The sequence below is a fragment of the Xenopus laevis genome, chromosome 9_10L (genome assembly GCF_017654675.1).
Source record: "Xenopus laevis strain J_2021 chromosome 9_10L, Xenopus_laevis_v10.1, whole genome shotgun sequence".
Taxonomy (NCBI): Eukaryota; Metazoa; Chordata; class Amphibia; order Anura; family Pipidae; genus Xenopus; species Xenopus laevis.
The window spans coordinates 126,009,832-126,154,010 of NC_054387.1; the positions used below are offsets into that span (position 1 = coordinate 126,009,832).

Below are 144,179 nucleotides of genomic sequence, written 5' to 3' on the forward strand. Positions count from 1 at the left end.
AAATCTTCTCCTTTGGGAGTTAAAACCAGAGAACAAGAGTCTAGCTGTTTGGAAAATGAGACTCAATATGAGAAGAGAAACCAGATACTAAAATCATTTGCATATTTATTTTATTGCTCTATATTTCCATGATATTCTGATTAGAGTTAATCATAGTTCTGTAAGCTCCTCTAAAATACTTTTGTCATCTGAAAAGCAGAGCAGAAAAACATTCCTGAGAATGGCATTCCTCATAAATGTGACCAAGACATTGTATCTTATTGTAACTTGGACCTGTGGGTCCATCTTAAACTCATCCATTGTAGTTGTGTATCTCAAAGACTGGAAGAACGGAATGAACCTTGGTGAGTGTGAGCGGACCATTCTGACCATGGGGTGCACCAACCTTTTTTTGCAGTGCTTTTTAACCATCAATGAAACTATAAGTATTTTCGACCTGCACGGATTGTTTCTGAAAGAGTTCACTTTAGTTGGTTGTATATTGTACTTCTTTTTGAGCTATGTCTCCATGTGGTTCACTGCTTGGCTCTCCATCTGCTACTGCGTGAAACTGGTCAACTTTTCACATCAATTGTTTATTCAATTTAAAAGACAAATCTCCTCTGCAAGCACTCCATTCTTGTTTGGATCAGTGTTGGTTTCATGCTTAAATAATGTTCCCTTCATTTGGACAATGGATACAGAATTTCTGCAAAACACCACCTTATCAGTTGATAACTTTGTCTACAAAGTGGACCTTAAATTTATGTCTTGCAACGTTGTTATTGGTTCCTGTGTGCCTTTTCTCATAACTTCTATTTGCATGGGACTCAGTGTGATGTCCCTTCTGAGACATGTCCAGAGGATGAAGAACAATACTTCTCAGTCCTGGAATCCTCAGTTGAAGAGCCATGTGAAAGCTTGCAGGACAATGTCCTTCCTTATGATTTTGAACTTGATTTTCTTTGTGGCAGTTATTTCAGTGGCCATAGGTCTAACACAATTCAAGCATGTCATTATTAGACGTATAATATACTGGTCTACTGTTATGGCAAGTCCCTCAGCTGAAGCTGCCATTCTGATCCTTGGAAATACCAAGTTAAAATTGGCCTTGCCAAAGATCTTGTTTTGGTGATAAGCCTATTTGTATGCAAACATTTAAGTTGTGTGTAGTCATTATTAGATTTTATTTACACAACATAATCATTTTTGCTTTCAATATTAATGTCCTAAGAGTCACTTGTTGGCATATGATACAGTATGTGAAATATGTGTTCACAGTTGTAATCCAGTGAGAACGTAACTTGCTAATATTCAGAAATCCATTTAGATATAGTAGTAGGCATGGATAAAAGTCTTACTCTAGCCATATCAACATTGATATTTTAAATTTCAAGTGGCAGCCTTGTTTATCAGGGAAGGAAAATTGAGAATAACAACATTAGGCGGTTGTACCTATTAAAAAAAAGTAATAAAAAGTGTAAAGTGGTCTCCAGTATCCAGTATCCATACATAATCAGTAATCTTCTACTAGTATCATGTTTAGAAGCAAACATCTAATTGTCTGTTATTACATTAACTCAAGGCACAGATACAAAAACATCAAAGTTCAGATTTATCCTTATTCCTACTGTATAATTGTATAAGTTCATTGATGGAAAATGTACACATGTTTTTTTTTTTCATATTACCAAGGCATAGCTGCCTTTATCTATTAAATAGAGGTATACTATATTTTGACTTGGAAGAGATGGACTCCATAAATAACTATAGAATATGCAATAGATATGTGACCAGTGAATGTTTAATTCATATCTTTGATAAGTCTTGATCAAGTAGATACTCCAATAAATGCAAATACAAATTAACCAGTGTTCCTACAGAGTGTAATATTATGGGGGCAGTCACACTATTTTTCATGCATCTTACATGACACTTTGGGGCAGATTTACTATGGGTCGAATATCGAGGGTTAATTAACCCTCGATATTCGACTGGGAACTAAAATCGTTCGACTTCGAATATCGAAGTCGAACGATTTTGCGCAAATCCTGTGATCGATCGATCGAAGGATTTTTCTTTCGATCGAACGATTAAATCCTTCGAATCGAACGATTCGAAGGATTTTAATCCAATGATCGAAGGAAAATCCTTCGATCAAAAAATCACAGGCAAGCCTATGGGGACCTTCCCCATAGGCTAACATTGACTTCGGTAGGTTTTATCTACCGAAGTAGGTGGTCGAATTTTTTTTTAAAGAGACAGTACTTCGATTATCGAATGGTCGAATAGTCGAACGATTTTTAATTCGAATCGTTCGAATCGTTCAAATTCGATCGAATTTAACCAATTCGATGGTCGAAGTACCCAAAAAATACTTCGAAATTCGAATTTTTTTTCATTTGAATTCTTCACTCGAATTTTGTAAATCTGCCCCTTTTTGTCAGCAGATATGGGCAGTTTTACTCAGCCACTTCTGAAGGTCAGTTAAATGTGTGACTGTAATCCTAATTGCTTAATGTTTCTGAAGTATAAATAAAAAATCTCTCAGAGCTGCCTTTATATTACACTACCCTAGATTAAAGGGGTTATTCACTAAAACTACATTTTTTCACATGATTTTAATAAAAGAAACGCGACCAAACTCCCACCCAAAATTTTACCTTGTTTATTGATGAAATAACTCGAACATTTCAGATCAAGAAAAAACTTTGATAAGAAAATTTGAATTGTTCAACTTTTTTGGATTGTCGCTCGACAAACCCAAATTCATCGAGTTAGACCCCCAAAACCTGCAAATGTTAATGTATTATAGGATGAAACCCTGTTCAAACCACAATATCTTCAAACTGGAATATGGGCATCTGTCATCGACTTATATATGAAATGAGATGGAGTATTTTTGGATTCAAACTTTTATCAGCTTCGGGGTATAATAAATTTCGAAAAATTCGAATTTTTTCCTTTAAAAAGCCCTACCATAAGGATTTGAGTATTATAAATAACCCCCTAAAAGTGGGGTCACACAGAGCACCGACTATAACCAGAGAGAGCAGGGTATAGCAAACCTATCAAGTGGCCACACCAAAATATATAACCTTTTTTAAAACAAATTGTTTGATTGAGCCAAAACTCAAAAATAAACTGAAAGCTTGCAAGTTCTTGTAGAAGTCAATGGGAGATGTCAGAGGCAAAATTGAAACCATTTTTTAAAATAAAATAAAGAGAAACAGAGGTCTGAACAGAGGTCTGAACAGAGGTAAAAGACATCTAAATGTTTATTTTTAATTGTGTGACACTTGACTGATCTAATAGACTAATGCACAACATATGCCTGTGCTGAGTAGCAAAAGCACAGTTAAAACCTTACTTTTCCCCACTTATAAAAGTTCATAGGGCAGATTTACTAAAGGGCAAATTGGCCGTCACAAGCAAATATTTGCCAGAAATCTCATCCGCAGGGACATTGCCAATTTAATAACAAGCATAGACGTCAATTCACTAGTGAAAGAGACCTTCTCTAGCGCAGTTTTGTGCCCTATTGCCAGGTGTAACTTTGCAAATTCACTAAAGTGAGAATTTTACAGAACATTACCTCTTTCACCACAGTTTCCATTGCCACCTTAGACCAGACGAAGTGATGAAACAAAGCTACATCCTCCTCAATCTTATGTCAGTGACATCATATCTGGCGTCTTTCCATTTTTTAAAGCGGGATTGCCTTTTAATCAATTTGAGGGGCATAACACATTTGTTTTAGGGTGAGTTCATGTCTAGGGCATTAGAGGATCTATTTTGCCTTTATTTTGCTTCCTTGGACATTTGTAATAATAAGTGGCCACTTCAAGCATTTGCACCAACATCTCTAATAAAGACGTCTATACGACCCATATGTACCCACCCTATTCAAATTGACCTTAGCATAAGAGTACTAACACATTTTTGTAGGCAGAATTGAATGCTAGCCAAGAAATGCTCAAGCTAGCAAAACTTCGACAGATTTCGTCTGCTGAGACGCAACTTTGCATTTTAGGGAATTAGCGCAGTGGTAATGAATTTACACCCGCCAAAGTGGCGCAAAGTGTGGCGAAGTGGTCGATGGCAAAATTCGCCCTTTAATGAATTTGCCCTAATATGACCCAACATGCCAAGCTCGTCTGATAACAGTCACCAGAGATGCTTCCCTTTATCTTGTAAAGGGATAACAGTACCTTAAAACTATTCTTGTTTGAAACACTGTAATAAGGGCAATCTGCATGAATATAATAAATTGCAGAGGCCCGATTTGCCGCCCGAGGCGGCCTTCATTTTTTCCGCCCCCCCCCTTCAGCATCAGATGGGGGTCGGGGGGTCCACCTCGCTAGTGCAGTGTGCGCAATTGCGCTCTCTGCACTAGAAGAGCCGAATTTCCGGGTTAAAAAACGGAAATTCGGCTCTTAGTTACAAGGAGCGGCATTTTTGCTGCCCCTGGCAACCAGGGGGGCGCTGCCGCCTGAGGCGTGTGCCTCAACTCACCTCATTGGCGGAGCGCCCCTGACTACAAATTGCTATTTTGTATGTAAATACAAAACAATTTCAAAACAATTATGTTCCAAAGCAACCACAGTTATACAAATTCTATTTCCAATTTTTTTAAGTCGTACCTTAAGGAAAATGATGAAACATTGCTGAAACATGAACGTCATCAGAAAACTAAAAGCGCTTTTATTTTAAAAAAGGTTCTAGAGGTTCTGGAAAATGATGTCTATAAATCATTATTATAAATGTATAATAGGAATGACAGTATTGCGATCAATCATTGAACATGCAGGCAACTCAAACACCTGATCTTCCTGTATGACAAGGTGAAAATACTGCTTCTATGGACAGAAGCAGTGGAAAAGGTATAAGAGTTGCTCTAATTACTGGACTGAATCCTGTGCTCAAGTTCATTTAAAGGTGAAAATACGAATATGAACTTGGGGAAATTGGTTAAGTTTGCAGATTTCATAGATTTTTTTGGATATTAAAAATTTTGAAACCATTGAGAGAAATGCTTTATACCAACACCGTATATTTCCAACCTAGAATCATATTTTTACTTTCTTTTCAATGAAAATATAACAGGACCTCCATTTTCTCCATTTCTCTAACTCAATAACATATCATTAATATAATGTAATTGAAGCAATTAAAAAGTATTGGGTCAAAATGCATTTTACCTTTTCACAACCATTAATCAATTTAGTTTGATATCTTTTGAGTAAAATGAGAGAACAACCCAAATTTAAATTCATGTCTTTCAACATTACCTTTGGTTCCTGTGTACCAATTCTTGTAACTTTGTATTGGACTCAGTGGGAGGTCCCTTCTGAGACATGTAGATAGGATGAAGAACAATAATTCTCAGTTAAAGAGTCATATGAGAACTTGCAGAACAATGTCCCTACTTTTAATTCTAAACTTGATTTCCTTCATGTCGTTTATTGTTGTTGTTGCCATAGGTCTAACACAATCAAAGCATACAATTATTGCACATTTATTTTACTGGTCTGTTATTATGGAAGGTCCCTCAGGTGAAGCTGTCATTCTGAGCTTTGGAAATACCAAGCTAAAAAGTTGTTTTTTTTTTAAATATTTATCTATGAGCAATTAGCTATGTGAAGTATTTGTGGTGTTGAATTATTATATATAAAAAAAAGTGTTCATGTTTGTAACCCAGTGAGAGTGCAGCTTGTTAAAACAGAAATTAATGCAGTTACATATATTGGCATAAATAAAAGTCTTCAGATTGTATCAATACCAACATGGATTTATTGTCTCCTAATACTAGAGAGGTAGCCTTAGGTATCAAAGTTCCAGGTAGAGGAAGAAAAGAAAACCAATCTAAGCTCATTCACAGGTACGGGATCTGGAAACCCGTTATCCAGAATCTCTGAATTACGGTAAATTCACCTCGCATAGACTCCATTTTAATCAAATAATCCAAATTTTTCAAATAGATTTTCTTTTTCCTTTAGCATGATCTTAACTAAGATACAATTAATTCTTACTTGAGGCAAAGCAATTGTACTTGGTTTAAAATTAGTTCTGGAAAGTCTATGTATCATTTGGATTTGTGTAATTTCTGAGTTTTTTTCTACTTTGAATAAACTCAATTTTAAAAAAAAAAAGCAAATGCTACTAAGGGGCGGATTTATCAAGGGTCGAATTTGAAAAACTTAGAATAGGTCAATTTTCGATCGAACAGGTCAGTTTTAGATCAAATTTGAATCAAAGTAATATCGCATTCGATCAAATTCTTTTCAACATTTTTCAAAAAATGAAAAAGTCCACCAATTGACTCCAAATAGGTTGTAGGAGGTCCACCATATGCTAAAAAAGCAATTCTGGAGGTTTTAGATGGTGAATGGTCGAAGTCGAATTTTCTAAAGACACAGTACATGATAAATTTCGAAATTCAAATTCTCAATTTTTTTTGACTATTCCCTAGTCAAAGTACATAAAAATAAGCTTGAAATTCGAATTTTTAAAATTCAAATTTACACTTCGACTTTTGATAATTCTGCCCTTAAAAGTATTGAAAATTCCAAATTTAAATAACCAGACAGACTAAAACTGTGGGGGAAAAATAATAATACCCTAAATTCTTATTTTATTAATGATTTTTAATGAAAACTAAATTGAATAAATCATTTAGCCTATGTATCATTTGGATTCGTGTAATTTTTGAGTTTTTTCTACTTTGAATAAACTCAATTTTAAAAAAAGCAAATGATACTAAGGGGCAGATTTATCAAGGGTCGAATTTCGAGGGCTAACAAACCTGCAAATTCGACCCTCAAAGTAAAATCCTTCGAATTTGATTATCAAATTCGAAGGATTTTAGCGCAAAAATCGAACGATCAAATAAAAATCAATGGAATTCTTCGAATCAAATGATTTTAACCAATCGATTGAATGATTTTTATTCGATCATAAAAAGTGCCCAAAACCTTTCTACAATGTCCCCATAGGCTAATATACAACTCAGTAGCTTACATTTGCCAAAGTATTGAGTCAAATGATTCTTTAAAGAGACAGTACTTTGATTATCGAATGGTCAAACTATTTTTACTTTCAAATTGTTCGAATCATTTGATTAGATTTGACCAATTCGATGGTCGAAGTACCCAAAAAAATACTCCGAAATTCAAATATTTTTGCATTCAAACTATTCACTCGAGCATAGTTAATCTGCCCCTCGGGGCAGATTTACTAAAAGGGCGAATTGTCGCCAGCAAATTCCTTACCATTATGCTAATTCACTAAAATGCAAAGTTGTCTCCTGGGCACCGAATGCTGGCAACTTTTTGTTAGCAATACTTCTTCAGTGCGAGCATTTAATAGCGAAGATTCGCTAGCGCTCGTTTATGCCTAGCGAGTCACATCTTTATTAGAGATGTTGGTACAAATGTTTGAAGTAGCCTTGACAAAAGAGATCATATAATGCCCTACACATCAGCCCACTGTAAAATGAATGTTCCATGGCCCTCAAATGTCTGGGGAAACATGTTAACCCAAAAAAAGTTCAAGTTAGGACTTTTGCAGGCAATCCCGCTTAAAAAAAGGAAAAGTCGCCAGCGTTTTTTCAACTTTAATGCATTTTTGACACACAGGATATGATGTAAGTGACGTAACATTGAGGAAGATGTAGCTTCATTTTAGCAGTTCGTCTGGTCTGAGGTGGCAAAGTCAACTCTGGAAAAAGAGGTAACGTTCAGTAAAATCCGGACTTTGTGGAGCAACGACCATTCGCCTGAGCAAAAAGTCGCCTGGCCATAGAGTGCGAACAAACGCTAGCGACAGTCTCTTTTACTAGCGAACTCTCACCTGCGCCTGTTAGTGAATTGGCAATGTCCCTGTGGATGTGATTTCTGGTGAAAAGCCTCTAACCTTAGCCACTTCGGCCTTTAGTAAATCTGTCCCTAGGGTTGTGTGTGTTAGGTCACTGATATCATCTTGCTGTGTGCAATTTTGTGATGTCCCTGCATGGTGCATAATTCAAAATAAATTCTCCTGAGTTCAGTGCCTGATTATAGATATTTGTTTAGGTATTCATTAATAGTGATGGGCGAATTTATTCGCCAGGCGCAAATTTGCGGCGAATTTGCGCGTTTCGCCGCCAGCGAATAAATTTGCAGCAAAAATTCCCTGGCGTCAAAAAAAATTTTCCCGAAAAAATCGATGCCGGCGCCGTTTCGCTACTTTTCCGCAATTTCGCAAAGCGAAACGGCGCAAATTCGTCCATCACTATTCATTAAATGTGGGTGCAATTGTGTGACAGTTGACCGATATAGCACAGCAATGCAATATGGCTTTTGTCTGGGGTATTTTATGAAGCTAACCTCAACCAATTTTCAACCTTAATTTTACCCCCTACTTCTTTGGTCTGATGTAAATGTGGGCACAGCCAGCTGAGCAGGGATATAAATGGAACTGTCCTTAGTAACAACCTCCTTAGTTTATCCATAACTTTTAGTAATAGATATCATGCAACCATCAGCATAGATAACTCTCAGTACTAAACACACTTCAGCAGGAACATACTGTACCCTTAATTTTGCTCATATTTTGTGCAGCGATATACCAGTAACCTATGTATAATATACCAACCTATAACAGGAATATTTTTGCAGAAATTCTGCTGCTGGTTTTTGTTTTCTTTATATAAATATACAAATATGTTATGAACTTAAAACCATCATGGAAATCAATTGCAGCTTTATTCAAATTAAAATAGCTCAGAGTAGTATTATAAGGGAAAACAAAAACCTTGTGAATTTTACTATTGCAAATGAATGATATGGGAGTCATGCTTTAATTTCTGTCAGGAGACAATATTGTCTAAAATAAGTCACCCAAATAATGCATATTAGAAATGAAAGAATTCAGATTAATCATCAACCAGTACATGCACATTTATAAAAAAAGCTACACAAAATGGAAAAATCTTCATCTTCCCACATGCCTAATGTTGAAAGACACAAAGTCCTGTTTATAAAGCTTTACATTTGGTACAAGTTTTGATGTTTGCAGACATGACGGATTTTTCCAGCGTTAAAAATCTAGAAAATATTCTTTTGACAATTTCCAAATGTGAAAATTTTTTTCAATCAAATCTCCATAAAGAATGTTCACTAGCTCAGACCTAATGAAATCTATTGGAGCATAATTAGAGAAAAACTGACTCAAATGCTTGTTGAAGTCATTCTCAAGACTGCAGTTAACACTGTAATACTTTGAATAAACTCTCTATGGCTACATTGATAAATACAGGTAGGGTTAGAATGGCCTTCCAGAATACCAAATAATGCACAGTCACCCCAGCCTATGACACTGTGGGCTTATATTAAAACCTATAATCTACCATTTGGCATTATTTCTAATAATTATTATATTTTTCAAAGTATTTTTTTATGAATGCAACTAAATTTACAAATTTTTATGGAGACACCAGCAAAATACAGTACTTTATGGAAAATAAGTTATTGAGGCAGAAGTACCAAAAAGGACTTGGTAGACCATACATTCGGAACAAGTCAAAGGACAGAATAGGCAAAATAAATACATGGCTAAAAAACAGGCTAGGTATAAAACCGATGGAGGCAATAGAATGACAAAGCTTGAACAGGATCTGTATACAGAAGCCAGCTTGCTCAAGAGTACAACTTACAAACCATTTTGCCACAGTCTGTACCACTTTACCAGGAGCACATTTGTTACCACTACGCTAAAGCAAAGTTGCGTCTCGGCAGGCGAACGCTGGCGAATTTTCGCAATAGTTGATTCAGCTGTGCAAGCATTTCATAGCGAATTTTCACTAGCATTCATTTCTGCCTAGGAAACTTCACTAGCACTCTTAAGCTTAGGTCAATTTTAATAGGTACCTAAAAGTCATATGGACGTCTTTATTAGTGATGTTTGTGCAAATCGTCGAAGGGGCCACTTTTTAATACAAATGTTCAGTGAGCCATAATAAAGACAGAAGAGTTGCTCTAATGCCCTAGAAACGAGCCCATCGTTATATAAATGTGGCATGCCCCGCAAATTAGTTAAAAAAATGTGTTCACATATAAATCTTTAAGGGGCTGATTCACTAAGGGTCGAATATCGAGGGTTAATTAACCCTCGATATTCGACTGGGAATTGAAATCCTTCGACTTCGAATATCGAAGTCGAAGGATTTAGCGCAGATAGTTCGATCGAACGATCGAAGGATAATTCCTTCGATCGAACGATTAAATCCTTCGAATCGAACGATTTGAAGGATTTAAATCTAACGATCGAAGGAATATCCTTCGATCAAAAAAAGTTAGCCAAGCCTATGGGGACCTTCCCCATAGGCTAACATTGACTTCGGTAGCTTTTAGATGCCGAACTAGGGGGTCGAAGTTTTTTATAAAGAGACAGTACTTCGACTATCGAATGGTCGAATAGTCGAACGATTTTTACTACGAATCCTTCGATTCAAAGTCATAGTCGAAGGTCGAAGTAGCCCATTCGATGGACGAAGTAGCCCAAAAAAACCTTCGAAATTCTGAGTTTTTTACTGTGAATCGGCCCCTAAGTGTAATAATAGGAATGGGAAATTACAGTATATGGCTTGTCCTACATCATCACAGTTTTATAATCAGGACAACTGGCTGGTATTGAAAGTTGATTAGTCAACTTGCTGACTATCTACAATCTTGCTGTGGCAATGTTTAGGAAAGATCAAGCTTTCTAGATTAATGCAGAAAATGCCATGGGTCTAAAGGCCTATTTTGACAATCCTACTTGAACCTCCCCTCTGTGAGGGGCAAACACTGCATAAGCAAATATATGAATATGAACCGATAACCCTGTAGGTGATATGAAAACATATCTCTCCTAATGTCTGGATATGCTCCTGTAGTAAACCTTTGTTCCGATTCACCCAGGAATGCTATGGGTATTCCCTAGTCTATGAATGATGGGGATCAGAACAGTTTCTTTTTTGGACTTCACTTTGTTAAGGGGGGTGTAGAACTCAGCAAGGAGAGGCCAGGATGCTAAATTAAGTGAATGAATGAATGAGGGTTTGTAGTTAGTTTGTTGTGCTTCTATCATACCACCCTAATTTTATGCTTTATGTGAAGACACAGTGTGGGGGTAGTCCCCCCAAGCACCACCCACCACATATAAGGACGTCAGTTTGTCAAGGCACTCGTAATAGAGTATGTACCCTAGGAGACACCTGTGGTGAGATTATCCTATGAACAAACTGTGATATACCTCCATTCTGTGTATAATGAGAGTGAATATATCATGCGATACTCCTGTAATATATGTGGCAATGCCAGTGAAGAACCTACGTCTATTATACAGTATATATTGTTCCTGTTTAAGAACTGGTGACACTTATTCCTTCTTAAAATGTGCGTGAGTTATAGATCATATTTTGCTCATCTGTGAGGGTTCAGCAGAGAGAGAGATGGAGCAAGTGCCCTGTTTCCAAGGTTCTTCCAAGATGCTTCATCACATTAGTTGTTCCAGATGTTGTCACTTACGCCTAGTAGCACAACATTAATATTTCTATTAACCTTAGGTGCTTTAAAAAAAAAAAAAAAACTTGAATATCTGAGATTTATTATACCCCACCCTGGAAATAGCTTGAATTTGAAAATACATCACCTAAAACCTGTCAAGGTTCTGTAGAAGTCAATGGCAGAGGTTCCTTGAACCATTTGAGAAGGTTAACGGGTTAATGGCCTGCTTGATTTGGCCAAAAACTCATTCGATTAATTCAAGAACTCAATTTGATCGATTCAAGTTGTTTTCCTCCAAAAACTTGGAGGAAAGTTCAATTGAGGTAAAAAATACTCTAACACTCGACCTTTGATAAATAACCCCCACAGTATCACATCCTCTAAAGGTAATATATTATCACAGGTGCTAAAAAAAAAACACCAGTGCAGCTACTAATAGGAATCAATCAGCAGCAATTTGTTTTGATCGGTCCACGCAAATCTTGGCTTGTTGCTATGGCTTAACATTCTGATGAAGTTATGTTATTAAATGAGTTTTACTATGTTTAAAGCCTCATGGGATAAATTATGGGTGAAAATAAAATGAGGAATGATAAATATCAATACGTTGAAAAAACACAACCTCTTCCATTAGGAAAGACTTAATTGCCAATTCCAGTTGGTGTCCATCTTTGTGTTATTCTCCCTACCTTAAACAAATAATCTTCATGCCCAACATCTACTATGGAAATCTCTTTTGGCTTTATTCAAATTCTGTAAATTCTGTTGCATTGTAAGACAAACAAAGGAAAGGATATTTGTAATATATATATTGTGACAAACTTGCTGCCTGTGCATGCAGTTTTTTTGGGGAAATTATCTATGGTAGGCAGGTAAGCATAGGATCAAGAGCATAAAGACAGGGACACCACATCTTCAGACACAAACACGGGTCTATTCTGCCAAGCCTTTACCAACATATAGGTAACAGGAACATAGTTCATTAGTGTTTCAACGGTAGACATTCAAATTTTTTTACCCACACTGGCATTCTCACCATACAGGTGCTGTAACCTTATTTTAACCCCTACATGTATTATAGGATACGCATCATCAATATCTTACATACACAGGTCCTGAATCCCCTTTGTTAAATGAAAGGGTACTGGGAACTTCACTCAATGGCAGTGTCTCCATCTAGTGGGATCCGTGGATACACCTACAGGTGGTCCCACTAGGAAACAATAATTAAACAAACAGATGAACTTTATATAATTGGCAGAGTGCAACATAAAACACAATCACATATCAATAATACCCCTGCTTGGGGTACCTGTGTGGTAAGTCAAACCCTGGCACAGTCGTTACCAAGCAAATTCCCACACTCCACTCTGGGTTGATAAAGAGAGTCACAGTCCAATTCCCCCAAGAGCTCTTAACTTTCCCCAGGTAGCACTACCTGCCCAAATAGCTTTCCAATGTAGCAGGTACACTGACAACACCTATCCTCACACAGGGGACACGCTTGAGCCTGTATGTAAAATTTTATAGACCTGCAACCTAAGTGTGAAGAACCAAATTTCTGAGGGGAACTAGAATGGAAAAAGTCCAAAAAAAGTCTTGTTCAAAGTGCAAAAAAAGGACACACCATTTTGTGCACAGTGATAACCTGCCACTTTTCTGAATTGCAGTCTCTGTGCTCCAAAATGGAGGGGAAATACCTATGTGTGTCTCATAAAAAGCTGTCTCCATTCAGCAGCTGTATTCATGAGGAATAGGTGCAAGGAGACATGTAGGTCAGCATTTACTCTAATTGGCATTGAAATATACATTGTTCATGGTTCCGAGCTAGAGTGGTTATTTTTTTCCCCTACATATTATCCATTTCTGGTGCAATTCAAGGAGGTGTTAACTGAAACATTCAAGCTGATGAACCCCAAGCCACCAATTTTTCGAGATCTTCAATTTTTGGAAACATTTTGCACAAATTATTATCTTAAACTGGAAGGCTGTTTGTTACTTCTAACATACTTCAAATACAGAGGGCTGGATAAGAAGAGAAGTTAATTTTATACCTTTCAGAATAAAATTCTAATTAATGACCCTGACATTCAAAGCACTTCATAACTCTGCTCCACCCTACATCTCTGAACTCATCTCTAGATAGTCACCCAAATGCTTACTATGCTCTCATTCAAGACTTTTTTAAGGGCTGCACCACTCTGATGGAATATTCTCCCAGCCTTTCTGCTTTCAAAAGATCTCTTAAAACACATTTATTTAGAGACACCTACCCTCACTCTGTTTAACTACCAAATGCAATACCATATGCTACATCTCTCACCTGCTAATTTCTAATCTTGCCCACTCCCGCAACTTGTTTCTCATTCCCTTCCCCTTTAGATTGAAAGCTCTTTTGCACAGGGCCTTATTAACCTTTTTACTGGTACTGGTCATTATGTGCGTAACTCTGTATGTTCTATGGATGTAATTTATGTCATTTCTATGTATAAACACATTTATTTTACAGAGCTGCAAAATATGTTGGCACTCTAAACATACATGTTGATAATAACATAAATGGCCAATTTTGAGGGCCACAGCATGCCACATAGAATGATTTCAGAGAAAGAATGACGATCCTTGTAAAAGAGGCATAAGGCTATTAGTGAGAAAATATATGATTAATATTGTAAAGAAAGCAGGTTTTTTAAGTATATAAATAATTAGAATGACAACTTACATTGTTGGCATCTGTAGTATTTGAAAATAAGATATATTAATGGACAATTTAAAATAGTAAAGGAGAGAATAGGTAGAATTAGGGGAATATAGGTGGGAAGCTGGGAAAAGAAAAAAAAAAAGTTGATAGGAACCAGACACAAATAAATTGCTTATCACATCAACTTAATTTAGCAATCAGATAAGCTTTATTTACTTGGTCAAGCTCTCAAGTTAAACACATCTTCCTCAGGTACACAGCGAACACAGTGACTAGTGCAAGTTATTGAAAAAATGGTGGCCAGTGCGGTGGAAAGGGGCAATAGCACACAATATAGGAATATGCCTATATAATACAGTTATTACTTAAATTAAATCCATTAAAACTATCCCCATACACCTCATAGTTCTCTATAGAAACTGGCAAAATACATATACAAAAATTACATATACATTACATGCGTTCATAAACACAAGGACCACCCACTTACAAATTCATATAATCTTCTTGCTTTCTTTTACTTAATATAAGATCCATTACACTGAAGTCACACACAGAATGATGCAAAAAAAGATTAAATAAGACAGAATAAAGAGCAGTGCTAGTTTTTTTACATTTTTTAGCTACTTATATTTGGTTAAGGAGCAAATAGTAGGTGTATTTCCCCTTTCCCTGAACATTTTCCTGCAGCTGTTTAATATGTTCACACAGGTCTGTTTCAGTCTGGAGTTCCCCATGATAAGAATGATGGACTGAATAGGGGAAAAAAGACACCGTGCCATGGAGTAAACCCTCATCAATAGTTCGATTTTTAGAAAGAAGTTAGATCCCAGTAGTAAACCATAAGAGAGTAGATAAAAAATAAGAAGAAGCGTCATTGTAAGTACTGTTCTTTGATGAATTTTCAGGTTGGGACCACCAAACTCTCCCATGTTTTTTTGCATACAACGAATGTGTTTGTAGAGTGAAGCAATATTAAGGCTGGTGGTGACCACTATAATCAGGAATGGAATATAACAATTGATCATTGGAAAATGTCTTCTTAATTTGCATTCCAGTTAACAAATGACACAGGTGCCCTTCCACTGGCATCACAATGTATATTGTGCAACAATCCAGCCATCTTTTATTAAGATATTATGATCATAAATAGACTTTTATCCAGCAGAAAGGAGAGAATAGATTGGAACTGTCTGCTACAAAGCTGTTCTTAGGAGAACTATGAATCCAATGATCTGTCATCGCTGGAATAACTGCTCAACTGATAAACTTATGAATGCCGTGGTTGTAGAAAACAATTATGAAGTCACTCGGGTTCATGCTTTGCTCTTTTATCCAGGAATGGAAATTAACAGACACGATGAACATGTTAGTGATGATTCCCACAAAGGATATAGCTATAAACAGGACTGAAGCTGTTCTGGCTTCTTGTACAGGTATGTTCATAAATTCCACAGGTTTGTAGGTTGAACAGTTGTTCCAGTCACAATCCATCCGATCCATAGTAGCATGTAATAGCTCTGATCTACAAAAAAAAGATCTAAATAGCTTTGCACCAGCCTGTTCAGATTTCTCCCTCCTTCTTGCAGTGGATAAAATCAGTAATGATCATTGCAGCTTATGTAAAGATCATTGGATTTTTGCCCAAGGTACTATTGTGATGCAAGGGGAAGGGCACCTGTGTAATTTGTTATCAGGAATGCAAATTATATTTCATTTTTTTACTCCCATGGCATTTTACTGTTAGAAAAAGACTGGGGCTCATTTTTTATCTATCTACTTAATTCACATATTTTCATTCTCAATGTGCCATATTACCAGTGAGCCATGCATTGTCCTGTATTCACACTGTGTTTTCTTTCAAATATATGTAGTTCTCAATAGTTCTGAACAAAATTAATTGCTAAACTAGTGCAAATTAGCACCTACACTGTTAGTAAATTAGTCCCTTATACCTGTAGTTTGGTTGGAATAACCATAGCATAGCAGTGTCTTCCTCTTTCCCTCCTCTTTCTTAGCATTCAGAAATGGTCTTAATTCTTCTCTTGACATTCTAGAAGTCTACACTCTGCGTGATTTCGGGTCTTGTACTGGTGTGTACCAGTCACTGTGCAGACCTCACTATGTAGTAGTGTAGTAGTAATAGTAGTGTACCAAGTGAGTATCTTGAGCTGCTAAAACATCTACAATGGGCTCACTGGCCAGTCCTCTGGTCTACATCTTGAGGCTGAGCCAAGAGATATAGAAATTAAACATAACCCCAGCCATTTATTTCATTGGGAAACACTGTCATAAGGGTGGCCTATAGCATTTCCATGTTGAATCTACACAATTAGTAGCTTATTTGACCCTTAACTAGGGTAATATCTTCCGGCCATGTAGGTTCCACTCTTAGCTTGCTCTAGGGGGCACTTTAATGCAGTTTATATCCCATGACAGGAATAAAATGCTTTCCAGTTCATAAGAAACCTAAAATCTGATCATTGGTTTTATAGTACAGTGGTTTCTTAGCTGACTACACCTGCTTAGACTATTCAAAATGAATAGCTCACCAAATCAAAACGCAATACACATTTTCTAAAACTGTAGAGATCCAACACACACACTTCGGGCACCTAAAAAAGCAGATAACAAAAGTAGAATAACTTCTTGAACATGCTTAGGTTCCACGTCCGGTGATTGGTGGGTTTACTCAAGATATTCTAATTTCCTTGCTAAGCTCAAAAAATACAGACACGTTAAATGTCATTTGATGAAAAAAAGGAATCACAACACATTTTTCAGAGAAAATTTTTAAAAAATTAAATAGGGGCAGAATATCCACGTGTAAAGAAATACAGTTGGTCTAAACACACCCATTTGAAGGAGGAAGTCCTTTATGGATACCAGGTGCAAATCATTGTGCCTCTAGCATCACATGAATACACTGCTGGCAAATAATTACACCCTGTGTTTTACAAAACCTTGATCATCCACCCCAAAACTCTGTTATTTATAAAGTTCAAGCAGCACCTATTTATTCGCAAATGGTAGTATTTCCCATGTTTTTTCATGAAGGCTAAACTATTGCACTGTTGTGCCCCTCTTTCCGGCTTTGGGAAGTTGCATTTGTGCACAAATGTTCACAAATGACTCGCAAATGAGACGGGTGTGTCCATTGTGCGAGGTTTTTGTGTGCATAAATAGCGCTGACAGTAATTTAAATACACAATTTGCATCACTGTTTTACAAATATTTTCTCAGCCACCAAAGTTGTGGCATGACTCAGATGCCACTCACACATAAATATTTGCAATATCTGATTTTGCCATATTTAAAAAGCTCTTATGGACATTTGCAGTGAGAAAAAAATTTGCAATTCTGTTTGCACATTGAGTACACCACTCTTATCCAGCTTTATAAATACAATCATACGCAAAGCAAATATTTTCACTGTGCAAATCATTTTGCTGTGAAAACTGAGCCCCAGTATATAACTGTTACTAACAAGCACAAAGAACAACATGCATATGGGTTATTCATCAAAGGTCGAGTGTTTAGGGCAGATTTATCAAAGGTCGAGTTGAATTTTCGAATTAAATTTTTTTTCGAATTTCGAGCTAATTTTTGTGTACTTCGACTAGGGAATAGTTCAAATATCTTTAAAGATTTGACTTCGACCATTTGCCATCTAAAAACTGCTGTTTTAGCCTGTGGGTGACCTTTCTAGAACCTACTTGGAGTCAATTGGTGGACTTTGAAAAATCAAAGGTTTTTTGGGAAAAACTTTGAATCAAATTCAAACTAATTCAATATTCCTTCGATTTGTATGATTCAAATTTGACCTATTCGATCGAAAACGGACCTATTCAACCAAAAAAAATAAAAGTAAAAAAATCACTAAAGCTGGCCACGTACGAATCAATGTACGATCGGACTTTCCCATCTCCTGACCTGCCACTAACCATTCAGATCAAAGTCTTACCATTCCGACCAAATAAAGTAGTTAAAGAGATACTGTCATGGGTAAAAAAAAATGTTTCAAAATGAATCAGTTAATAGTGCTGCTCCAGCAGAATTCTGCACTGAAATCCATTTCTCAAAAGAGCAAACAGATTTTTTATATTTAATTTTGAAATCTGACATGGGGCTAGACATATTGTCAATTTCCCAGCTGCCCCAAGTCATGTGACTTGTGCTCTGATAAACTTCAATCATTCTTTACTGCTGTACTGCAAGTTGGAGTGATATCACCCGCTCCCTTCCCCCCCCCCCAGCAGCCAAACAAAAGAACAATGGGAAGCTAACCAGATAACAGCTCCCTAACCCAAGATAACAGCTGCCTGGTAGATCTAAGAACAGCACTCAATAGTAAAAACCCATGTCCCACTGAGACACATTCAGTTACATTGAGAAGGAAAAACAGCAGTCTGCCAGAAAGCATTTCTCTCCTAAAGTGCAGGCACAAGTCACATGACCAGGGGCAGCTGGGAAATTGACAAAATGTCTAGCCCCATGTCAGATTTCAAAATTGAATATACAAAAATCTGTTTGCTCTTTTGAGAAATGGATTTCAGTGCAGAATTCTGCTGGAGTAGCACTATTAACTGATGTGTTTTGAAAAAAACATGTTTTCTGATGACAGGATCCCTTTAAAGAACAGATCAGCCAATGTTCTGCCCCTGACAGCAATCGTACGATAGACAAAGCAAAGCCAAACGACCGATCTCTGTCGGACAAAAAATTTCGGGACTCTCCACACACGTTCCGAAAATTGTACGAATTCTCGATTCGTACGATGAGATCTTTGCTTCTATGGCCAGCTTTAGGGGCAGATTTATCAAGGGTCAAAGTGAATTCGAAGGAAATTCGAGAAAATTGAAGTAATTTTTTGGATACTTCAACCATCGAATAGGATACTATGACTTTGAATTTACTTCGAATTCGATTTGAAGTAAAATAGTTTGAATATTCAATAATCAAAGTACTGTCTCTTTAAAAAAGCTTTGACTTCAATAGTTCGTCAAAATAAACTTGCCGAAGTGCTATGTTAGCCTATGGGGACCTTCTAATGCATTTTCTTTACACACCAAAGTAAAATAGTTTGATCGTTCGCTAAAATCGTTCGATTAGAATGAGAATGATTTTACTTCGATCGTTCAATGGCCAAATTCGGTAAAAAATTTGATGGTCAAATTTCGAAGTATTTTTTACTTCGATATTCGACCCTTGATAAATCTGCCCCTAAATTTCAGTTGGTCTTTTTGAATTCGAATTTTGAAGTTTTTTCAATTTGAAATTCGACCCTTGATAAATATGCCCATTAGTGTCATGACTCCAGCATATGCTGTCATCATATTGTTATATTTCATTGCTCACTTGTGGTGAACTCCCTTTGCTGACCATTTTAAGTATCTATACAGCACATTCAAAATGCATTCAGAGATGTAGGGTGGGGCAGAGTTATGAAATGCTTTGAATGTCAGGGTCATTAATTTGAATTTGATTCTGAAAGGTAACATTCAATTTTTAATTCCCCAATTCAAATGTAAATTTGAATGTGAGATTGATCACACCTCAACCACGGAAACAATCCTAATTAGAATATTCACCACCTTAAACCTGCCGAATTCATGTACAAGTTCATGGCAGAGGTCAGTTGAGCCATTTGGAGATGCTAATAGCCTTCCTGACATTCGATTTGTTCAAATATGATTCAAATTTTCGGGTCGGAACTATTTGATCGAATATTATAAATTAAATTTTTTTTCTAAATTAACCTCCCAGTCAAATTGTGATTATTTTTGAATTTATTAGAGTAAAAAAAATGAATTCAAAATTCAACCTTTGATAAATGGGCCTCTTAATGTCTAATATAAGTAGAACTACTAAAACCTAACATTAGGGGGCAGATTTATCAAGGGTCGAATTTCGAGGGTTAAAAAACCCTCAAATTCGACACTCAAAGTAAAATTTAAAAATCTTAGTTCAAATGTAAGATCGAACGATCAAATAAAAATCTTTGATCGAACGATAAAATCCTTTGAATCTAACGATTTGAACAATTTTTAGCGATTGATCAAATGATTTTTATTCGATCAAAAAAAAACTTAGAAAAATGCTGGGGAAGGTCCCCATAGGCTAACATTGAACTTCAGTAGGTTTAAAGTGGTGAAGTATGAAGTCAAAGGTTTTTTTTTTTAAAGAGACAGTACTTCGATTATCGAATGGTCGAATAGTCAAACGATTTTTACTTTGAATTTTTCGAATCATTTGAATTTGACCAATTCGACGGTTGAAGTACCCAAAAAAAATACTTTGAAATTCGAATATTTATGCATTCAAATTATTCACTCGAGCTTAGTAAATCTGCCCCTAGATATATATACTACACTCTGGTGCACTCAAATCCTACATCCATATTCAACAGTTTAAATGTAGGTAGATTAGTTCCCTACAACGCTCACACTTGTTTCGGGTGGGCCCCGATGCACCCCCGGACCTTTTGCTTAGATCACAAATTTCAATATGCATTCAATGGTAGACGGGTCACTCACCACTCCACTTATCTGGCCCGGGTGCAACTCCCCGAACCCGCAGCTTGGGGAGACTTTCACAGGCAATATAGAACCTTTTCGGCGTGCACTCTACGAATCAGCAGGCAGCGCTGAAGTTAAAAAATTTTATTTCCCAAACAATCCTCTTCCTAACACGTTTCGTGTGGTCCCATATGAGTACGTGTGGGATCACACGAAACGCGTTAGGAGTGCAAAAGGTTCTATATTGGCTACTAAAACCATACCATTGGCTTCATTTATATAGGGATACAAGTTGACATTTTTCTTCACTTCTCTTAAATTTTTTTAAAAAGAAGTTAGAAAGAATGTTCTACTTTACTTTTGTAAAAAGTTATGATTTTTTTACAACTTGAAGGAGGAAGCCATTTCCTGATATTTAGGAAACGGTTTCCTCCATTGGAAAATTACAGTTCATTCTTACTTTAAGAAGGAATTCTTTTCAGGATCAGAATGAGTAACCTACAAGACTGTATATTTACACCGCTGCTTGAACCAGGGCGGGAACTAGGGCTAGGCAGAAGAGGCATGCCTAGGGCACAGCTCTGTAGGTGGCACTGGGCATGTACCACCTCTTTCGCTAAATCCCTAGTTTAGAGTCATGGAGGATCACTGAACCCCCTTCCTAGGTCGCATTTCTCACTCCACACTCATCACAATATCTCTCATGTGCTTGAATGGGTGTGTGTGCTGATCCAATCAGCAGCAGCCTTGGGCGCAACTTTTGCTTGGCCCAGCTTTGGCTTCCGCAACACTGATTTAGGGCAACAGCCCAAAAAAACTAAGAACCAAAGCATTGGATATTGCCCATTGTATTCAATATCTGTAAGGGGCATGAGATTACCTGTGCAGCTGGGACACCCGCCGCATGGTCCTTGAGCTGGCGCTGGCGCCATCTTTGATTCTAGGGCGTGGCGCGCCTGTGCGCCTCTTAAAGGCGCAGGCACGCTGGCGCCTTTAACGCGCCAGCACGTTTTTGACGCCCGTTTGGCGCAAAATTTGAATCTATATAAGGCCCATTCTGTCTCCCAGCCAGTGCCCGTGATAGGACTTGTTTCCTGGTGCTTCTGAGCCTTAGTGCATCTGTTCCTGTTATTCTGTATCTTGATTATCCGTGTTTGACCCTGCCTGTATCCTGACTACTCTGAACTCTGTATTCTGACCCTTGCCTGCCTACGACAACATTTCCTGTTTAACCCCTTGATGGACAACCCGGTTTGACCCTTGCCTGCCTGACGATTCTGATATCCGCCTGCCTCGACCCAGCCTGTCTGACCATCCTTCTGCCTAATCCTTTTGTACCGTGACCTTCGGCCCAAAAATACTTTGCTAACAGCCGTGCCCCTTCGCCAGCCAGAACATCTTGCCTTGCACCCCTCGTTAAGTCCAGGTGGCACCCAAGTAAGCTGAGGGCTCCTCCCGAAGCCCAACGGTGGTCACACTACTGGTGAAGCCGAGACCAGGGTGCTTGGCATTTGTTCTGGTATCAGGTGCCGGTCGTGACAATATCATTCACCTCCAAACTCTTGTTGATTCATACAAAGAGCAATGGGGTAGGCATTTCAGACGTTTTGGGCTCAAGTCATGGGTTACTAATAAATATGACACCAGTGAATATGTATTGATTTTATAGGGCATCACACAAAATACCCTGGTCTTTTTTTTAGTAATGATCTAGAAAAAAGAATAAATTGTTACTTCCAAATAAAACATATGAAAGAATCCTTTATTTTTCAAATAAATGTTGATGCAAAATGTATTCTGCCGCACACAAAGCATTAACAATATTGTTTATCCAATACCAAATATTTGCTTTTGACCTCAAATTGTCTGTAATCCAAGAGGATAAGAGGTTTGAATACGGACAGGTTTACATAAATATCTGACATGACTACATTATGAATTTTTTTTTCTTGTTTTGGACACTGCCTTATTTAAAAAAAAAGTCCAAATTATGACAATAGACACAAGAGTGCAATAAAAAGGAAATTTAAAATCCACAGTGTCTTTTCCACTTCAGATTCTCTGCCCTTGTCCTTCTCTGCTGTAGCTCCACACTAAACAGATTCCATATACCTTAGGTAGGTAGACTTACATTTCTGGGCAGACCTGAAGGTGCCTGGGGTTAAATGAGCAGTGGCTGGAAAGGAAAGGCATAAGTCAGTTACCACTGGCTATTTGGATTATTGGTTCCAGTTAGTCTTCAAAGGCACAGACAGGTTTATTTGTAAATAGTTCCACATACAGTATACAATAATCTAAATAGATACAACATGATTTGTAATGCAAAACTGACATTTGGACATTAACATTTTACAAGCTACCATTTACCAGTATTACCACTAAAAATAAGAATGTCCCCAAAGTTAAAGGCAGCTTGTCAAATATTCTATAATAATAATAGAATAGGTTCAGGACTGGTGTAAAGGTTTTTCCCGTTATAGTAACAGACAGGAAGGCAACACCAGTTCAGTAACTGACACAACTCTTATGTCAATGCCAGCTCTTAAGTCAATATTCTGTCAATAAACCAATATGGGTCAACTCGGTACCTGGCTGAACTTAACACCCTTAATTCAACTGAACTGTTCTTCTATCACTAAGGCAATAACAGCCCAGCTCAGTAACTATCTGAACTCTTGTCAATGTTCTTCTGTCACTAAAGCAGTAAGAGTCCAGCTCAGTAACTGATCCTACTCTTGCCAATATTCTTCTGTCACTCACACAATTACAGTTCAGCTCAGTAACTGATCCTACTCATGTCAATGTTCTTGTCACTAAAGCAGTAAGAGTCCAGCTCAGTAACTGACCCAACTCTTGTCAATGTTATTCTATCACTAAAGCAGTAAGAGTCCAGCTCAGTAACTGATCCTACGCTTGTCAATGTTCTTGTCACTAAAGCAGTAAGAGTCCAGCTCAGTACCTCACCCAACTCTTGTCAATGTTATTCTATCACAAAAGCAGTAAGAGTCCAGCTCAGTAACTGACCCAACTCTTGTCAATGTTCTTCTGTCACTAACGCAATTACAGTTCAGCTCAGTAACTGACCCGACTCTTGTCAATGTTCTTCTGTCACTAACGCAATTACAGTTCAGCTCAGTAACTGACCCAACTCTTGTCAATGTTCTTCTGTCACTAACGCAATAACAGTCCAGCTCAGTAACTATCTCAACTCTTGTCAATTTTCTTCTGTCACTAAAGCAATAAGAGTCCAGCTCAGTAACTGACCCAACTCTTGTCAATGTTCTTGTCACTAACTCAATTACAGTTCAGCTCAGTAACTGACCCGACTCTTGTCAATGTTCTTGTCACTAAAGCAGTAAGAGTCCAGCTCAGTAACTTATCCTACTCTTGTCAATGTTCTTGTCACTAAAGCAATGAGTCCAGCTCAGTAACTAATCCAACCCTTAAGTCAATGGGGCAAATTCACTAAGATGCGAAGTGCCGAACGCTAGCGTTAATTCGCTAGCGTTTGGCATTTTCGCTACTGCGCAAATTCACTAACGAACGCTGGCATGGTTTCGATAGTGTTACTTCGCAACCTTACGCCAGGCGAAGTTTCGTTAGCGACGTAACTACGCAAATTCACTAACTTGCGCAGTGTACTGAACGCTACCTTTTACGCTAGACTTCCTTCGCCACCTCAGACCTGGCGAAGCGCAATAGAGTAGATAGGGATTGTTTCAAAAAAAGTCAATTTTTTTTCTAAGTCCCAAAAAACGCTGGCGTGTTTTCTACATGATGGCTGATAGGCTGAAAAAGATCGAAATTTTTTTGGGGCTCCCCTTCCTCCCCCCTACATTTCCTGACTCATGGCAACTTACCTAGACAGTGGGCACATGTGTAGGGCAAAATAAAATTTTTATTTGCAGATTTGAAGGTTTTCTAGGCATTTGTAGTGCAGATACGTGTTCCTCCATTGAAATTTGAATTTCGCGCCGTATGCAAATTAGCCTTCGCTAGCGTAACTTCGCTTTATATAGCGAATCAACGCTAGCGCAACTCAACAACCTTACGCTACCCCTGTGCGCAACTTCGGATTTTAGTGAATTTGCGGAGCCCTGGCGAAACTACGCCTGGCGCAACTTCGCATCTTAGTGAATTTGCCCCAATGTTTCTCTGCCACCTAAGCAACAGAAACCAATTAAGCAACTAATCCAACTGCCTAGGCTATAAATTAATTGTAACTATTTTTCTATCAATAAATCAATAGCAGTCACACAAAGTAACTCCCTCTCTTTGAGCTCAAATCCATTGTTCTTCTGAAGTAATAACAGTCCACCTCAGTAATTGTCCAAGTTCCTCTACAGGGAACAGCTGGTTTTCTTTTAATTACTATATGTAACCATAAAAATATGGCACAGACGGTTCACCGTGTTACTCTAGTTAAATTTTTTTACACATTTTTTTTAATTGAAAAGAGTGCTGTGATGTGACAATAGTGCATATCACATGATCTGGATGATGTAAAAACAGTGCTTATTTTTTTTAAAATTACAATAGATTTGCAATTTTGATACATTATATATTTTTTGTAATAAACAAGAAAACCTTTTTTTTTTGTTACAGTTCCATTTTACCTCATATGGGGCCTCCCACTCCGTCCTTCTGAAACGCTGACACAAACCTGCCTGTAAAGAGAGGGGGAAGACAAAAGCTGTGATGCAAGGTTTACGTGGTTTATTCTTCAGTGTTTCAATCCTTATTGGGATCCTCATCATAAACCACTAACAAAATATGACTAACCAAGTGTGGTGAGTGCAGACTGTCGGTATATTTGGTCTTTTATTAACTAAGCACAACTGAACTGAACTGTTCTTCTATCACTAAGGCAATAACAGCCCAGCTCAGTAACTATCTGAACTCTTGTCAATTTTCTTCTGTCACTAAAGCAATAAGAGTCCAGCTCAGTAACTGACCCAACTCTTGTCAATGTTCTTGTCACTAAAGCAGTAAGAGTCCAGCTCAGTAACTGACCCAACTCTTGTCAATGTTATTCTATCACTAAAGCAGTAAGAGTCCAGCTCAGTAACTGATCCTACGCTTGTCAATGTTCTTGTCACTAAAGCAGTAAGAGTCCAGCTCAGTAACTGATCCTACTCTTGTCAATGTTATTCTATCACTAAAGCAGTAAGAGTCCAGCTCAGTAACTGATCCTACGCTTGTCAATGTTCTTGTCACTAAAGCAGTAAGAGTCCAGCTCAGTAACTGACCCAACTCTTGTCAATGTTATTCTATCACTAAAGCAGTAAGAGTCCAGCTCAGTAACTGATCCTACGCTTGTCAATGTTCTTGTCACTAAAGCAGTAAGAGTCCAGCTCAGTAACTGATCCTACTCTTGTCAATGTTCTTGTCACTAAAGCAGTAAGAGTCCAGCTCAGTACCTCACCCAACTCTTGTCAATGTTATTCTATCACAAAAGCAGTAAGAGTCCAGCTCAGTAACTGACCCAACTCTTGTCAATGTTCTTCTGTCACTAACGCAATTACAGTTCAGCTCAGTAACTGACCCGACTCTTGTCTATGTTCTTCTGTCACTAACGCAATAACAGTCCAGCTCAGTAACTATCTCAACTCGTGTCAATTTTCTTCAGTCACTAAAGCAATAAGAGTCCAGCTCAGTAACTGATCCTACTCTTGTCAATGTTCTTGTCACTAAAGCAGTAAGAGTCCAGCTCAGTAACTGATCCTACTCTTGTCAATGTTATTCTATCACTAAAGCAGTAAGAGTCCAGCTCAGTAACTGATCCTACTCTTGTCAATGTTCTTGTCACTAAAGCAGTAAGAGTCCAGCTCAGTAACTGATCCTACTCTTGTCAATGTTCTTGTCACTAAAGCAGTAAGAGTCCAGCTCAGTAACTGATCCTACTCTTGTCAATGTTCTTGTCACTAAAGCAATAAGAGTCAAGCTCAGTAACTAATCCAACCCTTAAGTCAATGTTTCTCTGCCACCTAAGCAACAGAAACCAATTAAGCAACTAATGCAAATGCCCAGGCTATAAATTAATTGTAACTATTTTTCTATCAATAAATCAATAGCAGTCCAGCTTGGTAGCAACTGACACAAAGTAACTCCCTCTCTTTGAGCTCAAATCCATTGTTCTTCTGAAGTAATAACAGTCCACCTCAGTAATTGTCCAAGTTCCTCTACAGGGAACAGCTGGTTTTCTTTTAATTACTACATGTAACCATAACAATATGGCAGACGGTTTGCCGTGTTACTCTAGTTACATTTTTTTACACATTTTTTTTAATTGAAAAGAGTGTTGTGATGTGACAATAGTGCATATCACATGATCTGGATGATGTAAAAACAGTGCTTATTTTTTTTAAAATTACAATAGATTTGCAATTTTGATACATTATATATTTTTTGTAATAAACAAGAAAACCTTTTTTTTTTGTTACAGTTCCATTTTACCTCATATGGGGCCTCCGTCCTTCTGCAACACTGACACAAACCTGCCTGTAAAGAGAGGGGGAAGACAAAAAGCTGTGATGCAAGGTTTACGTGGTTTATTCTTCAGTGTTTCAATCCTTATTGGGATCCTCATCATAAACCACTAGCAAAATATGACTAACCAAGTGCAGTGAGTGCAGACTGTCTTTATATTTGGTCTTTTATTAACTAAGCACAATATGTATGCTATTGTATTGTCCCTCCTTGATACCATTTCTATTCAGAAGCTCTGGGTACATTTATAGTAATATAAATAAAATAATAATAAATATAATAAATAGTCAAACTTTCCACACCTACATATACTATGATTTACTTATATAGGAAACACTTACTCTGAGGTTGCGTTGCCAGGTAGATACGCTCATAATATATGTTATACTGTTAAACAGCCAGGAAGCCATGGAGAACTAAGAAAAATATGTATGCTGGATTAGTTTGATGGTTATAAAGCAGGGTTGATGCCAGTCAAGTAGTTATCAAATAAAACTAATGTTAGTGTCTAGAGCCGTTCTCTGTATCTAGAGGTTAGCCTCTTGGTATACTGATGGCCACCCACAAGTACCAGTATTTACTGAATACCTTTTGGTGGCTGTCTGGTTGTGCCCACCCAGGACCACAACCACGGGATTATTATTGAAGAGAGGGGTGTCCTGAGGTGTAAAAGAGTAATTCACAGGCCGTGAAAGGGAGTTGGCTTGTTGAGAGAGAGTGGAATTTAAGTCAATCATGGGTGCAGTCTTGGCATAACTGGGGAGTGGCCAGGGGATCAGAGCCATGGTAGAGCATACAAAGGGCATTATTTCTATTGGGCCCTGATTTTAGGTCCACCACCTGGGGGGGGGGGGCAAGTAACCAGTGGGTTTATATTTGAGGACCCCTGTGGAGTAGGGCCATGCTAAGTGTGTAGTATGGGGCCACAAGATAACTGATGGCAGTCCTGTGGCACTAGGAAGGATGACAGAAAGACAATTTACAACATTAGAACTTTGGGAGATCAGGGACAATAATTACACATGGTTACGGTCATTAGGAACTCATAGAGCGAGATGTTCTGAGTCTTTACTTGACTTAAAAAATTCTATTAATTTTAACTATTAAGAAAAAAATACATAGATAAGTCATTGGCTATGTTGACTGACCCTTACCAAGAAAGTACACAGTTTCTCCATGCGCACAGGGCTAGTCATTTCTCCAGACCCTGCAAGACATACGTTCACAGATGACACCACAGAATATAGTTCTAGAAAACTCGACCTAGATAATGAATGTAAAAAGCTACAATATTCATTATATGACTATAACTAACATTAGCGGCCATTAATATGTATGTGCCGAAGTTTCATAAGAGGGTCACTAAGGGCTGGTACATCCTCTCATTACGGAAGCATTCTGCACAGACAGGTGAAGCAGGCTTACACTTGTACTTACACGTATATATACAAACAAAGTGTATATCTGTTGGGTCCAATGCTCGATGTTACACACAGTGGAAGTATATAATAATAGTATTGTTAGCTTCTACATTAAAGGCTATCACTTTTATATCATTTGTTCATGGCAGTTTATAACCATGACATTTTTACTTCTGTGTAGGTGCCCCACTTTAAGTATGAGCACCCCGAGACATCCATTGTAGACTCCCAGAATCTGGATCAGGAGGGTGGTAGCACCTCACTGAAGGGTTCAAGACTATCAGTCACCTGATGACATGATAAACTTGATGTGCTGTAGCTTGTCTTCCACCAACTTGGGGTCTTTCTTCTCAGCCTCACTGAAGAGGAACACGTCCTCAGCCAGATTCTTCATATCAGGCTGCGTCTCCAGGATTTGGAACTTTTCTCCATACCCACTGCTGTCAAGATCATCAATCAGCACTATGACATTCTTCTTCCCTTTTAGAATAAACTCTTGGTTAGAGCTGTGAGGAAGCACATAATCCTTCGCTAGCAAGAATTTTACACGATTTAGAGGAAAATGCATTGTGGAGAGGGATGGGTATGGCAAACTGTGCCAATTTATTTGCACAGTTATTTCTTCCTTCCAACCTCATCCCTACAATCTTTTGGTCTCACCTAAAGCATCAAAAAGCTCCTTAAGTTCTTCATCATAAAGCGAGTCGGTGACATTTGTGATATTTATCCTGCCTTCATGTTTTGTGTGATAAAGCACAGCAAAATTGCACTTGTGGATCTCCTCCATGAACTCATAACGATTGCTATTTGATATATAAAAGGGCTTGGTCTCTTTCACAAGGTCTTTGAAGGTATCTCCTCTGAGTTGCTCCATAAACCAATCATAATTACTCTGAGCTGAACGAGAGAAAAGTCTCACAGACAGACAGGGCGTGGCCACTGAATGACCACACATCTACATTGGAGAAGAGATACAATGGAAAACAGACTCAGTATTCGTTTTTTTATTAGTTTTATGATGTATAGCTAAGAATTTGTGTCTAAAAATGCTACAAATTGTATGCTATGCCATCAATGGTACATATATAAGCACTTCAGAGAGTTAGCTTCTCTCTGAAGGTGTTTGACCTAATAGCGTCTGAAATCAGAGCATTACAAACGAGAAAATAAGTAGCGGCAGTGTAAAAAAATAATAATTTATAGACATAGCAATTTGGGCATAAAGCCTAGTACATGGCTCAGCTTACGCCTCGTGTTGAGCAGTGTCACCAAAGGTCTCTGAAATATTACTTATTTTGTAACTCCATAACAGGTTTGTATAAAGTGCTTTGAAGAGATCATTGTTCTACGATATTGCTCAACACTGGCTTAAGCAATGCCCTTTAATGCAGGTAGAACCTCCAATGAGAATTCTTCCTACTTTTTGCACAAGGTTCCTCTGCATCCTGCACCCGCCGGCTCTCCCTAACTTCTCCATAAGATCAATGTGCAAGGGGGTTGGTAGGGACCTTCTACATGCTGCCCCCAGCCTGCCCCTCATGAATATAGGGTTGCTGAATGCAATCAGCACTGTATTCACTCAGGCCTGGCAGATTTTTATTTCTGAATGCAGGCAGCAATGTATTTATCTAGGCCTGGCTTTTTTTTTTTTTTTTACTTCTGAATGTAGGCAGCACTGTATTCACCCAGGCCATGCAGGTTTTTTATTCTGAATGCAGGCAGTGCTGTATTCATGAGGGCAGCAGTTTGTTGCTGAGCACAGATACATGTGGCAGTTCAAAGAAAATGGAAGGTACTGTGCAAAGAAATGGCAGACGCTACTTATTTTTTTTTTAACTTTGCACCCTGTCTTCTAGTGTCCTGCACCAGGTCAGGTTTTGGCCAGAAAGTCCCAGATTCCCTAACCATGTGGGTGGTCCGTGAGTACCCTGCCTGAGAACCTGGGATAATTGCAGGCTTACATTCCCTACCTCCCTGAGTAAAAAGGGGAGGACTAGAGGCAGCTGATCTAGATGAGCTAGAGTGATGTCACTTCTGGTTTTGTGGGTCCCCAGGCCAGGTTAAAGGTGAACTATCGCAAAAATTATATAAGAAACTTTCTCAATACAATCAAATAAAAATTCTGTACCGTTTCTAAAATAATAATTCTCTTCACTATTCATCTCTCAGAATCTGTTTTTCTTCATTCTCTCTCCATGCAGCAGTTGGGTGTCAGATATTAATTGACGTTAGATGCAATATATCTTATAGGGGGGCTCCTTTTGCCTAGAAGATGAATTAGAGCTCACGCTATTAAAATCACCAGAAATCCTGTCTCTCTACATGCAGGATTTGTGCAAAAGGCAGTTGTTTGATTTTGTTTGTGCCGGAGTCAGTTATTTGAGTGAGCTCTAATTCATCTGCTAGGAAAGGGAACCCCCCTATAAGATATATTAGATCTAACTGTCAATGAATATCTCACACCCACCTCCTGCAAGAAGACAGAATGAAGATAAACAGATGCTGAGAGAATGATACTGAAGATAAACTTGATTATTTCAGAAAGGATGCAGAATATTTAATTGATTGTGTTTAGAAAGTTTATTATTTCAGTATGATGAAGCTTATATCACATTTTCATTATCACGATAGTTCCCCTTTAGAGTTGCAGGAAAGGACTAGGTGGGCTTATAGTAGGTCAGTGGATCTGAAGTACTTGCTAAATTACCGATTAGGCTTGCCTGCTTTGAGAGATGGGGAGTTAAATGGAAGGATTTACATATGGTATACATAGAGTATTATAACCTAACTGTGTTTCTTTCATACTACACTTCATAATGAAAGGAGAACTAGAGCTCAACAAAGAATTACGCTATAAATGCTGCACTTTATATTTTGGGGTTCTACACCAGTTCAAAGCCACCTCAACCCTTTAGCAGTAAAGATCCGTGCCCCCAAAGATGCCCCCAGTAGCTCCCCATCTTCTTTTCTGCACTTGCATAGGGAACTCTGCCTGAGCTTTGGGCACTATACTGTATATAGAGTATATAATAGACATTTCTGGCTACCAGGCTGAATAGTATTTTATTCAGATTCATATTACAGTATAGAAACTTGTGCAGTCTGCATCAGAAACAATTGGCCTTGTGTATTCTAAATTGTGAACACCCCCTAAGCTTAGCTTCATAAAAAACAAGGCTAAAAATGCCATACTTTATATAATGACCTTATTGCAGCAGCCTAAAGTTTCTGTCATATCCACTCACCCTGGTGGTCTAGTGGCCGGCGGGGACGGCAGCCGCATGGTCCCTTTCTCCCTGGTGCCGGTCTCTCCTATGACGCGCGCAGCATGCACTTCCGGGTTTTACGCAGCAGCATTATGATGTCATTGCACATTGGCGCAAAATTCAAACGGTATTTAAAGGGATTTTGGATTTTTAGTAGTTGTCCGTTGCTAGGTCTAACTTGTTTAATCCATGGGTGTTATCCTACGTGAATCCTTAGTTTATCCTGGTATTGACCCCTGCCTGCATGCTTGACTACTCTGAACTCTACAATCCTGATCCTAGCCTGTCTGAACCTTCCCTGTACCGACCCGGCCTGTCTGACCACCATGTTCTGTTTGGTTCCTCCTGAGTTGTGTGGCCTTCCTTCTAAAATCCTTGGTAAACAATTGTGCCCCTTTGCTCGTCCAGAACTCTTGCTTGGCTCCTCTCTTATTAAGACCTGGTGGCATCTGATTAGCGGAGGGCTCCTCCCGAAGTGAAAGGCGGCTGCTACAGGCGGAAGTAGAGCAGAGACCATGGAGCCTAGCACTTGTCACCGGGGGTCACCATCTTGGAAAGTGTCTGTGACACTCACATGCTCAGTGGGCTCTGATTGGCTGTTGAGAAGCTAAGCTTAGGGGTCGTTACTAATTATCCAGCAGAAAATGAGCTTCCCTGGCTGTAATATAAGCTGATGCTACAGGTTTGCTGATTATTAAATTCTGATGCTAATTGCACTGGTTTCTGTGCTGCCATGTAGTAATTATCTGTATTAATTACTAATCAGCCTTATATTGTGACATTTCTATTCTATGTGTACTGTATATTGTGAGTGGGTCCCTAAGCTCAGTAAGTGACAGCAGCACAGAGCATGTGCAGTGAATCAGCAGAAAAGAAGATGGGGAGCTACTGGGGCATCTTTGGAGACACAGATCTTTACTGCTAAAGGGCTGTGGTTGCCTTGGGCTGGTACAGAAGCACAAAACATCATGTACAACATTTCTAGCCTACTTCTTTAGTTAAACTTTACTTCTCCTTTAGAAGTAGCTCAGAGAACATTGAGCATGTGCAGTGCCACTGGCACTCAAATAATAGCCTAACAAGATTCAAGATGGGGAGCTGCTGGGGACAACTTTTAAGGCCTGGGTCATTACTATTATATGGATGCTGAACCCCTGAGCTGGTACAGTCTGAGTTCAGTATATAAAACACATCATTCCGAGACATTTTCTTTTTTAGGGTTTAGTTCACCTTATTCTGATCTGAGTTTATAATACAATGGCCTCAACAGGGTGTTGCAATGGAACAGCAGGGCAAGACACAGTTCACCCAAAATAAGTTGGTTTTACCCTACAGAAAAGAATCCTAGTGGCATCAGGAGGCAATTAATACAGACTAATTGTTCAGCATATAAAGGGAATTGTATCCAAGCAGTAAATGAAATCAGTGTCATTACTATACCCAACTTGCAGCGAAGTAGATTAAAGCTCCCAGGATACTAAAAGGGAAGAGAAACAGCAACACCATCACTGAGAGGAAGGAGATCTGAGGAAACAAAAATATATTATTCAAATTGCTCTTCAAATTCTGTCATTATTATTAGAAGGGCAGCTCACAGGTAAGATAAGCTGAATTACCTTAAAGGGGTTGTTCACCTTTAAATTATCTTTTAGTGTGACATAGAGAGTGATATTCTGAGACAATTTGCAATTGGTTTTAATTTTTTATTATTTGTGGTTTTTGAGTTATTTCGTTTTTTTATTCAGCAGTTTGCAATTTCAGCCATCTGGTTGCTAGAGTCCAAATTCCCCTAGCAACCATTCAGAGATATGATTTAGAGACTGGAATATGAATAGGAGAGAGGGCTGAATAGAAGGCTCAGCAATAAAAAGTAGCAATAACAATACATTTGTAGCCGTACAGAGCATTTGTTTTTTTTTTAGATGGGGTCAGTGACCCCCATTTGAAAGTTGGGAAGAGTAAGAAGAAAAAGGCAAATAACTATAAAAAATAAATAATAAAAACCAATTCAACAGTTGCTTAGAAGTAGACAGTCTATAACATACTTTAAAGGGGTGGTTCACCTTTAAGGTAACTTTTATTATGTTATAGAACGGCCAATTCTAAGCAACTTTTCAATTTTTTTGCCAGATTGCTTAAAGGGGTCGTTCACCTTTCAAGAGTATGTTATAGAATGGTCAATTCTAAGAAACTTTTCAATTGGTCTTCAATATATATTTTTTTATCGTTTTTGAATTATTTGCCTTCTTCTTCTGCATCTTACCAGCTTTCATATGGGGAGGTCACTGACCCCGTCTAAAATCAAAATGCTCTGTAAGGCTACACATGTAATGCTATTGCTACTCTTTCTATTTAGTCCTCTCCTATTTAGATTCCAGCCTCTTGTTCAAATCAGTGCATGGTTACTGGGGTAATTTGGCCCCTAGCAACGAGATTGCTGAAATTGCAAATTGAACAGCTGCTGAATAAAAAGCTAAATAACTAAAAATGAAAACCGGTTGCAAATTGTCTCAGAATATCTCTCTCTCTACATCATACTTACAGTTATCTAAAAGGTGAACAACCCCTTTAAGCCTGAACTAACATTGGGTTTTACTAGATAGTTTGCAACTGTCATCCAAGCAACTTGCTCTCAGCAGGCCCTGGTGCACTCACCCCTGCAACCCTCGTAGTTTCATCACTGCAGATTATGGGGGTTGCTCTGCCGCTCGCTCTTTGACACTCCCCCAGTGATGAATTTATGAGTTGGTTACAAGTGTATCTCAATAAATCCCTATTTTTTCTTTATAGCTGGTGCCTTGTTTCGTAAGCCAAGTCTATGGTCTGCCTAACTGTCACCTGACCATTTCCCTGAGTTGGCTGAATTTGTCTCATATTTCTTACCAATCTCTCTCCAAGAGTGAAGTGACGTCTGTTGGGTCCTGTGAATAAACCCAAAAGCAAATCAGTCAAATCATATACCGACACTTTCCTCGGATCTTCCTGTACCAGATTCATGATGCAGCGGAACTATTTTCCCCCCGACTTTGAAAGAATTCAGTGCAATTGGCTGCACCATGATCCAGGGGCCACAACTGCACAGATGGGGGGGGGGGGGTGGGCGATTTTCCCGACTAGTCTGGACTAGAACTTTTTGAAATACTTTTCCAGATGAGGAAACACACGCATTATTAGATGCATTTGCTTCTCTAGATGTAGTGCGCAAACAGTCATGTTTTTTTCCCCCACAATGCATTAGTGTATCCCCAGTATTCTGGCGTTATTGCAGCTGCAAGGGGGAAATTCTGCTGATGCAATTGTACTGCACTTATTGCTATTGCGGCCCATTTGCCAAAGTTATCAATTGCCTGTAAGCTTGGTCATAAATCGGGTGCAATTCCACTGAATGTGCCTGACCGATGCCGACTTCAATTCTGGGGTTCCTGCGGAGTTCAGTGTCGGAGTCTTATTTTTTTCGGCACAACTGAACTGCTGCAGCCTAGTCAGCAGGTGGCAGTATCTCCAGGGTTCCCCTGCATCACAAGGTGCAGCAGCGTTGCATTCAGAACGGAAGCAGAAAAAACTGAGCAGCGCCGAGCATGACTATTTTAACCCAAGTACTTTAAAGTAGGGAGGCACCGAATCCAGGATTCGGTCTTTTTTCAGCAGGATTCAGCTGAATCCTTCTGCCTGGCTGAACTGAATCCTAATTTGCATATGCAAATTAGGGGCAGGGATAAATATGGCGTGCTTTTTGTCACAAAACAAGGAAGTAAGATTTTGTTTCCCATTCCATCCCTAATTAGAATATGCAAATTAGGGGCAGGATGACTTTTTGTCACAAAACAAGGAAGTAAAAAAAAAATGTTTCCCCCTTCCCACCCCTAATTAGCATATGTAAATTAGGATTCAGATTCAGTTCGGCCGAATCTTCGCGAAGGATTCAGGGGTTCAGCCGAATCCAAAATAGTGGATTCAGTGCATCGCTACTTTTAAGGATAATATTATTTCCTTAAGTGACTGTGCAGGAAGTGCCAGAACCGCAACTGCACTTGCAGACGTAAATGAACCTTCATTGGCTGCAGGACACCCCCTATGGTAAGAGAATTCCATTAAGGCTACACATAATCCCTTACCATGGTTACTGTTGCTATCCATCCTTCAGAGCTTGGAACTGGCCCACGAGTCCTTGTCCCTCGGCTAAACAGAGAAATCACAGAGGTCATGAAATAGTAAAGGGATAGGGCTACTCACTTTGTCAAGCAGTTATTGGCTCCTCCTGCAGTTTTAGCTTTACTCAAACTTTCAATTTCTTTGTACAACCACAACCTAATGTGTCGCATTATATTCCCCTAACAGGCCATAGGGTTCAGCCACTCAATGAGAATATGAACTGGAACACTCCAAGCGTGACTGTAAAATAGAAGGTGCCCTGCCTCCCTTGTACAGAGAGATCCCATAAAACTATGGCAGCATATTTATTCCTCTGTACTAAGCACACTTCAGCAGGAACAGCCCTTAAGTTTGCTTATAGTCTGTACAGAGAGATACCATAAAACTATGGCAGCATAGGTATTCCCTGTACTAAGCACAATTCAGCAGGAACAGCCCCTAAGTTTGCTCATAGTCTGTACAGAGAGATTCCATAAAACAATGGCAGCATAGGTATTCCCCTGTACTAAGCACAATTCTGCAGGAACAGTCCCCTAAGTTTGCTCATAGTCTGTACAGAGAGATACCATAAAACTATGGCAGCATAGGTATTCCTCTGTACTAAGCACACTTCAGCAGGAACAGCCCTTAAGTTTGCTTATAGTCTGTACAGAGAGATACCATATAACTATGGCAGCATAGGTATTCCCTGTACTAAGCACAATTCAGCAGGAACAGTCCCCTAAGTTTGCTCATAGTCTGTACAGAGAGATCCCATAAAACTATGGCAGCATAGGTATCCCCTGTACTAAGCACAATTCAGCAGGAACAGTCCCCTAAGTTTGCTCATAGTCTGTACAGAGAGATCCCATAAAACTATGACAGCATAGGTATTCCTCTGTACTAAGCACAATTCAGCAGGAACAGCCCTTAAGTTTGCTTATAGTCTGTACAGAGAGATACCATATAACTATGGCAGCATAGGTATTCCCTGTACTAAGCACAATTCAGCAGGAACAGTCCCCTAAGTTTGCTCATAGTCTGTACAGAGAGATACCATAAAACTATGGCAGTATAGGTATTCCTCTGTACTAAGCACAATTCTGCAGGAACAGTCCCCTAAGTTTGCTCATAGTCTGTACAGAGAGATCCCATAAAACTATGACAGCATAGGTATCCCCTGTACTAAGCACAATTCAGCAGGAACAGTCCCCTAAGTTTGCTCATAGTCTGTACAGAGAGATCCCATAAAACTATGACAGCATAGGTATTCCTCTGTACTAAGCACAATTCAGCAGGAACAGCCCTTAAGTTTGCTTATAGTCTGTACAGAGAGATCCCATAAAACTATGGCAGCATAGGTATTCCCTGTACTAAGCACAATTCAGCAGGAACAGTCCCCTAAGTTTGCTCATAGTCTGTACAGAGAGATCCCATAAAACTATGGCAGCATAGGTATTCCCTGTACTAAGCACAATTCAGCAGGAACAGTCCCCTAAGTTCGCTTGTTTAAAGTTATACAGAAACGAATCATTTTCCACCCTAAGAAACAAGAGCAGTGTAACAAATACCCCATAGATACCCCATAGATACCAGACTCAGTGAGTGACGGGCTCAGAGAAGATTGAGGAGTCGGGTGAGAGCGGCGGTGCCCGGATGTGAGTGAGAGAGAAAGTGAAAGGGCGATGAGAGCGCACGGACTGAGGGCGGAAGAGAACAGGCGCAGAATCGACACAGACACGGGGCTTGATCTTATCATCAGCAGAATAATCAGTAATAGGGGTTATAAAACCAAATCCTAGAGACACTGAGACTGAATGTCCAGCTCTGTGCGCTTCTGTTCAGGAAAAGTAGTCCCACCCGCTGCCGCCGCCGAACCTTCATGTCACGCTACTTTAATGACTCGGGAATCAATTCGCCAAAGCCGCTGCCGCCCGAAAATGTCATTTTACTCCTTCAATTGGACTGTGTGTTTGACATTGGCGCGCAGCTTGTAGGGCGGCCTCTATATACAGTGATATTAGCGGGGCTGCTACTGGGGCTCGTGAGGGACACACGGGGAGGAATTGCGCCTAATGCAGCAAAGAACTGACAGGGAAATGGAACAGAGACAGGACCACTCTGAATCCAGAATTGGGCAAGAAAAGCTAAATGGGAAGAGAGGAAAACTAGAGAAAGAGAAGAAAAAGAGAACATGTCATGAGAGAGAGGATAAAGAAGAGGGGGGAGAAAAGAGAATTACAGAGAGTGAGGGGAGCGGGGCATGAACTGAAGGGACACACATTAAGGGTCAGGCCACACCAGCAGATTTGGGGAGATTAGTCGCCCTAGCGACAAATCTCTTCTTCGGGGCGACAATCTTCCCGAACTGCCTTCCCTCTGCCCTCTGAAAATCGTCTGGAGGAAGGCAAACGCGGCGCTTCGTTTTCCGCAATAGTCGCCCGAAGTCAGACCCTTTAGGGATACTGTCATTGGAAAAAAATGTAGGGATGCACCGAATCCACTATTTTGGATTCGGCTGAACCCCCGAATCCTTTGCGGAAGATTCGGCCGAATACCGAACCGAATCCGGACCCTAATTTGCATATGCTAATTAGGAGTGGGAAGGGGAAAACATTTTTTTTACTTCCTTGTTTTGTGACTAAAAGTCATGCAATTTCCTTCCCTGCCCCAGATTTGCATATGCAGATTCGGATTCCTGGATTCGGTGCATCCCTAAAAAAATGTTAATAGTGCTGCTCCAGCAGAATTCTGCACTGAAATCTGTTTCTCAAAAAAGCAAACAGATTTTTTTATATTTAATTTTGAATCTGACATGAGGCTAGACATATTTTCAGTTTCCCAGCTGCCCCCAGTCATGTGACTTGTGCTCTGATAAACTTCAGTCACTCTTTACTGCTGTACTGCAAGTTGGAGTGATATGGAGTGACCCCCCTCCCTTTCCCCCTCAGCAGCCAATGGGAAGGTAACCAGATAGCAGCTCCCTAACACAAGATAACAGCTGCCTGGTAGAGCTAAGAACATAACTCAATAGTAAAATCCAGGTCCCACTGAGACACATTCAGTTACATTGAGAAGGAAAAACAACAGCCTGCCAGAAAGCAGTCTTAAAGCACATGACCAGGAAAAATGACCTGAGATGGCCGCACCCCCATAGGCTAACATTGGGTTCGGTAGCTTTTAGGTGGTGAACTAGGGGGTGAAAGTTTTTTCTTAAAGAGACAGTACTTCGACTATCGAATAGTCGAACGATTTTTACTTTGAATCCTTCGATTCAAAGTCGTGGTCGAAGGTCGAAGTAGCCCATTCGATGGTTGAAGTAGCCCAAAAAACACTTCGAAATCCAAAGTTTTTTTACTTCGAATCCTTCACTCGAAGTTAATGAATTGGCCCTGTAATGTATATAATGTACGTGAGATTCCAGTACCTACTGAGTAATATTAGTGTCAGACTCTCCATGGTGCTTATACCACAAGCAAAGTTCCCCCGTTTTACACCTGTCAACCTAAAAAAATGATTTCAAATCCTATATCCTGAATCCTGAAATGTTGGAAGTGCAGAATGGAAAGTGAAAGTAAATGCTGCTCTGGCATAGAGGTGGGGCTTGTAATAAATAATTGAGAGCTGAGATTTTTAAATGCATTAATTATAGGTAGGGATGTTTTAATTAAAAAAAAAAAGAAATTGGGTTTCATGTTCAATTTGAAAATGACTTTTATTATACAGCTTTTAGGTCCCCTTTTAAAAGTGACACTTGAATAAGAGCTTTGTCTCAAATCATGTTGTGTAACTGGTCCCAGATAAATGGAAGTTGCAGTTTAAAAAGCATGGGTCCAGCCAATTATTTTGTCTATATTGTAAGCTTGCGGTATCCACAACAGACACTTCTTTAAGGCAGTTTATTTACACACAGGGGTGACCATTTCAGGATACAAAATACAAATCATAAAAATAAATCCTGCCCACTGGACACAACCTTCACACATTTGGTGAGTTCCCTCACTAAACTGGGCCCCTTGTGGACTACCAGTAAGAAAACCCATAAGTTGGGGTCACCCCTGTACTTGTGATACTTCCTTTTGGGGGATTGCTCAGCCTCCTGGCTTTTCCTCAATGTCTCACTCAGACAGACTCCCAGTCACTAGGTCACAGGTTCCCTCTGCTCATTGCAGTGGCAACAAGCACCCCCAGCCCCTCTAGGAGCTCCTCACACAGTTAGGACCTTCCTAATAGTCTCACTAGAATTAAATACATGTTGCTGTGGAAAGTGAGCTACAATACATGAGCTGGATTACTGGATTGGAGTTCCTTCCGGAATTGCTGTTCCTTCCGGAATACTCCATCTTCCAGAACCTGGCCACCATAGTCTTTAAACAGAGAAAACCTTCTCTGATTATTAACACCCTTCCTTGTGCCTACATCTCCTATTGAGGAGAAATTTAAGGGAAAACACACCTTTTTATCATTTTCTTTGGTCACTCTACCACAATTTATATAGATGCATCCTTCATCCTTACACAGAGGTGGGGGCAAATTTTCTCCACCACACTTCGCCAGGCGTTAATTTGCAACACATACGCTTATTTAACTAAATGCGAAGTTGCACCAGCAAAAATTTGTCAGCACTGACATTTTTAAGCAAACTGTCACTAGTCTTACTTTCTTCCTAGCGAAACTTCGTTAACACACTTATGCTTATGTCAATTTGAATAGGGCAGGTACATACAGGTCATTTATATGTCTTTATTAGAGATGTTGGTGCAAATGCTTGAAGTGGCCATTTATCATTAAAAATGTCCAAGGCAGCAAAATAAAGACAAAAGAGATCCTCTAATGCTCTAGACATGAGCCCACCCTAAAACAAATCTGTTATGAGCTTCAAATTGATAAAAAAAAAAAATAACCCCACTTTAAAATATGAAAAAAGACCAGCGGTTTGTCATTTTTTTTATGACTTTTCGGCAAGCAGGATATAATGTCACTGACTTAAGATTGTTGAGGACGTAGCTTCATCTTATCACTGGCGAAACAGACTCTGGCGAAAAGGATAACTTATTGGAAAGTTCGCACTTTGATGTAACAAGTAACAATCATTCGCCTGAGTGAAAATTTGCCTTGTGAAAGGGCGGTACACTTCATTAGTGATGAGTTCTTTCGCTAACAAATTTAGTAAATTGGCAATGTCCCTGCGAACTGTCAGTTTTGCAAATTTTTGCTAGCGATGGCCACTTCACCCCTTTGTGGTATGCCCCTTATTTTACCCAAATACCTGTGATTTGATGTCAAACAGCTGTTTGAAAACCGGATCCCTTTAAAAGCGAGCATTCATTCCTTTCTCTCTGCCTCAATTTACTTGAATTACAAAAAATAAACATTCTTGAATTTTAATAACTTTTCCCCATGGTGTTGTAGCTTATAATTGACCTTCACTGGAAATAGATAATCTCCAACCCTCCAAAATTAACCCTGGCCAAAGGACACACTGTTATACGTGAGAATATTGTTTTAAAAAAAAAAAATGCCCCCAATCTTTTTGATCTCCACCTATGGGAACTGCTGGAGTTTGGTCTTATTGGGATTAACATTTATATAACAAATATATTCAAAAAGCAATAACATTTCTTGCCCCCCCCCCAAGTTTTGTATCCGAACATGTACAGGACACTCATGATGCCAACCTGCAAAAACAGACAATACCAGAAATCTTCCCCAAAAGGCAGTTGTTGTACAAAAAGATCTGTTTCTGTTGAACAACAACCATATCCCCCTTCTTCTGAAAACGATACCCCCCCTCAAACAATGTAGGTCTCTATAAAAATATATTGCATAAAATGGCTCATTTGTAAACCCTGCTTCATGTAAATGAACCAATTTCATAAGAATGTACTTTTTTAGTAGTATGTGCCATTAGATAATCAGAAATACAAAATTGCCATTTTAGAAAATTCATATTATTCATATATTATTAAAGGTAAACACAAACAAACCAAACAAACAGATATATATATAAAAGTAAATATTGCCATATATATATATATATATATATATATATATATATATATATATATATATATATATATATATATATATATATATATATATATATATATATATATATATATTTATTGTGGTGGACTGGTCAGTCTATTCTGTCTATTCTGTTTACTATCATTTAAAAAGTCTATTTTACTGTTATACTGTGGGTCTTCTATATTTCCTTGCTCAGCTATTTGCAAAACCATATATCGATGCAAGCTAGGATGAAACCAAGAGGAACCTCTTCACAGAAACAGACTCGTGCTAAGAAGGTCACGACGGTTGTGGTTATGCCCCTCTGCACCTGTTTCCTGAAGAAGACTGCTATATTAAACCGCATAAAATACTTTTGCAGTTTGTACTTTTCCATTTGAAGCTATATAGCAAAACCGCAAGCTTACGGGGGTGTCATAACCCCCACTTAGCCTATATAACCTTTGTGTGCCTTAGAATAAAGCAGAAGAAGCATTTTTGTATACTGAACTGTCAGTGTCATTCCTTCTTATCAGCTAGCTGAACTTATTCACCACAATTTGGAAGGGACAGATACTCTCAGGACAAATTTCTGTCCATAACAATATATATATATATATATATATATCTATCTTTATTCTAGTTTGATATGAATTCTTTAATATGCCACTTAATTTGATATAAACTATCTGTTGCTCAAGTATTCATTTTGGGGGTATAGTTTTCCTTTAAATGTATGCACAATAATTGACCTAATTCTTGTGTTTCTTAGCCACCTACTTTAAAGGAGAAAGAAAGGTAAAATCAATAGGTGTACCAAGTTCTTGGGCATCACCCATTGATTCTGTTTAGTTATCTGCTACCCTGTGTCACACACGGCTTCCTAAATTCAGAACAAGTGCTAGGCTCCTTGGTCACGGCTCAATCTTCTGCCTGTAGCAGCCGCCTTTGGCCTCGGGAGAAGCCCTTAGCTACTCAGGTGCCACCAGGTCTTAACTTGAGAGGAGCAAAGCAAGTGTTCTGAATAAGCGAAAGGGCACGTATGTTTAACAAGGTTGGATGGAAGGCAACAGTTCAAGGAGTAGACAATAAGCGTGGTCAGGCAGGCCAGGGTCGTTACAGGCGGAGTTCAATCAGGGTCAGACAGGAAGTGGTTGGTACTGGCAGAGTTCAAGCAAGGTCAGACAGACCGGGGTCGGTACAGGGACCATTCAAGAATAGTCAGGCAGGCAAGAACAGTGAGGCAGGCAATGGCCAATAACAGCAAAGTTCAGAATAGTCAGACAGGTAGGGATCAAAACTGGGATATTCACAGACAAAATCTCACTCATTAAACTAATCAGATTAGACCTAACACACGCCCACAGCCCCTTTAAATACTTTGCATTCTGCACCACGGATGTGACAACATCACACACACAGCACGTAAAGCCGGGAAGTGTGCGATGCATGCGCCTTAGGAACCGGTTGCTGGTGATGAAAGACTAGAGCAAAATCTTGGGCAGTTCCATTAATAGGAGGGTGTGGAGGGCATAGCAGTAAGTTAATTGTGGAAAACACTCATTACAGTTTAGAGGATAGTGAGGAGATTAAAGAAGAGAAGTATTGTTCTTTAGCCATTGATAGCGCTCGATTGTAGCAGGAAAGCATGAACTAGAAGTGGATGAAGTCAGGATCAGTTTGTGACTTTCTCCACTGTCGTTCAGCTGATCTACTACATCTTCTGAGGTATCAAGTTAAACTAGTGTGCCAGGGTTGGAGTTTAGCTGGTCAACTGTGACTGCTGGCAGAAGGAACAAGGGAGTCAAGAGCTGTTGAAAGAGTGTTGTTGTAAAGATAAGCTGCCATATTTGGCACATATATAGAGTTAGTAAAGTTGGAAGGGTGACACGAGTGGCAGAATATATGATCAAGAGCATGAACCTCTATATGAGTAGGAGAGTCGGTCCACTGAGAGAGACCAAATTAAGTAGTTAACAAGAGGTGGCAGAAGAAGCAGAATTGTCAATGGGAATGTTAAAGCCACCTAAAATGAGAGCAGGTGTCTGCTGGACAGAAAGTATGGAAGCCAAGCAGCAAAGTGATCCAAGAAGGTAGAGTAGGGACCAGGGGATGATATATGAGAGCAACACAGAGAGAGATTATTGCAGATTGATCATTCAATCCAATGATCACTAGTTAGTAAACACTGAATAGTCACTGAGCATGTACAAGGTCACTGACTACAGCAAAAGGACCTTACACGTACACAAAAATGGAAAGCTTCACTTGTAGTTGCTGTAGTAAGCTCTGTGAGTCAAGTACATCAATTCTAGCATCATTTTTCCCATCTCCACATAATCAACCCTATTCACTGTTTTTCTTGAGGAATTCTCTATACACCAGTGCAGCATTGATATGCTATATATTTTGGACCTGTAATTATTGCATTACTAAATCATGTCTATGGGATGAACCTTCTGCTCCTTTATTTTGCATTTGTCAATGGAAATCTTACCCATTGAAGGGACTTCTTCACAACCTCCATCTTCATTATGCCTGGGCTTCCCCAACAACGGCGATGCACAGTAGGGTCACAGGAATAAAGTATCACCTGTATGGATGGACAGACAGAACAATGTATTCGACAGAAGTAAACAATAGGCAGATGGTAGTATAGATATGGGTGGGCTGACATTAGTATCTAATTTATATTAATTGCTCCCTTTCAAATACATGGCAGTCATTAGGGTGCGAGGTGTGTTGTGGGTTAAGTTTTTGTAGTTGGGATTTTAGATGGGTAGTAAACCCCTTGTTAAACTTGTGTGCAATAAATAGACATTGTGCTTAATGTACTTTTTGCCTGTTGTTTTGATTACAAAACATTGTTGTTTTTTTTAAGCCACTACATTATTTGGCACAGAATAAGCCCTGCATAATGGACTTCTGCTTATCTGTAAGGCAAAAATGGGTGATGGAGGGATATTGTTTATACAGAGCTTATATGTGTAGTTAAAGGGTGGTTCACATTTAAGATAAGTTTTAGTAAGTTATAAAATGGTTATTTCCAAGCAACTTTCCAATTGGCCTTCAATTTTTGAATTATTGACCTACATCATCTGACACTATCCAGCTTTGGGGGACGTTGACCCCATCTAAAAAAACATATGCCCTGTAAGACTGCAAATGTATTGTTATGTCTACTTTTTATTACTCATCTTTCTATTCAGGCCTCTCCTATTCATGTTCCAGTCTCTTAATCAAATCAATGCATGGTTGCTAGGGGAATTGGGACCCTAGTAAACAGATGGCTGAAACTGCAAACTGGAGAGCTGCTGAATAAAAAGCTAAATAACTAAAAAGAAAAGCACAAATAATAAAAAATGAAAACCGACTGCAAGTTGTCTAAGAGCATCACTCTCTACATCATACTAAGGGCCACATTTACAAAGCTCGAGTGAAGGATTAGAATGAAAAAAACTTCGAATTTCGAAGTTTTTTTTGGGGTACTTCGACCATCGAGTAGGCTACTTTGACCTTCGACTTTGAATCTAACGATTCAAACTAAAAATGGTTCGACCATTCGATAGTCGAAGTACTCTCTCGTTAAAAAAAAACTACCTAATTCGCCACTTTAAACCTACCGAGCATCAATGTTAGCCTATGGCGACCTTCCACATAAGCTTTCTAAGCTTTTTTTGATCGAAGGAAAATCCTTTGATCAATGGATTAAAATCCTTTGAATGGTTCGATTCGAAGGAATTAATTGTTCGATCGTTCGTTTTTTCCTTTGATCGTTCGATCGAAGTATTTGCGGTAAATCCTTCGGCTTCGATATTCGAAGTCGAAGGATTTTACTTTGAGGGTCGTATATCGAGGGTTAATTAACACTCAATAAACTGACCAATAGTAAATGTGCCCCTAAAAGTTAATATCAAGGTGAACTACCCCTTGAAGCTAATTCAGCTAATAACTGGTGGGGGAGTGGTGGGTGAGAAGTAAATGTGAAATGAAAACAACTCTCCATTACAGCTTTATAAATACAACACATTATAATATATATATATATATTTTATTTATTTATTTTTTTAATTAAAGGAGACATTTTGTGTAAAAAATAACACAAAATCATTTAGATATAGAAAATTGATCTTAAAAAAGTAGTGTGTCAGGCCATTTATTGAATATTGAATTTCTGCAAAAACTCTAATAATCCCTCCCTTTCCTTCCACTTCCTGCTCCCTGAATTCCCAGGCTGTGCAGGGCGGCGCCAATCAGCTCACTGTACTGTAGGAAGGGAACCAATCAGCAGCTAGCCGGACCTGATAGGGAACTGAAGCCTGTCTGTGCTTGTGTGACTGCAGGGCTGTGATTGGCTGTACCCCTTCTACTGTGCTTCTGGTAGGGACCGTTAAGACAAGCCCATTCCTCATTTGAAACACAGACAGGGACCAGAGACATCTATAGGGAGCTCCAATAAAGGGGCTGTTTTTAAAGGTAATATCAATGTTTAGCACCATGTAAAAGCAACACCTTATATTACTTATAATTGCCTACAAAAATTAGGGTTTTTTTTTTCATTTATCCTATATGTCTCCTTTAAAAGAATAGGCAGAATACAGTTTGAGCATAAGTTCTGTTTATTTTGCACGATGAAGAATGTATATATGTAAATAAAACATTCAACTCAATCTGGCCCAGAAAATCCGAGGTGGCTGCGGTGGTGAGAATATCCTACCTAAAGCAAATGAGAGAGAAGACTACACTACACAACCTCGCCTGTGCACCTTCAGCCTCTGGTTACACGAAACCAACAGAAACAGAACTCTTCAGTATCGAAAAAACTGTATCCCCTGCTCCTAACAAGCTGCCCATATTATCTGTACCTGTCAAGAACGATCCAATGAAGAAACATTCCGGCACAGCAGTGCAACTGTCATAGAATACTTCCTGCAGCCGATATGTGTCATATAGAAAGTGAAAGCAAACACACAATGACAAACAGTTGAGCAGTCAGAATGTGTGCAAAGGTCTTGTGCTAAAGGTAAACTGTTCCTATGTTACAATCTATTTTTCTAAGACCTTTTACCATTGTACTAATTTGTATGGTATCACTAAAGCTAGAGGTAATGTAGGTGATCGTCAGTAGCAATAGGAAGGAATGAAAGTATATATTGAGCTAGGACATCCTGCTAGTGTAGGTGACCCCTGTTTTATATACATAAGGGAGTGGTATGAGCACCAGCCCTTCTTGTATCCCCCTCAGTGATGGAGAAAGGATGTAGTTTAGAGCTTGGAGTGGAAGAACCCAATGAAGAGACAGTCCCAAAGGGTAGACCCAAAGAAAAGCCAAAGTCATGAAAAGGAGTAGCCCGGATGGCATTTGACATATTTAGATGTTCTAGGCGTTTGAGATATTTAATGAGCATATATATATATATATATATATATATATATATATATATATATATATATATATATATATATATATATATATATATATATATATATATATATATATATATATATATAAGATAATCAGGAAGCCGGCACAGCACGTCAAAAAGTCATCGCTGCCTGGGTGCAATATGCCCAAAAATTAAGTAGAGAAGTGAAGAAGCTTGACTCACAGGACTTATCAAAATCAAAAATGGTGTTTATTTCAATATAAGTAACTAACGTTTCGGCTTGCACTCAAGCCTTTCTCAAAGTGCAAATACAAACATTCATCAACCTTTTAAACCCAAAATGGCGGGAAATTAGGGGTAGTGACGTCAGCTGACGTGTGTGGGGAAATTCCACTGTGTAGTTAGTAGTTCAAGTGAATGAAAAGCAATACATAATAAAGATACAATAGTGTCAATTACAGGCAATAAACAAATGTAAACAATCTGTTACACAAATGTAAACAATCTGGACACTTTTTGCCTACAACAGTAACAGATTGTTTACATTTGTTTATTGCCTGTAATTGACACTATTGTATCTTTATTATGTATTGCTTTTCATTCACTTGAACTACTAACTACACAGTGGAATTTCCCCACACTTGATGTTCTGTCTGCACAGTGGAATTTCCCCACACACGTCAGCTGACGTCACTACCCCTAATTTCCCGCCATTTTGGGTTTAAAAGGTTGATGAATGTTTGTATTTGCACTTTGAGAAAGGCTTGAGTGCAAGCCGAAACGTTAGTTACTTATATTGAAATAAACACCATTTTTGATTTTGATAAGTCCTGTGAGTGCGAGCTTCTTCACTTCTCTCACTCTCTCTCTCTCTCTCTCTCTCTCTCTCTCTCTCTCTCTCTCTCTCTCTCTCTCTCTCTCTCTCTCTCTCTCTCTCTCTCTCTCTCTCTCTCTCTCTCTCTCTCTCTCTCTCTCTCTCTCTCTCTCTCTCTCTCTCTCTCTCTCTCTCTCTCTCTATATATATATTTGTAAACAGACTTTTTTGGATGTGCTCTAACCCCTCGGCCAATAATTTTAATACAATGAGGTAACACGCAAAAAATCCTTCTTATGATCGCTCACCCTATAACTGGGTGGGTCCAGGTGCAGATGCCCCGGACCAGTCCCTTAAATTGTTACTCTCATAGGCATTCAAATCAGGTTACTCACTGCTCCACGACTCTGGCTTGGGTGCAACGTCCGGAACCCGTAGCTTAGGGAGGCCTGGCCGACAAACACTTCAAAACTGTTGCGTGCACTTTCACAAACCAGAGACCAGCGGTGATTTAAAAGCAACCCCCAACATTTCTCCTAGGGAAATAAAGTAAATGTTGGGGAAATAAAGTTGCTTTTTAATTCACCGCTGGTCTCCTGTTTGTGAAAGTGCACGCAACAGTTTTGAAATATTTAATGAGGAGCCTCCAACTACACAGGGGGTATGGATACGTTAGTTCCCTTGGTGAGCAAGCCAGCAGCTTAGTAGTGCAAACATGTAGACTAACAAGGAGTAGTCACAATAGATGAGAGGAGCCCCTTGAAGTACAGTAAGAGCTGAGGTTCTTAAGTAATGTTAAGCTGCTAAAACTATTATTAATTCTACTGAGCTACATAACTTTGCCCTTCTAGAGAAAAAAGCTTACCATGGAGCACATTTTCTTTGCATTTTACTGCATACAAAGCAAAGGAATAGAACAAGGTGGCCCAATGTTTAGCAGCAGGCCTTGCAGACTTGGGGTTTGTTTGTTCTCACTATGCTTGTGTGGGTTTCCCTTCCTAGACCTTGGTAGAAATTTCCTCCGCAGGGGCAACGAAAAATGCATAAAGGTGAGTGATTTAAATATGACTTACATTGACATTTGCACTAGTCTTGAGTTATGTGTGACCTTTCCTTGTCCTGGAAGTGGATGGGGCAACACGTATAGTAGAGCACGATGGTTATAGCAAGATGGCAACAGAAGGACACAACACAGCACTGGGATGATAGGTTCAGTTCCAGCCAGGGCACTGCAAGGTTTTGCATTCTCTCCATGAAGGTTCCCTCCATGTACTCTGGTTTCCTTCCACACTTCAAAACTTCTATGTGCTAATTGGCCTCTGGTCAACGTAAAGGGGTTGTTCACCTTTAATTTAACTTTTAGTATGTTATAGAATGGTCCATTCTAAGCAACTTTTCAGTTGGTCTTCATTGTTTATTTTTTTATAATTCTTTAGAATTGTTTGCCTTTTTATTCTTTTATTCAAATCAATGCATGGTTGCCAGGGTAATGTGGACCCTAGCAACCAGATTGTTAATATTGTAAACTGGAGAGTTACTGCATAAAAAGCTACATAACTCAAAAACTACAAATAATAACAAAAATGTAAACTAATTTCAAATCATCATCATCATCATCATTTAATTATATAGCGCTGTCAAGATACGCAGTGCTTAAAATCTCAGAATATCGCTCTCTACATCATACTAAAAGTTAACTCAGAGGTGCACGTCCCCTTTAAAGTGTATATGTGGACCACAAATTTGACAGGGCCAGGAACTAATCTAAATTATGAACAATCTGTGTAAGGTATTGCAATATATGTCAGTGTTATATAAAAACTTTTTAGTGTTATTGCCAAATATGTAGTCTTAAAGAAACAGTTCAGTGTAAAAATAAAAACTGGGTAAATAGATAGGATGTGCAAAATATAAAAATGTTTCTAATATAGTTAGTTAGCCAAAAATGTAATGTATAAAGGCTGGAGTGAGTGGATGTGTAACATAATAGCCAGAACACTACTTCCTGCTTTTCAGCTCTCTAACTCTGAGTTAGTCAGTGACTATAAGGGGGGCCACATGGGACATAACTGTTCAGTGAGTTTGCAATTGATCCTCAGCATTAAGCTCAGATTCAAAAGCAACAGTTATGACCCATGTGGCCCCGTCAAGTCACTGATTGGTTCCTGCCTGGTAATAGCAAGAAGTAGTGTTCTGGCTATTATGTTACACATCCAGTCACTGTCTCCAGGCTTTATACATTCCATTTTTGGCTAACTAACTATATTAGAAATATTTTTTATTTTGCACAGCCTATTTATTTACCCAGTGTTTATACTGAACAATTCTTTAAAGTTGATTCTGACAAAGTTCCCACCACCCACCAACAGCTTAAAGCTATGAAAGTGCTGGGAGTTCAGCAAAACCAGTGGCCCCAAATTACCATCATGTTTCGGGCCCCATTTTGTTAATCTCAATCTCTTTTACTTTAGGCATCCCCACCACCCAAGACTCGATTTTATGTGATGGTACAGCTGGGTCTTTTAGTCTTGTTGGAGTCTTGCTGGAGCCTCCAAGAACTGATGGGTCTTAGCTGGAGCAGGGCCGATTTAAGGCCTTGGTGGGCCCTGGGCAGAGATTGTTTGGTGGGCCCCCCTCATCCTGAAAAAAATGTCCTCCCACCATTACCATAGGACACAGTTATACTCACACTAGATAAAAGGAAAACAAAAGCAAACATATTGCATTTAGATTGTTTTATTGATTCTAGATTAAGAACTTCAATATTTTTGCACACACTGGGTATGTTGCAGTAGTTCTGATCAAGCCTCAAGAAAGAAACTAACACTAGAACCCGGTTTCTGTTTTACAAGTTTTAAAGAAGAATGAAGACTATGGATGCAACCATATGCAAAAACACTTATTTGTACAGTATGTTGCAGTAGTTCTGATCAAGCTCAAAGAAACAAACATTAACACCAAACACTGTTTCTGTTTTACAAATTTTAAAGAATGAAGAACAGATGCAACCATATTCAAAAACACTTTTTGTACACACTGGGTATGTTGCAGTAGTTCTGATCAAGCTTAAAGAAAGAAACCCCAGAACCCGGTTTCTGTTTTACACATTTTAAAGAATAATGAATATGGATGCAACCATATGCAAAAAACTCTTATTTGTACACACTGGGTATGTTGCAGTAATTCTGGTCAAGTTTAAAGTAACATTAACACAAGTGTTTCAATTTTTTAGAAGGGCTGAAGAAGAAAGAAGAATATGGATGCAACCATATGCAAAAACAATATTTTTTGTACACACTGGGTATGTTGCAGTAGTTCTGATCAAGCTTAAAGGAACATTTACACCAGAATTTTTTTTACAAGTTTTCAAGAAGAATAATGAAGAATATAGATGGAACCATGTGTAAAAACACTATTTGTACACACTGGGTATGTTGCAGGATTTCTGATCAAGCTTCAAGAAAGATACTAACACCAAAACCCGGTTTTTGTTTTACAAGTTTTGAAGAAGAATGAAAACTATGGATGCAACCATATGCAAAAACACTTATTTGTACAGACTGGGTATGTTGCAGTAGTTCTGATCAAGCTCAAAGAAACAAACATTAACACCAAACACGGTTTCTGTTTTACAAATTTTAAAGAATGAAGAACATGGATGCAACCATATGCTAAAACACTATTTTTTGTACACACTGGGTATGTTGCAGCAGTTATGATCAAGCTTCAAGAAAGAAACCCCAGAACCCGGTTTTTGTTTTACAAGTTTTGAAGAAGAATGAAGACTATGAATGCAACCATATGCAAAAGCACTTGCATGTTCCAGTAGTTCCAGTCAAGCTTTAAGTAACTAACACAAGTGTTTCAATTTTTTAGAAGGTGTGAAGAAGTAAAGAAGAACATGCATGTAGGATATACAATATCCTTTGTGCATGTATGAGGTTTTTCAGAAGCTTTACTTCTTGATCAAAATGGAGTAGCATGCTTTGATATAAGTTGCTGCTCTCATGTTTTAGTGTCAGTGATCCTGACTTGTATTTTTTTGAATTTGGAGGTGGTGACATTAATTGAGCCCGGCAATGGCAACATTAATACCAGAACAGTGTTTCCATTTTTTACATTTTTACAAACAGATAAGTAATGAAGAAGAATATGGATGTACTGTAAGCATGCAAAAGCACTATTTTTTGTACACACTTGGCATGTTGCAGTCGTTCTGATGATGTAATGAAGAATATGAATATAGATGATCTAATACTGCTTAGATTAATGTTTGCTTATGTTCTGAATAAAGACTGCAAATCTAAAACTTTTTCCTGGACTTTTGGATTGAAAAGGATTGTACAATATCACTGAAATCCAAACTCTGTACAATATCATTTTCTATTGCCATAAGTGTTAAAGCGTTAAGCCGCTGTTCTTGCATTTGGGAGCGTAATTCTGACTTTATAAATTTAAGTTTAGAGAAAGAACGCTCTCCCCCAGCTACAGAAACATGCAATGTTAAGTATATGCGGAGGGCAATCTCCACATTTGGGTAGACACAAATAATGTTTTTCTCTCTCAAAAATTGACTGCAGTAAATGCTATTCTGAACAACATTTGTGGAATTATAGGACTGCAGTAAGCTCTGAAATGCAACAACTTCATCTGGAAATGTGAACTCCAAATCATTTGGATATGCCATTTGAAGATTGGATGCATTTGTTCTTAACAAATCTAGTTTTCTTAAAGTAAGATCATCTAGGAATCCAAATCTATTATCCAGTGTGGTGTATGCTTTTATTCTTTCCTGAAGACAGGTGACAAGTGTGTCAATTATGACATTGAATGATTCCACTTTGAACTTTTTACAGCCTTGAAGAACAGTATTTTCTTTTTCCTTTTCATCAAAAAAGGCTTTACGTTTACGAAGCCTGGTGGCCTCAAAAGTGCTGTTAGGCATAAGAACTGAAGCATCAGTACAGATCTTCTCAAATTCATCTCTGAGACTTGCAACATATGTTTCCAGGGACCTTAGCATGTTGGTAGCTGTTCCAAGGTTCATGGAACTAGACTGTAAGTAAACACTAGTTAAGTTAAATTGCTCCAGAATTCGGTTCCAAAGTACACACATTATGACATTTTCCAATTTTTCCAGTTTTTTAATTAATGGTTTTGCAAGCTTACGTGTGTCTACATATTCTTCTTCATTACTTTCAATTTTTTTTAAACACTGCAGTATGTTGCAGTAGTTTTGAAATAAAGCTTTAACAGCATTTGCATGAGATGACCATCGTGTGTCTCCAAGCCCTTTTAGGGTCAAAACTCTACCTTTCTCATTTGGCTTTAAGTGACTAAGTAGCAATTCCCAGCGGTGTGTAGAGCCTGAGAAAAAATCATACAATAGCTGCACAAGTGAAAAAAAATCAGCTGCGGTGGGGCAGACACTTACAGCTCGCTGGCCAACCAAGTTAAGGGAGTGTGCACTGCAAGGCACATATTCAGCTAGTGGGTTCACTTTCTGAATATGAGTCTTTACTCCTTTATACTTTCCGGACATGTTACTTGCATTGTCATATGCTTGACCACGACAATCTTTAATCGGTATTTTATGTTCTTCAAGAGTCTTTAATATGGTATTTGCCAAAGACTCTCCAGTGTGTGAATGAATTGGTACAAATTGCAGAAATCTCTCTACTGGTTGACCAGTACACTTGTTGACAAAGCGAACTGTAAATGTCAGCTGATCTACATGATTTACGTCTGGAGTGGAGTCCACACATAAAGAATAATATTTTCCAGATATTATTTCTTTAACAATTTGGTTCTGGACTTTGCGACCCATCATGGTAATCATCTCTTCACAGATACCCAAAGACAGGTAAGAAGGCTTACCTCGCCCTTTGTTACCATACTTTTCTATGTGTGCAGCTATGAATGGATCAAACTGAGCCAAGTATTCAAGAGATCCAAGGTACACACCATTATTTGGAGAGCCAAATCTCTCTACTGTGCCACGAAAGGGTAAACCATACTGGGAGAGAAATTTCACTGTGGCAACAACACGTCTTAAGACATCTTTCCAATACCTCTCTCGGATTTCAAGTGTCTTTTGTACTTCAGAATCTATTCTACCTTGTACATGGCACCTTTTAATATAGGCTTTTACACACCGCTGATGTTCTGCACTATTTTCATGGTGTATGAGGCAGTCAGATGCATGCTTCCAGTCACTAAAGCCATAATAAGAAAATGCTGTCGTTTTTGTTGAAAAAAGTCGACAGTGAAAACAAAATATGTTTCCCTCAGAAGGTGAATAGATAATGAAGCTTCTTACCACAGTTTCTCCATTTGGCATTATACGCTCTACCATTTCATTATTGAAAGACCGTTTCACACCACCAGAATAACGTCTTTCTGAAACATTGTACTTTCCAGTAAAATTTCTACACATTTGTGGACCATGACAACACCAATAATCCTGAAGCAAATTTTTATTTTGCTTTGGCCACAAAGCAGGATCAGTAGAAGCCACAATTTTATCTTTTTCACTATTGGAAATACTTGCTATAGAAGCAGCTGTAGAAAAAGCAATATTATCTATTTCACCTGTTTCTGGACAAATTTGTACATCAGTGTGTGCAAGCTCAGTATCATTTGTTTCCAGTAACTTTGTAATTTCACTCTGTTCTGTTAAATGACATATATTTGCATTATCCGTTGTCTCAGACAAACTTGTAACCAAATCATGTGATGTGCACGTAGGGCTTGCAGTCACTTCAACAGTATTCAAAAATGCATCATTTGTACTTGTATGAGGTTTTTCAGGAAATTGTGATAATGTAGCTTTAATTCTAAATTCTGACCAAAACCGAGTAGCATGCTTTGATATAAGCTGTTGTTCTCTCTTCTTTTTAAAACACTCTTTTCTTTTAAGTGATCCTGACTTGTGTTTTTTTGAATTTGAAGGTGGTGACATTATTGGACCCCTGCAATTCCAATAAAAATGAAAAATTCAGTATCTGAGTCACACTTATTTGGTAAAACTGTAAAATACATTTGTATTTTAGAATGTTATAACTAGGCTAGGAATCCAAGTTACTATTCAGGATTGTCATGCTATGTAAGCGAAGGCCTAATTCAAAATGAAACTTAAAGGCAGCATGATTAACCCATCCTAAACTCTACTCTGTTAACAATTACTTTTACTAATATACTTGGTCAGGTATGGCCAATTTTGTGGTTTGTCGAAAAGACGTAAACATCTGAGGTGCAGAGGCATCAGTAGGAACAATACAATAACAGTTTGTGGTGTTACTTACAGTGAAGATTAGCAGGCGGTGTATGCAGGGCCACACTGAGTTATTCCAGCAAAAGCAAGGCAACCATCCAGGCTACAGTAGGTTTCCTATATGGGCAGCGCTGTCTGATGTACCAAATTTCCAGTATCAGTAAGGTAGAAGAGATGTACCAAATTTCCAGTATCAGTAAGGTAGAAGAGGCAATTCTAGGAAAACATAAATCTGACTAAGTACCAGAAGTGGAGTTACATATACATTAAAACAGATTTCTACCCAAGGCAATTCTAGTTTTTATATTGGAGGCATTACTTACAGTGAAGATTAGCAGGTGGTGTATGCAGGGCCACACTGAGTAATTCATGCAGAGGCAATTGTCCAGGCTAGGCTACAGTAGGTAATATGGAACTGTGGAAGTAAAGCACCTTTATATTAACTTTTAGTTTTTTATTTGTAGTTTGAGTTAGTTAGCTTTTTATTCAGCTGCTCTTCAATTTGCCTCTTAAGCAATCTGGTAACTAGGGTCCAAATTACCCTAGCAACCATGCATTGATTTAAATAAGAGACAGGAATATGAATAGGAGAGGCCGGAATAGAAAGATGTGTAATAAAAAGTAGCAACAACAATAATTTGTAGCCTTACAGAGCATTTGTTTTTTAGTAGGGAGTCAGTGACATTGTGATGCCCATTTGAACGCTGCAAAGAGTCAGAAGAAAAAGGCAAATAACTATAAAACTAAAAAAATAAATAATGAAAACCAATTAAAAAGTTGCTTAGAATTGGTTGTTCTAGAACTTAATACAAATTTTAATACAATTTTTAGTGGCTGGGTATGCTGTCGCTAATGCATATTATATGTATGGAATAAAACGAAGGACATGATTTAATAATTAAAAAAACAAGAAAGAAAGAAATGAGAATAAAATAAAAGATACAAAATACATCTACATTAAATGAAGAATGGTAACAGAAAACATGTCTGAATTAAATTATATTTGATTTTAATTGTTTGCGACAAAAAATGAAATAGTTAAAATTATTTCAAGGGTAACAGGAATGAATATTTTAGAGACATAAATGCTTTATTTTGTGTGTGTGCAAAGTGCTTACCAATATGTGTTATTAGAACTTCTAATAATACTGCTCAGCACGATTTGTACGAAGACAATAACCAACATAATAGAGAGATCTACAGTTGAAACTAAACCCAATTAACAAAAAATAATAAAATGATAACAAAAGAGGAATACGTATTCATCCATTTCTTAACCTTCTTAAACTGGATCCCAACGAGGATACCGAGATGATTTGGGGAGAGTATTTGATAAACTCACAAATGCAGTAAATGCCAGTAATTCATATAATGGCCTGCCTTTGACTTTTGTTGTACTTCCTAGTAAGATGTTGGTGTTTGGGGCACTAAGCGGGGTATTGAATTTAAAAGGATCCTAAAAGAGAGACACTTTAATCTCAACCCCTCCCAACACACTCACACTTGCTACCTGATCTCTTCAAACATCCTATCTGCCTCATTTGTAACCCAAGGATGGCAGGCTGTGGCTGTGGGAAAGTAGGAAAGGCTGTATCCATTAGTATATATATATATATATATATATATATATGTATCCATCCACCTTCACTGGTGCAGGTGCCACCTTATGCTATGTCATTTCTGATTTCCCCTTTATTTTTTTATTACTCATTTAAAAAAGGTCAGTATCAGGTGCAGTCACATAAATGTCATGTAATGTAATGTATATATATATATATATATATATATATATATATATATATATATATATATATATATATATATATATATATATATATATATATATAAACACACACACACACACACTTAGGCCAAGTGTTCGCACTCTGACTTTGTTTATTTCCTGGGTGCAAGGTCAATTTGTATTATTTGTGTTTCTATAACATGCTGACATCCTTGATAAAGAAGGTGGGCACCGAAATGTTGAAATAAATCACATTATTTGAAGAACAAATGAAGTGCTGGTCCTTATAGAAAAACACACACACACACACACACACACACACACACACACACACACACACACATATTGCCAGTTTGTGTTCTACAAGTCCCCCAATAGTCCTGGGTAGAAGTGCTTAGAAAGTTAGAATAAATATGTGGGTGTGTGAATATGGAGAGAAGCTAGAGATGAATGTAAAAGAATAAATGATGGATGGGGCTGCCACAGAGCAAGAGAAAGCCATCAAAGTTGGTAGGCAGAGTTGTTTTAGTGTGAGTGCAGGGAGACATTCCAGTGAGACAGATAGGGTTACAGCAGACCGGAATGGGTAAGTCGCATTGCTCTGAAATCTCAGCCTATTTGGGATGACGGGAACCAATGAGATGTCACCAGTAGCGCCGCTGCCTGACCACCAAGATTGACGTGGAAGACACGTCAAATTGATCAGAACAAACTGCAGCCAGCCAGATAACTTAGAGCGATTTTGCTCTGATCAGATAAAGATCGCCCTTGCGCTTTTGCGGTGCGACTGGAGTTGTTGTTCAGTCAGAAGGAAGGCGCAGTGCTGGGAGGAAGAGCCTCTTTAGCGCACGACCCTCCTCCTGATCTGGATCTCTGCAAAATAACCCCCCCCCTCATCCCATGTCTATCTGAGTCGCTACATTTCTGCAGAGCAGCCTCGCGATTCCCCCTAGTGCAGAGCGGAATGGGTAAGAAGTGTTTTTGTTTTTCTAATACTGGGAGAGACAGAGAGTGGATCGGGGATTCGGGGACAGTTGGAAACGCTTTCGTTTTGCGCGCACAGAGCTGAGCAATTGCATAGAAATATATGGAGTAGCGAATCCATAAGGATCGGTGTAGCTCAGAACAATAATCTATGGTTCCTATTACACTGCATGTTTGCGCGTAGCAGAACGTAGTGAATTGCGCTGCACATGAATGAGGCACCATGACAAGAGCGGCCCGGGGTAAGAAGACAGAGGCTGACCCCACCACCACCGGTCCTCACCTCAGAGTCCAGCAGTGACTGACTGTGACTGTGTGAGTCTGTGACGCACCAACGTCCAACGCGAATACGCATGCAGGCAGGCATGCAGCTGCACCCTGCACAACTCCTCCTCCTCCTCCCGGACTCCTCTCCAGACTGCGGCAGGCGGGCCTTGCTCTCCACGTATTTATAGTTTCAGGTGGTTTCCCGCACTAATTGGCCTCTTCCATTCCAGCAGTACTAGGGGGGGTGGTTGTCCCAAATTTAATTCCTTTGATCTGTTAGGAAGGGAGGCAGCCCAGATCAGCAGCAGAGAAAAAAAAAAAAAAAGCCCAAAAAAATTGTAAAAAATAAAAATAAAAAAAAAAATATTTCAATTTTTTTTTTTTTTTTAACAGGTCAACAGTGGGCCCCCCTTATAAGTGGGCCCTGGGCAGCTGCCCACTTTGCCCATTTGTTAAAGCGGCCCTGAGCTGGAGTCTTGACAAATGACAGTCACTACACATACAAAATTACTTTTATTTTGTAATTTCACAAAAATATTAATATGGGGATATTAATATGCTATTAAATGAAAATAAACATTTAATACAGTTTGTTACAGTTTGTTATGGTGTCAAATTACTCTTCTTGGTGCAGTTTCCCTTAATTTCACAAGAAAACTCAACAGAGGCACCTGAACTATTGTTATCTGTTTGGACCAACTTCCATAACAATAATCTTCAAGAATGTTCCAAGCTTTTACCCTGCTTGATTGAGAATTGTGGTGCTGATGTTCTCCTGTTTACTTAATTTATTTGTATATAGGGCTGAGAATAGAGACGAGGGGGGGGGGGGCAGACATTAAGCCAGAATAGTTCTTACAAGAAATTTCCTTTGACCAATCTGAAAATAGAGAAGAAACAAATATGAGCGGAGTTAGAGTCCAGAGAACAATGCAAAAAGGAACCAAGTTTAGCATTCACCTTTATTTATATCCCTCTTAGGTTTAATTTACAGGTTACATATAGGGGCAGATGTATGAAGGGTCGAATATTGAGGGTTAATTAACCCTCGATATTCGACTAGGAACTAAAATTCGATATTCGAAGTCGAACGATTTAGCGAAAATCCAACAATCGAAGGATTATTCGTTCGATCGAACGATTAAATCCTTCGAATCGAACGATTCGAAGGATTTTAATCCAACGATCGAAGGAATATCCTTCGATCAAAAAAACTCAGGCAAGCCTATGGGGACCTTCCCCATAGGCTAACATTGAGTTCGGTAGCTTTTAGCTGCCGAACTAGGGGGTCAAATTTTTCTTAAAGAGACAGTACTTCGACTATCGAATGGTCGAATAGTCGAACGATTTTTAGTTCGAATCGTTCGATTCGTAGTCGAAGTCGTAGTCGAAGGTCGAAGTAGCCCATTCGATGGTCGAAGTAGCCCAAAAAACACTTTGAAATTCGACGTTTTTTTAATTCGAATCCTTCACTCGAGCTTTGTAAATGTGCCCCATAGTATTTTGCATAAAGCATCTCTATGATAGTAGAGATTTGGTTTATACAGTAGATGGTCCTAAAAATCTAGACAGGGTCCCCATAGCTGATATTAGAGACTAAGAGTTGTCTATTACAAACACATGGGCAGTTCTAGTTATATTACGGGTAAGGGATCCGTTATCTGGAGTGGGTGGAGTTATTCGCATATTACAGAGGGAATTGGGAGGCATACACCAAATATCCAATAATTCCTGCTCTATATTGGGGGAAGAACTAGATCTGAAGCTTCCCCAACCTTCATATGAGATTTCACTTATGTTAAAACATGAATCCTGGCATTGTATTGCTTACCAGTAGCAGGCACTGAACCAAACTCCAGCACAGAGAACTTCGTATAATAGCAACTGGATTTTCACATAGCTGGTCCTGTAGAGATAAAATATAGTGAGAGATTACTGTCGCACAGATGGACATTTTTAATGCTTTTGTCATGAAATCTACAGGAATTGCAGGAGTTGGTGGGATTTGGGTGTAGCATGGGGGCGGGGTTTTTGACATGATTGGGGAGTGGTCAGGAGAGATCATGGGCGTGGCATTACATGGGAGGGTTTTTTTTCCATTTACTTGGTAGGGTCCGCCACCCAGAGGGAAGAGGTGGCCAGTGGGCTAATTGGGGCCCTACTTTTGAAGGAGGTAGAGGATCAGTGTAGGAACAGGACATGCTCAGTGGGCTATACATTTTATGTCATAAAGCTGTTATACAGATAGTAGAAGTAACACTGTATGCATGTCCCAAATTATTGGGTTGCACTTTCAATATTGCAGGTTATTTGTACGTAATTTATCAGGCACAAACTAATAACTGTACTCACCACAAATCCTTGTAACCCTCTTGTAAAAGGACCTGTAATCACAATCACAACCATATAGCAAGATTGATTATGGGGATCACATACAAAATGACAAAAATTGCCCTTACAGTGCTCTGATTAGTTGCCTGCTAGATACTAAAATACTAGAACTATTTTTTCTACATATCAATGTTATGTATTTGTTGCTTAAAGGAAAACTAAACCCTAAAAAATTAATATGGCATATTTTATATAGTGAACTTATTGCACGAGGCTAAAGTTTGAGCTTGTCAATAGCAGCAATGATCCAGGACTTCACACTTGTCACAGGGGGTCACCATCTTGGAAAGTGTCTGTGACACTCACATGCTCAGTGGGCTCTGATTGGCTGTTGAGAAGCTAAGCTTAGGGCTCGTCACTAATTATCCAGCAGAAAATGAGCTTCCCCTGTAATATAAGCTGATGCTACAGGTTTGCTGATTATTAAATTCTGATGCTAATTGCACTGGTTTCTGTGCTGCCATGTAGTAATTATCTGTATTAATTACTAATCAGCCTTATATTGTGGCATTTCTATTCTATGTGTACTGTATATTGTGAGTGGGTCCCTAAGCTCAGTAAGTGACAGCAGCACAGAGCATGTGCAGTGAATCAGCAGAAAAGAAGATGGGGAGCTACTGGGGCATCTTTGGAGACACAGATCTTTACTGCTAATGGGCTGTGGTTGCCTTGGACTGGTACAGAAGCCCAAACCATCATGTACAACATTTCTACCTTCTTCCTTACTTAAGCTTTAGTTCTCCTTTAAAAGTGTGGTTCACCTTTAAATATACCTTTAGTATGTTAAAGTAGTTTTTTTAATTATTTGCCTTGCTCTTCTCAGACTCCAAATGGGGCCACTGACCCCATCTACAATACAAAAGCTCTATACAGCTCCAAATGTATTGTTATTGCTACTTTTTATTGCTCATCTTTCTATTCAGGCCTCTCCTATTCATATTCCATCTTCTTAATAAAATCAATGAATGGTTGATAAGGTAATTTGATCCCTAGCAACCAGATGGCTGACATCACAATCTGGAGAGCTGCTGAATAAAAAGCCAATAACTCAGAAACCACAAATAATACAAAAATGAAAACCAACTGCCAATGGTCTCAGAATATCACTCTCTACATGATACTAACAGTTAATTTACAGATGAATAACCCCTTTGAGCATTTATTTTATTACACATGGTCCTTTATATAAATATTAATTATATCAGGGAGAAAAATTAGATAGAGATGTACCTCGGTGAGTACAATAATCACATAGGATGCATTCAGCTATCAGTGCCATTATAGCTTGAAACTTTTTCTCTCCTGTATCAGATAGAGCTTTAGTATCACAAGGCATGGTCTCCTCGGTGCTGAAGAGAAAGAGCTCCTGAGCCTTATTCTCAATGCTGGGCTGACTCATTAGGATTGCAGCCTTGTCGTTATTTTTGCTCTGCTCCAAGTGATCAACCACCACCATAATGTTCTTTTTACCTACAGATTAAACATCAGCATTGCAATGAAACACACATCAAACTTGCAAAAACGAGGTTGCTGACACATTGATATTATCAAATGTCAGATATCATAGGATAAAGCACTGAGCTTTGGGTTGAAGCTCCTCTTTGAGGTCCAACTGTTGGTCAGAGACTCCTTTGTCTCATACTAAGCTCACACACATATGAAAGAATTGTTTTATTATCCATTTAGTCACGGTTGAAAGAATATCTAGAACAGTGTACACCTCCAATCTCATCCTAAGTAGCCCTCAAGTTTGGCTTCTAGGGCTATCATCTGTTGTTTTCCACATCTCAACCTGACTGGCCCTCAGGGTGTGCCCCTCAGCAGCTGCTTCAGAGGCCCTAAAGGGGGTCAGACACACAGTTTGGGAACCTGTGGTTTAAAAGGCCATTTAAGCTTTTAGAACTAAGTAGTAAATTAATACTTCTCAAAAATAGGAGTGGTGGGTTAGTAGCCCCAGTCCCACAGAATTGACACTCATCTTGTTGAGATATGGGTTCATGTTGAGATATCAGTTTAGATTTAGAGCATGACACCACCCCGTGGCCCCGTGGTGATGTCACCATCTAAACTCCAACCTATTTGTTACATATTTGTTGGTTTTTTAACAAGGCACTTTTTCTATAAAGCACCGTATTTAGAGCTACAGGAGCTCAAACTTCTAGGCCTAAGTCGCTCACACTGTCAGAGTTGTCATTGGTCAGTTGACTGATTATGATATCTGACAATAAAGTCTCACCAAGATTTTTAGAGAGTGTATCCAGTTCCTCATCGTAGAGTGCATCTGTGACATCTGTGATGTTGATTCTGCCCCTTGTCTTTGAGTGATACAGGATGGCAAACTAGCACTTTGTCGCTGCCTCTTGGAATTGCCACCCATTGCTATTCGATATCTGAAAGGGTTGCACATATTCAATGCACCTTCTCTTGGACTGGAGCTTGTCAATAAGCCAACTGTACTGGCTCTCCCCTTCTCGACTGAATAGTCCAATACTGATCTTTGTGCTACGTAGAGGTATCAGTGGGAACTGACAGCAAAAAGGAAAGGTATATTAATATGCATAATACAGTTGAAAAGTTACAAAAAAAACAAGAAGTTGAGGCATCACCCCCTCCCCTCAACTAATCGGCTCTGATGGAGCCAGATCTCTATGGCTCCTATTCACTTCCTACTGTTCCCATTGTTTGGACAGCTGATCCAAAAGAATGGCCCTATAGAAAGGTAGCCCCGTATAAGGTATCTATCCATCTAGCCTGTGGTTGATCATTCAGAATAGCAATAGGAATGATCTGCCTTTCAATGTGCTAATGGGTCAAATTTGGCCCATTGGGTTAAAATGGGTTGCTAGTCAACAGGTGGACATCCATGGGTCCATATGTCCTTATGCTTGTTTAGTATGGAGCCTTCTCTTAGTCAACAACAAATACATATGCCCCAGTTTCGGCAAGCTTCTTTATCCCAACCCTAAAGGAAAACTATACCCCCCCAAACAATGGGTCTCTATAAAAAGATATTGCATAAAACAGCTCATATGTAAAACCCTGCTTCAAGTAAACAAACCACTTTCATAATAATATACTTTTCTAGTAGTATGGTCCATTGGGTAATCCTAAATAGAAAATTGTAATTTTAAAAAAATAAGGGCCGCCCCCTGGGATCGTACGATTCACTGTGCACACAAACAAATCAAACAAACTATACTTCTTAGGTCACATGAGCCAATTAACAGACAGAGTTGTGTCTTTTGCTTCAACACTTTTTCCTGTTACAGTTAGAGCTGCAGTATTTCTGATCAGGTGATCTCTGAGACAGCACACAGACCATCATGAAATGGCGGTTCAAGGCAAGAGATGTAAATGGGCAATATTTACTTTAATATATGTTCCAGTTTGGTAAGATTCTTTAATATGCCACTTATTATGATATAAACAATCTGTTGCTTAAGTGTTCATTTTGAGGGTATAGTTTTCCTTTAATCCTTTCCTGTGCAACCTGAATGGCATGAAGGCGCACTACGGAACCCCTAAAAACCACCAAGAAATGTTTCTCTTCCAGGCTCCAGACATTTTTATTTGTGCAATTATTTCTCGACTGTAATAGGCAGGAACTGAAATCACCTTAAAGAACCACCTGTCCAGTAGAGCTAAGTCTGCGTCATAAAAATCTCTCTGGGTTGCATTTTTCACTATTGTGATCATTCCAGCCTGAAACGATATAATAATAATAATAATAATAATAATAATAATAATAATAATGGAAACTATTTTTAAATATTATTTTAAAAAAAAAATATAGCAAATATCATTAACCGACCCACAGCCGGTCGCTCACACATTCCCACAGTCTGCCTCTCCCTTATGTACTTACTTCCCTAGCCCACCCAATCCTTTAATTCCCACAATTATAGTCTCCTCCTGTATTAAAGGGGAACTCTGCCCAAACACAACCTAAGATGTTTGAAAACTAAACATAATTTCCAGTAAATTTGCAATATACATCAATCAAAAAATATGCCTTTTTTTTCGTGATTTTTAACGTAATAATATGGTTTGGAACAGTTACCTAAGCCTAGCCCTAGGGTTGCCATCTTTTTGTTTCTTCAACAGGGCAGAACGGGTGACATTGGAGCAGGGGAGGGTGACATCAGAGGCAGGACTGATGACATGGCGATCAAAAATTAGCTGATCAAGATGCCATTAACTTTAATGTCCTGTCCAGATTTCCTAATTTGGAAATCGGAACAGGCAGTTTTCACCCGGACAGCTCTGCCAAAAAATGGACTGTCCGGGTGAAAACCCTACCTAGCTGCTCTTGGCTGACTACTTTGAGAATCAACAAAAATGACTTCAACCTGCATCCTCCAAATCCCACAATTCCATGCACACGTCAATAAGGAAAGGAACATCACAGTACAATGCATTGTGGGCTATGTAGTCCCTGCCTGCTGTCTGCATGCTTTCACATCAATGTTTTTGTACTTCCTGCCCTGCCAAGGTTTCAAATGATGCAGAAAGAAAAGAACTGTTTGTAGATGGATTCGGCATATAAAAATTGTATTTATGAATACCTTTTGAAGGAACAATTTACAGTGATAGGTATACAGTATTAGGGGGTTCAGTGTTGTCTGGGGTTCAGAAGCCGGAGTTTTCCTTTAAATATCCCCACTCCACACTCACACTTACCTTCATACGCAGATACAAAATCATTCAGTCTGTTTCTTTTGCCCTGGCCCGGTCTGTTTCTGTCCCACGCAGGCTGCTTGTGTCTCGCTTTTATGTATGGAGGGAAGTGAAAGTGAAATTGTTTTTGGTTCCTTGTGTTCTCTATCTGCAGTGTCATAATTCTTGCCTTATAATTATACCCTGATAACATATCTGAAATTCCAAATATATTATCTGTCGCTGGAAAAGTTCCAACCATAAAGCCAATGATATATATATATATATATATATATATATATATATATATATATATATATATATATATATATATATATATATATATATATATATATATATATATATAAAATAATGCAGTAATTTACTATTTTTTTTAACACTGCAGTGTACTGTGCAAATATTATTTGAAGTGGACTTAGTGCAAGGACGTATTCCCACCATATTAAACCTACCACATCAGTGACAAAGTCATAAAGCATAATAAAATGTTATAAGAAGTAACTTGGAATCATTAGGCAGGATAGGGAGCCACATATAAATTCTGTAGCATTAGTGCTAGCAGTTATACTCACAGACGTTTATCTGATTAGCAGACTTATTAAAGAGCACATCAGGTACAAAAAAATTAAAAAAAACCTGGATCATTCCCTCTGACTCTCTTTTAAAAGGATATTGTCATGGAAAAAACATGTTTTGTTTCTCAAAATACATCAGTTAATAGTGATGTTCCAGCAGAATTTTGCACTGAAATTCATTTCTCAAAAGAGCAAACATATTTTTTATATTTAATTTTGAAATCGGACTATGGAGCTAGACATATTGTCAGTTCCCCAGCTGCCCCCAGTCATGTGACTTGTGCTCTGATAAACTTCAGTCACTCTTTACTGCTGTACTGCAAGTTGGAATCATATCACCCCCGTCTAAGGTTGCCACCCGGCAAACACCTGTCAAGGCCGGGGCCGGTATTGCAAATTTATCGGCAATGTAGTTGCCGGTAATTTGTAATACTCTTAACAAAAGCACTTGGCTCTCCTGTGGAACTTACCTTTTCTTTGTCTTCTTGGCATCTTTCATCGTGGCCCCATCCCTTTTGTGGCCCATTTCTGCATCACGTCCACCCTTTGTTGCATTGCGGCCCTTTAGTTCCAGCCCCCACCACTGGCCAGTAAAATCTTTTTGAAAAGGTGGCAACCCTACCTCCCTCCCTTTCCTCCCCAGGAGCCTAACAACAGAACAATGGGAAGGTAACCAGATAGCAGCTCCCTAGCACAAGATGCCTGGTAGATCTAAGAACAGCACTCAATAGTAAAATCCAGGTCCCACTGAGACACATTCAGTTACATTGAGTAGGAGAAACAACAGCCTGCCAGAAAGCAGTTCCATCCTAAAGTGCTGGTTCTTTCTGAAAGCACATGACCAGGCAAAATGACCAGAGATGCACCTACACACCAATATTACAACTAAAAAATATACTTGTTGATTCAGGAATTACATTTTATACTGTAACCTGAATTATATGCAGTGTAAACAGTGTAATTTAGAAATAAAATCTACACCATAAAAATCATGACAGAATCCCTTTAAGAAGTGGTTGGATGGTGTTTAGCAAGTGAGGGAATACAGGGTTATGGAAGATAGCTCATAGTACAGGTTGATCCCGGGACTGGCCCCATTGTTATTTTGGAGTCAGGAAGGAACCCCCCCCCCCTCTGAGGCAAATTGAAGAGGCTGCATACAGGTTTTTTTTTCCTTGCTCTGTATCAACTGGCAGTTAGGCAAGTTATAATAGACTTAAAAGATTCAACTTGATGGACATGTGTCTTTTTCAACCTACTTTACTACTGCATGTAATTATTAAAAGGACCAGTAACAAAAAAAAATGAAATTGTTTTAAAGTAATAAAAATATAATGCAGTGTTGCCCTGCACTGGTAAAACTGGTGTCTTTGCTTCAGAAACACTACTATAGTCCATATAAACAAGCTGCTGTGTAGCAATGGGGGCAGCCATGCAAAGGAGAAAAGGCTCAGGTTACAAAGCAGATAGCAGATAAGCTCTGTAGAACATAATGTTATCTGTTATCCGTTATTTATCCTGTGCCATATAGACTTTTTTAAATTGCCGCCATTGCTACACAGCAGCTTGTTTATATGAACTAATGAACTATAGTAGTGTTTCTGAAGCAAACACATCAGTTTTACCAGTGCAGGGCAACACTATGGGATATTTTCATTACTTTAAAAGACTTTCATTGTTTGATGTTACTGTTCCTTTAACAGTATAGTCTTATTAAAAGGCTTTTAGCACAATCACTCTGCTTTCCTGCTGTTTCTGACACTGGACAGGCAAGGTATGTTGAAAGGAATCACAGAAGGACACATTATCAGAAGAAAAGTACAAATCATTTATTGACTGGGCAAAGGTTACTGGGAACTGCTACTGGCAAAGATTACTGGAAACCGATACCATCTGAGCATAAGGATTTGAAGAAATTATTTTTACTTATTTTCTACTTATTTCTCACAAAAGAAAAACTTTGCAGCTGATTGACTTAGATATTGTAGGTGCTTTATTGCACAGCCAACCAATTAGATCTTTGCTCCCCCCCTCATTGTTGGGGGTTGATTAATACTGTTTTTATTGTTGGTACTGGTACATGTATTATATGTATAGCTATTTTGCACATATGTGAGCTAAGTATAGCTTAGTTTCCATGGTCAAGTTTGGCCACTAATGCACCAGGACAAATCAGGTTGAGCCAACTGCATGACCCCCTGGCCAAATATATGACCATAATGAAGACCTATCTGGAGGGGACGGCTTGAATACACTGGCATAATCCTTGCCTGATGGGATTTTTGAACTTGCCCAATAACTTTATGGCCAATTTTCAGCCAGATATTGATTAGAAAGACCATTTGGAAAGGCCTTCAACGACCAATAAGCTGTTGACTAATGTATGGCCAACACAAAATACAAGGGTATAAAATATAGAGAAGGAACTTCTGTGATTAGGCTCTATTTTTAGAATGAACTGGAATAAAAGTATTATTTATATGGGATGAAGTCATGTTTAATTAGGTATGCTTTCACCTGCTTATTAGATATAGCACCATTTTGACTGAAGGCAAAAGCAAGAATGCAAGTTTTTGAAACCACATTTAAGTTTGAGTCTCACAGTGAATCATGGGAAATGCAGTCTTTCACTCAATGGCACAGTTATGAAGCAATTGAGTTCTTGGGCAGTCGCCAAGCGACAGCCAGCCTCAGGACACACGAAAGCAGCAGCCTCTATAGAAGTAGGAACACATAAATCTGGATAGCCTTAATGCAACAGTATTTTTTGGGTAGTCATGTTAATTGGTATGCTTTCACCTATAGATATGCTGCTAGGCCAAATGCAAGTTAAACACATTTAATGACTCACATGAATATAAATGCAGCTAATGATTCTACGTAGAGCATAACAGCACACTCTATGAAGAACATATCTTGCACAGGTAAGCATTGTGCTCAGTACATTAATAAATATAATATTCTAGGATAACACTTGTAACCATTGTCCCATTGGAACCTGGACACTGTATATAAATGGCTAACTGTTTGGCTATACAGAGAATCAATGCACTTCACAGCATGCATGTACATTTCTAATTGGACATACAAATGGATGATACGCAGAATACAGAAAATAGTCACAAGCAACACATACAAACATGATTATGTTTTAATGTCTTGATGCCCTACCTTGTCCCAGTTCCTGGGTTAGCAAACTACACCTTTGTCTTTGCTTTCAGCCCCACAACAAATGGTGGTTCTACAAATACTAACAATGAGCTTTGTAGACATTCCTAGGAGGCTACTATTTGTGCTTGTGGAACCAGTATTGCTGGCACCTCCCATAGCAAATTATCAGCTGAACTGGTGGGGCAGGTTAGGTAAATCAGTAGCATCAGGTAGGTCTGTTAGACATGAATAGTACAGGTTTACATGGCAGCATAGCCTTCGGTGGTTCAGCAACATGTAGCGGCTCAGTTCCTTTCAGGGGTTTAGCACAATGCTCTCAATACAGGCCATATAGGGAAGGCTGGGCTCCATAATAAAACATTGTTTAAAGGTGGCCATGGTATGGTATGTGTATGGCAGGAGACGAGGCTACTGATATCAGCAAAAGACTTGGATATCGGTTGCCTCATTGATCAGCCATTATGGTTGTCAAATCAATTGCTCCCCCTTAGCCAGGCTTCTCCTTGCATTTTCTTAGGTGTTTTGCTGTAAAGGCCACAGATTCAGTGGCTTCCAGCGGTCACAAGAAGAATACGGATCCAGCTTAAGTTAAATTGAATGATGAGAAGTTTTGTTATTTCTGTGCAAAACCTGTGCAGGGGTGTGGGGTCCTAAACATTTAGTGGTGGTGCCCAATAATTTAGCTATCTAGGGTGCACATTCAGCTGGAGGTGGTTAGGAGAATATCTGCTCCATCAAGAAATAAAAAAAACATATTTAAATAGTATTTTGTTTTTTAGTAGATGTGGCAGTGCCATCTTTTTTTTTTTTTAATATATATTATCTTTAGTTTGGTTTATGTATCCTCCACAAGAATAGCATCTGAACATTCTCATTACAATAATATAACATATTTTCTGTACATTATTTACGTTCAGATGCTAGGAAAACCAAGAGACATAGGGAATGGAAAAACAAATACAAATCACTGGGGTATACACTTCTTCTCATTAGTCCTGGACTCTCTATCCCGTTTGTCCGATTTCCATTGATACATTAGAGGTAGAATTGAGTTTTAATCCCATATTTATTTTGCTTGATATTGGCCCTCTTCTCATGTCCTATTGTAGAGAGTATAGTGACCCTACACCCAGCTCCCTTTAAAGTACATCATAATAATGATTCCCCTGAAAAAGATCAACAGGGGGAGAGCTGGTTTACAAGAGAACCAAGGGAAACATCCCAGACAAGGAAAAAAAAAAAAAGGAAGAAGGAAGAAGACTGTTATTCTACAGTTTGTACTCTTATAAAAGATTGTTCCTGTCCGGTTATAAATTTGTAATGGCGCCTGATTCCAGAAACATAACCCATGCTGCCCACGTCTTGGCATATACTGTTTGTCTATCATGTATATATGACAATATTTCCTCCATACGCATTATCTGCCCCATTTCAGAATTCCACTCGCTAAATTTGGGAGGTGATATCGATTTCCAATGTCTAGGTATCACTGTTCTTGATACCCCTAAACAGTATCCCAATAGAGAATTTTTATACTTTGTCCTAGTGCCTGGGATCATTGATGATAAACCGATAGTTGGGATTTTCTCTATAGGTACCCCCGATATTACATTAATTGCCTCAAACACCTTATCCCAAAATTCTTTCAGAATTTTACAGTCCCACCAGATGTGTAACATAGATCCTGTTTCTTCATTGCAGCGCCAACATAGTGCATTTGGAGTGTAATATATTTTCTGCAGAATGTCAGGGAAATTTAAATAGTATTTTAAGTTATTTCTTCACTACCAGTTTGGGAAACTAAATATTTATTAATTGTCAGCACTTTACTCCTCTGTGCTGAAAGGAATCATTTACTGTATTGTGCCAAGTTCCACATACTGGGTTGTTTCAACAGGATCCCTTCCTTGCCCTTGCATCTTCTGTGTCATTGATCTCCACTTTCTTCTGCCCTGTTAAAGAGAAGCTCATCACACAAAGGTTCCTTGGGGCAGTCCATTATAGTGATCTATTTATTCTTGTTTAGAAAAATAAAGCCTTTTTCTTTTTCATCCAATACAAAGTTGTATTTGTTTATTGCTAAACCTGATTGAATATTTCCTTCTTAAGGTGGCCATACACTGAGAGATCCGCTCGTTTGGCAATATCGCCAAACCAGCGGATCTCCCTCCGATATCCCCACCTTGAGGTGGGCAATATTGGCCTGATCCCATCGTGGGCCCTAGGGCCCAACGATCGGATCGCGGGACCGCATCAACGAATAGATGCGGCCGCGATCCGACGGGATTTTTTGTCCCATCCGATCGAGATCTGGCCGACTTTCGGCCAGATCTCGATCGGTGAAGCCCATCTGGGGGCCCCATACACGGGCCAATAAGCTGCCGACACGGTCTGTCAGCAGCTTTTATCGGCCCATGTATGGCCACCTTTAAGAGTTAACCTAAACATGTCCTTTTAGACATGGACTTCAAGTTAGCATGTAATTTTCTGCATAAAGCTCACCTTTAATATCCAGCAGTGTATTGTTGATGAAATCATTAGGACACCATCCCTTATGGCTGTGATTACTATTGCAATTAAGCAGACAACCTGGAAAAAAAAATCAGCATCTGATGTTAGGTTACTCTGCAAAGCTCTCTTGGTACCACCAAGTTCCCCTGTGCCACTTCTGCTGAATCTTACAGTACATAGAAGTTCACAAGAATTTAAGAAGCCCTTACCAAGACAATCAACCAGCCTAATGAAGATTTATACATGTAGTAAAAATTCCAAATGCCTCTGAAAACCTGGAAAACAACCAGATGCCAACACATTAATTAGAGACGATGGTCATGCAACATGATTTCCCTCTTATATGATTAGTATTCAGACTTTCTAAGATGAGCTTTGTGTTCATCAATATCTAGGGCAGAAAATTAATATTTACCCCCCAATTCTCACTCTGTCCTTCATGCTGAGCCTCCATGAGTAGTTATTCACCAAGGATCTCACTCTAATTGGCCTTTTGTCTGGGCTCCCCAACAGAGGCTGTGAGCCCCCTACTGGGGCAAATTGGACAGATTAGCAATCACTGATTTAGATTAACTTTAAGTGCAATATAAACAGTGAGGCCAGATAGAGAAAGGTAAGGTTGTCTAATCAGATACTTCCTTGCAAACCACAAAACATTAAACAATACCTCCTGACTGGTTGCATATTTTGTTACATTACAGCTTCTGTACTGTTTAACCTTTTCCGTTTAACTCCAAGACTAACACATGTGTATGAATAGCAGATATGGTCACTGTTGTATTACAGTGTAGCTGAGGTTGAGCTCACCGTAAAGACAGACTGTTTTACTGTAGCTAAAGCCTCTATACACAGTTTTTGGACCATGAGATACACAGCAAACTGAAATGCAGAAAAAAAAACATTAGACATGTAATGTGCAATAATTGGAGTATACCCATCAAACTAACTCAATCAGATACTTAGCTGTAGTTTACTAATATATTTGTAAAAACATATCCTCCTATATTGTACAGTCTTGAATCCAAAAGGAAGGCCGTTTGTGATGGTGGTGATAATTATGTATCTTCATAGAGAACTTGATGAATTTATTAAATATTACATTCCATTTGGCAGACAATGTTCTGCTAGATGTTAAGAAACCACTGCTGACCCAGAAAAGTGTGTGTGGTTGGCCAGAAGAAATGTGGCTTTCAATTTCAACAAGCGCAGGGCTTAATGTTGGAAAGATGTGCATATATTGATGGGCACTGATGGACTTCTTTTTTAAAATGTAACTATGGGATGCAGGGTGTCTCCAAAATAAGTTAAATTAACTAATGTAGGCTAATATTGAGACAGATGGACAATATTGTATATTAATCCAATTCAAAGCTGCGAAGGGAAACCAGCGCTCCCTTGTTTCCCTTCGCAGCTTTGAATTGGTTTCTTGTACAGGTCTGAGGGAGAACAGACACCTTTGGAAACCGGCAGAGGGAGCGAACCACCAAGACCTTTGATATCCTTTACTGTTTTAAATATTGTATATTATACAGTTTCCCCTTCATGTTAAATTACTTTAAACCCCAAAAAGTTGAGGGTGGGTGTCAACCCAAGACCTGAAGTTAGTCCTACCTTTGATGCACATGTGTGTACTGGAGAAAACAGCCTTATGTAACCAGCCTTAACAGATTCAAGAAATATTATGGTGATCCTGGCAACCTTTAAAACAAATCATATGTGAGATGTTACCATCTGTTTAATACCATATACAGGCTGGTGCAAATATTGAAGTGGATGGTACAATATGAATATGTTTAATTCTTCTGAAATGCCAATAAATAGAGTATCACATTTTCTGATGCACTATGATCATTTTGCTTCCACAGAGATTACGTGGGTTATTTATTAAAATCGGAATGTTAAAATCTTGGACAATCTTGATTTTTTTGAGGGGGAAAAAAAACTAGAATTTTTCAAAGTTTGTTATACCCTGATGCTGCAAAAAGCCTGAAGACCTGTTGTCAAGGTCGACTTGAAGTCCAAAAATCCAAAGTTTTAGGGCAAAAAACATGAAAAATTCAAGTGAATTGGGGGGAAAAGCCTGAAAAATTTTAGGGATTCGGGAAATAATATGATAATTTATCATAATAGGATATGGCATGCATATAGTTGTGTAGTGGTAGACTTAGGGGCAGTTAAAAAAATAAAAAATCACAGTGAAAAAAACACCAATAGTTGTACAAGTGTTTTCTGAAAGTTCGAATAGTAAGGCTGTATTAAAGACAAAATCCACAAGAAGTCTCCAGCAAAACTATTTGTTTTCCCATTTCAATAAAACATTCATGTTTTCAGCCTTGTTAAAGGATCAGTTCAGTGTACAAACAAAAACTGGGTAAATAGGTTGTACAAAATAAAAAAAAAATCTAATATACCTGTAGTTATCCAAAAATGTAATCTACAAAGGCTGGAGTGACTGGATGTCTAACATAACAGAACACTACTTCCTGCTTTTCAGCTCTCTAACTCTGAGTTAGTCAACGACTTGAAGTGGGGCCACATGGCCAAAATTGTCCAGTTAGTTTGCAATTAGCTAATGCAGGGCAGATTCAAAAGCAAACAGTTATGACCCATGTGGCCACCCCTCAAGTTACTGATTAACTGGTAACCAATCAGTTGGAACCAAGAGAGCTGAAAAGCAGGAAGTAGTGTTCTGGCTATTATGTTACACATCCAGTCACTCCAGCCTTTTTACATTACATTTTTGGCTAACTAACTATATTAGAGACATATTTTATTCTGCATAGCCTATCTATTTACCCAGTTTCTATTTTTATACTGAACAATTCCTTCAGGGGATTCTGTCATGATTTCTATAGTGTAGTTTTTATTTCTAAATTACACTGTTTAGCCAATATTGGTGTGTAGGCAGCCATATACGATCATTTTGCCTGATCATGTACTTTCAGAAAGAGCCAGCACTTCTGTAAGGCCAAAGGCCTCAGGAGTAGTGAGGACCAAGGGAGGAAATAACAATGTCCGAGTACAGAAGAGGATGAGACAGAAGAATGGTCAAACAGGCAACAAGATCAGTCCAGGCAGAAGAGGTTCGAAGTCGAGGATTCCAGGCAAGGGTCGGTACACAATAGACAAGAAGTTCGTAATGAATCACACCCAGGAGTAGTAAACTAAACCTATAATCGGGCATTGAGGGAATCCCGGAGTTGCCTTAAATAGGCCAGGTTTTGGCACCAAATTTGGACGCGCTGACGTCATGACGCCGACGCTGACGCACTGACGCCAGCGTCCTGACGCTGACGCACGTTCTGACGCCGGCGTCCGTTCCGACGCCGGCGACCAATACGGGGACGGGAAGACGCTGACGTCATCGTGCTGCGACCAGCAGGATCCAGGGGGCTGCCATCTTGGACGCCATTTTGGGAAGGAACTACGGTTTTCCTTACAGTACCCCCCTCCTCAGGGGGGGCCTCAGGACCACCTGGACCAAGAGAGGAGCATGGACATCGGAGCTTTTTACCCAGGAGCACTCTTCCGGACCGAATCCCTTCCATTCAATAAGGTACTGCAGGGTGCCTCTAGAAATTCGAGAATCCAAAATCTTCTTAACCTCGAACTCTTGATGTCCATCCACAACAACAGGAGCTGGGGAAGAAGAAGACGAAACTGCAGGTTTAAGTAAAGAAACATGGAAGGCATTGGGGATCCGCATCTCAGGAGGGAGTTGTAGGCGTACAGCCACAGGGTTGATGATCTCGGTGATAGGAAAGGGACCAATAAACTTGGGACCAAGTTTAGGTGAGGGAACTTTGAGGCGGATATTGCGGGTAGACAACCAGACCTTGTCTCCAGGAACATACAGAGGAGAAGAAACTCTTCTCTTGTCAGCGAACTTCTTCTGTGCAAGCGAGCTCTTCTCCAGGTTGACAGTGGTAGCCTGCCAGATGGCCAGCATGTGGGCAGCCTGATCGTTGGCGGCAGGGACATTTGTGAGCAGTAGATCTTGAGGAAAGGCCAGGGGGTTAAGACCATAAACACAAAAAAAAGGAGACTTTTCAGAGGAAGAGTGTATGGCATTATTATGTGAAAATTCGGCCCAAGGGAGGAGGTCAGCCCAATCATCCTGACACAGGGACACATGACACCGAAGGAATTGTTCAAGAGCCTGGTTAACTCTTTCTGCCGCTCCATTAGACTGGGGATGATAAGAAGAAGAAAATTGGAGAGAAATGTCCAGGGCTTTACAAAGGGACCTCCAAAACTTTGAAACAAATTGGGACCCCCGGTCAGAGACAATCTCAGCAGGAAAACCATGAAGACGGAAAATATGTTTAATAAATAATGAAGAAAGTTCTGGAGCTGAAGGGAGTTTCCGGAGAGGGATAAAGTGTGCCATCTTACTAAACCTGTCAATCACCACCCAGATAACGGTGTAGCCAGAGGAAGCAGGAAGATCCACGATGAAATCCATTGCCAAATGGGTCCAAGGGCGGGATGGAACAGGCAAAGGTAAAAGTAGGCCTTTAGGGGGAGAATGTCCTGATTTGGATACAGCACAAGTGGAGCAGGAAGAAACAAAATCTTTAACATCCTTTCTTAAGGAAGGCCACCAGACAAGACGAGATAAAAGTTCAGTCGTCTTTTTAATTCCCGGATGACCGGCCTGCTTTGAGCTGTGAGACTGGATCAAAATGGACTGACGAAGCTCAGGGGGAACAAAGGCTACGCCTACAGGAGTTTCCAGAGGAGCAGAGGATTGAATGGACAAAAGATGCGAGGCAAGGGAAGGGAACAGGGCAGCAATGATCTTTGTAGGAGGCACAATGGATTCTGGGTCTTCGGAGATGGGATCTTCAGGGATAAAACTTCTGGAAAGAGCATCTGCTTTCTTGTTTCTTGAACCAGGACGAAAAGTTAAGATGAAGTTAAAACGTGAGAAGAACAGTGCCCATCTGGCCTGTCGGGGATTGAGGCGCTTAAGGGTCTGGATATATTCTAGGTTTTTGTGGTCGGTGAAGATGGTCACAGGGACCAATGACCCTTCAAGAAAGTGTCTCCATTCGTCTAGAGCAAGCTTGACGGCCAGTAACTCACGGTTCCCAACGTCATAATTCCTTTCGGAGGAGGAAAACTTTTTGGAAAAGAAGGCACACGGATGTAGTTTACCATCAGAAGAGGATCTTTGGGATAATATTGCTCCTGCTCCGATGTCCGAGGCATCTACTTCGATGAAGAAAGGTTGGAGAGGTTCAGGGTGTCTGAGGATTGGGGCAGATGAAAAGGATTCTTTAAGAGTCTTGAAGGCTTCCAAGGCTAGAGGAGGCCAATGCTGTGGTTTACCCCCTTTTTGTATAAGAGCAAGAATTGGAGCAATTTTAGACGAAAAACCTTTAATAAACTGTCTATAATAGTTAGCAAAGCCTATGAATCTTTGAACAGCCTTGACACTGGTGGGGAGAGGCCAATCTTGAATTGCGGAAACCTTGGCTGGATCCATCCTGAAGCGTTGTTGGGAAATGATGTATCCTAGGAAAGAGATGGATGATACTTCAAAGGAACATTTCTCCAATTTGGCAAACAGGTTGTTCTTTCGAAGACGAGAAAGTACTTCTTTAACTTGAAGACGATGCTCTGCAAGACTTTTGGAAAAGATAAGGATATCGTCCAGGTATACCACCACATACTGGCCCAGTAAATCCCTGAAAATGTCATTCACAAACTCTTGGAAGACCGCGGGGGCGTTACAGAGACCAAAAGGCATGACAAGGTATTCATAATGCCCATCCCGGGTATTGAAAGCGGTCTTCCATTCATCTCCTTCTCTGACCCGAATTAAATTATAAGCCCCACGAAGATCCAATTTGGTGAAAAGACAAGCCCCTTTGAGTTGGTCGAATAGTTCGGAGATGAGAGGAAGGGGATAACGTTTTTTAATTGTGATTTTATTTAAACCTCTATAATCAATGCAGGGTCGCAAACCTCCATCTTTCTTCTCAACAAAGAAGAAGCCAGCTCCAGCCAGTGAAGAGGAAGGACGAATAAACCCTCTTTGCAGGTTTTCTTGAATGTACTCCTTCATGGCACAGGTTTCAGAAGGAGAAAGCGGATAGGTGCGACCCCTGGGAGGCATGGTTCCAGGAAGAAGTTCGATGGGGCAATCATAGGGACGATGGGGAGGCAGGATTTCAGCAGACTTTTTATTGAAGACGTCAGAAAAAGCTTGATAAACAAGGGGCAAAGAAGAAGACACAGATGAAACTTTAATGATGGATTTGGTGGGTAAACAGTTCTGTTGGCAGAAGGAACTCCAGCGGGAGATCTGAGAAGAAGCCCAATCGATTACTGGGTTATGAATATTCAACCAGGGCAGACCAAGTACAATGGGAGTAGAGGGACAATCAATTAGAAGGAAGGACAATCTTTCTAGGTGCATGGATCCCACAATAACGGAAAGTTCATCGGTGGAGTGGGAAATTGTAGCGGAGGATAGTGGACGATCGTCAATCGCCAGTGCACGAAGAGGAACAGCCAGGGAACGTAGGGGAATGGAATGGCTTTCAGCGAAGACTTTATCGATGAAGTTCCCAGCTGCGCCGGAGTCAAGGAAAGCCTCAGAGGAAATCGTCTGGGTTCCAAAACGAATCTGGACAGGAAGGAGGAAGCGTTGAGCAGAAGAATGGGGAGAGGGACCAATTCCACCCAGGTAAGTCTCCCCAGTCTTACCTAGGTGTTGGCGTTTCCCGGCTTCACTGGACACTCGTAGGCAAAGTGGGATTTTCCACCACAATAAAGGCAAAGTCCAGCAGCCCTTCTCCGAAGCTTTTCCTGTTCGGTCAGACGAGCCCGTCCGATCTGCATTGGTTCTTCTGAAGGCAGGGAAGAAGAAGCAGGAACCGCAGGATTAGGAGAAGACAGGGTAGAAGCCGGATTGGGAAGGAAGGGTCATTGAAAACGAGGAGCCAGAGTAGGTTGGAACCTGTGGAATCTTTTGGTTGGGGAGCGCTCTCTGTCGAGTTCAGCTTGAAACTCCCTCTGCCGAGTATCCACCTTTACGGCCAGGGCGACTAGATCTTCCCAACGGGATGGAATTTCCCTGGACACCAGATCAGTCTTTATACGTATCGCCAGGCCGTTGTAAAAGGCTGCGTGATACCCGTCGTTGTTCCACGAGGTCTCTGCAACCAGGGTGCGGAACACAATGGCGTACTCCGAGACTGAGCGAGTTCCCTGTTGAAGATGGAACAGGCGTGCGGAGGCAGCAGTGGCACGACCCGGAGCATCAAAGACCACTCGAAGTTCCCGGACGAAGGCTCTGGCATTATCAATAATGGGATCCTCCTTCTCCCAGAGAGGCGAAGCCCACTCCAATGCCTTCCCTTGCAGACAGGAGAATATGAAGCCCACCTTGGCTCGTTCAGAAATGAACTGGCTGGGTGCGAGTGCAAAGTGGACCTCGCACTGGTTGATAAACCCACGGCAGGCTGCAGGATCACCACTGAAGAGTGGGGGAGCCGGAATGCGGGGTTCGGAGACGTGAAGCGGAGCCACAGGTACAGGTGCAGGAATAGGGTCAGCGGGTGTTAGCTCCGACAGCTTTGCAAGAATTGTTTCTAAAGCCTGACCAAAGTGAGATTGCTGTACCTCATAGGACTGCATCCGGGATGCCAGACCACGAAGCGCTCCACCGACATCAGGCGGCGCAGGATTCTCCTCCGACGGGTCCATGGCCGATTATAATGTAAGGCCAAAGGCCTCAGGAGTAGTGAGGACCAAGGGAGGAAATAACAATGTCCGAGTTCGCAGTACAGAAGAGGATGAGACAGAAGAATGGTCAAACAGGCAACAAGATCAGTCCAGGCAGAAGAGGTTAGAAGTCGAGGATTCCAGGCAAGGGTCGGTACACAATAGACAAGAAGTTCGTAATGAATCACACCCAGGAGTAGTAAACTAAACCTATAATCGGGCATTGAGGGAATCCCGGAGTTGCCTTAAATAGGCCAGGTTTTGGCGCCAAATTTGGACGCGCTGACGTCATGACGCTGACGCACTGACGCCAGCGTCCTGAAGTTGACGCACGTTCTGACGCCGGCGTCCGTTCCGACGCCGGCGACCAATCCGGGGACGGGAAGACGCTGACGTCATCGTGCTGCGACCAGCAGGATCCAGGGGGCTGCCATCTTGGACGCCATTTTGGGAAGGAACTACGGTTTTCCTTACAACTTCATGATGGAATTACTTTCAGAGAGGCTATTGTTTCTCCTACTCAATGTAACTGAAGGAGTCACAGTGGAACTTGGATTTGTTATATGCTATTCTCCTATCTACCAAGAAGCTGTTATCTTCTGTCAGGGAGCTGTTATCTGGTTACATTCCCATTGATCTGCTGAAGGGCTGCTGGGGAGAAAGGGTGGGAGTCATATAACGTGTAGTGCAGCATTGAAGAGTGACTGAAGTTTATTAGAGCACATGACTGATGGCATCTTGGAAACTGACAATATGTCTAGCTCCATACAAAATTAAACATAAAAAAAAAACTGTTTGCTCTTTTGAAAAAATAGATTTCAGTGCAGAAGCTCAAGCAGCACTAGTAACTGATTCTCATGACAGTTTATAATGAATTGAATCATGTGATTCTTTTCAGCATGTGACTTTTTTTCTGCAAAAACATGTGACTGCAACTATTCAGTTTGAGGTTTTTCAGCATTGGAGGAAAAGTTGTGTGAAAAGTTGCATACATTTTATCCTGTTTTCCTCTTTTCTGTGCTCATGTTTTTTTTTCCCCTCAACCTCAAAATTAAGGGGCCCATTCATTAGGTTTGAGTGAAGGAAAAGAAGAAATAATGTTTCGAATTTCGAAGTGTTTTTTGGCTACTTCGACCATCGAATGGGCTACTTCGACCTTCGACTACGACTTTGAATCGAACGATTCGAACTAAAAATCGTTCGACAATTCGACCATTCGATAGTCGAAGTACTGTCTCTTTAAGAAAAAACTTCGACCCCCTAGTTTGCCACCTAAAAGCTACCGAACTCAATGTTAGCCTATGGGGAAGGTCCCCATAGGCTTGGCTAACTTTTTTTGGTCGAAGGATAATCATTCGATCATTGGATTAAAATCCTTCGAATTGTTCGATTCGAAGGATTTAATCGTTCGATCGAATGATTATTCCTTCGATCCTTCGATCGAACTATTTGCGCAAAATCCTTCGACTTTGATATTCGAAGTCGAAGGATTTTCATTCCCCTGTCGAATATTGAGGGTTAATTAACCCTCAATATTCGACCCTTGATGCACTTGCCCCTAAGTGTATGGGCTTCTTCGAGTTTTGTTGTGTCAAAGGTTTGATATTAACATGTATTGAACATAAATTAAATGCAATATATGGGGCTTGTGTTCTGTCTTTATATTTGAAAATAATTTTCTTTTTTTTAATGATCATAGTTCTTCTGTTTTCACTGGTTCTACTAAGGATGATTTGGGATTCTGCATTTTTTATCATGATTCTAATTTGGCAAAATCCAAGTGCCTTGCGGAACCAAATCCTTAAAAACCTTCATAACAGATTTGGGATACGTCAGAATCCTAAAATAGTAGGTTTGGTGCATACCTAGTAAGTACATCCCCTTTCCTGGAATAAGCAATTCTGTATTGGAGCTCGGTATAATGAATGGCTCACTTTTCCTAACTTTTGCCCCAGGTTTACAGATAAGGAGGAGATCTTTATACAAACAAAAACCTTATTCCATAACATCTCCACCGCCCACATGTAATATTTTTATTGCATTGGATTACCAACCCAGACATCTATATATAGTACTGCTATCCATTCCCCGTAAGAAGAGAAGAAACTCTTACTATTATGAAGCACCAAAATACTGTAGAGGAGTGCACGGTGTAAAATCGATGGATCGCTTTAACAGTCTGAAAAAGAAGTCAATGGCAAATATGCCATGAATTATAATCCAAATAAATTGCATTTACACCCTACAGGAACTTTAGTCTTACCTAAAACAGTTCTGTTTTCAGTTGCTGAAAGCCATGACATAAGCATGTTGTATATTTAGAGGTTATCATGGGATGGCCAATCCCCGTTTGACAGTTCCCTTTATGTTGGCAGATTATTGTTGTGCCTAGGGATCTCAGATGATGAATGTGTTGCTTTGCTGGGATGGAAAAACTGTTTACTGATACCTTCTCAAACGCTGGCTAGGGAATGGTAATGGTTTGACTAGTCTGAAGCAGATCACATATGGAGAGACCAGGGACAGAATTAGAGGTAGACAGAAGAGGCAACACTAGGGTGCAATGAAGGGTAGGCTTTGGGCACATACCGCAACAGTCAGAAGGGGGAATTTAGATTGCATTGCTAAGGGTGGTTGAAAAACAAATTAATTTTCAATATTCCCTAATTTCTAAGATTGATGGTTGAGGGTGTGATAAGATTTTTAAGATTGATGGAGGGTGTGATATAACGTTTAATCTGGAAGGAAAAATGTTAACTATTTTCTTATTGCTTAAATGTATCCCAATACCTCCTCCTAACTGTTCTTCCAAAGGGTATTTTAACTGATAACCTTTGCTCTATCTGTTTCATGTTAAGTGTAGCCAGCCCCCATTCCTGTCCTCCCAAGGTAATTGACCCCCACTTTGAGGGCAAACAATGTCAGGAACCTCTGCAACACAAAACACATATTTAGCCCCAAGTCCTCCTTTCTGGATCATACATTCGGACTAAGCTGGGCATGCTACTAAATGGTACTCCATTGGCCCAGCAGTATTAGCTGTGATTGGCTCTATCACAATTCAGAATTTGTCCCTTTAATGGGCCACCCAGAATATTAAATTATTGGCCCCCTCTGTAAAATGCCTTTGTGGTTGGCAGAAAGAATCCAACCTTGTTCTGCACAAAGGTGGCTGCCAAGAATTCCAACATTGGGACAGGTTCAATTCAGTGAGAAAAAATGATCTCATTTTTATCACGTGAAAACTCATGGACGAGATTCAATTCAAGGAGAAAAGACTTTTCACCTACTTCAGTTCCATTTTTTTCCTATAGACTTCAACAGAGTTTTCACATTATAAACATTGAGATAAGTTTTTCTGAATTGCATTGCATCTCAAATTGAATCCAGTCCATGAGTTTTCATGTGATAAACCTTTTTCTCACTGAATTGAATCTGAATTGAATCTGGGTATACTTTAAATAGTCATAGCAGAGACCTCCACTTTTCTGATCTGATAATCTGTATTAACCTGTGAGCTGCACATAGAGTTATTGGGGGGGAACTAAGGAATTTTGTGATTTATTTTTTCATTAATTGGGAAAATATTCAAATCTCAAATTTCTGTGGGAAAATCAAATGCCCCATATTGTTCATTTCCTCAAAACTCAAACTTTACATTAAAAAAAAAAAAAACTGAGATGAAAATACAGAGAATAACCCAGTGTACCATTAGCCTTATGGTGCAAATATTCCCAACTGAGTCCCCAAATCTGTATAGTTCTATCTGTTTAGCAGATAGTGTTGGTCACTTTCCTTACTTTAGCACACAAATTACAGACTTACGTTCACAATGACGTTGAGTAATGCTGACATAATCATGATGCAAAATCCCTAATGGCAAAATGATTTAAACATATTAATTATTTTGGCAAACATGAAAAATATGGAAACATTGTTTATTTGCAATTAGTAATATTTTGGGAAAAATAATAAAGAACTCCCCAGGAGTAGGAATTATCTTCAAAGCCTTGCAGTACTACTTGATGTTTGCATTATTTTGTTGGACTTTAAGGAGAGACGTCACTGAAAAAATAAAATTAGCATAAGGGGGCTCATTTATGAACAAAGGTTAGTTTTGCAGTCGTACAGTAGCAACTATTCAAATATTAGCTTTCAGTTTCTAGTTTGCAGTAGCCTGTTCAGTTGCTGCACTGCCCATTGTTCATAAATGAGCCTCATTGTTTAGACAATATGAAAATTGCAAAATCCACAGTTTGGAGGTGCAGGGGCAATTCATGAAAAAGTCATATAATCATGGAGGGGGTCTATAAAGCAACACTATGTTGAGAGAACAATAGAGGCTGTTTGTGCATTTATTGTAAAGGTCACAGATAATAAAATAATTAAATACGGTCATAGAATATTCAGTAGAAAGCAGTAAGAACTGGATTCTATCCATCCCAAGCCTCCATGTGAATTGATTTATCATTGCCTTATTACTTGAATCTATGCACCAGGTATTAAAGGCAATAATCAAATATCACACTGGCCCTTGCCCCTACTAAACTCTATGCCGCTGACTCACCCACACCCAACATCTGTCTTACTTACTTAGCCACACCCACATCCTTACCCTTTCTTACTTAGCCACACCCACAGTCCATCATTCTTATATACCTACTTATATATCTACAACTGGAGTATCTTCCTCCATTACTTACCCATTGGGTACCAATAGTATACCGATATAGTGTATATACAGCCAGACCATTTATAATGTCCCTGTACCCACAGTTTCATTCCCTTTTACTTACTTACACCCCCGGTGTTTCCCTTTCATATGTAACCAAGTACACAATCAGCAGTCAGTCTATTCCTCTTATACCCACAAACAATTATCTTCTCATCTTGGCCATTGATTGTCTATTTGTTTCACAGTCTGTTACTTACCTCCAGTCTCTTGTAACACAATCTGTCTCTCCCTCCTTCTCACTTTCAGTCAGTCTATTCCTCTTATACTCACATTCAACCTCCTACTCTTTGCCTGTTATTCATAACTTGTTTCACTGAATATTTACTCTTTACTTCCACCCCAGAGGAAAGTATTTTGGTCTCTCCTTCTTTGTCACCCTCCCCATTACCTGTTTTTCTGGAATCTGTAGATGTATGTACATATATTGTACTTATACATTATACATTGCTAAACACCTCCCCATAAGTGCTCTTGTCTCACATTTCTCTCATCTTCCTGCAACTAAGATCACTTTTTTGCACGTTGCACACTACTTTCTCAATAAACAAAGCACAGAGACAATGTCAGTACAAATGCATCACTGCCTGCATTTGGCAGGGCTGTATTCATGGGGGTGGGGGGGTGGGAAAGGCACCTTGGCACACCCTTTAACTTCATTGTCAGTCAGACACGCAAGAAAGGGAGTGGCAGAGAATACAGACTGCAACATTGACCTTAGTAAAATATTTCTAATGTTTTTCAGTACTTACCAAGGAGATAAACAGGGATCAGATTGACCATTGATGGACATTTCTCAGGTACCAACAAGGGTTTACATTTTATGAAGAGGAAAGTCTTCTCTCTGCTCCCACCACAACAGGTACCTCCACACCCTCAGGGGTGCTCATAACGGGGTAAGTTGCTTTGTGGCAGGAACAACTGTGGCACTGGGGGATGCTTTGGAAGTCTTGCCCCCCCTTCTCTTTTGCTGCAGTTGAAAGGCAGGCTACAGCCTTAGATAACTTCAGTGAAGAAGGAGGAGTTGCAGAGGTGGGTTGTGTAACAACCACCTTGAGGTTCTTTAGTGAAGGAAATGTCCCCTTCAAGGGCCCTGCTGAAATAGTCCCAGCAGGATCTGATGTTGCATTTGAGGTACTGGGGACAGGAACAGGGGTGGTCTTAATATGCCCTTTCGGGCAACTCTGGCAAGTGTGTCCCTCCTCACTTCCTCCATGCTGTAAAAAATGTATACACCACCCCTTCAAATGGAACCCTGAAGGACCCCTCAATAGTGTCTTGTGCCTAAGGTAAAAGTAGTTTCACCTGCCTTTTAAAGCAGGGGAATTTTAGATATATTTGATTTTATTTCCCCAAGGGCTTGCAGGTGGGCTACAATAAGTGGTCTTGCAGGAAGGGGGGGCACATTAGATAAGACTATTCTTGTACCCAATGCTTCTAGGGTTTCTACAGGGACAAAACTCCCTCCCACTGTGATACCCCTCCACACAAGAGCATGCACTGCAGTTAATGTATGGGCTAAGATTATGGGGTAGATTCACTAAAGGGCAAAATGGCCGATGCTAGCGTCAAATCACCAGAAATCAGATCCACAGGGACATCGACAATTGACTAAAAGGTGTGCACGACAATTCACTAGCAAAAGAGACTAGTGTTCATTTGCACTCTATTGCCAAGCGACTTTTCACTATGGGGAATGGTGGTTATCCTCAAGTGCGGATTTTACTGAATGTTACCTCTTTCACCAGAGTTTCCTTTGACACCTTAGACCTGGCAATCTGCTAAAATGAAGCTACATCCTCCTCAATCTTATGTCAGTGACATCATATCCTGTCTGCCAGAAATACATCAAAGTTGTAAAAATGCTGGGGACTTTTTTTTAAGCGGGACTGCTTCCAAAAGTTCTAGCTATTAAACTTTCTTGTGTTAACATTTTTCCCCAGAGATATGAGGGGCATGGGACATTAGTTTTAGGGTGGGCTCTTGTGTAGGGTATTAGTTAATCTCTTTTGTCTTTATTCAGGTTTCTTGGACATTTGTAATATAAAATGCCCATTTCAAGCATTTGCACCTACAAAAGTCATAGCGAAATTTTGCTAGCGTCATTTTGCTGAAGCAACGCTAGCGAAAAGTCACCAGCGTTCAGCACCCTGGATGCAACTTTGAATTTTAGTAAATTACCATAGTGGTAATGAGTTTTTGTCTGGCAAAGCGGCGTGAAGTGTGGCGAAGCGTTCACTGGTGACAGTTTGCCCTTTAGTGAATTTAACCCTATGTATTTTACTTGCTGCCACTATTCCAGAGGAGCCCACCACTTCAGCGGCAGTTTTTATATAAACCTCAATGCCATGAGCGTCCGACATTAGACATGTGACCCATGCTTCCTTGTAAGCTGCTCTGCTCCAGCAGTGACTTGGTTTGAGTTGCTGCAAGTAGCTACCTGCACAAATATTTTTGCAGGGGTCACATTGGCTGCAGAAGTAGAAGCAGTGGGGCTTTTTGACATGGGCTTCGACTGCTGTTTCTTTGCTGAGCTACAGGAATTTTTATTTCATCATTTTCCTTTTGATTCCCTCCCATTGTTTTACAAAACAAGCCACAAAAAAAGGAAGCTTAATACTATTGATCACCAAAAATGTAAATATTAAGGGGAGAAGTTCTTCAAGGAGAGGGTTAATGTGAGCAAGTGCTTGGGAGCTGCACTGTTGCTGGAAAAAAAATGATATTCTTAAATCCTTCTTACAAAACTGAGCGCACAATAAAAATACCCACAAAATCAGTACAAAAATGATCAATTTGTACTAAAACTGCAGAAAAATGCAAGTGAAACTGACACTCGGGTGTGGGGGAGGGGATCTGTCAGTGAGTTTGTAGCCCAGAGAAAGTGAAAGGAACTCACTCACCATCTGTGTCTAAAGAAAAATCAATTTTAAGAAAATCAACTCAAAACTTCCAAAACTTCACACGCCAAATGAAAACAAAAAATCCTGCCTCAGATAGTGATTTCTATGCTTAATAAAGCACTAAACAGAAAGCTTTCTTTTTGTTGTGTTTTCACCCTGCAGAAAATGAAGTAAATGTGTTGATTATTCAGTAGCTGAAGCGACTTCAGGGACAATTTGTAGGCGCTAACTTCAGTTTGGGACTAAATGCCAGACACTTTGGTAATCCGACGCACAATGGGCAGCAAACAGTTCAGTGGACTCCTGGCATTTATATTTATGATGTTTGTTTCTTGGTACCTATGTGGTAGATACACACTTGCAAAATCAACGTTTTCAGGTGATTTTTCAGAATTTTCATACATTTTTATAGAAACCACTAAGTTCAGAAAAGCTTTGATGTTTGGTACTTTGGAGTAGAAAGACATGGTTACCCATTTTAGATTTGGCTGAATGTGTACTTTTCAAAAATATATGGTTACCTGGGGTAAACCTACTGTTCCAGGATTTTTTGGAATAGCCATAGTCTAGGTAGTGCTTTGAAAATTCAGTAATTTACTGCTAGAAGTTTTTGATCTATAGAAGTCAGAAATCTCCATAAAGCTATACATATATGGCACGTTATTGCTATACATATATGGCACATATATGGTATTGGCACGTTCATTACACTTAAGGCTTTCAAATCAGTTGAATTTTTGTGCACAAATTATTGTTTTTCTGGTATAAATCCCTATATCATGGAAAATAGTAGTTTGTCTTTTTTTTTTTGGGGGGGGGGGGGGTATTTAAAGCTCCAAATCGTGTTCAGAAGTGGAAATACACAAAAACTCAAATTTAGAAAGCTCAGGCTCTCCTGAAAAAAAACAATGTATAATTGTCCTAGGTAAACTAAAAATCCCGCTCAGGAAATGCCCATAAAGTGAGTGCAAATGAAATGCAAATTTCTGCTGGCATTTAAAAGGTTAAAAGTAAAACTGAAAGAGTTATAGAAAAGAGAAGGATACAGATAAATGCTTGATTGACTCACCGCAGATGAGAAGAGGCCCAGTTGTACTGCCCTGAGCCTTCACATAGGGGAGCAGGCACTCAAAAAGGCAGGTTAAAGCAAGATGATGTTTATTTTGTATTTCCTACGCATTTTGTGCTCAACAACTTGAATGTTTGCTTATTTAAGAAAAAACTTGAATGTAAAAACGTGAATATAGGGGAAAAAGTTTGAATATTCTATTGTCTCCAAATGATTGAATTTTCAAGCGTAAACCACCAAAAAAAATATATTTATTTATTCAAGGGACTCTGCTACTTACTTCTATATGATCTTGACAGGTTTTAGTTGGAGTATTTTTGGATCCAAGCTTTTTACAGCATCAGGGAATACATATTCTAGGTTTTTTTTTACCCAAAAAAATTGAGTTTTTACTGAAACTACACTGGAAAATCTAAACATTTTTGGGATAAACTCAACTGTACAGATGAAGCCACTTGGATTTGTGAGTTAAATGCGTCATGACTCAGGGTTAATTGAAGAAACTGGGTTATCTAAAGTCATCTTAACTCATTTAATGCATTTAACCTTTTCATTAGTATACCAAAGCACCATTGTTCACAATGGTGAATGCTTTAATTAGATGGGATGTTGTGACACAGTTTTCTGTGTTAAATGAGATAAATGGGATATCTGTGTTTAGTTATTCTGTGTCAAACAGACAAACCAAAGTGGCTGCATCTGTAGCTTTGGTAAATCTGCCTCTAAGTGTTGTTGAACACGCAAGGCCCCCTTGATTGTACAAAATAAATGTCAAAGTTTGGTCTTTTGAATGCCGGCTCAACTACAACACAAAGTAAAACGGACTCTTGCGCTTATATTCTTTGAGTACTTGAAGAAAGTCTTGATTTAACACATTTGCCTAGTTTTATATGTTCCCGTATTTTACATATATTTCTGGGTCCCCTGAAAAATGTAAATTGGGGGTTCTACTGTATCTTTTTAATAGATGCCAATAGACTATTAGTTCCATTATCCCAGATATTTTCTGGTATAGGGAGCTATGAGTTCTGTAATTGCTTGTTAGCCACAATTTTATTTAATACAACAGCTTATTTCACAATCTCTGTATTTATCACCATTAACTACTTCATTTTGGTTACAAACAATTGCATGCCCCGGAGAGGCCTTGCTGTGTTTTATCCATTCTGCGTTTTGTTGTCTGGTTCATCCTTACCAACTTCATCCATTTCAAAATGGTCAATTTTTCTTGTTGAGAAATCTGTATACTGACTAAATAGACAGTTGGGTGGAGTAAATTTGGATACTAAGTATACAGTTGGGTGGAGTAATGTAATGGTTCCATATATCCAACATGGCATAACAAGCTACTGAGTGAAACTTTTTACAAGTATGGAAAAAATATATGTCATACTACACACATTGAGCAGAATCTACCGTAAAAGATTAATTTCATGGCTGCTAATTTCTTTGTGATTGGACCATCAACCAGAAGGAACTGTTTCTCCTTTACACTAAACAGAAACAGTTCATTAGCCAGGTTCCTTATACTTGGCTGGCTACGCAGAATCATATTCTTTGCCTCAAGTCCAGCATCATACAAGTCATCAATCACCACAATCACTTTCTTCTTTCCTGGGCAGAAGACAAATAGGAACATTAGCAAGGACACAAACTAAATATATACAGTAGCAATGTCAAACATCAGTAAAGGATGACTTGTAACATGTTTAACCTTAGAGAAGCTCACCTAGCTCTGAGGATAGGAACATTAGTTCTTCATCATACAAAGAGTCTGTGACATCAGTGATGTTCACCCGGCCTCTTCTCTTTGTGTGATAGAGAATGGCAAATGTACACTCATAGAAATCACCAGTGTGCTTCCATTCTCCTCTGTTTGATATGTAGAAGGTTTTGATATGAAACTCATGTGTGAGATGTTTAGTGAGCCACATGTACGACTCCTCAGAATCCCTGGAGAAGATCCCAATGATAGGAGTTCTTTTCTAAAGAATGAAAATGGTTCATGATTACTGTGCTTCATGCATACTTGAAAATAATACCCAACTTGTCCTATGTATTCATTTACCAAGCACTACAATATAGCTTTAAACTTTCCAGTGATGTGAGTGGGCATTAATCTCAAGTCCCCAGGTCACCAGGGGTCAGCTGGTCATTCATTCTTCAGCGCTCACTACATCATATAGGCTCAAGCTGGGGAATATGTTCATTTTTATGACTGCCATTTTACACTCAGAAATTTTAGTGATTCAGATTGCCTAATGTAAATATAGATGTGGAGCAAGCTAACACGGTATAGTTACATAGCTATGAAGTTCTCCTCCAGTTGGTAATGTGGATTGGAGCTGTCCATCCACCTCAGATCTGCCCTGCAAAATAATCAAACTGAATTTAATTCATTCATACTAAGACAAATAAGTATACCAATAAATTAATAAAAATGATTTTAAAAGACCTTTTGCTCAGTTATTATGTTCCCCACTTTTGCTTTACTAGATTTTTCACCTGCTGGAGAGCAATCTGGATAGGGAGAGACCTAATATAGAAGAATACGGGAAGCTTCAGATCACTGCTCGGAGATGTGGAAGAGTTTTGGAAAAGCTGCCAATTGTGCTCAATAGGTAGAGGCTTAAGATGACCTCTAGCCATCACTGTGGATGGAGATTGATTTTGATTGGCAGTTAGGTCTAAGTTATCTTTTTTTGGAAGTGCTCCCTTCGCCAAGAAAATTAAAGATCACTCTTTCAAACGGACAGAAATCATGTCTACATTTTCTTAGCAAAGGGAGCCGCCTTAAAGAAGCATTATAGAAGCATTAACTGTCAATCAAAATCTGACTCCAACTTCAGCATGAATAAAGAAAGAAAGAAAGAAAGAAAGAAAGAAAGAAAGAAAGAAAGAAAGAAAGAGAGACGGATTGTTGTGAGAGGGATAGTGAAAAAAAACTTGATTATTTCATAAATGGTTCAGGATTTTTAACTAAAGTTTTATATTTTCACGAGATATTATATTAAGGGTCAGATTTCTCAAAGGTCGAAGTGAAAATTTGAATTAAAAAAAATCTATGCATATTTTAAGGGTCGGTGTAATCAATGTATGCGGGTCCTGTTCCATCTTCATCCTTGCTCCCCAATCTTCCCATAATGCACATTCTAATGGGTATTTTCCCCATCCCTGTTCTAGCGCACACCAATCTTTTTTCCCACTCTTCCTTGTCCACCCTAATATCCTCACCAAATGTATTGCCACGTAGTACATATATAGGTCCGGTACTCTCAATCCCCCCTTTTCTTTAGAAACTGTTAATAAGTTATATTTTAACCTCGGCTTCTTGCCGTTCCATATAAATCTAGAAAACATAGATTTAATTGATATAAAGAAGGAATTTGGGATTTCCACCGGTAATACCTGGAGTAGGTACAAAGCTTTTGGCATTAATACCATTTTTATAGCTTGGATTCTACCAAACCAAGATATTTTAATATTTTTCCAATTATCTATTGTTTGTTGCATGGTGGCTAATAAAGGTATAAAATTATCTGCATAGGCTCTGTTTAATTCTCCACTCAGCTTCACTCCCAGATATTTTATTGATGATCAAGCCCATGTAAATGGAAAATTTTGTTTAATCTGTTGTATTATTTTACCGTCTAGATTGACATTGAGTATCTGATTTGGTATAATTTATCTTGAAATTTGATAGCTCTCCGAAGGTTTTCAACAGTTTCATTAAATTTGGAAGTGTTATTAGAGGATTTGTTATATACATTAACAGGTCATCCGCGAAAGTGGCGCTTTTATATTCGTTGCCCTTTATATTTATCCCACTTATATCCGGATTATTCCTTATATGTGATAATAATATTTCCATAACAGGCCTTGAAGCTGACAGAGACACATATATATTACAACCATTAATAGGCAATCGGAATTTCCCTCCTAGTTTGGAAAAGGGAGCTTTTGAGAGGTGGGGGAGAAAAGATACATACCTGACCAGAATGAGTGAATTTATGAGGTCCGGAAAAACGGTCCCACTTTCTGAAATACAAGATCGGTGGGGGTATCATTTGGGAGATCATTGGAGATATAACCAATTAGTACACTACATCAGCAGGTTAGATAAGTCTAACTGGGACAGACCACCTACCCAATGGGAACAGCTATTGGAGATGGAAAGGGAGATGGAGAACCCTCTATCAAAAATCTACAACATTTTAACAACTCGAGAAGAACATAATTTCTCCCTGATTAGTCGGGAATGGGAGAAGGAATTGGGTGTCACAGTTACAGAACAAGAGTGGGTTAAGATACTCAAGTATAATAATAAGATGACAAAGGTCTCGAAAACACAAGAAGCTATATACAAATTGATAACTAAGTGGCATTATACTCCTAGTAAAATTAATAGAATGTTCCCACAAACATCGGATAGATGCTGGAGATGCAAAGAATGGGTGGGGAATCATATACATATATGGGTAACGTGTCCATTATTGGATGTTTTTTGGAAACAGATATTGGAAAGTGTATACAATATTACGGGGATAAGAATCCGGAGGGGAGATAGTAAATTGATATTGTTTAATATAAATAAAGAAAAACAAACTATGCTAGAAGACCCCTCACCTTTCACTTAATCCAGACGGCAAAATCGCTAATCCTGAGAAATTGGAAGTCTGAACAACCTCCGACTCATGAGGACTGGGTGAGAGCTGTGAGAGAAATAAGTCTATTAGAGGAGTTAACCCACATATCTTACAATAATAGCAAGAAATACTGGAAAACATGGTCACCCTGGCATAGATTCTTGAAGGATTATTTGAGAGAATAAAAGGCAATTTAAAGGAGCAAAGTGCTGATTATGCAGTACATGAATTATATGTTTAGATATATGTAATATATAAAGTATATGCACAGCCATACGTAAATGTAACCACATCACCTTTCCCTTTTATTTCCCCTTTTTTTTTTGTACCCCGGTGTGAAAACTGAAAATAAAGAAATTTAAAAAAAAAAAAAAAATCTAATTTCAAGCAGATTTGTGTGTACTTCAACTAGGGAATAGTCCAAATTTGATTCAGATTTGAAAACAATTTAGAAAATTTGAATTTCGAAATGTATCAAGTACTGCCGAATTGCTGTTTTAGCCTATGGGGGAGCTCCTAGAACCTATTAAGTGTCAATTGGTGGACTTTTTGAGGTTTTTTGGGGGGAGGGAAACTTTGAATTGTACGATTCGAATTTGATTGAAAACAGACCTATTCAATAAAAAACTGACCTATTCGGGCAAAAAAAAAAAAAAAAACCTTTAATTGTGGTTGGTCTTTTTGAATTCGAATTTCAAAGTTTTTCAAATTCGAAATTTGACCCTTAATAAATCTGCCCTAAATGTTATTTTTTGTGATTGTTCCCCTTTATAAAATAGACATCCTAGGTGCAATTTCAGATATTACCATCAACGGGTGGGTCTAGATACAACCTAGTAGCTGATGGGAAACCAGTTTAGAGAATAAATTGGGCACTAAACATCCCATTGGGCAAAGGTAGTCAAACGCAAGAGCAACTTGCAAGTATGCAGGCTTTATTCCTGTGGATATGACCAAACAGGAGGAAGGTTGAGAATGTGAAGAGTCTGCTTATTGTTACATCAATATGAATATAACAATGGAGAGTAGGGCTTCCCCAGAGACCATATAGAGAAACATTGGTATGACCAATCTAACTTGAAACTGCTGAAACAACATTCTGTGAAAGACTCATAGAGCTGGTCTTCTCCTTACAGTGAGGTGGAAATATTTTGCTTTCTATCAAGGTTTTTTGTTGCAGTTTTTGGAAATCAAAATAAATAGAAAGCAGTGGAAAAAGTAACAGTAAATGGGAGTAAGTATACCAATAAATAAATAAAAATTATTTTAAAAGACCTTATGCTCAGTTATTCTGTTCCCCACTAACACTCTTGGGTAACAGTTGCTTTACTAGATTTTTCACCTGCTGGAGAGCAATCTGGATAGGGAGAGACCTAATATAGAAGAATATGGGAAGCTTCAGATCACTGCTCGGAGATGTGGAAGAGTTTTGGAAAAGCTGCCAATTGTGCTCAATAGGTAGAGGCTTAAGATGACCTCTAGCCATCACTGTGGATGGAGATTGATTTTGATTGGCAGTTAGGTCTAAGTTATCTTTTTTTTGGAAGTGCTCCCTTCGCCAAGAAAATTAAAGATCACTCTTTCAAACGGACAGAAATCATGTCTACATTTTCTTAGCAAAGGGAGCCGCCTTAAAGAAGCATTATAGAAGCATTAACTGTCAATCAAAATCTGACTCCAACTTCAGCATGAATAAAGAAAGAAAGAAAGAAAGAAAGAAAGAAAGAAAGAAAGAAAGAAAGAAAGAGAGACGGATTGTTGTGAGAGGGATAGTGAAAAATAACTTGATTATTTCATAAATGGTTCAGGATTTTTAACTAAAGTTTTATATTTTCACGAGATATTATATTAAGGGTCAGATTTCTCAAAGGTCGAAGTGAAAATTTGAATTAAAAAAAATCTATGCCATATTTTAAGGGTCGGTGTAATCAATGTATGCAGGTCCTGTTCCATCTTCATCCTTGCTCCCCAATCTTCCCATAATGCACATTCTAATGGGTATTTTCCCCATCCCTGTTCTAGCGCACACCAATCTTTTTTCCCACTCTTCCTTGTCCACCCTAATATCCTCACCAAATGTATTGCCACGTAGTACATATATAGGTCCGGTACTCTCAATCCCCCCTTTTCTTTAGAAGCTGTTAATAAGTTATATTTTAACCTCGGCTTCTTGCCGTTCCATATAAATCTAGAAAACATAGATTTAATTGATATAAAGAAGGAATTTGGGATTTCCACCGGTAATACCTGGAGTAGGTACAAAGCTTTTGGCATTAATACCATTTTTATAGCTTGGATTCTACCAAACCAAGATATTTTAATATTTTTCCAATTATCTATTGTTTGTTGCATGGTGGCTAATAAAGGTATAAAATTATCTGCATAGGCTCTGTTTAATTCTCCACTCAGCTTCACTCCCAGATATTTTATTGATGATCAAGCCCATGTAAATGGAAAATTTTGTTTAATCTGTTGTATTATTTTACCGTCTAGATTGACATTGAGTATCTGATTTGGTATAATTTATCTTGAAATTTGATAGCTCTCCGAAGGTTTTCAACAGTTTCATTAAATTTGGAAGTGTTATTAGAGGATTTGTTATATACATTAACAGGTCATCCGCGAAAGTGGCGCTTTTATATTCGTTGCCCTTTATATTTATCCCACTTATATCCGGATTATTCCTTATATGTGATAATAATATTTCCATAACAGGCCTTGAAGCTGACAGAGACACCATATATATTACAACCATTAATAGGCAATCGGAATTTCCCTCCTAGTTTGGAAAAGGGAGCTTTTGAGAGGTGGGGGAGAAAAGATACATACCTGACCAGAATGAGTGAATTTATGAGGTCCGGAAAAACGGTCCCACTTTCTGAAATACAAGATCGGTGGGGGTATCATTTGGGAGATCATTGGAGATATAACCAATTAGTACACTACATCAGCAGGTTAGATAAGTCTAACTGGGACAGACCACCTACCCAATGGGAACAGCTATTGGAGATGGAAAGGGAGATGGAGAACCCTCTATCAAAAATCTACAACATTTTAACAACTCGAGAAGAACATAATTTCTCCCTGATTAGTCGGGAATGGGAGAAGGAATTGGGTGTCACAGTTACAGAACAAGAGTGGGTTAAGATACTCAAGTATAATAATAAGATGACAAAGGTCTCGAAAACACAAGAAGCTATATACAAATTGATAACTAAGTGGCATTATACTCCTAGTAAAATTAATAGAATGTTCCCACAAACATCGGATAGATGCTGGAGATGCAAAGAATGGGTGGGGAATCATATACATATATGGTTAACGTGTCCATTATTGGATGTTTTTTGGAAACAGATATTGGAAAGTGTATACAATATTACGGGGATAAGAATCCGGAGGGGAGATAGTACATTGATATTGTTTAATATAAATAAAGAAAAACAAACTATGCTAGAAGACCCCCTCACCTTCCACTTAATCCAGACGGCAAAGTCGCTAATTCCGAGAAATTGGAAGTCTGAACAACCTCCGACTCATGAGGACTGGGTGAGAGCTGTGAGAGAAATAAGTCTATTAGAGGAGTTAACCCACATATCTTACAATAATAGCAAGAAATACTGGAAAACATGGTCACCCTGGCATAGATTCTTGAAGGATTATTTGAGAGAATAAAAGGCAATTTAAAGGAGCAAAGTGCTGATTATGCAGTACATGAATTATATGTTTAGATATATGTAATATATAAAGTATATGCGCAGCCATATGTAAGTGTAACCACATCACCTTCCCCTTTTATTTCCCCTTTTTTTTTGTACCCCGGTGTGAAAACTGAAAATAAAGAAATTTAAAAAAAAAAATCTAATTTCGAGCAGATTTGTGTGTACTTCAACTAGGGAATAGTCCAAATTTGATTCAGATTTGAAAACAATTTAGAAAATTTGAATTTCGAAATGTATCAAGTATAGCCTATGGGGGAGCTCCTAGAACCTATTAAGTGTCAATTGGTGGACTTTTTGAGGTTTTTTGGGGGGAGGGAAACTTTGAATTGTACGATTCGAATTTGATTGAAAACAGACCTATTCAATAAAAAACTGACCTATTCGGGCAAAAAAAAAAAAAAAAAACCTTTAATTGTGGTTGGTTTTTTTGAATTCGAATTTCAAAGTTTTTCAAATTCGAAATTTGACCCTTAATAAATCTGCCCTAAATGTTATTTTTTGTGATTGTTCCCCTTTATAAAATAGACATCCTAGGTGCAATTTCAGATATTACCATCAACGGGTGGGTCTAGATACAACCTAGTAGCTGATGGGAAACCAGTTTAGAGAATAAATTGGGCACTAAACATCCCATTGGGCAAAGGTAGTCAAACGCAAGAGCAACTTGCAAGTATGCAGGCTTTATTCCTGTGGATATGACCAAACAGGAGGAAGGTTGAGAATGTGAAGAGTCTGCTTATTGTTACATCAATATGAATATAACAATGGAGAGTAGGGCTTCCCCAGAGACCATATAGAGAAACATTGGTATGACCAATCTAACTTGAAACTGCTGAAACAACATTCTGTGAGAGACTCATAGAGCTGGTCTTCTCCTTACAGTGAGGTGGAAATATTTTGCTTTCTATCAAGGTTTTTGTTGCAGTTTTTGGAAATCAAAATAAATAGAAAGCAGTAAATGGGGTCTCACCGGTTTGTTCTTTCTATACTGCTGAGATTTCCATGTGAACATTTTTTTGATGCATTCTAGAATGAATTGGACCATCTGGAACAAAATCTATGAAAACACCTAATCAATATAAAAACTTTTTTTCTGTTAAAGGATTACAGTTTCCATGTTTTGAATTTATACAGCTTGTTCTTTATTGTAAGTCATATTGATATTTGGTTATTAGTGGCTCAGTTATTTTCCAACTAAATTATAGACCTACCTTTAAGGTGATCCAGGTTCATTTTAGCTGCTTGGAAACTCAGAAGTACAGAGGATTTGTGTCACTTTGGATAATGGTGCTAATTGTTGGAATATATGCAACAGCATTCATGCTTAAACCTTGTGTGCTATACTAAAATGCCAACAATAATGAGCTTGTATGCTAAAATAATTTGTCTATGGGACCCATGTAATGTACTTCTACTAATGCCACTGCCCTCTTGCTAAATGGTGGAAATATTTTACTTTACCAAGATTTCCTTCCAAAACATGTTAAGCCCCTTTACCAAGGCTATCCATTCTTCCATTACTACAAGATAAGTAAAAGTGGCTTACCTTTAAACACCAATTAAATACAGATAAAACACATGTCCAGCATTTTCTGATGATTATCATAACACTCTGAAATGAAAAATTACCTCTTACTAAATTGAACCTCATAGATTCTAAATGATCTACATACAATAGGAATTAGGTTGGGTTAGACAATAAGAAATTATGAGGAAGCAAAGAGAGAGAGAGGTATGGGTCACACAATGGGGCAGATTCACTAAAGGGCGAAGTGTCTATCGACATCTCGCCAGAAATCCCATCCACAGGGACATCACCAACTTACTAACAGGTGTAGGCAACAATTCGCTAGCCAACGGGGCTGATGCTAGCGTTCATTCGATTTCTATCACCAGGCGACTTTTCACTCTGGCAAACAGTCCTTACTTTACATACAGTAAAGTGTGAATTTTACTCAACGTTAACTCTTTCATCAGAGCAGACTTTGCCACTTCAGACCAAACTGCTAAAATGAAGCTAGATCTTCCTCAATCTTTTTTCAGTTACATCATATCCTGTCTCCCGGAACAACATTAAAGTTGGAAAAACGCTGGTGACTTTTCCTTTTTTTAAGCAGGATTGCCTGCAAAAGTCCTAACTATTAAACTTTTTTTGGATTAACATTTTTCCCCAGACATTTGAGGGCCATGGAACATTCATCTTAGGGTGGGCTCATGTGTAGTGCATTGTAGGATTTCTTCTGTCTTTATTAAGGTTCCTTGGACATTTGTAATAAAAAGTGGCCACTTTTTGCACCAAGATAAAGACGACCATACAACTTTAATGTACCCACCCAATTCAAATTGACCTAAGCGTGAGAGGACTAATGATGGCGTAATTTCGCTTTTAAACAATCGTACTGCTGAAATAATGTTATTGAAAAGTCGCCAGCGTTCGGCACCCAGGACGCAACTTCACATTTTAGCGTAGTGGTAACGAATTTTCACCTGGCAGAGTGGTGCGACAATCCGCCCTTTAGTGAATCTGCCCCAATGAACAATTTTGGCATTAATACCATTTTTATAGCTTGGATTCTACCAAACCAAGATATTTTAATATTTTTCCAATTATCTATTGTTTGTTGCATGGTGGCTAATAAAGGTATAAAATTATCTGCATAGGCTCTGTTTAATTCTCCACTCAGCTTCACTCCCAGATATTTTATTGATGATCAGGCCCATGTAAATGGAAAATTTTGTTTAATCTGTTGTATTATTTTACCGTCTAGATTGACATTGAGTATCTCTGATTTGGTATAATTTATCTTGAAATTTGATAGCTCTCCGAAGGTTTTCAACAGTTTCATTAAATTTGGAAGTGTTATTAGAGGATTTGTTATATACATTAACAGGTCATCCGCGAAAGCGGCGCTTTTATATTCGTTGCCCTTTATATTTATCCCACTTATATCCGGATTATTCCTTATATGTGATAATAATATTTCCATAACAGGCCTTGAAGCTGACAGAGACACCATATATATTACAACCATTAATAGGCAATCGAAATTTCCCTCCTAGTTTGGAAAAGGGAGCTTTTGAGAGGTGGGGGAGAAAAGATACATACCTGACCAGAATGAGTGAATTTATGAGGTCCGGAAAAACGGTCCCACTTTCTGAAATACAAGATCGGTGGGGGTATTTATTTGGGAGATCATTGGAGATATAACCAATTAGTACACTACATCAGCAGGTTAGATAAGTCTAACTGGGACAGACCACCTACCCAATGGGAACAGCGATTGGAGATGGAAAGGGAGATGGAGAACCCTCTATCAAAAATCTACAACATTTTAACAACTCGAGAAGAACATAATTTTCCCTGATTAGTCGGGAATGGGAGAAGGAATTGGGTGTCACAGTTACAGAACAAGAGTGGGTTAAGATACTCAAGTATAATAATAAGATGACAAAGGTCTCGAAAACACAAGAAGCTATATACAAATTGATAACTAAGTGGCATTATACTCCTAGTAAAATTAATAGAATGTTCCCACAAACATCGGATAGATGCTGGAGATGCAAAGAATGGGTGGGGAATCATATACATATATGGGTAACGTGTCCATTATTGGATGTTTTTTGGAAACAGATATTGGAAAGTGTATACAATATTACGGGGATAAGAATCCGGAGGGGAGATAGTACATTGATATTGTTTAATATAAATAAAGAAAAACAAACTATGCTAGAAGACCCCCTCACCTTCCACTTAATCCAGACGGCAAAGTTGCTAATCCCGAATAATTGGAAGTCTGAACAACCTCCGACTCATGAGGACTGGGTGAGAGCTGTGAGAGAAATAAGTCTATTAGAGGAGTTAACCCACATATTTTACAATAATAGCAAGAAATACTGGAAAACATGGTCACCCTGGCATAGATTCTTGAAGGATTATTTGAGAGAATAAAAGGCAATTTAAAGGAGCAAAGTGCTGATTATGCAGTACATGAATTATATGTTTAGATATATGTAATATATAAAGTATATGCGCAGCCATATGTAAGTGTAACCACATCACCTTTCCCTTTTATTTCCCCTTTTTTTTTTGTACCCCGGTGTGAAAACTGAAAATAAAGAAATTTAAAAAAAAAAAAAAATCTAATTTCGAGCAGATTTGTGTGTACTTCAACTAGGGAATAGTCCAAATTTGATTCAGATTTGAAAACAATTTAGAAAATTTGAATTTCGAAATGTATCAAGTACTGCCGAATTGCTGTTTTAGCCTATGGGGGAGCTCCTAGAACCTATTAAGTGTCAATTGGTGGACTTTTTGAGGTTTTTTGGGGGGAGGGAAACTTTGAATTGTACGATTCGAATTTGATTGAAAACAGACCTATTCAATAAAAAACTGACCTATTCGGGCAAAAAAAAAAAAAAAAACTTTAATTGTGGTTGGTCTTTTTGAATTCGAATTTCAAAGTTTTTCAAATTTGAAATTTGACCCTTAATAAATCTGCCCTAAATGTTATTTTTTGTGATTGTTCCCCTTTATACAATAGACATCCTAGGTGCAATTTCAGATATTACCATCAACGGGTGGGTCTAGATACAACCTAGTAGCTGATGGGAAACCAGTTTAGAGAATAAATTGGGCACTAAACATCCCATTGGGCAAAGGTAGTCAAACGCAAGAGCAACTTGCAAGTATGCAGGCTTTATTCCTGTGGATATGACCAAACAGGAGGAAGGTTGAGAATGTGAAGAGTCTGCTTATTGTTACATCAATATGAATATAACAATGGAGAGTAGGGCTTCTCCATAGACCATATAGAGAAACATTGGTATGACCAATCTAACTTGAAACTGCTGAAACAACATTCTGTGAGAGACTCATAGAGCTGGTCTTCTCCTTACAGTGAGGTGGAAATATTTTGCTTTCTATCAAGGTTTTTGTTGTAGTTTTTGGAAATCAAAATAAATAGAAAGCAGTGGAAAAAGTAACAGTAAATGGGAGAAGAAGTAAATGGGGTCTCACCGGTTTGTTCTTTCTATACTGCTGAGATGTCCATGTGAAAACATTTTTGATGCATTCTAGAATGAATTGGACCATCTGGGAATTAAAAAAAATATATGAAAACACCTAATCAATATAAAAAACTTTTTTTTCTGTTAAAGTTTCCATGTTTTCAATTTATACAGCTTGTTCTTTATTGTAAGTCATATTGATTTTGGTTATTATTGGCTCAGTTATTTTCCAACTAAATTATAGACCTACCTTTAAGGTGATCCAGGTTCATTTTAGCTGCTTGGAAACTCAGAAGTACAGAGGATTTGTGTCACTTTGGATAATGGTGCTAATTGTTGGAATATATGCAACAGCATTCATGCTTAAACCTTGTGTGCTATACTAAAATGCCAACAATAATGAGCTTGTATGCTAAAATAATTTGTCTATGGGACCCATGTAATGTACTTCTACTAATGCCACTGCCCTCTTACTAAATAGTGGAAATATTTTACTTTACCAAGATTTCCTTCCAAAACATGTTAAGCCCCTTTACCAAGGCTATCCATTCTCCCATTACTACAAGATAAGTAAAAGTGGCTTACCTTTAAACACCAATTAAATACAGATAAAACACATGTCCAGCATTTTCTGATGATTATCATAACACTCTGAAATGAAAAATTACCTCTTACTAAATTGAACCTCATAGATTCTAAATGATCTACATACAATAGGAATTAGGTTGGGTTAGACAATAAGAAATTATGAGGAAGCAAAGAGAGAGAGAGGTATGGGTCACACAATGGGGCAGATTCACTAAAGGGCGAAGTGTCTATCGACATCTCGCCAGAAATCCCATCCACAGGGACATCACCAACTTACTAACAGGTGTAGGCAACAATTCGCTAGCCAACGGGACTGATGCTAGCGTTCATTCGATTTCTATCACCAGGCGACTTTTCACTCTGGCAAACAGTCCTTACTTTACATACAGTAAAGTGTGAATTTTACTCAACGTTAACTCTTTCATCAGAGCAGACTTTGCCACTTCAGACCAAACTGCTAAAATGAAGCTAGATCTTCCTCAATCTTTTTTCAGTTACAGTACGTCATATCCTGTCTCCCGGAACAACATTAAAGTTGGAAAAACGCTGGTGACTTTTCCTTTTTTTAAGCAGGATTGCCTGCTTAACTATTAAACTTTTTTGGATTAACATTTTTCCCCAGACATTTGAGGGCCATGGAACATTCATCTTAGGATGGGCTCATGTGTAGGGCATTGTAGGATCTCTTTTGTCTTTATTAAGGTTCCTTGGACATTTGTAATAAAAAGTGGCCACTTTTTGCACCAACATAAAGACGACCATACAACTTTAATGTACCCACCCAATTCAAATTGACCTAAGCGTGAGAGGACTAATGATGGCGTAATTTCGCTTTGAAACAATCGTACTGCCGAAATAACGTTATCGAAAAGTCGCTAGCGTTCGGCACCCAGGACGCAACTTCACATTTGAGCGTAGTGGTGCGACAATCCGCCCTTTAGTGAATCTGCCCCAATGAACAAATGAACTAATTGTACAAAGTGTAACAACATAATTATTTTTAACTGGGACAAGGACAAGGTTTGGCTCATGGAAGTGGTGATGGAGCCGTGGAAGAACATAGATGCATGCAGCTGTGTAGTCTCTGTGAGTATCTGTATATAGAGGAAGAAGAAGAGCTCTACAACAGTTCTGCAGTGTCCTACGGGCACTGGTACCATGTTAAGTAAATACAATTTGTTAAATTACTGTGTAGCCTTGAGAATGTCATTTTATTATGCAAACTACCCAAATCTGTCAACGCTCCCAAAAATGTAAAAAAAAAAAGTCAACCAAATTTCACATGCCACCGTGGTCCGAAAAGTTAGTAATTCTCCCGATTATGTTATTATGCATCACAAGCAAGTACAGTGACATCAAAGGAAGACCTCTGATTGAGCCATGGCATAGTAAATTTGTAAGGGTGTAGGCAAGGAATTGACGCTCATCGTGACTGTGAAATGATGTTTGAGAATGATGTAAAGTGAAAATGTTGATTCAATATATGTTTTACTGAATCTCAAATAATGGGAACAGTAAAGTGTTAGACTGACCACTAGGTGTTAATAGAGCTAACGTAAGTTTAACTGTAGTTCAGACCCCAGCCACTAGAGGGGGATAGAGCAACAAGGGTATATAAAAGGAGGACACACCCAGTGTGGGGTTCTTATTCTTCTATGACATTGTCCGGACAGTTAAAGATAGAAAAGGTCTCTTAGTGAGCAGTACTAGGTACTTCAGTCAGTCAGGTTAGCTAGTATATGTAGCTCAGACCCCAACAAGGAGTTAGTGTCTTAGAAGCCGTGGCTTAGCGAGAGTTAGGGTGGAAGTGGCAGCAATAGGACCAGTGAGGACATCCTGTGGCAAGGAAGAGGAACTTCCTATCTAGAGTAGGGCAGAGGGGACGTTGGAGAAACTCTGGACTGCAAAGACCAGAAGGTGGCACTCTGGAAATTCCTCTCCAGAGTAGAGCAAAGGGCCATTGAACACATGCATGGGTTTGATAATTCAGTAGTGGATGTCTGTAAGCCTGACAGTGAATTTTCATGAACCTGTATGTGACAACTTGGATGTGAGTATATTGTGACCTGTCAAATACAGAGAGTTTCCTCATTGATTGAGTGTCACATCTTGCTTTAAGAGTAATCTACACGGTGCAATAAAGTACAAATTCAATATTCTGGATAGTATACTGTAGGCCCTGTCAGAGGAGGACAAGTCCAGATGATTGGCCACTCTATCTGTCAGTATGCTCCCCGAACAAGTATATTATCAATATGTTCTATATAATGTATTCAAACTGTCTGGCATTCAGGCTATTAGTCTGCCCCTCTAAAGCTGACAGTTTACTCCTTATGATTGCGCATTCAGGCTATTGTCTGCTCCTCTGCAAATGTAATTTTTCTGTTTACATTTTCAGACTGTCTTTACATTACCCACACTCTCAGTCTGCTCCCCACAAACTCACACTGTTTGTACTGTATGTTCTTCATTTACTCATGCTGGCAGTTTGCTCCAAATGCATTCCTGCCCTAGCACTCGCATTTGCAGTCTGCTCCTCTTATCAGTACCTCCAAATTATGATTATGCAGTACATGAATTATATGTTTAGATATATGTAATATATAAAGTATATGCGCAGCCATATGTAAGTGTAACCACATCACCTTTCCCTTTTATTTCCCCTTTTTTTTTGTACCCCGGTGTGAAAACTGAAAATAAAGAAATTTTAAAAAAAATCTAATTTCGAGCAGATTTGTGTGTACTTCAACTAGGGAATAGTCCAAATTTGATTCAGATTTGAAAACAATTTAGAAAATTTGAATTTCGAAATGTATCAAGTACTGCCGAATTGCTGTTTTAGCCTATGGGGGAGCTCCTAGAACCTATTAAGTGTCAATTGGTGGACTTTTTGAGGTTTTTTGGGGGGGAGGGAAACTTTGAATTGTACGATTCGAATTTGATTGAAAACAGACCTATTCAATAAAAAACTGACCTATTCGGGCAAAAAAAAAAAAAAAACTTTAATTGTGGTTGGTCTTTTTGAATTCGAATTTCAAAGTTTTTCAAATTCGAAATTTGACCCTTAATAAATCTGCCCTAAATGTTATTTTTTGTGATTGTTCCCCTTTATAAAATAGACATCCTAGGTGCAATTTCAGATATTACCATCAACGGGTGGGTCTAGATACAACCTAGTAGCTGATGGGAAACCAGTTTAGAGAATCAATTGGGCACTAAACATCCCATTGGGCAAAGGTAGTCAAACGCAAGAGCAACTTGCAAGTATGCAGGCTTTATTCCTGTGGATATGACCAAACAGGAGGAAGGTTGAGAATGTGAAGAGTCTACTTATTGTTACATCAATATGAATATAACAATGGAGAGTAGGGCTTCTCCATAGACCATATAGAGAAACATTGGTATGACCAATCTAACTTGAAACTGCTGAAACAACATTCTGTGAGAGACTCATAGAGCTGGTCTTCTCCTTACAGTGAGGTGGAAATATTTTGCTTTCTATCAAGGTTTTTGTTGCAGTTTTTGGAAATCAAAATAAATAGAAAGCAGTGGAAAAAGTAACAGTAAATGGGAGAAGAAGTAAATGGGGTCTCACCGGTTTGTTCTTTCTATACTGCTGAGATTTCCATGTGAAAACATTTTTGATGCATTCTAGAATGAATTGGACCATCTGGGAATTAAAAAAAATATATGAAAACACCTAATCAATATAAAAAACTTTTTTTTCTGTTAAAGTTTCCATGTTTTCAATTTATACAGCTTGTTCTTTATTGTAAGTCATATTGATTTTGGTTATTATTGGCTCAGTTATTTTCCAACTAAATTATAGACCTACCTTTAAGGTGATCCAGGTTCATTTTAGCTGCTTGGAAACTCAGAAGTACAGAGGATTTGTGTCACTTTGGATAATGGTGCTAATTGTTGGAATATATGCAACAGCATTCATGCTTAAACCTTGTGTGCTATACTAAAATGCCAACAATAATGAGCTTGTATGCTAAAATAATTTGTCTATGGGACCCATGTAATGTACTTCTACTAATGCCACTGCCCTGGTGGAAATATTTTACTTTACCAAGATTTCCTTCCAAAACATGTTAAGCCCCTTTACCAAGGCTATCCATTCTTCCATTACTACAAGATAAGTAAAAGGGGCTTACCTTTAAACACCAATTTAATACAGATAAAACACATGTCCAGATTATCATAACACTCTGAAATGAAAAATTACCTCTTACTAAATTGAACCTCATAGATTCTAAATGATCTACATACAATAGGAATTAGGTTGGGTTAGACAATAAGAAATTATGAGGAAGCAAAGAGAGAGAGAGGTATGGGTCACACAATGGGGCAGATTCACTAAAGGGCGAAGTGTCTATCGACATCTTGCCAGAAATCCCATCCACAGGGACATCACCAACTTACTAACAGGTGTAGGCAACAATTCGCTAGCGAACAGGACTGATGCTAGCCTTCATTCGATTTCTATCGCCAGGCGACTTTTCACTCTGGCAAACAGTCCTTACTTTACGTACAGTAAAGTGTGAATTTTACTCAACGTTAACTCTTTCATCAGAGCAGACATTGCCACTTCAGACCAAACTGCTAAAATGAAGCTAGATCTTCCTCAATCTTTTTTCAGTTACATCATATCCTGTCTGCCGGAACAACATTAAAGTTGGAAAGACGCTGGTGACTTTTCCTTTTTTTAAGCAGGATTGCCTGCTTAACTATTAAACTTTTTTGGATTAACATTTTTCCCCAGACATTTGAGGGCCATGGAACATTCATCTTAGGGTGGGCTCATGTGTAGGGCATTGTAGGATCTCTTTTGTCTTTATTAAGGTTCCTTGGACATTTGTAATAAAAAGTGGCCACTTTTTGCACCAACATAAAGACGACCATATGACTTTAATGTATCCACCCAATTCAAATTGACCTAAGCGTGAGAGGACTAATGATGGCGTAATTTCGCTTTAAAACAATCGTACTGCCGAAATAACGTTATCGAAAAGTCGCTAGCGTTCGGCACCCAGGACGCAACTTCACATTTGAGCGTAGTGGTGCGACAATCCGCCCTTTAGTGAATCTGCCCCAATGAACAAATTAACTAATTGTACAAAGTGTAACAACATAATTATTTTTAACTGGGACAAGGACAAGGTTTGGCTCATGGAAGTGGTGATGGAGCCGTGGAAGAACATAGATGCATGCAGCTGTGTAGCTGTGAGTATCTGTATATAAAGGAAGAAGAAGAGCTCTACAACAGTTCTGCAGTGTCCTACGGGCACTGGCACCATGTTAAGTAAATACAATTTGTTAAATTACTGTGTAGCCTTGAGAATGTCATTTTATTATGCAAACTACCCAAATCTGTCAACGCTCCCAAAAATGTAAAAAAAAAAAGTCAACCAAATTTCACATGCCACCGTGGTCCGAAAAGTTAGTAATTCTCCCGATTATGTTATTATGCATCACAAGCAAGTACAGTGACATCAAAGGAAGACCTCTGATTGAGCCACGGCCACAATGCCCTGGCACTGCAGCTGTCTGTGTTAACACCTCTTCCTACCATAATTATGCGATCTTGCTCTCTGTTGAACTAAGAGACTTAGAGGTCCTGCATGCAGGTTTCCTTTCAGTGCAAGCAGATTTAATACATGGAAAACATTAACATTCCCAGAGTATGCATAACGTTATATCAATCTGGATTATGTAAAACAGAAGAGCTTTCCCTGGGACTAACTAGAGGAATATTTGTATGACTACCCCATCTAGAAACTACTGAAAAACATACTATAGATTCATAGACTGCCCATTCTCCCTTTAGATTATAACTCTCATTCTGGGCCTCGTAACATCCAGGTAGAAATACAGCATTTTGCTTTCTAATAAGGTGTTGCAGCCTTTGAGAAATATATTGCTTTCTTCCTGTTTTAACACAACAAAAGTAAATAGAATCTCACCCGAATCTCACCCGAAAGACCCTCCTAAAATGATTCTTGTTTTAGGACCCATGTTCTTCTAGTAATGTCACTGCCCTTATTTTACTTTAACAAGGTTTCTTTCTCAATTACATAAAGACCTTTTCTCAAGCCTATTCCCTCTCTCTCTTTACTAGCACACAATCGGACTTACCCAGTGTAATACAGATAAAACACATATCCAGCACTGTTTGATGATTTCCATGGCAATCTGAAATGAAAAGCAACTTATTACTAAATACAACCTTATAATGTCTAAATGATCCACATACTATATGTGATTGGATAGGTTACGCAATATGAATGTATAGATGTAGCTTTTTATCTTGGATTCTAAGTGGTAATGGTGGCAGAACATTTTATTGTTAGTCTGTTGAGGTTGAGTTTCATATAAGGTTCCTTTGGGAAGAAACATTCATCTTGGTACAAGTCAATGCTTGTATGAAGCAGATTTGGATAATCACTCAGCTGTCACAATGACCTGCACATTTCCAAGTGTTATTGCTAATATAATCCGAATCAGACAACTTTGTTATCTACAAAAACCCATAGAAAAAAAACTCCCAACACACTGCCATTTAGTGTATAACTTGCATTTATATTATTTTTGCTTAAGTGCATAACCTGCATTTATCAACATTGAACCTCATTTTCTAGATGGTTTATTATTATTAGCACTGGGTATATAGATTAACTTGTGGTCTACCATCGAGAAGTTAGAGGGATTATAAGGACACCCCATTATGAAATAGTGGTACAGTATTGTTTATGCAGAGTGGGAACTGAGTTAGTGAGGTAGCTACTACTTATAGCAAATGACTCTCGTATTAGATGTGAGAATTCGCTAGGGAATTTGCTAAGGTATTGCACAATGGAACTAGGAATTATCAAAAGGCTGACACGGTTCACAAAACTAACACCCTAGCTCTGATTTTTAGTAGCAAAAACACTGGTGGTTCCATGTAAATGCTGTACTCATCTTAATGGATTCTAAATGTATTGTCAATTGAACACTTTGGAGGTAGTTTCTAAAGATTCTAAAGATGCAACAGTTTATGCTACTGCTATATAACTAATCCTTTGAGATAACATCATGTGTACATGCATAGTAAATTTGTAAGGGTGTAGGCAAGGAATTGACGCTCATCGTGACTGTGAAATGATGTTTGAGAATGATGTAAAGTGAAAATGTTGATTCAATATATGTTTTACTGAATCTCAAATAATGGGAACAGTAAAGTGTTAGACTGAGCACTAGGTGTTAATAGAGCTAACGTAAGTTTAACTGTAGTTCAGACCCCAGCCACTAGAGGGGGATAGAGCAACAAGGGTATATAAAAGGAGGACACACCCAGTGTGGGGTTCTTATTCTTCTATGACATTATCTGGACAGTTAAAGATAGAAAAGGTCTCTTAGTGAGCAGTACTAGGTACTTCAGTCAGTCAGGTTAGCTAGTATATGTAGCTCAGACCCCAACAAGGAGTTAGTGTCTTAGAAGCCGTGGCTTAGCGAGAGTTAGGGTGGAAGTGGCAGCAATAGGACCAGTGAGGACATCCTGTGGCAAGGAAGAGGAACTTCCTATCTAGAGTAGGGCAGAGGGGACGTTGGAGAAACGCTGGACTGCAAAGACCAGAAGGTGGCACTCTGGAAATTCCTCTCCAGAGTAGAGCAAAGGGCCATTGAACACATGCATGGGTTTGATAATTCAGTAGTGGATGTCTGTAAGCCTGACAGTGAATTTTCATGAACCTGTATGTGACAACTTGGATGTGAGTATATTGTGACCTGTCAAATACAGAGAGTTTCCTCATTGATTGAGTCCAGATGATTGGCCACTCTATCTGTCAGTATGCTCCCCGTACAAGTATATTATCAATATGTTCTATATAATGTATTCAAACTGTCTGGCATTCAGGCTATCTAAAGCTGACAGTTTACTCCTTATGATTGCGCATTCAGGCTATTGTCTGCTCCTCTGCAAATGTAATTTTTCTGTTTACATTTTCAGACTTTACATTACCCACACTCTCAGTCTGCTCCCCACAAACTCACACTGTTTGTACTGTATGTTCTTCATTTACTCATGCTGGCAGTTTGCTCCAAATGCATTCCTGCCCTAGCACTCGCATTTGCAGTCTGCTCCTCTTATCAGTACCTCCAAATTATGATTATGCAGTACATGAATTATATGTTTAGATATATGTAATATATAAAGTATATGCGCAGCCATATGTAAGTGTAACCACATCACCTTTCCCTTTTATTTCCCCTTTTTTTTGTACCCCGGTGTGAAAACTGAAAATAAAGAAATTTAAAAAAAAAAAAAAATCTAATTTCGAGCAGATTTGTGTGTACTTCAACTAGGGAATAGTCCAAATTTGATTCAGATTTGAAAACAATTTAGAAAATTTGGATTTCGAAATGTATCAAGTACTGCCGAATTGCTGTTTTAGCCTATGGGGGAGCTCCTAGAACCTATTAAGTGTCAATTGGTGGACTTTTTGAGGTTTTTTGGGGGAGGGAAACTTTGAATTGTACGATTCGAATTTGATTGAAAACAGACCTATACATGAAATAATAATAAATATAATAAATAGTCAAACTTTCCACACCTACATATACTATGATTTACTTATATAGGAAACACTTACTCTGAGGTTGCGTTGCCAGGTAGATACGCTCATAATATATGTTATACTGTTAACCAGCCAGGAAGCCATGGAGAACTAAGAAAAATATGTATGTTGGATTAGTTTGATGGTAATAAAAAAGGGTTGATGCCAGTCAAGTAGTTATCAAATAAAACTAATGTTAGTATTTGTGTCTATAGCCGTTCTCTGTATCTAGAGGTTAGCCTCTTGGTATACTGATGGCCACCACAAGTACCAGTATTTACTGAATACCTTTTGGTGGCTGTCTGGTTGTGCCCACCCAGGACCACCATCAGGGGATTATTATTGAAGAGAGGGGTGTCCTGAGGTGTAAAAGAGTAATTCACAGGCCGAGAAAGGGAGTTGGCTTGTTGGAAGAGAGTGGAATTTAAGTCAATCATGGGTGCAGTCTTGGCATAACTGGGGAGTGGCCGGGGATCAGGGCCATGGTAGAGCATGCAAAGGGCATTATTTCTATTGGGCCCTGATTTTACTTGTTGGCAAGGTCCACCACCTGGGGGGGGCAAGTAACCAGTGGGTTTATATTTGAGGACCCCTGTGGAGTAGGGCCATGCTAAGTGTGTAGTATGGGGCCACAAGATAACTGATGGCAGTCCTGTGGCACTAGGAAGGATGACAGAAAGACAATTTACAACATTAGAACTTTGGGAGATCAGGGACAATAATTACACATGGTTACGGTCATTAGGAACTCATAGAGCGAGATGTTCTGAGTCTTTACTTGACTTAAAAAATTCTATTAATTTTAACTATTAAGAAAAAAATACATAGATAAGTCATTGGCTATGTTGACTGACCCTTACAAGAAAGTACACAGTTTCTCCATGCACACAGGGCTAGTCATTTCTCCAGACCTGCAAGACATACGTTCACAGATGACACCACAGAATATAGTTCTAGAAAACTCGACCTAGATAATGAATGTAAAAAGCTACAATATTCATTATATGACTATAACTAACATTAGCGGCCATTAATATGTATGTGCCGAAGTTTCATAAGAGGGTCACTAAGGGCTGGTACATCCTCTCATTACGGAAGCATTCTGCACAGACAGGTGAAGCAGGCTTACACTTGTACTTACACGTATATATACAAACAAAGTGTATATCTGTTGGGTCCAATGCTCGATGTTACACACAATGGAAGTATATAATAATAGTATTGTTAGCTTCTACATTAAAGGCTATCACTTTTATATCATTTGTTCATGGCAGTTTATAACCATGACATTTTTACTTCTGTGTAGGTGCCCCACTTTAAGTATGAGCACCCCAAGACATCCATTGTAGGTTGGATCAGGAGGGTGGTAGCACCTCACTGAAGGTACAATGAAAGAGCATTGTTGATAGGTTGGACCCATAACCAGGATAAACCATTCAGGATGCTGCCTGTGTGTAATGTGTGTACATGTGAATTTAGCTAATGAGTAAAAGACCTTCAGTATCTCAAATTAGAAATGCAGAAGGGTTCAAGACTATCAGTCACCTGATGACATGATAAACTTGATGTGCTGTAACTTGTCTTCCATCAAGTTGGGGTCTTTCTTCTCAGCCTCACTGAAGAGGAACACTTCCTCAGCCAGATTCTTCATATCAGGCTGCGTCTCCAGGATTTGGAACTTTTCTCCATACCCACTGCTGTCAAGATCATCAATCAGCACTATGACATTCTTCTTCCCTTTTAGAATAAACTCTTGGTTAGAGCTGTGAGGAAGCAAATAATCCTTCGCTAGCAAGAATTTTACACGATTTAGAGGAAAATGCATTGTGGAGAGGGATGGGTATGGCAAACTGTGCCAATTTATTTGCACAGTTATTTCTTCCTTCCAACCTCATCCCTACAATCTTTTGGTCTCACCTAAAGCATCAAAAAGCTCCTTAAGTTCTTCATCATAAAGCGAGTCGTTGACATTTGTGATATTTATCCTGCCTTGATGTTTTGTGTGATAAAGCACAGCAAAATTGCACTTGTGGATCTCCTCCATGAACTCATAACGATTGCTATTTGATATATAAAAGGGCTTGGTCTCTTTCACAAGGTCTTTGAAGGTATCTCCTCTGAGTTGCTCCATAAACCAATCATAATTACTCGGAGCTGAACGAGAGAAAATTCTCACAGACAGACAGGGCGTGGCCACTGAATGACCACACATCTACATTGGAGAAGAGATACAATGGAAAACAGACTCAGTATTTGTTTTTTTATTAGTTTTATGATGTATAGCTAAGAATTTGTGTCTAAAAATGCTACAAATTGTATGCTATGCCATCAATGGTACATATATAAGCACTTCAGAGAGTTAGCTTCTCTCTGAAGGTGTTTGACCTAATAGCGTCTGAAATCAGAGCATTACAAACGAGAAAATAAGTAGCGGCAGTGTAAAAAAATAATCATTTATAGACATAGCAATTTGGGCATAAAGCCTAGTACATGGCTCAGCTTACGCCTCGTGTTGAGCAGTGTCACCAAAGGTCTCTGAAATATTACTTATTTTGTAACTCCATAACAGGTTTGTATAAAGTGCTTTGAAGAGATCATTGTTCTACGATATTGCTCAACACTGGCTTAAGCAATGCCCTTTAATGCAGGTAGAACCTCCAATGAGAATTCTTCCTACTTTTTGCACAAGGTTCCTCTGCATCCTGCACCCGCCGGCTCTCCCTAACTTCTCCATAAGATCAATGTGCAAGGGGGTTGGTAGGGACCTTCTACATGCTGCCCCCAGCCTGCCCCTCATGAATATAGGGTTGCTGAATGCAATCAGCACTGTATTCACTCAGGCCTGGCAGATTTTTATTTCTGAATGCAGGCAGCAATGTATTTATCTAGGCCTGGCTTTTTTTTTTTTTTACTTCTGAATGTAGGCAGCACTGTATTCACCCAGGCCATGCAGGTTTTTTCTTCTGAATGCAGGCAGCACTGTATTCACCCCAGCCTAGCAGGTTTTTATTTCTGAATGCAGGCAGTGCTGTATTCATGAGGGCAGCAGTTCGTTGCTGAGCACAGATACATGTGGCAGTTCAAAGAAACGGAAGGTACTGTGCAAAGAAATGGCAGACGCTACTTATTTTTTTTTTAACTTTGCACCCTGTCTTCTAGTGTCCTGCACCAGGTCAGGTACCTGCAAAATACCCAAAAAGCAGTCAGGTTTTGGCCAGAAAGTCCCACATTCCCTAACCATGTGGGTGGTCCGTGAGTACCCTGCCTGAGAACCTGGGTTAATTGCAGGCTTACATTCCCTACCTCCCTGAGTAAAAAGGGGAGGACTAGAGGCAGCTGATCTAGATGAGCTAGAGTGATGTCACTTCTGGTTTTGTGGGTCCCCAGGCCAGGTTAAAGGTGAACTATCGCAAAAATTATATAAGAAACTTTCTCAATACAATCAAATAAAAATTCTGTACCGTTTCTAAAATAATAATTCTCTTCACTATTCATCTCTCAGAATCTGTTTTTCTTCATTCTCTCTCCATGCAGCAGTTGGGTGTCAGATATTAATTGACAGTTAGATGCAATATATCTTATAGGGGGGCTCCTTTTGCCTAGAAGATGAATTAGAGCTCACGCTATTAAAATCACCAGAAATCCTGTCTCTCTACATGCAGGATTTGTGCAAAAGGCAGTTGTTTGATTTTGTTTGTGCCGGAGTCAGTTATTTGAGTGAGCTCTAATTCATCTGCTAGGAAAGGGAACCCCCCTATAAGATATATTAGATCTAACTGTCAATGAATATCTCACACCCACCTCCTGCAAGGTGCAATAAAGTACAAATTCAATATTCTGGATAGTATACTGTAGGCCCTGTCAGAGGAGGACAAGTCCAGATGATTGGCCACTCTATCTGTCAGTATGCTCCCCGTACAAGTATATTATCAATATGTTCTATATAATGTATTCAAACTGTCTGGCATTCAGGCTATTAGTCTGCCCCTCTAAAGCTGACAGTTTACTCCTTATGATTGCGCATTCAGACTATTGTCTGCTCCTCTGCAAATGTAATTTTTCTGTTTATATTTTCAGACTGTCTTTACATTACCCACACTCTCAGTCTGCTCCCCACAAACTCACACTGTTTGTACTGTATGTTCTTCATTTACTCATGCTGGCAGTTTGCTCCAAATGCATTCCTGCCCTAGCACTCGCATTTGCAGTCTGCTCCTCTTATCAGTACCTCCAAATTATGATTATGCAGTACATGAATTATATGTTTAGATATATGTAATATATAAAGTATATGCGCAGCCATATGTAAGTGTAACCACATCACCTTTCCCTTTTATTTCCCCTTTTTTTTTGTACCCCGGTGTGAAAACTGAAAATAAAGAAATTTAAAAAAAAAAAAAATCTAATTTCGAGCAGATTTGTGTGTACTTCAACTAGGGAATAGTCCAAATTTGATTCAGATTTGAAAACAATTTAGAAAATTTGAATTTCGAAATGTATCAAGTACTGCCGAATTGCTGTTTTAGCCTATGGGGGAGCTCCTAGAACCTATTAAGTGTCAATTGGTGGACTTTTTGAGGTTTTTTGGGGGGAGGGAAACTTTGAATTGTACGATTCGAATTTGATTGAAAACAGACCTATTCAATAAAAAACTGACCTATTCGGGCAAAAAAAAAAAAAAAAAACTAATTGTGGTTGGTCTTTTTGAATTCGAATTTCAAAGTTTTTCAAATTCGAAATTTGACCCTTAATAAATCTGCCCTAAATGTTATTTTTTGTGATTGTTCCCCCTTTATAAAATAGACATCCTAGGTGCAATTTCAGATATTACCATCAACGGGTGGGTCTAGATACAACCTAGTAGCTGATGGGAAACCAGTTTAGAGAATAAATTGGGCACTAAACATCCCATTGGGCAAAGGTAGTCAAACGCAAGAGCAACTTGCAAGTATGCAGGCTTTATTCCTGTGGATATGACCAAACAGGAGGAAGGTTGAGAATGTGAAGAGTCTGCTTATTGTTACATCAATATGAATATAACAATGGAGAGTAGGGCTTCTCCATAGACCATATAGAGAAACATTGGTATGACCAATCTAACTTGAAACTGCTGAAACAACATTCTGTGAGAGACTCATAGAGCTGGTCTTCTCCTTACAGTGAGGTGGAAATATTTTGCTTTCTATCAAGGTTTTTGTTGCAGTTTTTGGAAATCAAAATAAATAGAAAGCAGTGGAAAAAGTAACAGTAAATGGGAGAAGAAGTAAATGGGGTCTCACCGGTTTGTTCTTTCTATACTGCTGAGATGTCCATGTGAAAACATTTTGATGCATTCTAGAATGAATTGGACCATCTGGGAATTAAAAAAAATATATGAAAACACAATCAATATAAAAAACTTTTTTTTCTGTTAAAGTTTCCATGTTTTCAATTTATACAGCTTGTTCTTTATTGTAAGTCATATTGATTTTGGTTATTATTGGCTCAGTTATTTTCCAACTAAATTATAGACCTACCTTTAAGGTGATCCAGGTTCATTTTAGCTGCTTGGAAACTCAGAAGTACAGAGGATTTGTGTCACTTTGGATAATGGTGCTAATTGTTGGAATATATGCAACAGCATTCATGCTTAAACCTTGTGTGCTATACTAAAATGCCAACAATAATGAGCTTGTATGCTAAAATAATTTGTCTATGGGACCTATGTAATGTACTTCTACTAATGCCACTGCCCTCTTACTAAATAGTGGAAATATTTTACTTTACCAAGATTTCCTTCCAAAACATGTTAAGCCCCTTTACCAAGGCTATCCATTCTCCCATTACTACAAGATAAGTAAAAGTGGCTTACCTTTAAACACCAATTCAATACAGATAAAACACATGTCCAGCATTTTCTGATGATTATCATAACACTCTGAAATGAAAAATTACCTCTTACTAAATTGAACCTCATAGATTCTAAATGATCTACATACAATAGGAATTAGGTTGGGTTAGACAATAAGAAATTATGAGGAAGCAAAGAGAGAGAGAGGTATGGGTCACACAATGGGGCAGATTCACTAAAGGGCGAAGTGTCTATCGACATCTCGCCAGAAATCCCATCCACAGGGACATCACCAACTTACTAACAGGTGTAGGCAACAATTCGCTAGCCAACGGGACTGATGCTAGCGTTCATTCGATTTCTATCACCAGGCGACTTTTCACTCTGGCAAACAGTCCTTACTTTACATACAGTAAAGTGTGAATTTTACTCAACGTTAACTCTTTCATCAGAGCAGACTTTGCCACTTCAGACCAAACTGCTAAAATGAAGCTAGACCTTCCTCAATCTTTTTTCAATTACGTCATATCCTGTCTCCCGGAACAACATTAAAGTTGGAAAAACGCTGGTGACTTTTCCTTTTTTTAAGCAGGATTGCCTGCTTAACTATTAAACTTTTTTGGATTAACATTTTTCCCCAGACATTTGAGGGCCATGGAACATTCATCTTAGGGTGGGCTCATGTGTAGGGCATTGTAGGATCTCTTTTGTCTTTATTAAGGTTCCTTGGACATTTGTAATAAAAAGTGGCCACTTTTTGCACCAACATAAAGACGACCATACAACTTTAATGTACCCACCCAATTCAAATTGACCTAAGCGTGAGAGGACTAATGATGGCGTAATTTCGCTTTGAAACAATCGTACTGCCGAAATAACGTTATCGAAAAGTCGCTAGCGTTCGGCACCCAGGACGCAACTTCACATTTGAGCGTAGTGGTGCGACAATCCGCCCTTTAGTGAATCTGCCCCAATGAACAAATGAACTAATTGTACAAAGTGTAACAACATAATTATTTTTAACTGGGACAAGGACAAGGTTTGGCTCATGGAAGTGGTGATGGAGCCGTGGAAGAACATAGATGCATGCAGCTGTGTAGTCTCTGTGAGTATCTGTATATAGAGGAAGAAGAAGAGCTCTACAACAGTTCTGCAGTGTCCTACGGGCACTGGTACCATGTTAAGTAAATACAATTTGTTAAATTACTGTGTAGCCTTGAGAATGTCATTTTATTATGCAAACTACCCAAATCTGTCAACGCTCCCAAAAATGTAAAAAAAAAAAGTCAACCAAATTTCACATGCCACCGTGGTCCGAAAAGTTAGTAATTCTCCCGATTATGTTATTATGCATCACAAGCAAGTACAGTGACATCAAAGGAAGACCTCTGATTGAGCCACGGCCACAATGCCCTGCAACTGCAGCTGTCTGTGTTAACACCTCTTCCTACCATAATTATGCGATCTTGCTCTCTGTTGAACTAAGAGACTTAGAGGTCCTGCATGCAGGTTTCCTTTCAGTGCAAACAGATTTAATACATGGAAAACATTAACATTCCCAGAGTATGCATAACGTTATATCAATCTGGATTATGTAAAACAGAAGAGCTTTCCCTGGGACTAACTAGAGGAATATTTGTATGACTACCCCATCTAGAAACTACTGAAAAACATACTATAGATTCATAGACTGCCCATTCTCCCTTTAGATTATAACTCTCATTCTGGGCCTCGTAACATCCAGGTAGAAATACAGCATTTTGCTTTCTAATAAGGTGTTGCAGCCTTTGAGAAATATATTGCTTTCTTCCTGTTTTAACACAACAAAAGTAAATAGAATCTCACCCGAATCTCACCCGAAAGACCCTCCTAAAATGATTCTTGTTTTAGGACCCATGTTCTTCTAGTAATGTCACTGCCCTTATTTTACTTTAACAAGGTTTCTTTCTCAATTACATAAAGACCCTTTCTCAAGCCTATTCCCTCTCTCTCTTTACTAGCACACAATCGGACTTACCCAGTGTAATACAGATAAAACACATATCCAGCACTGTTTGATGATTTCCATGGCAATCTGAAATGAAAAGCAACGTATTACTAAATACAACCTTATAATGTCTAAATGATCCACATACTATATGTGATTGGATAGGTTACGCAATATGAATGTATAGATGTAGCTTTTTATCTTGGATTCTAAGTGGTAATGGTGGCAGAACATTTTATTGTTAGTCTGTTGAGGTTGAGTTTCATATAAGGTTCCTTTGGGAAGAAACATTCATCTTGGTACAAGTCAATGCTTGTATGAAGCAGATTTGGATCATGCACAAAATAATCACTCAGCTGTCACAATGACCTGCACATTTCCAAGTGTTATTGCTAATATAATCCGAATCAGACAACTTTGTTATCTACAAAAACCCATAGAAAAAAAACTCCCAACACACTGCCATTTAGTGTATAACTTGCATTTATATTATTTTTGCTTAAGTGCATAACCTGCATTTATCAACATTGAACCTCATTTTCTAGATGGTTTATTATTATTAGCACTGGGTATATAGATTAACTTGTGGTCTACCATCGAGAAGTTAGAGGGATTATAAGGACACCCCATTATGAAATAGTGGTACAGTATTGTTTATGCAGAGTGGGAACTGAGTTAGTGAGGTAGCTACTACTTATAGCAAATGACTCTCGTATTAGATGTGAGAATTCGCTAGGGAATTTGCTAAGGTTTTGCACAATGGAACTAGGAATTATCAAAAGGCTGACACGGTTCACAAAACTAACACCCTAGCTCTGATTTTTAGTAGCAAAAACACTGGTGGTTCCCATGTAAATGCTGTACTCATCTTAATGGATTCTAAATGTATTGTCAATTGAACACTTTGGAGGTAGTTTCTAAAGATTCTAAAGATGCAACAGTTTATGCTACTGCTATATAACTAATCCTTTGAGATAACATCATGTGTACATGCATAGTAAATTTGTAAGGGTGTAGGCCAGGAATTGACGCTCATCGTGACTGTGAAATGATGTTTGAGAATGATGTAAAGTGAAAATGTTGATTCAATATATGTTTTACTGAATCTCAAATAATGGGAACAGTAAAGTGTTAGACTGAGCACTAGGTGTTAATAGAGCTAACGTAAGTTTAACTGTAGTTCAGACCCCAGCCACTAGAGGGGGATAGAGCAACAAGGGTATATAAAAGGAGGACACACCCAGTGTGGGGTTCTTATTCTTCTATGACATTATCTGGACAGTTAAAGATAGAAAAGGTCTCTTAGTGAGCAGTACTAGGTACTTCAGTCAGTCAGGTTAGCTAGTATATGTAGCTCAGACCCCAACAAGGAGTTAGTGTCTTAGAAGCCGTGGCTTAGCGAGAGTTAGGGTGGAAGTGGCAGCAATAGGACCAGTGAGGACATCCTGTGGCAAGGAAGAGGAACTTCCTATCTAGAGTAGGGCAGAGGGGACGTTGGAGAAACGCTGGACTGCAAAGACCAGAAGGTGGCACTCTGGAAATTCCTCTCCAGAGTAGAGCAAAGGGCCATTGAACACATGCATGGGTTTGATAATTCAGTAGTGGATGTCTGTAAGCCTGACAGTGAATTTTCATGAACCTGTATGTGACAACTTGGATGTGAGTATATTGTGACCTGTCAAATACAGAGAGTTTCCTCATTGATTGAGTCCAGATGATTGGCCACTCTATCTGTCAGTATGCTCCCCGTACAAGTATATTATCAATATGTTCTATATAATGTATTCAAACTGTCTGGCATTCAGGCTATCTAAAGCTGACAGTTTACTCCTTATGATTGCGCATTCAGGCTATTGTCTGCTCCTCTGCAAATGTAATTTTTCTGTTTACATTTTCAGACTGTCTTTACATTACCCACACTCTCAGTCTGCTCCCCACAAACTCACACTGTTTGTACTGTATGTTCTTCATTTACTCATGCTGGCAGTTTGCTCCAAATGCATTCCTGCCCTAGCACTCGCATTTGCAGTCTGCTCCTCTTATCAGTACCTCCAAATTATGATTATGCAGTACGTGAATTATATGTTTAGATATATGTAATATATAAAGTATATGCGCAGCCATATGTAAGTGTAACCACATCACCTTTCCCTTTTATTTCCCCTTTTTTTTGTACCCCGGTGTGAAAACTGAAAATAAAGAAATTTAAAAAAAAAAAAAAATCTAATTTCGAGCAGATTTGTGTGTACTTCAACTAGGGAATAGTCCAAATTTGATTCAGATTTGAAAACAATTTAGAAAATTTGGATTTCGAAATGTATCAAGTACTGCCGAATTGCTGTTTTAGCCTATGGGGGAGCTCCTAGAACCTATTAAGTGTCAATTGGTGGACTTTTTGAGGTTTTTTGGGGGGAGGGAAACTTTGAATTGTACGATTCGAATTTGATTGAAAACAGACCTATACATGAAATAATAATAAATATAATAAATAGTCAAACTTTCCACACCTACATATACTATGATTTACTTATATAGGAAACACTTACTCTGAGGTTGCGTTGCCAGGTAGATACGCTCATAATATATGTTATACTGTTAACCAGCCAGGAAGCCATGGAGAACTAAGAAAAATATGTATGTTGGATTAGTTTGATGGTAATAAAAAAGGGTTGATGCCAGTCAAGTAGTTATCAAATAAAACTAATGTTAGTATTTGTGTCTATAGCCGTTCTCTGTATCTAGAGGTTAGCCTCTTGGTATACTGATGGCCACCCACAAGTACCAGTATTTACTGAATACCTTTTGGTGGCTGTCTGGTTGTGCCCACCCAGGACCACCATCAGGGGATTATTATTGAAGAGAGGGGTGTCCTGAGGTGTAAAAGAGTAATTCACAGGCCGAGAAAGGGAGTTGGCTTGTTGGAAGAGAGTGGAATTTAAGTCAATCATGGGTGCAGTCTTGGCATAACTGGGGAGTGGCCGGGGGATCAGGGCCATGGTAGAGCATGCAAAGGGCATTATTTCTATTGGGCCCTGATTTTACTTGTTGGCAAGGTCCACCACCTGGGGGGGGGCAAGTAACCAGTGGGTTTATATTTGAGGACCCCTGTGGAGTAGGGCCATGCTAAGTGTGTAGTATGGGGCCACAAGATAACTGATGGCAGTCCTGTGGCACTAGGAAGGATGACAGAAAGACAATTTACAACATTAGAACTTTGGGAGATCAGGGACAATAATTACACATGGTTACGGTCATTAGGAACTCATAGAGCGAGATGTTCTGAGTCTTTACTTGACTTAAAAAATTCTATTAATTTTAACTATTAAGAAAAAAATACATAGATAAGTCATTGGCTATGTTGACTGACCCTTACCAAGAAAGTACACAGTTTCTCCATGCGCACAGGGCTAGTCATTTCTCCAGACCCTGCAAGACATACGTTCACAGATGACACCACAGAATATAGTTCTAGAAAACTCGACCTAGATAATGAATGTAAAAAGCTACAATATTCATTATATGACTATAACTAACATTAGCGGCCATTAATATGTATGTGCCGAAGTTTCATAAGAGGGTCACTAAGGGCTGGTACATCCTCTCATTACGGAAGCATTCTGCACAGACAGGTGAAGCAGGCTTACACTTGTACTTACACGTATATATACAAACAAAGTGTATATCTGTTGGGTCCAATGCTCGATGTTACACACAATGGAAGTATATAATAATAGTATTGTTAGCTTCTACATTAAAGGCTATCACTTTTATATCATTTGTTCATGGCAGTTTATAACCATGACATTTTTACTTCTGTGTAGGTGCCCCACTTTAAGTATGAGCACCCAAGACATCCATTGTAGGTTGGATCAGGAGGGTGGTAGCACCTCACTGAAGGTACAATGAAAGAGCATTGTTGATAGGTTGGACCCATAACCAGGATAAACCATTCAGGATGCTGCCTGTGTGTAATGTGTGTACATGTGAATTTAGCTAATGAGTAAAAGACCTTCAGTATCTCAAATTAGAAATGCAGAAGGGTTCAAGACTATCAGTCACCTGATGACATGATAAACTTGATGTGCTGTAACTTGTCTTCCATCAAGTTGGGGTCTTTCTTCTCAGCCTCACTGAAGAGGAACACTTCCTCAGCCAGATTCTTCATATCAGGCTGCGTCTCCAGGATTTGGAACTTTTCTCCATACCCACTGCTGTCAAGATCATCAATCAGCACTATGACATTCTTCTTCCCTTTTAGAATAAACTCTTGGTTAGAGCTGTGAGGAAGCAAATAATCCTTCGCTAGCAAGAATTTTACACGATTTAGAGGAAAATGCATTGTGGAGAGGGATGGGTATGGCAAACTGTGCCAATTTATTTGCACAGTTATTTCTTCCTTCCAACCTCATCCCTACAATCTTTTGGTCTCACCTAAAGCATCAAAAAGCTCCTTAAGTTCTTCATCATAAAGCGAGTCGTTGACATTTGTGATATTTATCCTGCCTTGATGTTTTGTGTGATAAAGCACAGCAAAATTGCACTTGTGGATCTCCTCCATGAACTCATAACGATTGCTATTTGATATATAAAAGGGCTTGGTCTCTTTCACAAGGTCTTTGAAGGTATCTCCTCTGAGTTGCTCCATAAACCAATCATAATTACTCGGAGCTGAACGAGAGAAAATTCTCACAGACAGACAGGGCGTGGCCACTGAATGACCACACATCTACATTGGAGAAGAGATACAATGGAAAACAGACTCAGTATTAGTTTTTTATTAGTTTTATGATGTATAGCTAAGAATTTGTGTCTAAAAATGCTACAAATTGTATGCTATGCCATCAATGGTACATATATAAGCACTTCAGAGAGTTAGCTTCTCTCTGAAGGTGTTTGACCTAATAGCGTCTGAAATCAGAGCATTACAAACGAGAAAATAAGTAGCGGCAGTGTAAAAAAATAATCATTTATAGACATAGCAATTTGGGCATAAAGCCTAGTACATGGCTCAGCTTACGCCTCGTGTTGAGCAGTGTCACCAAAGGTCTCTGAAATATTACTTATTTTGTAACTCCATAACAGGTTTGTATAAAGTGCTTTGAAGAGATCATTGTTCTACGATATTGCTCAACACTGGCTTAAGCAATGCCCTTTAATGCAGGTAGAACCTCCAATGAGAATTCTTCCTACTTTTTGCACAAGGTTCCTCTGCATCCTGCACCCGCCGGCTCTCCCTAACTTCTCCATAAGATCAATGTGCAAGGGGGTTGGTAGGGACCTTCTACATGCTGCCCCCAGCCTGCCCCTCATGAATATAGGGTTGCTGAATGCAATCAGCACTGTATTCACTCAGGCCTGGCAGATTTTTATTTCTGAATGCAGGCAGCAATGTATTTATCTAGGCCTGGCTTTTTTTTTTTTTTTACTTCTGAATGTAGGCAGCACTGTATTCACCCAGGCCATGCAGGTTTTTTCTTCTGAATGCAGGCAGCACTGTATTCACCCCAGCCTAGCAGGTTTTTATTTCTGAATGCAGGCAGTGCTGTATTCATGAGGGCAGCAGTTCGTTGCTGAGCACAGATACATGTGGCAGTTCAAAGAAAACGGAAAGGTACTGTGCAAAGAAATGGCAGACGCTACTTATTTTTTTTTTAACTTTGCACCCTGTCTTCTAGTGTCCTGCACCAGGTCAGGTACCTGCAAAATACCCAAAAAGCAGTCAGGTTTTGGCCAGAAAGTCCCAGATTCCCTAACCATGTGGGTGGTCCGTGAGTACCCTGCCTGAGAACCTGGGTTAAAAGGAGAGGACTAGAGGCAGCTGATCTAGATGAGCTAGAGTGATGTCACTTCTGGTTTTGTGGGTCCCCATATAAGAAACTTTGTCAATACAATCAAATAAAAATTCTGTACCGTTTCTAAAATAATAATTCTCTTCACTATTCCTCTCTCAGCATCTGTTTCTCTTCATTCTCTCTTCATGCAGTAGTTGGGTGTCAGATATTAATTGACAGTTAGATGCAATATATCTTATAGGGGGGCTCCTTTTGCCTAGAAGATGATTTTGTTTGTGCCGGAGTTAGTTATTTGAGTGAACTCTAATTCATCTGCTAGGAAAGGGAACCCCCCTATAAGATATATTAGATCTAACTGTCAATGAATATCTCACACCCACCTCCTGCAAGAAGACAGAATGAAGAGAAACAGATGCTGAGAGAATGATACTGAAGATAAACTTGATTATTTCAGAAAGGATGCAGAATATTTAATTGATTGTGTTAGAAAAGTTTATTATTTCAGTATGATGAAGCTTATATTAAATTTTCATTATCACAACAGTTCCCCTTAAGAGTTGCAGGAAAGGACTAGGTGGGCTTATAGTAGGTCAGTGGATCTGAAGTACTTGCTAAATTACCGATTAGGCTTGCCTGCTTTGAGAGATGCGGAGTTAAATGGAAGGATTTACATATGGTATACATAGAGTATTATAACCTAACTGTGTTTCTTTCATACTGCACTTCATAATGAAAGGAGAACTAGAGCTCAACAAAGAATTACACTATAAATGCTGCACTTTATATTTTGGGGTTCTACACCAGTTCAAAGCCACCTCAACCCTTTAGCAGTAAAGATCCGTGCCTCCAAAGATGCCCCCAGTAGCTCCCCATCTTCTTTTCTGCACTTGCATAGGGAACTCTGCCTGAGCTTTGGGCACTATACTGTATATAGAGTATATAATAGACATTTCTGGCTACCAGGCTGAATAGTATTTTATTCTAGTCAGTGACCACTGGCTATTTGGATTATTGGTTCCAGTTAGTCTTCAAAGGCACAGACAGGTTTATTTGTAAATAGTTCCACATACAGTATACAATAATCTAACCAGATACAAAATGATTTGTAATGCAAAACTGACATTTGGACATTAATATTTTACAAGCTACCATTTACCAGTATTACCACCAAAAATAAGAATGTCCCCGAAGTTAAAGGCAGCTTGTCAAATATTCTATAATAATAATAGAATAGGTTCAGGACTGGTGTAAAGTTTTTTCCCGTTATAGTAACAGACAGGAAGGCAACACCAGTTCAGTAACTGACCCAACTCTTGTCAATGTTCCTGTCACTAAAGCAGTAAGAGTCCAGCTCAGTAACTGACCCAACTCTTGTCAATGTTATTCTATCACTAAAGCAGTAAGAGTCCAGCTCAGTAACTGATCCTACTCTTGTCAATGTTCTTGTCACTAAAGCAATAAGAGTCCAGCTCAGTTACTAATCCAACCCTTAAGTCAATGTTTCTCTGCCACCTAAGCAACAGAAACCAATTAAGCAACTAATCCAACTGCCCAGGCTATAAATTAATTGTAACTATTTTTCTATCAATAAATCAATAGCAGTCCAGCTTGGTAGCAACTGACACAAAGTAACTCCCTCTCTTTGAGCTCAAATCCATTGTTCTTCTGAAGTAATAACAGTCCACCTCAGTAATTGTCCAAGTTCCTCTACAGGGTACAGCTGGTTTTCTTTTAATTACTATATGTAACCATAACAATATGGCACAGACGGTTCACCGTGTTACTCTAGTTAAATATTTTTACACATTTTTTTTAATTGAAAAGAGTGCTGTGATGTGACAATAGTGCATATCACATGATCTGGATGATGTAAAAACAGTGCTTATTTTTTTTAAAATTACAATAGATTTGCAATTTTGATACATTATATATTTTTTGTAATAAACAAGAAAACCTTTTTTTTTTGTTACAGTTCCATTTTACCTCATATGGGGCCTCCGTCCTTCTGAAACACTGACACAAACCTGCCTGTAAAGAGAGGGGGAAGACAAAAAGCTGTGATGCAAGGTTTTACGTGGTTTATTCTTCAGTGTTTCAATCCTTATTGGGATCCTCATCATAAACCACTAGCAAAATAGGACTAACCAAGTGCGGTGAGTGCAGACTGTCTTTATATTTGGTCTTTTATTAACTAAGCACAATATGTATGCTATTGTATTGTCCCTCCTTGATACCATTTCTATTCAGAAGCTCTGGGTACATTTATAGTAATATAAATAAAATAATAATAAATATAATAAATAGTCAAACTTTCCACACCTACATATACTATGATTTTCTTATATAGGAAACACTTACTCTGAGGTTGCGTTGCCAGGTAGATACGCTCATAATATATGTTATACTGTTAACCAGCCAGGAAGCCATGGAGAACTAAGAAAAATATGTATGTTGGATTAGTTTGATGGTAATAAAAAAGAGTTGATGCCAGTCAAGTAGTTATCAAATAAAACTAATGTTAGTATTTGTGTCTAGAGCCGTTCTCTGTATCCAGAGGTTAGCCTCTTGGTATACTTTTGGCAACCCACCCAGGACCACCATCAGGGGATTATTATTGAAGAGAGGGGTGTCCTGAGGTGTAAAAGAGTAATTCACAGGCCGAGAAAGGGAGTTGGCTTGTTGGAAGAGAGTGGAATTTAAGTCAATCATGGGTGCAGTCTTGGCATAACTGGGGAGTGGCCAGGGGATCAGAGCCATGGTAGAGCATACAAAGGGCATTATTTCTATTGGGCCCTGATTTTACTTGTTGGCAAGGTCCACCACCTGGGGGGGGGCAAGTAACCAGTGGGTTTATATTTGAGGACCCCTGTGGAGTAGGGCCATGATAAGTGTGTAGTATGGGGCCACAAGATAACTGATGGCAGTCCTGTGGCACTAGGAAGGATGACAGAAAGACAATTTACAACATTAGAACTTTGGGAGATCGGGGACAATAATTACACATGGTTACTGTCATTAGGAACTCATAGAGTGAGATGTTCTGAGTCTTTACTTGACTTAAAAAAATTCTATTAATTTTAACTATAAAGAAAAAAATACATAGATAAGTCATTGGCTATGTTGACTGACCCTTACCAAGAAAGTACACAGTTTCTCCATGCGCACAGGGCTAGTCATTTCTCCAGACCCTGCAAGACATACGTTTACAGATGACACCACAGAATATAGTTCTAGAAAACTCGACCTAGATAATGAATGTAAAAAGCTACAATATTCATTATATGACTATAACTAACATTAGCGGCCATTAATATGTATGTGCCGAAGTTTCATAAGAGGGTCACTAAGGGCTGGTACATCCTCTCATTACGGAAGCATTCTGCACAGACAGGTGAAGCAGGCTTACACTTGTACTTACACGTATATATACAAACAAAGTGTATATCTGTTGGGTCCAATGCTCGATGTTACACACAATGGAAGTATATAATAATAGTATTGTTAGCTTCTACATTAAAGGCTATCACTTTTATATCATTTGTTCATGGCAGTTTATAACCATGACATTTTTACTTCTGTGTAGGTGCCCCACTTTAAGTATGAGCACCCCAAGACATCCATTGTAGACTCCCAGAATCTGGATCAGGAGGGTGGTAGCACCTCACTGAAGGTACAATGAAAGAGCATTGTTGATAGGTTGGACCCATAACCAGGATAAACCATTCAGGATGCTGCCTGTGTGTAATGTGTGTACATGTGAATTTAGCTAATGAGTAAAAGACCTTCAGTATCTCAAATTAGAAATGCAGAAGGGTTCAAGACTATCAGTCACCTGATGACATGATAAACTTGATGTGCTGTAACTTGTCTTCCATCAAGTTGGGGTCTTTCTTCTCAGCCTCACTGAAGAGGAACACTTCCTCAGCCAGATTCTTCATATCAGGCTGCGTCTCCAGGATTTGGAACTTTTCTCCATACCCACTGCTGTCAAGATCATCAATCAGCACTATGACATTCTTCTTCCCTTTTAGAATAAACTCTTGGTTAGAGCTGTGAGGAAGCAAATAATCCTTCGCTAGCAAGAATTTTACACGATTTAGAGGAAAATGCATTGTGGAGAGGGATGGGTATGGCAAACTGTGCCAATTTATTTGCACAGTTATTTCTTCCTTCCAACCTCATCCCTACAATCTTTTGGTCTCACCTAAAGCATCAAAAAGCTCCTTAAGTTCTTCATCATAAAGCGAGTCGTTGACATTTGTGATATTTATCCTGCCTTGATGTTTTGTGTGATAAAGCACAGCAAAATTGCACTTGTGGATCTCCTCCATGAACTCATAACGATTGCTATTTGATATATAAAAGGGCTTGGTCTCTTTCACAAGGTCTTTGAAGGTATCTCCTCTGAGTTGCTCCATAAACCAATCATAATTACTCGGAGCTGAACGAGAGAAAATTCTCACAGACAGACAGGGCGTGGCCACTGAATGACCACACATCTACATTGGAGAAGAGATACAATGGAAAACAGACTCAGTATTTGTTTTTTTATTAGTTTTATGATGTATAGCTAAGAATTTGTGTCTAAAAATGCTACAAATTGTATGCTATGCCATCAATGGTACATATATAAGCACTTCAGAGAGTTAGCTTCTCTCTGAAGGTGTTTGACCTAATAGCGTCTGAAATCAGAGCATTACAAACGAGAAAATAAGTAGCGGCAGTGTAAAAAAATAATCATTTATAGACATAGCAATTTGGGCATAAAGCCTAGTACATGGCTCAGCTTACGCCTCGTGTTGAGCAGTGTCACCAAAGGTCTCTGAAATATTACTTATTTTGTAACTCCATAACAGGTTTGTATAAAGTGCTTTGAAGAGATCATTGTTCTACGATATTGCTCAACACTGGCTTAAGCAATGCCCTTTAATGCAGGTAGAACCTCCAATGAGAATTCTTCCTACTTTTTGCACAAGGTTCCTCTGCATCCTGCACCCGCCGGCTCTCCCTAACTTCTCCATAAGATCAATGTGCAAGGGGGTTGGTAGGGACCTTCTACATGCTGCCCCCAGCCTGCCCCTCATGAATATAGGGTTGCTGAATGCAATCAGCACTGTATTCACTCAGGCCTGGCAGATTTTTATTTCTGAATGCAGGCAGCAATGTATTTATCTAGGCCTGGCTTTTTTTTTTTTTTACTTCTGAATGTAGGCAGCACTGTATTCACCCAGGCCATGCAGGTTTTTTCTTCTGAATGCAGGCAGCACTGTATTCACCCCAGCCTAGCAGGTTTTTATTTCTGAATGCAGGCAGTGCTGTATTCATGAGGGCAGCAGTTCGTTGCTGAGCACAGATACATGTGGCAGTTCAAAGAAAACGGAAGGTACTGTGCAAAGAAATGGCAGACGCTACTTATTTTTTTTTTAACTTTGCACCCTGTCTTCTAGTGTCCTGCACCAGGTCAGGTACCTGCAAAATACCCAAAAAGCAGTCAGGTTTTGGCCAGAAAGTCCCACATTCCCTAACCATGTGGGTGGTCCGTGAGTACCCTGCCTGAGAACCTGGGTTAATTGCAGGCTTACATTCCCTACCTCCCTGAGTAAAAAGGGGAGGACTAGAGGCAGCTGATCTAGATGAGCTAGAGTGATGTCACTTCTGGTTTTGTGGGTCCCCAGGCCAGGTTAAAGGTGAACTATCGCAAAAATTATATAAGAAACTTTCTCAATACAATCAAATAAAAATTCTGTACCGTTTCTAAAATAATAATTCTCTTCACTATTCATCTCTCAGAATCTGTTTTTCTTCATTCTCTCTCCATGCAGCAGTTGGGTGTCAGATATTGATTGACAGTTAGATGCAATATATCTTATAGGGGGGCTCCTTTTGCCTAGAAGATGAATTAGAGCTCACGCTATTAAAATCACCAGAAATCCTGTCTCTCTACATGCAGGATTTGTGCAAAAGGCAGTTGTTTGATTTTGTTTGTGCCGGAGTCAGTTATTTGAGTGAGCTCTAATTCATCTGCTAGGAAAGGGAACCCCCCTATAAGATATATTAGATCTAACTGTCAATGAATATCTCACACCCACCTCCTGCAAGGTGCAATAAAGTACAAATTCAATATTCTGGATAGTATACTGTAGGCCCTGTCAGAGGAGGACAAGTCCAGATGATTGGCCACTCTATCTGTCAGTATGCTCCCCGTACAAGTATATTATCAATATGTTCTATATAATGTATTCAAACTGTCTGGCATTCAGGCTATTAGTCTGCCCCTCTAAAGCTGACAGTTTACTCCTTATGATTGCGCATTCAGACTATTGTCTGCTCCTCTGCAAATGTAATTTTTCTGTTTATATTTTCAGACTGTCTTTACATTACCCACACTCTCAGTCTGCTCCCCACAAACTCACACTGTTTGTACTGTATGTTCTTCATTTACTCATGCTGGCAGTTTGCTCCAAATGCATTCCTGCCCTAGCACTCGCATTTGCAGTCTGCTCCTCTTATCAGTACCTCCAAATTATGATTATGCAGTACATGAATTATATGTTTAGATATATGTAATATATAAAGTATATGCGCAGCCATATGTAAGTGTAACCACATCACCTTTCCCTTTTATTTCCCCTTTTTTTTTGTACCCCGGTGTGAAAACTGAAAATAAAGAAATTTAAAAAAAAAAAAAAATCTAATTTCGAGCAGATTTGTGTGTACTTCAACTAGGGAATAGTCCAAATTTGATTCAGATTTGAAAACAATTTAGAAAATTTGAATTTCGAAATGTATCAAGTACTGCCGAATTGCTGTTTTAGCCTATGGGGAGCTCCTAGAACCTATTAAGTGTCAATTGGTGGACTTTTTGAGGTTTTTTGGGGGAGGGAAACTTTGAATTGTACGATTCGAATTTGATTGAAAACAGACCTATTCAATAAAAAACTGACCTATTCGGGCAAAAAAAAACAAAAAACTAATTGTGGTTGGTCTTTTTGAATTCGAATTTCAAAGTTTTTCAAATTCGAAATTTGACCCTTAATAAATCTGCCCTAAATGTTATTTTTTGTGATTGTTCCCCTTTATACAATAGACATCCTAGGTGCAATTTCAGATATTACCATCAACGGTGGGTCTAGATACAACCTAGTAGCTGATGGGAAACCAGTTTAGAGAATAAATTGGGCACTAAACATCCCATTGGGCAAAGGTAGTCAAACGCAAGAGCAACTTGCAAGTATGCAGGCTTTATTCCTGTGGATATGACCAAACAGGAGGAAGGTTGAGAATGTGAAGAGTCTGCTTATTGTTACATCAATATGAATATAACAATGGAGAGTAGGGCTTCTCCATAGACCATATAGAGAAACATTGGTATGACCAATCTAACTTGAAACTGCTGAAACAACATTCTGTGAGAGACTCATAGAGCTGGTCTTCTCCTTACAGTGAGGTGGAAATATTTTGCTTTCTATCAAGGTTTTTGTTGCAGTTTTTGGAAATCAAAATAAATAGAAAGCAGTGGAAAAAGTAACAGTAAATGGGAGAAGAAGTAAATGGGGTCTCACCGGTTTGTTCTTTCTATACTGCTGAGATGTCCATGTGAAAACATTTTTGATGCATTCTAGAATGAATTGGACCATCTGGGAATTAAAAAAAATATATGAAAACACAATCAATATAAAAAACTTTTTTTTCTGTTAAAGTTTCCATGTTTTCAATTTATACAGCTTGTTCTTTATTGTAAGTCATATTGATTTTGGTTATTATTGGCTCAGTTATTTTCCAACTAAATTATAGACCTACCTTTAAGGTGATCCAGGTTCATTTTAGCTGCTTGGAAACTCAGAAGTACAGAGGATTTGTGTCACTTTGGATAATGGTGCTAATTGTTGGAATATATGCAACAGCATTCATGCTTAAACCTTGTGTGCTATACTAAAATGCCAACAATAATGAGCTTGTATGCTAAAATAATTTGTCTATGGGACCTATGTAATGTACTTCTACTAATGCCACTGCCCTCTTACTAAATAGTGGAAATATTTTACTTTACCAAGATTTCCTTCCAAAACATGTTAAGCCCCTTTACCAAGGCTATCCATTCTCCCATTACTACAAGATAAGTAAAAGTGGCTTACCTTTAAACACCAATTCAATACAGATAAAACACATGTCCAGCATTTTCTGATGATTATCATAACACTCTGAAATGAAAAATTACCTCTTACTAAATTGAACCTCATAGATTCTAAATGATCTACATACAATAGGAATTAGGTTGGGTTAGACAATAAGAAATTATGAGGAAGCAAAGAGAGAGAGAGGTATGGGTCACACAATGGGGCAGATTCACTAAAGGGCGAAGTGTCTATCGACATCTCGCCAGAAATCCCATCCACAGGGACATCACCAACTTACTAACAGGTGTAGGCAACAATTCGCTAGCCAACGGGACTGATGCTAGCGTTCATTCGATTTCTATCAATTGAGAAAGGTTTCTTTCTCAATTACATAAAGACCCTTTCTCAAGCCTATTCCCTCTCTCTCTTTACTAGCACACAATTGGACTTACCCAGTGTAATACAGATAAAACACATATCCAGCACTGTTTGATGATTTCCATGGCAATCTGAAATGAAAAGCAACTTATTACTAAATACAACCTTATAATGTCTAAATGATCCACATACTATATGTGATTGGATAGGTTACGCAATATGAATGTATAGATGTAGCTTTTTATCTTGGATTCTAAGTGGTAATGGTGGCAGAACATTTTATTGTTAGTCTGTTGAGGTTGAGTTTCATATAAGGTTCCTTTGGGAAGAAACATTCATCTTGGTACAAGTCAATGCTTGTATGAAGCAGATTTGGATAATCACTCAGCTGTCACAATGACCTGCACATTTCCAAGTGTTATTGCTAATATAATCCGAATCAGACAACTTTGTTATCTACAAAAACCCATAGAAAAAAAACTCCCAACACACTGCCATTTAGTGTATAACTTGCATTTATATTATTTTTGCCGAAGTGCATAACCTGCATTTATCAACATTGAACCTCATTTTCTAGATGGTTTATTATTATTGGCACTGGGTATATAGATTAACTTGTGCTCTACCATCGAGAAGTTAGAGGGATTATAAGGACACCCCATTATGAAATAGTGGTACAGTATTGTTTATGCAGAGTGGGAACTGAGTTAGTGAGGTAGCTACTACTTATAGCAAATGACTCTCGTATTAGATGTGAGAATTCGCTAGGGAATTTGCTAAGGTATTGCACAATGGAACTAGGAATTATCAAAAGGCTGACACGGTTCACAAAACTAACACCCTAGCTCTGATTTTTAGTAGCAAAAACACTGGTGGTTCCCATGTAAATGCTGTACTCATCTTAATGGATTCTAAATGTATTGTCAATTGAACGGTAGTTTCTAAAGATTCTAAAGATGCAACAGTTTATACTACTATTATATAACTAATCCTTTGAGATAACATCATGTGTACATGCATAGTAAATTTGTAAGGGTGTAGGCCAGGAATTGACGCTCATCGTGACTGTGAAATGATGTTTGAGAATGATGTAAAGTGAAAATGTTGATTCAATATATGTTTTACTGAATCTCAAATAATGGGAACAGTAAAGTGTTAGACTGAGCACTAGGTGTTAATAGAGCTAACGTAAGTTTAACTGTAGTTCAGACCCCAGCCACTAGAGGGGGATAGAGCAACAAGGGTATATAAAAGGAGGACACACCCAGTGTGGGGTTCTTATTCTTCTATGACATTGTCCGGACAGTTAAAGATAGAAAAGGTCTCTTAGTGAGCAGTACTAGGTACTTCAGTCAGTCAGGTTAGCTAGTATATGTAGTTCAGACCCCAACAAGGAGTTAGTGGCTTAGAAGCCGTGGCTAAGCGAGAGTTAGGGTGGAAGTGGCAGCAATAGGACCAGTGAGGACATCCTGTGGCAAGGAAGAACTTCCTATCTAGAGTAGGGCAGAGGGGACGTTGGAGAAACGCTGGGCTGCAGAGACCAGAAGGTGAAATTCCTCTCCAGAGTAGAGCAAAGGGCTATTGAACACATGCATGGGTTTGATAATTCAGTAGTGGATGTCTCTAAGCCTGACAGTGAATTTTCATGAACCTGTATGTGACAACTTGGATGTGAGTATATTGTGACCTGTCAAATTCAGAGAGTTTCCTCATTGATTGAGTGTCACAATCTTGCTTTAAGAGTAATCTACACGGTGCAATAGAGTACAAATTCAATATTCTGGATAGTATACTGTAGGCCCTGTCAGAGGAGGACAAGTCCAGATGATTGGCCAACCTATCTGTCAGTATGCTCCCCGTACAAGTATATTATCAATATGTTCTATATACTGTATTCAAACTCTCCAGCATTCAGGCTATTGGTCTGCCCCTCTAAAACTGACAGTTTACTCCTTATGATTGCGCATTCAGACTATTGTCTACTCCTTTGAAAATTAAATTTTTCTCTTTACATTTTCAGTCTTTACATTACCCACACTCTCAGTCTGCTCCCCACAAACTCACTCTATTTGTACTGTATGTTCTTCATTTACTCATGCTGGCAGTTTGCTCCAAATGAATTCCTGCCCTAGCACTCGCATTTGCAGTCTGCTCCTCTTATCAGTACCTCCAAATGTTTCCCCTGCACTCACACTATGAATTTTGCCTTCATTACTTTACATTGTCAATTTATTTGGGAGATCGAGCCTATGATCTAGACCCACACTGATAATATCAATCTGCTCTTCATTCACTCACACTGCTCTCCCTTATTCAGTTTACTGGAGTCAATTTTAGTCTGTTACCCCTGCACTCACCCTGTCTCTTGAACCAGCGCTTTGCTACGGAAGGAAGTAAAGATCTTGTTTTGTGGATGAGTGTAAGAATGAAGGTGAAAAGAAAGTGTGAGTCCATGATGTCAGGTTTCATGCTTGATCCTTAACAACCCATTCCCACAGTGACACTGCCAGTCTCCTTTTTATTCACATTCAGACAGTTAGTTCCTGTTATACTCACTCTATCAGTCTCCTCTTGTACTTTTTCTGTCAGTTCTCATTCAGTTTGCGCCTCTTGTTCTCATTCAGTTTGCGCCTCTTGTTCTCATTCAGTTTGCTCCTCTTGTTCTCATTCAGTTTGCTCCTCTTGTTCTCATTCAGTTTGCTCCTCTTGTTCTCATTCAGTTTGCGCCTCTTGTTCTCATTCAGTTTGCTCCTCTTGTTCTCATTCAGTTTGCGCCTCTTGTTCTCATTCAGTTTGCTCCTCTTGTTCTCATTCAGTTTGCTCCTCTTGTTCTCATTCAGTTTGCTCCTCTTGTTCTCATCCAGTTTGCTCCTCTTGTTCTCATTCAGTTTGCTCCTATGGTTGGACTTCACTTCTGCCTTGTACAAACTGTGCAACGACTGAGTAAATATGAAAGTGAAAGTGTTTTTCACACACGCAGCTCTACATTTTTCTTCAATAGCTAAACTATAACTAAACTCCCCCAACTGAGCTCCCCCAACCATTATTGCTGCTGAACCCTTGGAATAGTTTCAGAGCTCTATCTATTTCACTGCAGTAATTCCCATGTTGTGCAAGTGTGTGAGTTTAATTCTAATTCATGAAGATCAGAAGTTGTGCACAAGTTACCGATCGTTTACAAAGTTGCGTTAGTGATGTTACAATCATGGGTTCAAAGTTACGCTAGCGATCGTAAATTTGCATATGGCGTGCAGTTAAAGTACAATGGCGGCAGAAAACACATTACACTACACAAGGCCATGGAATCTTAATAAATGTGTTCTAATGCCCTACACATGTGCCCACAGTATAGTTTAGGTGCCATATGTTGTCAAATGTAGGGGGAAAGGAGGGTACCCCTTTTTCAGCCTATCACCCATAAAAAAGTAAAAGACACCAGCGTTTTGGCAATTTCAACTTTTTTTGGAGCAATCCCTTTGTACTCTATTGCACTTCGCCTGGTCTGAGGTGGCAAAGTAAAGTCTGGCGCAAGATGTAACGTTCACGAAAATCCACAACTTAGTGAATTACCGTAGGTAGGTCCATTTGCCATAGCGCAACTTCACCTGGCATAAGGTTTGCAAAGTAGCGATAGAGTAGGTCCACTTTGCTGGAGAATTTTCGCTAGCATTAGCCACTTCGCCCCTTTAGTAAATTTGCCCCTAAGAATTTCGCCTTCATTACTTTACATTGTCAGTTTAATTGGGAGATCGAGCCTATGATCTAGACCCACACTGATAATATCAATCTGCTCTTCATTCACTCACACTGCTCTCCCTTATTCAGTTTACTGGAGTCAATTTTAGTCTGTTACCCCTGCACTCACCCTGTCTCTTGAACCAGCGCTTTGCTACGGAAGGAAGAAAAGATCTTGTTTTGTGGATGAGTGTAAGAATGAAGGGGAAAAGAAAGTGTGAGTCCATTATGTCAGGTTTCATGCTTGATCCTTAACAACCCAATCCCACAGTGACACTGCCAGTCTCCTTTTTATTCACATTCAGACAGTTAGTTCCTGTTATACTCACTCTATCAGTCTCCTCTTGTACTTTTTCTGTCAGTTCTCATTCAGTTTGCGCCTCTTGTTCTCATCCAGTTTGCTCCTCTTGTTCTCATCCAGTTTGCTCCTCTTGTTCTCATTCAGTTTGCTCCTCTTGTTCTCATTCAGTTTGCTCCTCTTGTTCTCATTCAGTTTGCTCCTGTGGTTGGACTTCACTTCTGCCTTGTACAAACTGTGCAACGACTGAGTAAATATGAAAGTGAAAGTGTTTTTCACACACGCAGCTCTACATTTTTCTTTAATAGCTAAAATATCTTGGTTTCCTGTTGATCTGATAGCACCTGTGCCATATATGAGACGGGCATTCCCTATAAGGCAAATCAGGAAGTCAGTGCCGGCAGCCAGTACAGCTCAGCTGAAAGGTTAATAATCATTTCAAAGTTTGGGACTTCAGTTCATTTAATTGTAAATAGTGCACTTTGGTCAAGAGCAGATTTAATTAAACTGCTTTTTGTACCTCTACTAGTCGCACTGTTCTCCTAATTACCACCACCACCAGTAGGATATTTCAGTAGCATTTCCTTTTAGCCAATCATAGAATTACTTCTAGGGGCAGATTCACTAAGGGTCGAATTTCGAAGTTAAAAATACTTCGAAATTCGACCCTCGAATTGAAATCCTTCGACTTCGAATATCGAAGTCGAAGGATTTAGCGCTAATCCTGCGATCGATCGATCGAAGGATTTTTCGTTCGATCGAACGATTAAATCCTTCGAATCGAACGATTCGAAGGATTTTAATCCAACGATCGAAGGAATATCCTTCGATCAAAAAATCTCAGGCAAGCCTATGGGGACCTTCCCCATAGGCTAACATTGACTTCGGTAGCTTTTAGCTGCCGAAGTAGGGGGTCGAAGTTTTTTTTAAAGGACAAGTACTTCGACTATCGAATGGTCGAATAGTCGAACGATTTCTACTTCGAATCGTTCGAATCGAAGTCGAAGGTCGTAGTCGAAGGTCGAAGTAGCCCATTCGATGGTCGAAGTACCCAAAAAATACTTCGAAATTCGAAGTATTTTTCATTCGAATCCTTCACTCGAGCTTAGTGAATCGGCCCCTTAGTGTTCTATTTACAGTTGGACATTCAAGGCTATTCGCTGACTTGGTGTGATGAGACTGATCTGCCACTCAGGCCATTTTAGTGACCTCATTTTCTGTGATCATTTAGTGTGTAGAGGAATTAGGTTTATACAAATCTAGAACTGGATCATTATCATCATCATAACATGGAATTCATTGGAATGTCTACATTTACACTGTTGAAAATTCACCATATCTTTTAAAATTGACATTTATGTCTCTATTATTAACTTCCACTAACAACACTGCACCCGATGCTAAAGTAGTAGGTGTTGCTTCCACAACAGATTAAAGTTACCATCACACATCAGAGTTGATAAGCAAACAAAATCAGATAAAGTAAAAGAGTATTTTCTATGGTTGGAAGTTGTTTATACCACTTTGGGCTACGGAAAAAAAAAAAAAAACAAGACAATTGTCAGAGTAGAGTTGCCACCTTTCTGCCAGTTTAACACTGGACTTGGGGGCATGGCCATAATGATTTGGGGGTGGAGTCATGTCATTGTGGGGCGTGGTCGTGACATTGCAGGGGCGGGTGGTCCTTCAGTGGTCGGGGCTATGACGTGGCGATTGGGCCGATAGTTGCGTCAATCACAGGGAATCCTGCCCTTTTTTCCTAATTTGGAAAACCAGGCAGGCAGTTTTGACCCAGGCAGCCCTTCAAAAAACCGTGCTGTCCCGTCAAAACCGGATAGGTGGCAACCCTATGTCAGAGGCTATTGTATCTCCATCTCCATAGCTAGCAGGTTTAAGGAAATAGAGCAAATCCAGCAAACCAAACAAAAAATAATAAAAATAATGCAGTTTTGGTCTCCAGTACTCAAACAGGACATTATTGTATTAGAGAGGGTACAGAGAAGGGCAACTAAGCTGGTAAAAGGTATTGAAAATCTTAGCTATGAGGAAGGACTGGCCAAATTGGGGATGTTCACACTGGAGAAGAGGCGCTTAAGGGGAGATATGATGACTATGTATAAATATATAAGGGGATCATATAATAATCTAACTAATGCTTTATTTATCAGTAGGTCTTTCTAGCTGACAAGAGGGAACCCATTCCGATTAGAAGAAAGGAGGTTCCATCTTAATATTTGTAAGGGTTTTTTTTTTACAAGGAGAGCTGCACCAGCCTTACACAAAGGCTTGTACACTTTTAACCCTTATATAGTAAAGCCATAAAACCATGACCAATATTACAGTTTTAATCCAGATAGGATTTATACCGAGATGTGTAGCATTTTTGTTAGACCTCTGTGTGGTACCATTGTTATTGTGTATGGTAAGCCAGATGACATCTTTCTCTGCAGCCAATTTTCTATAAGTCTGTTTGATTTGTTGGACTAATGTACAGACTTGTGCAAGGTGGACATTCATATGCATATGAACACATTTATCATGATCTACTTTTCTAAAAAAAAAAAAAAAAAAAAAAAAAAAAAAAAAGTTGCAAGGGACCTGGCCTGTGTTTGGTCATGTGAATTTTTGGAATGCTACAGTTGTAATAATTCTATAGTTCCACATCAGTTTATGCTCTCACAGTCCCACCATCTTAAAATTCATGCAATCTCATAATTAGAAATGGGCTAATCAGACCATTTTTGTTTGCCAAAAATTTGTCAAAGGCATTGAACTCAATGGTTGTTTTTTCACGTGAATTTTTTCAAAAGCAGGGGCGTAACTATAGAGGAAGCAGACCCTGCGGCTGCAGGGGGGCCCAGGAGGTATAGGGGCCCCATGAGGCTCTAGTTCATATAAAATTCAATAAATATTGAAAAAACAGGTGAACCTCTGGATAGGGGGTACAACAAAAAGTCCATTAATAAATGTATCGAAGATACACATAAAATTGAGAGGAAAGAACTACTGACTTATAAACCTAAAAAAGAAAGTAAAAGGCTACCATTTGTATCTACGTTTAGCGCGAACAGTAAAGCTATTGAAAATACCATACGTAAATATTGGCCTTATCTTGGGTAAATGTGTCCCTAATACCCCTCTATTCAGTTACAAAAGAGGATGCAACCTAAGAGACATCCTGTGTCCATCAGAGGTTAACCCCTTGGGCCCACGTACACAAAGGTTTATTGGAAGACCAAAGAAGGGTACGTTTGCATGCTTAAATTGCGTATGCTGTACATCTATTATTAAAGGAGACAATATCAACCACCCATGTGATGGGACCCCCATACGTCTACGACACTATGCCACATGCGACACCTGTAATGTGGTGTACTTGCTTAAATGCCCATGCGGGATGGCATATGTAGGCCAGACAGGGAGACAAGTCAAATCAAGAATCAAAGAACATCGAGGCTATATTAGGAACTTTAAAAAGGATACTTATTCGGACACAGCAGTTTCTAGGCATTTTTCGGCTATGAGTCATAACGTAAACCAGCTAAAATGGTTAGTTTTGGAGGTCGTACATAATCCCCCAAGAGGTGGGGATTTGAAACTGCGATTGTCTCAAAGAGAGATGTATTGGATTAGAAAGCTAAACACCGTAAACCCTAAAGGGTTAAACGAATCGTGGAGTGTAAAAAGCTTCTTATGAAACGTTGCTGACACTAATCTCTATGTTTACCTCTCTTCCAGATTTTGACCCCATAGCTACACATTCAGAATGTTTCAGAATCCAGTTATGGTAACGTACAGTATTTATGGCTACTTTATCATGTAGAATATGTTTAAGTCCGAGAGGACTCTGAGTCAGTTTCAGCCAATTGAGAGACAGATTGGGCTAGTAGGCCGTATGTGGCAGTACTAACAAGTGTTCGCCCATTGGTCCCCTGTTTTTAACCCTTCTTTTACTCTCGTTTATATTGTATTGATATTTTCCTTTCTTTACAGCACTTGGTGACAGCTGAAGCGTATCACGAATAAAAATTGAATGAGAAGCACAAAGGCCTTTAGCCTGTTGAAATTGTACTCTATTACATAAGGACACGTTTCACATTGTTGCAAATTGAAGTTATCTTTATTTACTTTTGAAATATTATTTACTTTTGAAACATTGTTCTTTTTTCCCCCCACCTGTTTTCCACTTGGAGGATGGGCTTAACGCTTTGATGTCATTTCCTGTTAAACACTATATTATACATTGTTTCACATCCTTTGTATACACTTGACAAAGAGTCCATTGAGACTCGAAACATGTTGTGTTGAACAATAAACACCTAATTGAGCAGTTAATCCTGCAGTCTGGATCGTTCCTTGAAAACTTTATTTTGTGGAACCTCTGGATATGTTGTGGGCCCTAAAATTAATTTGCTGTGGGGCCCAGTAACATATAGTTATGCCACTGTTCAAAAGTTAAATTTTTTACTATTGATTAATGTCCTTGGACGTTTTTTCGAAGCGCAACACTGAAATATTTTGCTCATCCCTCATAATTGTATGAGCATCAAGAACAATTAGTCTTCAATGTGCATACCTGATCTATTGGGGCTAGATAGTGTGTTTGCCTGGAATAAAAGGAAAACTGGAAATGTTCATTATACAATACCTTTACCTATTATATAATACCTTTATTTTGTATTTTCCTTTTGTATGTAATTGACATAGATCACTACTTTTTGTATGGAAGATTTTATTTCTGAATTATTTGTGAGTATTCAGTGATGATTATTTTCTGTTTAAAGGAGAACTAAAGCCTAACTAAAGAAGTAGCTAGGAATGTTGTATATTTTGTCTTGTGCTTCTGTACCAGCCCAAGGCAACCACAGCCCTTTAGCAGTAAAGATCTGTGTCTCCAAGATGCCCCAGTAGTTCCCCATCTTCTTTTCTGCTGATTCACTGCACATGCTCTGTGCTGCTGTCACTTACTGAGCTTAGGGACCCACTCACAATATACAGTACACATAGAATAGAAATGTCACAATATAAGGCTGATTAGTAATTAATACAGATAATTACTACATGGCAGCACAGAAACCAGTGCAATTAGCATCAGAATTTAATAATCAGCAAACCTGTAGCATCAGTTTATATTACAGGGGAAGCTCATTTTCTGCTGGATAATTAGTGATGAGCCCTAAGCTTAGCTTCTCAACAGCCAATCAGAGCCCACTGAGCATGTGAGTGTCACAGACACTTTCCAAGATGGTGACCCCCTGTGACAAGTTTGAAGTCCTGGATCATTGCTGCTATTGACAAGCTCAAACTTTAGCCTCATGCAATAAGAACAGTATATAAATATGCCGTTTTTAGCCACATTCATTTTTAGGGTTTAGTTCTACTTTAAGAAAGAGTAGTACTGGGGAAAATATGGTAGAACATGACTGTGTATTAGAAAGAGTGGTCCCTATCCCTTTAAGTTTCCCACGGTTTTAATCAAACATAACGTTTTTCATTTGACATCCGCACGGACAAGGTTAAAGCATTGCACTTGCAACATGATGAAATGTTGAGCCAATACTTTGGAGGATTTTGTTTCCCACTAAGGTAAAGTAAAATCTGAGCTAATTACAGTCAGTAATTAATTCAGGAGCTGACGTAGTTGTACCCTGGGGGTCATTAGAACAGTAAGCATTTACATTCACATGGGATTAAATAAATGTAAAACACCATTTTTAATTTGCTTTGGCTCAAAATGTACTTAATTGTTTTTAATGTAATCAGTGCAGAGAGTTTACCAGCGGTCAAGTTTATATTCCTTAATTGTAATTGTTATGGCCCAATAAGTCTTTATAGTACAGGGGACCGGCACAAACAAAATAAATGCAACGTGTGTATAAATGAAACCAAAAGAAATATCGTTAGCAATTATTACCCTGCTGATATAATAAACATGAAACTGCTGGTCAGCTCTGTTTTTCAAGGGCAGGACATTTCAAATGAAGAGGAAATTCTTCTGATGTTTCTCTGCTTAGGAAAAGAGTTGAGAAGAGGGAAATGTCTCTGCCCTTCTCTAAGCAAAGCAACATCAGAAGTCTTTTCTCTTCTTCTGAAAAATGTTCCCGACTGTCAGGCCAGTTGGAAGAACTGATCAGCAGATGGCACTGGTGTTTTCTTTTTTTTTTTTTCAATTTGTCTTTTTATTGAGAAAATTTGTAGCATATAGAACAATAGCACAGTAGTACACAGTGACACAATAAAAAAGAAAAGCATAATAGTCTATGGTCAATATCAGGAATAAGGAGGTGCTGATGGAACCCTTAGGGGCCGATTCATCAAGGGTCGAATATCGAGGGTTAATTAACCCTCGATATTCGACTAGGAACTAAAATCCTTCGACTTCGAATATCGAAGTCGAAGGATTTAGCGCAGATAGTTCGATCGTACGATCCTTCGATCAAAAAAACTTAGGAAAGCCTATGGGGACCTTCCCCATAGGCTAACATTGACTTCGGTAGCTTTTAGCTGCCGAACTAGGGGGTTGAATTTTTTTTTAAAGAGACAGTACTTCGACTGGTCGAATAGTCGAACGATTTTTACTTCGAATCCTTCGATAGTCGTAGTCGAAGTAGCCCATTCGATGGTCGAAGTAGCCCAAAAAAACTTCGAAATTCGAAGCTTTTTACCTTCGAATCCTTCACTCGAAGTTAATGAATCGGCCCCTTAGTGTTACACATGGTAAGGAATATTTGGTTTCTGAAGTAACGGTCTTAGGGGGGGGCAGCTATGACTCTTCAGAGTGAGTCCAGGATGCATAAGTAAATCACAATTCCTCCACCTATAGAAAAAACAACCTTGTGTCTACTATGCATGGAACATGGTTAGAATCAGAGAGGAAAAAAGTGGGAACAGAGAGGGAGAGAAGGAGTAGGGGGTTCCCAACACGGATCAGTGGGCTTGTCAAGAGGTGAGTAGTGGTACATACCTGACCAGGGCCGGACTGGGAGTAAAAAGCAGCCCAGGCAAAAAAAAAATCAAAGCAGCCCACATGTAAACACTCAATGGTCTTGTACTCGTCCACTTATACATTGGGGTAAAACTGCAAAAAAATATGTGCATAAAGAGCTGCTTCTCTCATTTAAAGTGATACTGACATTAAAAATTTTCATTTCAAAATATTAATCTACAATACAAATTACATATAGGTCAAGTTGATTGTTTTT

The 144,179-nt window shown here is 38.9% G+C and overlaps 6 protein-coding genes across 14 annotated transcripts; 1 reads left to right on the forward strand and 5 right to left on the reverse strand.

The window, feature by feature from the left end:
• The first annotated feature begins 220 nt into the window (after window positions 1-220).
• Window positions 221-1,187, forward strand: LOC108701932 (taste receptor type 2 member 4). Its single transcript, XM_018236940.2, has one exon. The coding sequence runs from the start codon at window positions 221-223 to the stop codon at window positions 1,112-1,114; it is 894 nt and encodes a 297-aa protein (XP_018092429.1). The 3' UTR covers window positions 1,115-1,187.
• Window positions 1,188-14,433: 13,246 nt separating this feature from the next.
• LOC108701933 (taste receptor type 2 member 124) lies at window positions 14,434-17,490 on the reverse strand. The gene is made up of 2 exons (XM_041576312.1): window positions 15,469-17,490; window positions 14,434-15,266 (listed from the first exon to the last, which is right to left on the reverse strand). The coding sequence occupies exons 1-2, from the start codon at window positions 15,709-15,711 to the stop codon at window positions 14,832-14,834; spliced, it is 678 nt and encodes a 225-aa protein (XP_041432246.1). The 5' UTR covers window positions 15,712-17,490; the 3' UTR covers window positions 14,434-14,831.
• A 4,977-nt stretch (window positions 17,491-22,467) lies between these two features.
• On the reverse strand, window positions 22,468-44,629 carry MGC115316 (uncharacterized protein). Of its 9 annotated transcripts, none has more exons than XM_041575738.1 (11): window positions 44,540-44,629; window positions 36,018-36,081; window positions 34,786-34,823; window positions 33,343-33,426; window positions 29,297-29,591; window positions 28,925-29,116; window positions 28,370-28,422; window positions 27,557-27,631; window positions 27,183-27,227; window positions 25,343-25,393; window positions 22,468-22,902 (listed from the first exon to the last, which is right to left on the reverse strand). In XM_041575738.1, exons 2-11 carry the CDS (start codon window positions 36,037-36,039, stop codon window positions 22,888-22,890), a joined length of 870 nt encoding a protein of 289 aa, XP_041431672.1. In that variant the 5' UTR covers window positions 36,040-36,081; window positions 44,540-44,629; the 3' UTR covers window positions 22,468-22,887.
• A 5,973-nt stretch (window positions 44,630-50,602) lies between these two features.
• LOC121398289 (zinc finger MYM-type protein 1-like) lies at window positions 50,603-55,992 on the reverse strand. Its single transcript, XM_041577329.1, has 3 exons — window positions 55,840-55,992; window positions 55,548-55,732; window positions 50,603-55,214 (listed from the first exon to the last, which is right to left on the reverse strand). The coding sequence occupies exon 3, from the start codon at window positions 55,202-55,204 to the stop codon at window positions 52,547-52,549; it is 2,658 nt and encodes an 885-aa protein (XP_041433263.1). The 5' UTR covers window positions 55,205-55,214; window positions 55,548-55,732; window positions 55,840-55,992; the 3' UTR covers window positions 50,603-52,546.
• A 3,019-nt stretch (window positions 55,993-59,011) lies between these two features.
• LOC121398290 lies at window positions 59,012-62,373 on the reverse strand. The gene is made up of 4 exons (XM_041577330.1): window positions 62,133-62,373; window positions 60,864-60,895; window positions 60,343-60,417; window positions 59,012-59,391 (listed from the first exon to the last, which is right to left on the reverse strand). The coding sequence occupies exons 1-4, from the start codon at window positions 62,356-62,358 to the stop codon at window positions 59,350-59,352; spliced, it is 375 nt and encodes a 124-aa protein (XP_041433264.1). The 5' UTR covers window positions 62,359-62,373; the 3' UTR covers window positions 59,012-59,349.
• Window positions 62,374-88,938: 26,565 nt separating this feature from the next.
• Window positions 88,939-137,018, reverse strand: LOC121398288. Its single transcript, XM_041577328.1, has 29 exons — window positions 137,009-137,018; window positions 133,019-133,075; window positions 132,585-132,650; window positions 132,012-132,086; window positions 128,654-128,948; window positions 128,282-128,473; window positions 127,585-127,637; window positions 126,808-126,882; window positions 126,433-126,477; window positions 123,089-123,383; window positions 122,717-122,908; window positions 122,031-122,083; window positions 121,204-121,278; window positions 118,688-118,744; window positions 116,692-116,757; window positions 105,833-105,907; window positions 102,235-102,300; window positions 101,660-101,734; window positions 100,387-100,472; window positions 99,749-99,797; window positions 98,189-98,254; window positions 97,613-97,699; window positions 96,391-96,476; window positions 95,753-95,801; window positions 92,904-92,989; window positions 92,267-92,315; window positions 90,581-90,646; window positions 90,007-90,262; window positions 88,939-89,891 (listed from the first exon to the last, which is right to left on the reverse strand). Exons 2-29 carry the CDS (start codon window positions 133,067-133,069, stop codon window positions 89,665-89,667), a joined length of 2,913 nt encoding a protein of 970 aa, XP_041433262.1. The 5' UTR covers window positions 133,070-133,075; window positions 137,009-137,018; the 3' UTR covers window positions 88,939-89,664.
• Between the last annotated feature and the right edge of the window lie 7,161 nt (window positions 137,019-144,179).

Coding starts and splice junctions, on each gene's coding strand:
- LOC121398288 (XM_041577328.1), bottom strand. CDS start 133,069: ATGGAAATCATCAAACAGTGCTGGATATGTGTTTTATCTGTATTACAC. Junction 128,949..132,011: donor AGTATAGAAAGAACAAACCG/GTGAGACCCCAT, acceptor TCTCCAATGTAG/ATGTGTGGTCATTCAGTGGC. Junction 98,255..99,748: donor AATTCACTCATTCTGGTCAG/GTATGTATCTTT, acceptor TTTTCATTTCAG/AGTGTTATGATAATCATCAG.
- LOC121398289 (XM_041577329.1), bottom strand. CDS start 55,204: ATGTCACCACCTTCAAATTCAAAAAAACACAAGTCAGGATCACTTAAA.
- MGC115316 (XM_041575738.1), bottom strand. CDS start 36,039: ATGGATAGCAACAGTAACCATG. Junction 33,427..34,785: donor TCACTCTTGGAGAGAGATTG/GTAAGAAATATG, acceptor TTGTTTCCTCAG/ATCTCCTTCCTCTCAGTGAT. Junction 29,117..29,296: donor GGAGCTTTTTGATGCTTTAG/GTGAGACCAAAA, acceptor TTATTCTAAAAG/GGAAGAAGAATGTCATAGTG.
- LOC108701933 (XM_041576312.1), bottom strand. CDS start 15,711: ATGGATCGGATGGATTGTGACTGGAACAACTGTTCAACCTACAAACCT. Junction 15,267..15,468: donor GCATTCATAAGTTTATCAGT/TGAGCAGTTATT, acceptor GTCATTTGTTAA/CTGGAATGCAAATTAAGAAG.
- LOC121398290 (XM_041577330.1), bottom strand. CDS start 62,358: ATGGTGGTGGTTGATCACTTGGAGCAGAGCAAAAATAACGACAAGGCT. Junction 60,896..62,132: donor TGATTATTGTACTCACCGAG/GTACATCTCTAT, acceptor TTGTGATTACAG/GTCCTTTTACAAGAGGGTTA. Junction 59,392..60,342: donor TGGTTCAGTGCCTGCTACTG/GTAAGCAATACA, acceptor CTCTATTTTCAG/ATTGGTCAAAGGAAATTTCT.
- LOC108701932 (XM_018236940.2), top strand. CDS start 221: ATGGCATTCCTCATAAATGTGACCAAGACATTGTATCTTATTGTAACT.